Raw genomic sequence first — 144,179 nt, forward strand, 5'->3', positions numbered from 1 at the left:
AAACTGGCAGTTCAATTCAGTGGGGAAAGGGTGGATATTTTAATAAATGAGGCAGGCCTAACTGGTTCACCATCTGGAGGAAAAAATACAGTATCTGCTAAAAATTCTAGCTGGATTAAAGACACACATGTAAAAAAATAAAATAACATCTTTCAAGAAAACCCAATGGCCAACATACGGAAAAAAAGAAACAACCAGCTGAGAAATGACTGAATAAATGATGGGACAAATACACCCTGGGACATGACACAGCCTTTAAAAATGGATTAGAGCTTCAGCAGAAGGTGTGGGGAAAAGAAGGCTCCAAAAATTATGTACAATGGAATCCATCTTCTGTAAAACAGAAACTCCCAAATATGGACCTGCAGATACATACAGATGCTTTATATTGGTGTAGCGAAAACAGAGAAGAAAATACCCCAGGGCATTATACCGTGGGTTATTCTGGGGGAGCTACTGATACAAGAGGTAGGAGAATGAAGTCAGCAAAAAAGGAAAAGAAAAAAGTGGGAGCTGCACTTTAGCAAGGATGACTATGAGGCACACTTCTGCATTTATATGAAATAGGAGGGGTATGTATGAGGTGAGCATACGCATAAAGGAATTAAACATTTCAAAACCGTGATAATCTTGAAGCCCATGTAACATCGAGGAAAGTGTTTGTGTCAAAAGACAAAAGCAGGGCCTTCCCCGGTGGCGCAGTGGTTGAGAGTCCGCCTCTTGCCACAACCAGAGAATGCCACAACAGGCGGACTCTCCTGTAGAGAACGCCTCCACAACAAGAGAAGCCCCCACTTGCCACAACTAGTCCGCCTGTTGCTGTTGCACAGCAACAAAGACCCAATGCAGTCAAAAACAAATACATTAAAAAAAAAAAGAACCAAGGAGAGCTCTGTTTGGGATGGAGGGGGCCACACCTCTTATCTGCTAAGGCAACTGTGTCTGAACTTCTCCCCAAACCATCCCAAGCAGAGAACAGGCCCTGAAGCCCTGGAGAGCCACTGGAGGGTTAATAACAGGAGAGTGACACAATTTTGGTTTACAACTTTACAATTTCACTCTGGCTGCTCTGCTGCCTATAGACTGCAGAGTGCACAAGGGTGGAAGCGGGGGCACAAGGGTGGAAGCAGGGACACCACTTAGGAGGCCACTGTAGTGATCCAGGTTCTAAGGGATATGCTGACTAGGATGGAAGTAGAGGATAGAACTGGATTGGAAATAGAGTCAACAGAACTAGGTCATGGCTTAGCTAATGGAGATGATGATGATGAGTAACTTTCATCCCTTCCCCCCCTCTAAAACCCAGCACTGGGTTCCTAACTAAACCACTGGGAAGATGAGAGATACACTATGAGGATGGGGAAAACTAAGGGCTGACCAGGTTTGAGGTTTCACTTTGGACATGGTCATACTGGGACATATTCAAGTGCATATGTGAATCTGTGCTGGCCCAGAGATAAGACTCCAGATGCCTTCCTCACTTATGGGAAAGGGCAGTATCAGCTAGGGAGAGCTCACTCTGAGCTCTGAGGCCTCTTTATATTTGGAAGTTAGAAAGAGGTGGAAGTGGGCAGTACCGGAGTGGAGAGAAGAGATGATCATGATCTCTGAGACAAGAAGAGGTGAGCATCTCCAGACAAGGGAGAGAGGGAAAGTGAGGGGCTTGTAAGGGCACAGACCAGGTCCACTCTGGTAATATCAATCTCTGTTAATGGTGCAAGAATATCCCTAACCACAAGAATCCAACCTTCTAAGAAAAGTGGGTACCCACCCTCAGGAGGCCCCCAGGCAAGTGAAAAAATTGAATTAGAAATTTAAAATCATCCTTCAAATAACAGGCCCAGATGGCTTCACTGGTGAATTGTATCAAATATTTTAAAAAATAATACTAATTCTTCACAAACTCTTAGAGAAATAAGTAGGAAACACTTCATTTATTCTATAAGGCCAGTATCAAAGGCCGAAGACATCACAAGAAAAGAGAACTACAGAAAATAGCTCTCTAGTGAACACAGATGCAGAAACTACTCTTAAAAAATCAGCAAACCATCCAGCAACATAAAAAGGATTACACACCATTACTAAGTGAGATTTATCCCAGGAACTCAATGTTGGGTCAACATCTTGAAAATCAATTAATATTATATACATATTAACAGCTTCAAGGACAAAAACCACATGATGATCTCAATAGGTACAGGAAAAGCATTTGAAAAACCTAACACCCATTCATGACAAAAACTTCTTCAGGGCTTCCCTGGTGGCGCAGTCGTTGAGAGTCCACCTGCAGATGTAGGGGACACGGGTTCGCGCCCTGGTCCGGGAAGATCCCACATGCCGCGGAGCGGCTGGGCCCATGAGCCATGGCCGCTGAGCCTGCGCATCTGGAGCCTGTGCTCCGCAACGGGAGAGGCCACAACAGTGAGAGGCCCGCGTACCGCAAACAAACAAACAAACAAAAAAAACTTCTTCAACTTGAAAAAAGACATTGATAAAAAATCCACAGCTTAACATATTTAATGGTGAAGGACTAAATGTTTAATGTTTTCCTCCCTCAGACTGAGAACAAGGCAAGAATGTCCACTTGTGCAACTTCTACACAACATCGTACTGGAGGTTCTTTTTTTTTTTGGCCAGGCCACGCAGCTTTCAGGATCTCAGTTCTGCAACCAGGGACTGAACCTGGGCCACGGCAAGTCCTAACCACTAGGTCACCAAGGAACTCCCTGTACTGGAGATTCTAGCCAGTGCAAGAAAGCAGGAAAAAATTAAAGGCTTCCCGATTGGAAAGAAAAAAAGTGAAACTGTCTTTATTCACAGATGACATATCATGCATGTAGAAAATCCCAAGGAATACACATATACAATTTTTGATTTTAAAAGATAAAATCTAATAGGGAGTTTCCTGGGAGTCTAGTGGTTAGGTTTCGGCACTTTCACTGCTATGGCCCGGGTTCAATCCCTGGTTGGGGAACATCTCTCAAGCCACATGGCGCAGCCACAAAAAAAGAAAAGAAAAACTAATAGATAAGTTTAGCAAGGTCACAGGATATAAGATCAATATACAAAAAAACAACGGTATTTCTATATACTAGCACCAAGAAAAACCCCAAATTAAAATTAAGCAAGCACTTCCATCCACAACAGCATAAAAACAAAAATACTTAGGATCAATTTAACAGAAGGAAGTGCAACACTCATACAACAAAAATGGCAAAATATTGCTAAGAGAAACAGAGGAAGATCTAAACAAATGACATTCCATGTTCATGGATTGGAAGACTTTGTATTGTCAGTATGGTAATTCTCCCCAAATGAACTATAAATTCAACACAATATCTATGAAAAACCCAGAAAACTTTTTGTAGAAATTGACAAGCTGACCTATAAAAGCTATATGGGAATGCAAAGTACCTAAAATATTCAACAGAATTTTTAAAAAGAACAAAGTTGGAGAACTTACATTATCTAATTTTAAGACTTACTTTAAAGCTGGAAAACTCAGTAGTTTACTATCAGTGTGGTATTGGCTCATGGACAGGCATAGAGATCAATGAAACAGAATTGAGAGTCTAGAAGTAGAAGTAAACACTTATATTTATGGTTAACTGATTTCAACAAAGGTACCAAAGCAATTCAATGGAGGAAGAGATAGCCTTTACAACAAATGTGCTGGGACAAATGGATATCCACGCACAAAAAAAGATGAATTCTAAAATTAACTCAAATGGATTATACACCTACACAAGAGCTAAAATTATAAAACTTCTAGAAGAATTTCTTCATGACCTTGGGTTGGGCAAAAGCTCTTAAGATATGACACCAAAAAGCACAATTCCTAAAAGAAATAACTGATAAAACTAAACTTAATCAAAATTAAAAACTTCTACAACATTATTAAGACACTATTAGGAAAATAAAAAGACAAGCCACAGACTGGGAGAAAATATTTGCAAATCATTTATCTGGTAAAGAATTTGTATCCAGAATATGTGAAGAATTCTTTAACTCAATAAGACATATGACCCAATTTAAAAATAGGGAAGTTTTCAGTAGATATTTTACTACAGATAGACAAATGGCTAACAAGAACATGAAAAGATGCTCAAAAACCATTAGTTGTTAGAGAAATGCAAATTGTCAGTTTCTTAAAAGGTTAAACATAAACTTACCGTACGTATGACCCAGCAATTCCACTCCTAGGAATATATTCGAGGAATGAAAATATATGTCACACAAAAACTTGTACATAATAGCAGTACTATTCATAAAAGCCCTAAACTGGAAACAATCTAAATATTCACCAACTGATAAAAAAAAAAAAAAGAATAAATAAAATGTGGTATATCCATACAGTGGAATACTATTCAGGAACAATAAAATAAAAAGAACAAACTACTGATATATTCTATGACATGAATGAATTTCAAAAACTATTCTAAGGAAAGAAGCCAGACACAGAAGAACACATATTGTATGATTCTATTTATACGAAACATCTAGAACAGGGAAATCTATAGAGACAGAAAGCAAAATGGTGGTTGCCCAAGGACAGGGGTGAGAATGGGGACTGTGTATGGGCACGAGGAAACTTTATGGATTGATGAAAATAGTATAAAATGGGGTAGTGGTAATGGTTGCACAACTCTGCACATTTACTACAAACTACTGAACTGCACTTACAATGAGTGAATGTTAAGGTATGTAAATTATACCTCAATAAAATTGTAAAAAAAAAAAAAAAAACACAGTGATGCAAAACAAAGGGAAACTAGGAAGCATGATTAGGTGAACTTTGAATCTGGCTATACCTGACCTCAAGTTCGTCAAGAAACATAATGGTTGTGTCTCTTCCATGTGTCTGGTGATGGTACACAATAGTGGAGACTCTTAAGGAGCTCACCATGTAGTGGGTGAGACAAGCAAACAGGCCACTGCCCTGCCAGGATACAGTCAGGGACAAGCATGGAGGAGAAGTACTAGGCTGACCAGAGATGCCAGACCACAGCAGCCTTCTATGCCATGCTACGTAGTTTGGGTTTTTATCCTGAACTGCAAACCTAGAAAAAGAGAACTAAATAGGGAACTGAGCTCCGTTAGAGGAAAACATTTGTGTATCACTAGAGATGAAATAGGAAACAGTAAGCCTGGGATAATTTCTGTAAGAACTGTGAGATTCCCTTGCCATTTTTCCATTGGGTAATGTTATGTTATTGTGAGCAGCAGTAAAAACCAGTACTGTTGATCTTTGGGGTGAAGAGGAGTGGGCTCTGCTGCTAGTTGGGAAAGCAGAGTTCAAAGAAGAACAACAACAAAGAAATGGAAAGTCAAGCAGATGAGTCTAGCTGAAGTTCACTAGTCCACTCTCTACCCATGAGCTCTTTGGTTCTGAGCAAAGGGGTGTAGGTTACATGGAAAGGGCTGTTAATACTTTAGAGGCATTTGACCTTTCTGCCACAGTAGAGCCCAAAGATAATCTGGTTTCCTTTTTTTCAACACAAAGGTACCTGTTTCCATAATCCAAACAGGGTTCTTCTCTTTCTCTCGCTGCTCAGTCTGCTTCTCGAAGGCCATCATAGTACTGGGCAGCAGACCTCCACACTCGGGGCATGGAGGCTGGATGAATCAGCTGCTCCAGAGGACGAAGACACTGCTTTCCTCAGGTGAACTGGACTGTGAATGTGGAGATCTGGTCTCAATTCTTGACGATACTACCAGTTAGTTGATGAATCAGGTCAGTTACTCAGCCCTTCTGAGAAAATGTATGTTAAAATGAGCTATGTCACCTGTTGCACAGAGGTTACTAAGAGGACCAAGTGAGAGTCAAGTGTTTATATGTGAAACATGCTGAGGGGGTGTATGTGGGAGTGACATACCCTTCCAAAAACGTTTTTAAAAAGTTATCATCCAGGGCTTCCCTGGTGGCACAGGGGATAGGAATCTGCCTGCCAATGCAGCGGACATGGGTTTGATCCCTGGTCTGGGAAGATCCCACATGCCGCGGAGCAACTAAGCCCGTGAGCCACAACTACTGAGCCTGCGCTCTAGAGCCCGTGTGCCACAACTAACTGAAGCCCGTGTGCCTACAGCCCATGCTCCGCAACAAGAGAAGCCACCGCAATGCGAAGCCCGCGCACTGCAACGAAGAGTAGCCCCCGCTCGCCGCAACTAAAGAAAGGCCATGTGCAGTGACGAAGACCCAACACAGCCACACAAACAAAAAAAGTTGTCATCCAAGAGTACAATCATTACCCACTGGATGAGGCTGACCATAAACTGACTTTTGGAAAAGTGTGCATGAAGAGTTTCCTAAAATCCACCACCACAGTAACCAGGATGCAATCTCAGGAAGGCAGATCTGGAATGTGGCTGTATCTGCGAAAGAGGAAACTAAACACTGGAGTCTGGTTCTCACACTGGGATGAGCATACCAACCATGGTGGAAACTTGCCTGCACAGGGGCCTGAGCTGCACCCCAGCCCTAGGGAACTGGTCTCTGGGGAGGGTTCTACAAGTCAATCTGTGGTTTAAAAAATTTCCAGTGACTTCTATGTGCACCAAAGCTAAGCACCTCTGGCTTGGAGGTATAAAAAAGGAGCTGGGGGTTTTGGCTCCAGGTGGTCACAGGCAGTCACATTCCACTTAGGAACTCTAGGAGTTTTATGGCAGGGAGTGAAGAAAGGGGGAAATCCAAGAGAAGTGGTGATCTGGACAGGAGCAAATATGCAACACGCTCATGAAGTCTTTTGCATATATTTTTCATCAGAACCCATTCTCATAAAATATACACGTCTCTCCAAAGACTACTTTTGCCATGCTGTTGGGCTTTTTCCTTATTTTCACAGAAATATTTTCACTTTGTCCAATATTTTTTCACTGAATTACGATAAAAATATGATTTACCTCTAATTTAAAAAAAATAAAATCAGGAAAGGGCAAGAAGATATTAGGAGTGTACTCTTTATTTCTCTTTGGTTTCTTAACACAAAAGACATGCGTTCTATAAATAAAAGGAATTAAGATTTTTCTGGGAAACAATAAATTGGGGGGGAGGGGGAATCGGAATTCCTACCTACTCACATCTCTGTGGCCAAGTCAAAAGGCTGGACTTCAGCTCCCATCCTGGCTTTGCTCTTGGATGAAACCCAGAAGAGAAGGTTACTTGTGTTATCTAAGGGGAAATACCCTAGGACAGTGAATGCCACAGTCCTCTGCTCAGAGCTGGGCCGGACCCCAAGGTTCACTGTCCACAGTATCTGCCCTATACCCTTTTCACAATACCTATGGGTGGCATCTCTTCTTTTCATGGTTTTACTGGAAAGCCTCCAACACCAAAGGGTCAGACCAGCCACCTGTAAACAGTCATCACCGTCAGACTGAGAACCAACTGTGGAGAGTGTGAAAATGTTAGTGTTTGCTTACTTGAGCTCAGAGCCCAGATCAAGGCACTGGCTTCACCTTACTTGGAAACACTGACCCCAGGTGGAGCAGTGTAACTTCTACACCAGGAGGTGGGAGTAGATGTAGGAAGGCTATCACAAGAGCAGCAGATCATGGGAAAATGATCTCTCAACCCCAATGGCAAAATCTGGGTCAGCATCCTAAGGACCTGGTGAGGTCCACTGGTTGATTCTTAACACATTCACAACCCAGGTTTGTCAGTGCTGTTGCAAATTCACAAAAGAAAGGGGCTTATAATAAGAAGACAAGCACTGGTAACTCCTCTCTAACAGGAATAACAGACCCCACCCTCCTTCCAAGTCTACCTCTAACAGGCAAACCGACAGGGAGCGAGATGTGCCAGAGCTCTACCACAAGCCCAGGCTCAACTATATCAGATTGTTAAGTCTTTTAAAATAAAAACATCATTTTCAAGTGCTTTTAGCAGAGGCCCAGCTCCTAAGTGGCAGGTAACGAAGGTACTTCCCTCTGGAAACATGGCGATTGCACACACTGGTAAACCTCACAGTCCCAGGGTAGGAGAGACGTCTCAGGTGTCACATGGTGCCTTTGTGAACAGGCTTCCAGGACACCCAGGCAGGCAGCGATGGGCAGGAGACCAACCAAGTAGAGATTGGGACCCTGAGACCCAATCTTGCATTGGAAATGTATCCTCCTTTAGTCTCTACTGGAAGAATTTTGGAAAACCAAATTTTGGCAGCAGCAGTTGAAGGACAGCTCCACTGCCCAGTGCACTGGTAAGAGAAGAGTCCTCCTGTTGGGGTCCCACTGTGCAGCATCAAGGTCCCATCCAGGGAGGAGGAAGGAGGAGCATGGAGTCTCTTCAAGAGGTCATTAGCTAAGATCATAGGAAGAAATATAAAATCTGTTCTTTGCAGCAGCAACAGATTCTTTCGGCTTTTAGTTCTTTATGTCATAAAGCCAGCTTTGCTAGAATATAAAGGTCCACCTTGCTGGTCAGTCTGCCAAGGGCTGGAAGGGAGACCAGACCCCTGGAATTGGCGAGTGGATGGAGGAGCAGCGGACTGGCAGGGTAGATATGGTTACTGGACCAAGCCAGCCGTGGCTGGTGGAAGGACCAAGTCTCTGGTTAGGTTCTAGAGGTACAAATGGTCAATGTACCTCAGAAGCATCACGATGAAGAAAACTATCCAAGAATGATAGATGGGCAAATGAGAATCTGGCCAGACCTGCTGTTTCCTGCTGGTCAAACAAGGAAGGAATGAAAGTGGGGTGGGAATCTGCATGAGTGCCATGGTGGCAGTGGGAGATAACCACAGGGGCATCTGGAGCCTCCAGCGACAAGCTGGGAGCTCCCACCTACAAGAGTGGCAATAACTTAGCCAACTCGCTAAGCCTACGATTAAAAAAGTCCTCTGATAGTGGGTGTGAAGACAAACCCCACGAGCACCTTGCTACAGGACTGGTCGAGTGCGCACTGATTCTGGACACACAGGGGCTCAGAGGGAACCCCGAGTGCCACGCGAGGCCTTAGGACCCTGGGATCCGAATGTGGGAGCGGATACCACCCTTTTCACGTTGGGTGGTTTTCCATTTAAACACATATTTGCCTCTAGTGTCTTTTATGTTTTCTTCTTGCAAAAAAATGTTCACTTTAAAAAATTATTTTTCTTTTCAGTTTCTTTCAAGTGTTTCTATAACTTTCCTTCAGTTTCTTTCAAGTATCTTTTATCCTCTCCCTCTGTTTCTCCTGAACAAGATGAAAAAGACCTCGCTGAAATCCCAAAATTAGACACAGGAAAAGCTTCTGTTCTTCGTGCTTACTCAGCAATGCAGACAAAATTCTCGGTGCGCTCGGATGGAAGGAGGAGGTGCGTGTGTGCAACCAGCACTGCCATGGCTGCAGCCTGGCAGTGAGGACAACCCGGCCTGTGTCCCTCCTCTCCCACCTACACCCCACAGTTTCCAACACGCTTGGCCACTGAAGCCACCCCATCGCAAACTGGCCACAACACAGCTGGCAAGCAGTAGGCAAGGAGTGTCAGATGGAAGACACTCTGCAGATGGGCGACCCACAGAGCTGTGGCAGGTGGGAGCTGGGCTTGGATGGAGCCTGTGGACATGCGGACCAGCAAAGCAGTCCTGTGTCACCAGCTGCGGGACCCAGAGGGGCTTCTGTCCCACGCTGTGCATCTTGATGACCTAGGCCTGAAGGTCACAAGGGCTGCACAGGGAGGGAGGACTTAAGCACCTGGAAAACTGTACCTCTGGCGAGCTCACATTTCACCCTGTCTTCTGGTCCACCACCTCTTCCGAGGGGGACTAACCCTGGAAGGAAGTGCCTGTGTTTGTACCAGATCCCTACTCCGCCACATCCCACCCTTCGCCTTAGATGGTGAGGAGAGGGATGCAGCCCACACCGACCCCTCCCTCGTGACATGCCATGGGGGCCATAAACGTCCAGCGGTCCGTGTCTGGGTCGTACATCTCCACCGAGCTCAGGTTCGACTGTCCGTCGTAGCCCCCCACAGCGTAGAGCCGCCCACAGCTGGCCACCAGGGAGACCCGGCTCCGGCGTGTGTGCATGGGGACTATCAGGCACCACTGGTCCGCCACAGAGCTATACACCTCGGCGCTGCTGAGGAAGCCCGAGCCGTCGTAGCCCCCGCACACAAACATCTTGCTTCCCAGGGATGCAGCTCCGTGCCGGCAGCGCTTGTTGAGCATGCCAGCCGCCGGGTGCCAGGTGGCTGTGTGGTGGTTGTAGTGCTCCACCTGCAGCGGGGAGACAGGTGCAGGCTCAGTCAAAGCCAAAGCTTGCTCACTGGTGGCCCACCTGGCATCAGGCCCCAGGGGGAGGCCTGGGGACAAGGAGCTCTGCCAGTGTGTGCTCTGCCCCGATGCCCAGTTTCCTCAGCTGTGCACCTGCTCGTGGGCTTATAGGGACAGGTGAGAGAGAGATGGCCTAACCTGACCAATTTTGTTTACACCTGAGGAAACAAATCAAGGAGTTGCCCAGGATGCACTGCTATGTAGTGACACAGCTGGGATGAGAGTAGGGTCTCCTGAGATCCGTGCACAGTGTGTTCCCTCACAGCATTGACTGACTTTGGAGTGACCAGCAAGTGGCTCTCGAGATTTTTTTAAAAGAATAAATGCAATTTCAAACAAATTATCCAGAAGAATGCAACCATTTGAAAATTCACCCTCTGTAATATGGGCTTACTTTGGGCAGGAATTTCCCTGGGTCTCACGCAGCATCCGCTGGGGAACTGAACAGGGTGGGGGTGTGGGTGGTATGGCCACACCCTACCTCTCTCCTTTGCGCACACTGGTTCCCATTCTTGGAAGCATTTCGGAGCACGCGGCAGATGGCCTGAGGCCTCTAGATGACACCTTACCTAGCAATGGCAAGGCTGAGGCTTTTCCCAAAGAATATCCTTTCAAAATAACTCGCAAAGATAACAAGAGTGGGTGCCCTTAGCCCAGGAGGAGCCCAGACTCACACTATTGAAGATCTGCAAACCGTCATGGCCGCCCGACACGTATATCCTGCCCTCAAAGACTGTAACCCCTGCAGCACTGCGATTGGAGCTCATCGGGGTCACCACAGTCCACCTTCAGGAAAGAGGCAAAGTAGAAGGGGAGCCATGAGATTTGGTGTTCCTGTCCTCCCAAGACAGCTTAGAAGGATTCAGGGGAACTGTGCTGTGCTCCGTCTCACCCTGGACAATCTCCCCACTTCTTATCGTCTCCCACACCACCTCTGCTAAGGGCTCACTCTGGCTGCCACCTCTCACTTTAAGCTTCGGGCCCATAGCTGGTCATCTCTGCCGGCACTCAAAATTAGCATTGCCCAAGCAAGACGTCTCTGACAGATCTGCTCCTCCATCACACTCCCTGGTCTTGATAATGGGACCACTAGCTACCTAGCTGCTATACTTATAATCTCAGCATTTTTATGACCTCTTCTCCGTCATCCTCAACATTCTGTGGTCACCACGACCCCCCTGGTTTGCTTCCTAGTCACTGCTTGTCCCCATCCCACTACTGCTGCCCTAGCTCTGGCCTCTCACTGGACCACTGCAACAGTCCCCTTACAGGTGGCCTGGCTTTCAGAACATCCCCATTCCGATCCTGCACAGCACGTCCTCTAGTGAGGACTCCTGTTTCCTCTAAGCAGAGTCCAAGTTCCTTAATGTGGTTCTTTACCACTTGGTCCTCATCCACTTTCCAGCTTCGCCTCCTGCCATGCGCCACCCACACCTGCTCCTCAACCACACACAGCTCTTTCTTATCTCCAAGCCTCTCTTCCTGCTGTCCCCCCACCTGGGATGCACGTCTCCCACTATCCACGATGGGTCTCCCCTTAGAAGACACCTCTGCAACCTGACTCTCCCCCCAAGCTGTGGGGAAGATGAGAGCCCTCCCCACTCTGTGCCCAAGAGCTCTAGACATAGGCACCCAAGGGAGGACAATCACCTTGTGCTGTGGCCCCAACAGACTAGGTGCTACTTAAGGATCTGAGACACCCTGCTTGCTGCCCGATACATAGTAAGTTGGTTAAGTGAATGGAATATTGGCTTAAAAGCACTGTGATGAATCCATTCTACTAATGTGCTTATATTGTTATAGTAAAAGCAGATTCAAATACTGAAATGAAGAACTCGGGCTAACCTTGCCAGTGTTTTCCAAAGAGTGTTCCGCAAAATAAGTCCACCAGATGGTGATAGGTGTTAGATAAAATGAAGTTAAAGAGGTTTCTCTGCCGCATAATTTTTCAGTCTTTAAAATAGTAATATGTATTATGGGAAGATGAGGCCTCTGGTGGTACAGACATGGATGTTTCCCAAGCTTATTTGAGTATCTGAAATGTAACTTTTTTTCCCCAAATCCTATCTTACCCACTTTGGAAAGGCTGTTCATCTGTTTCTCATCCCTTTTCACCTGCATTTCTATTAAAATGCGCTGATTTAGTTAAGAGGTACAGAGCATTAATAACTGTTTCCAAGTATCTAAGCAGACTGTTTTCAGAATTTAGTTAATCATTCATTCATTTAACCAAAGGTTATTAAATGCTTATTATATGCAAGGTACTACAGGGGCTAAATAGGTGAGATATTCCCTATCCTTAGAAGCATGATTAAAAGACTGCAGTTCTGATTTTTCATACTCTGTTTAGCAAGCTTCAGTTGCCCCAGGGGAGCTGGAGTCCTTACTTGTCCGTCTCAGGTGAGTAGGTCTCCACAGAGTTGAGAGAAGAGTTGCCATCATAGCCACCACAGACGTAGATCTGCCCGTCCAGCACGACCGTCCCCATGGCACTGAAACAGAGGTGTCATCCCGATGGGCCTCAGATTTCTTGGGGCAACCTCTCACGCTCACTGAGAAGTAAACCTAGCCCCCAACTGCCTCTTTCTAGAACAGACCTAAATCCCAGGAATGTGACTAAGCGAAGTGTAACACTGAGGGGGAGGGGCTGCCCTGTGGTTCCTCCTGCCTCCCGCCCCCTGCCTGGGGTTACTTCTTCTCCCTCCTCCTCAGTCCCTGATATGCTCATCTTCCACCCTGCCATGCTCAGGGTCTGATTTACCTTTAAGACCCAGGCCAAATTCCTCTCTCTCCTCCTCCAAAAGCCATCCTGCATCGCCCAGCAAGAATTACTCCCTCCCAACCCCACACTCCCAGAACAGCTCCTTTATCACAGCTCCTGTCAGTCATCCATTTGTTCAGCACGTTTTCATCAGGCCCTTGAGGCACACCGTCCCACGCACCAGGTTTGGAGAACTGAGCAAGCCAGACTCCTGCCCACAGGGTACCAGGAATTGACCTGCCACCTCTTAACAAGTGGGGACCTCCTGGAAGACTGGGGTCTCTAACAGTGTGACCCTGACAGTACTTAATGTGGTGCTTCGTACGTAACAAGCCCTCAACATACGTTTGTTGTGTTACCTTGATTTTCCCACGCAATTCACTATGAAGTTTGACAGACATCTTTTCATTACATACACGGCCCTGCATGTCCCCTAATTTGTCTTAGTGGGTGAGGCAACAGCTTCTGTTTGTTTCGTACTTACTACACACATCAGGTGCTCCACACTTGCTATTTTCCACTCTCACCACATCCTGCATGAAGCATCACCATCACCACTGTATAGATGAGTAGCTGTGGCTTGGGGAGTCTGGGCTATCCTCTCAGGGCTGCCCAGAGAGGCATGCCTTAGGTTTCAATGACACAAGTCTGATTCCCACACTGTTCATCATGCCAGGCTCTCCCGAGAATCTTCTACATAAAGCCTCATGAAAAATTAAACATGAATGCCAAGCTGCCCGATTCACTGTTTTCAAACCTGATGCTGGAGAAGATTAAAAATAAATCTGGGTGCCTAACAAATAGGAAGATAAACTACACCAGGCTTTATAGCCCCCTTTCAAATGTACACAGCAAATCAAAGTGATACACACGATGTCCCTGAACCAGCCTGTCCCTGAACCAGCCTGAACCAGCCTGAAGAGGACCTGCCTTGGGAGAGGACTGTGGGAAGGTCACAAACTCACTAGACATGTCACTATCCTTCTAGAAGTGGACAAAAGTAACAATTTAGGAGTTCAACAAAAATGTGAGGAAGAATTGAGAGGTGCCACAAAACTGTGTGAGATTAACTATCAACGAAACAGTAAAGACAGTGTGAAGAGACAAGGGGAAGAAATGCTGACCAGTGTGGACTGGATAAGGCATGGGAGAAAGCTCCACGCAAGCAGCCTGGAAGACTGGAGAAGGACAGGGAATGACGGCAGAAAGGAGGCTGTCACCAACTGGCAGGACAGAGGGTGTGTGGTTCATCAGGGGAGAAGTGACTATGAACATTTTAAGGTAGCCTGTAATTTAAAGGGGACGAAATGGAGCTGGGCCCACACTACTAATACAGGGCATTAACCACAGTGAGGGAAAGGGCTACCCGGAGGGCTCCTCCCAGACAGCACTCCAAACCCTGTGACATCACAGCTAGCAAGTGGCCCAGAGCAGACACACAATGAAGAACAACTGATTGACATCAAAGTGAAAAAGGCCCTCCTGGTTGGGGATATATATGGAGCAGTGAGTCATTCGAGGCCACAGAAAGCTGCAAAGTATCCAAGGAGCAAGAAGGGGAAGCACGGAAGCAGAGGTGGGGGGTGGGGGGAGGAAGGAACCATGAGAGTGTAGCTTACGGCTTCGGGAGGAGTAGATCTTATATACATATTTTTTCTTCCAGAAACAAAGCTACTTTGGCCTTTTGTGAATCTTACTGGTACAAAGGCAGATTCCCCCCTGCTCAAGGCCACAAACAAACACTACTGAACGTGATATACCATGTGTATCACGGACCATGTGTGACAGTTTCATGTGGCAAAGGACTTCCACACTGCAACATGACTCTTCTTCCTGACCACATGCAGTGACTTGATCTTTTTTTTTGGCGGTCACGTGATCTTAAAAGTAGAAAACCCAAATCATGGCCAGACAAAGGGGTCTGTAACCAAATACACAGATGAGAGAATTACAAAGCAGAAAGGCCTTTAAAGGGCAACTGGTCCAGTGGTTTTCGAACTGCCCCTTTCAAAAAAAAATTTCATTTAACTTTTTCCTCCTAAAGTTGGGCATATGTCAAGGAAACTCAATACATAAAAGGGATAAACGCAGAGCCGTTCTGGTTAAACAGGTAGGGGGCCTTGGATGGCTGTCCTATCTTCCGTTAGTTTCGGAAGAGAAACATCAGAGCGTCATCTGAAACCATGATCTGGGGGCTTCCCTGGTGGCGTAGTGGTTAAGAATCTGCCTGCCAATGCAGGGGACACAGGTTTGAGCCCTGGTCCAGGAAGATTCCACATGCCATGGAGCAACTAAGCCCGTGCGCCACAACTACTGAAGCCCGTGCGCCACAACTACTGAAGCCCGTGCACCTAGAGCCCGTGCTCCATAACAAGAGAAGCCACCGCAATGAGAAGCCCACGCACCGCAACGAAGAGAAGCCCCGGCTCGCCGCGACTAGAGAAAGCCCATGTGCCGCGACTAGAGAAAGCCCACGTGCAGCAACGAAGACCCAACGCAGCCAAAAACAAACAAACAAACAAACAAAACACCACAATCTGGGGCGGCTACCCCAAGGGTAGGAGAACACAGAGACTGTCCAGTTACACTCTCCCCCTCCAAAGCTCCTGCCGTCCAACCATGACAATACCCCACACACGGCTGACATAAGGAAGGATGCTGCCAGTCACTTTGGCACTAAGAAGACTAAATAGAGGCACTATGTTTTCTTACTCAGGAAATGTGAGCAGGAGGAGACAAGTGGCTGGAAGGCGTTAAGAGAAATAAATTCGGGACTTCCCTGGTGGCGCAGTGGTTAAGAATCCGCCTGCCAATGCAGGGGACACGGGTTTGAGCCCTGGTCCAGGAGGATCCCACATGCCACGGAGCAACTCAGCCCGTGTGCCACAACTACTGAGCCTGCGCTCTAGAGCCCGCACGCCTAGAGCCTGCGCTCTGCAACAAGAGAAGCCACCGCAATGAGAAGCCCGCGCACCGCAAGGAAAAGTAAGGCTGGCCGCAACTAGAGAAAGCCTGCGCACAGCAACGAAGACCCAATGCAGCCCAAAATAAATAAGTAAATAAAGTAATTAATTAAAAAATTTATTTAAAAAAAAAGACATAAATTCGGTCCACCTCACAACTAGCTGTGTGCTCATGCCTGGGGGACGTGTGGCATCCAGAAGTAAAGAGCATTGTTGTAGTTCACACACTCCCTGGTAGTGAAAGCACACGTGGGACAGGGATCCTGGGGGAAAGAAAGTATAAAGAGGAACACCTCGGATTCCCTTTTATGACTAATAAAGTTAAATCCTCCTTATTCTTCAGGTTTCAACTTTAATCTCACCTCTTCCCTGAAATCTTCCAGATGTTCCAGAGTCCAGCTTCTCTCCTGCCTCGCGTCTTCCATAATACAAACCTTTAGTTCTTACCTGGCACTTAAATAATAATACAACTTCCGCACGTCCCTGTCTTCCCTGTCTTGTCTCCCCAAGTTCCTCAAAGGACAAGGCAGGGGTTTTACTTTTAAGCAGATGGGGGCTGGCTTCCAGGAGGTACGGGCAGTGGCTGGCCTGGCTGCAGGGGATCCCCAGGCTGAAGCTAGCGTCTACTTTATAATGTGCCCTGCTTGTCTAGCGTGGTGTCCCCCGGATGCCTGGTGTGTATGCTCAGGACGTACAGACCGGCTCCCAGAATACCTTCTCTTGCTATTCATGCTCCCCACACGGGTCCACGTGTCCGTCTCTGGGTTGTAGACCTCCACAGTGCTCAACCGCAGCTGGCCGTCATATCCCCCGATGGCATAGAGGAGTCCGTTCACCACGGCCACACCGACACGGCTGCGGGCTGTGGTCATGGGATGGCACTTCTCCCAGCGATTGGCGATGGGGTCGAACACTTCCACCACATTCAGGGAATCACCTGCATAAAAATTTGCTACTCAAATTAAAACAAATGAGACCGCTCGTTTAGATCACAGCTGCTGCGCAATGATTATACGGAATGTTCAACTTCGTCCTATCAGCTCTTCCCGCAGAAATTACTCAAGCCAGGAGGGCCCACTAAGAAACTGTAGCCATGACAACCTCAAACTTAATTCTTTAAGGAAAATCAGAATCAGACAGGAGGCACTTATTTACTTTCTAGAGAGGGCAGTTTTAAGTTGCAAGGAGGTTCTTCACCTGCTTAAAGGCAGAGGTGAAGGCAAATGGAACCACTATTTCCCCGACACAGAGCAGGAGATGGCTTCCAATGCGACTCTCACTTCCTAGCGGTGACCCTGGGCAAGCTGCTTTGTGTCCCCATCTTCTGTTCTCACATGTGAAATAATCTCCATAGCAGTTCCCATGAGGATTAAATGATATAATATGTAAAACACCTAGCACAGTTCTAGAATATACCAAGTGCTCAATACATGGTAGTCACAGAAGCAAGGAATAATAACTCCAACCCTACCGTTTTCATCAGTTTTTTAAAATCAAATAAAATAACCCCCTCCCTGTTTTATTCTGCTTTGGGACACTCAGCACCTGCCATGCTCTAGCATTTACTAGTTGAGGACTTACCTTTTCCAGGTCATATGGTTAACAAGTAGCGTAGGCCAGTACCCATCTCCCATTAACTTTCAATTAAAAACGAAACTGCCCAGGACTGCCCACCAGCTCCCCACCTCCCACCAGCTCCCCACCTCCCACAAGCTTGGGCTGACTCTGAAAAGGCCTGGCCTTCACATCCGAGGTGACGACTCCCTGTGCCACTGCACTGCAAGGATTCAGGTGTCTCCCCTGCCCTCTCCTAGATTGCTACTGCCCTGCAGTGGTGCCTGGGGTGGGCAGGAGTGGGGGTGCCCCATGGAGGTTTCCTGAAAACTTGACTGTATGATACAAGAACTGCCAATAATACACGGACCACAAGGCACGTGGGTTTCACTGGAGGTAAGAGGTGAAGGGTAAAAAGTATTGATAGTGCAGACCGTGCGTATTTGGAGAATCTTCCTTCTTACGGTGACACTCTCACAGTCTAAGCCCAGAGATCCACATGACCGAATGTGATTAGCCTGGTAACAGAATTGGGTCTCTGATTATATCCTATCCAAAGCTGAGTAAATCCCATAGGTGACGTGATATTAGGGGAAGAGTGCAGGCTCAGGAACCAGGACCTGAGTTCCAGTCCTTGCTCAGAAAAAAGACTTGTGTGAACATAGCTGAAGTTCTCTGGGCCTCGACGTCCCCATTGTGAAGGAAGGGGGCCAGGCCTCTGGGGTTTCTAAAGGTCCCTTTTGCGTTGATATTCTGCTTCAATGGTATTAATATCTGACATGCGCTAACTGCAGAACAATTATATAAAATCAAGAGGGATAAAGGTGGTGACATCAAGGGGAGGAAGCAGAGGGCCAGGCTAGGTTGTTTCGTGCTTCTTCAACCACGGTATCCAAGACAGGGTTCTACAGAGGGGAGCTGCAAGATACCTGCTGAGTTGAGGCCCCCCACGGCATAGATGAGCCCAGCGATAGATGTGCAGCAGCGAGGCCGAGTTCTGAAAGCTGGCAGGTGGGGCCGGCGCTCTGGCATGAGGTGATAGTCCTTTGCTTCATCCACCAGGTCCCTGGAATAAAGTGCAAGATGCTAGGACAGGAGGTATTCTCTCCACTTGGCCCACATTTGTAGGTCTGAGCCTGGCTCCCCCAACCACAACTGCAGGGGAAACACGGGAGGAGAAGCCTTCTGGAAGGTTTGGTCTCAGAGAACCCAGGTGAGTCCAGGGGAAACTATACACAGCTATTGGGACATGCTCAGCATTGGAGGGGCAAGATGAGCAGAGCCCATCTCTGTTAGTTTAACAGAAGAAAAACAGGGTGTTCCCTAAAATAGCTAGCCTTGGGGAGGTTCAACAAGCTGCTCGCCTCCTGCTGCCACTCAGACCCAGCTCTTCCTTTCCATCCCTATGGCTCACACCCAGCAATTAACCATCTCACCCGGACTGTGGCAGCAGAAGCCAACTGCTCCTGAGACCTCCCTGCCTCCAGCCCCACCCCTCCATTCCAGCCTCCACACTGGGGTCCAAGCTGGTTTTCTAAGACCCTTCGAAAACTGCCCACTGCCTACAAAACAAAGCTCAAACTCCCCCAACAGCACCCTTGAGACTGCTCCTCACAGGGTCTCAGCTACCTCCAGCCACACCTCCACCCCTCCCTGACACACACACTTTCACGCTGCGTGGACCACGCCACTGACTCCCCACTGAACCAGCTGTGAATACGAGGAGCAGCTTGAAGGAAGATGCATATTTTCCTCTGCTGCTCTACTTTTATAACAATCCTTCTACAGGGCTGCGGTCTCCTGAGCTGTTTTGGTGGCTCTCCTGCACCCTATTGTTTTTGATTTACTCTGGGTAACAGTTTGGCATGCTGCTAAACATGCCCCACCCCTGCCCATCACTGTAGCTGGGCAGACCCTCCTGAGGCCAGCACACTGACTAATGTTTACTGAAGAGGATGAGGAGCCCCAGGAAGTCACCAATAAGTCAGCTGCTGGTGTGGACAGGGTCCGGGCAGGCGGTATAGACGCCTGTAGGTCCACAAACAGCTCAATGGAAGGAGATGCCAGAAAATCCTCAAATAACTTAGGGGAGGAAGCCCCTTTTGCCCTGATGCTCCCATGCGGCACATTTCTTTGCCCAAAGGTGAGAGACTCAGGCTCTTCCAGGTTCTAGACAGAAGGCAGATCAATCTGTGTGCTGTGAATTAAGAACGACCACTCCAGGGCTTCCCTGGTGGCGCAGTGGTTGCGAGTCCACCTGCCGATGCAGGGGACACGGGTTCATGCCCTGGTCCAGGAAGATCCCACATGCCGCGGAGTGGCTGGGTCCATGAGCCATGGCCGCTGAGCCTGCACTCCGCAACGGGAGAGGCCACAACAGTGAGAGGCCCTCGTACCGCAAAAAAAAAAAAGAAAAAAAAAAAAAAAAGAACGACCATTCCAAATCCTTCCTCCCCCGAGCTAAGTGGCCAAGTTCTCTTCTCCGTCCAGACCCTTGGCATCATCCTCGTGCAGGCCCACCTCTGCTCACCTGCATTTGTGGCAGCAACGCACCAGGTCATCCTGCTGCACTCGGTCTGACAGGAACTGGGGCCGACAGAGGGGCAGGCGGATACTGGACAGCAGCTCAGGCAGGCAGGGTCCCCTCTGCTCCCGGTTGTATCTGACCCAGGCCAACACGGCCTCAAAGACCTGCCACAATAGAGAGGGGAAGCTCTGGCGGCAACTCCTCCACCCAGAGGCCACACCCCTGTACCCCCCAATCTCAAACCCTCTGCTCCCTACACTGGGCCCACCAATCTTTCCTCCTACTTGTCTCCTGAATCCACTGTTTTCTCTCCACGTCCCCAGCTACCCCATTCAGCCCACTCTCTTGAAAGACAAGCCTAGGTTACTGCAACACCTTCCTGGCTTTCATTATGACTTCCTAACGAAAACCTGTCAAAGCTTCCTTCTTCCTTCCTGTACTGTAACAAAGTGCTGTTGACCTTCCCTCCCACTGCTCCTGCACCCTCTTCTCTAGCCAGGCCGGCTGTCCCCTTTCCCTCGAATGCCCCCATCTCTTCCTTTCCATCTAAACCCATTCCCATTTCTTTTAAGGCCTGGATCCAGATCCGTGTTCTCCAAGGAGGCTTCCCTAATGGCTCTGGTCACAAGGATATCTCCCTCTAAAGCCCCACAGCCCTTGTAGAATGCATCACTGCAATAGATGTGAGCTGCCGTGGGTCATATTACCTAGTGGAAGAGCCAGGGACAGAACCCCTTGCTCTTGGGATGGGGTTCTTTCCTACAAATCTCAGGGTCCACACTGCTGAGCTCAGAGTTCACTTTTCTAACGGTCACTAATACGGAGGGGTGAGGACTCTTCAGACATTAAGGAAATAAGCTGAGTTGGGACTAACAACCCAACGGCTTGCCTCCTGGAGCCTGGGGCTCCTTCTGCCGAGGCCCAGCTTCATGATAGGCCAGGACTCATGACCAACTGACCAGATGAGCAGAGGCCTTGCCGCAGTGGTGCTCTGGGTGCCTGCAAGGCCAGGTCCAATTCCCCCCACATCCGACGCCCTTCACCACCCAGTCCTCGTCACCCTCTGCTCAAAGAAACGTTGACTCACTGTCCTCTTAAGACACCTTGCACCACACTTTTGTTGAACAGAAAGGATGTCCTTCACTCCTCTCCGGCTACTAACACCCTACACTCTCATTTAATCTTTTCTTGACCGCTCCAAGAAGATGTCTTCTTTGTCCTCAGAGGACCCTGTGATCACCCACACCTCACCTTGCCAATAGCTTCACCTCCCCTTCCATGCAACCAACTCCACTCAGCCTTGGGCATGGCTCCCTCTCAGGTCCCCTGAAGCCTATTTCCTCACCTTTCTCTCACCCGACACGGACTCCAAGGGTCATTATTCCCATGCTAGTCTCCTATCTCTCTTAATCACACTTACCTGGAAAAAAATCTGTACCCTGGTGAAGTCCAGCTCTTTATATCCAATTCACCCCCTACCCTGCACCAGTATATGCCGCTGATAGAAAACACACAACAGGGCTGACCAGCTCATACTGAACTTGTGACTGAAAATCTCATCTGGCCCTGCTTCCTATCCAGCCCTCTCCATTTCCCGAGCTTCGTCCATTTACTCTCCCCCTTCCCTAGAGGACTGGTTCATACCTTTTCATCTCTCCTCAAATGTCTAACATTCCTCCCTCATCCTCACTCTCAGCTGAGAACACAGAAACAAACAAGAAGAGAGTGTGAATAAAAACTCCTGGCATCTCCCTTCCCACCCATCCTCCCCCTGCGCTGGGCATGTGCTCTCCTTCTCCCTCTTGTGGCCGTGGATGTGAACAGCCTAAGCTCCTCTCAAACACACACCCTGTGCCCTACACTCTGTCTCTTCTCACTTACCCCAGGACACCATTCTCCCTTTTCTCCTACATTACCAATTCTTCCCTCTCTTCCAGAAAATTCCCATCAGCACTCCAACTGTACTGTAATTTCTCTCATCTTAAAAAAAACAAAAGCCTCTTGACTTCATGTCCCCTGCCCAGCAACTGCCCCCAGGCTCTACTCTCCTTTAGAGTAAGATTCTTTCAGAAAGTTATCTATGCTCATTTCTGGTTCACAGAAACATTATTTCTAGTAGTAAAATTTGGAAATAACCTGGACATTGAAGATTGAGGGTCACAGGGTTGATAAAAATCAGCTGAATATTATTTAGACACTAAAATGTATAAAAAGTTTTCAAGAAAAATGCATACAGTATGATAAAGCAAACCCATAATAAACAAGAGCTGCACACACACCATGATCTACATTTTGAAAAAAGTAAAATAGAAAACAAAGGTTAGAAAGAGCAGCAGCCCCCATGTCACCTCTGGACTGCTCTACAGACCTGCTCCTCTGATTTCACATTCAGCTCATCCCGAGACACCAGCTCAAGCACATCTTCCAGGGGCAGGGCCAGGAACTCTTCCGACATGGACACCTCCACAAAGTGCTGGTGGATGAAGCTGTTGGCCGCGTCGTATAGCACGGCACACATCATGGTCTCAGCAAACTGGCGTACACCCAGGCAGTTTTTGGGGTGAAGCCTTTTGGCGTAAGAGAAGATAAAAAGAAAAAAGTTAGAGGAAGAATGTTATCTTTGATCATTCTCAAGTTGGTCTGGGTAGAGTTACAGAATGGAAAAAAAAAAACAAGCTCTGTCCTCAGCTTTAGTGGAAACCCCCTGTGTGACATCAGGTGAGCTTCTCTGGGACTCAACTTGTAAAGGTATAAAAATAAGGCAGGGGCTTTCCTGGTGGCGCAGTGGTTAAGAATCCGCCTGCCAACGCAGGGGACACGGGTTCAAGCCCTGGTCCGGGAAGATCCCACATGCTGCAGAGCAGCTAAGTCCGTGCGCCACAACTACTGAGTCTGTACTCTATAGCCTGCAAGCCAGAACTACTGAAGCCCACGCACCACAACTATTGAAGCCCGCATACCTAGAGCCTGTGCTCCTCAACAAGAGAAGCCACCACAATGAGAAGTCCGCGCACCACCACGAAGAGTAGCCCCTGCTCGCTGCAACTAGAGAAAGCCTGCACGCAGCAACAAAGACCCAACGCTGCGAAAAAAAAGCCAAAAAACAAAAAAACCGGCAGATTATCCTCAAAGGAGCCTGCCTCTTGGGCCTAGTGCTCCGTGTGTCTATGTGAAGTGAGTTCTCTGGGAAGTCCTGGGAAGCAGCTCTCAGGAGAGAAGAATAGAGCACATACTGGAAAACTTTGCTTTCTTTCAGTGGTTGACATTCTTGATTGAATGTCCGCCTCTGGTCACCGGGAAGGCCCTGAAGATGTAGAATCAGAGTTTAAACCACATGGAGAGATGACTTCTTTAATATCAGAACCCTTACACTTTTTTCTTTCCTTTTTTTTTCTTTAAACAAAAGGAGGCTCTATGGGCCTGACTGTTCAGTCAAAAGCGGCAGCTATCACTTATATGGCACCATCAGTGAGTCAAGTACTTTGCCAGGGTTTCTAGACACATTCTCCAGGATCTTTTAAACAACACTCCACAATAGTAATTGCTCTCATTTTTAGATGTAAAACTGAGGCTCGGAGAAACCAAGAAATGTGCTCATCGTCCCTCTACAAGCAAGTGGTGGTGCTGAGATTGAACTCTGGCCTTTTGTGCACATTCCCACAGTCCCGAGACAGAGCTGCACTCATCAGGGCCAGGGAAACCCAGGGTAAATTGACCCTGCCACACTGGGCAACTTGGGTGGATTCCTTAGGCTCCTCAAGTGTCAGTAATAGCCTCGCCTAGAAAAAGGTGATGACAACAGCTACTCATCTCCTAGGGCTGTGGCCATGACTAAGTAGGAATGTAGGAAATGCATCCGACATGGTGCTTGGTATGAAGTTAGCTTCTGGTTTAATTTATATTATGTTTGTTTTTCTTACTACTATTACACCTGAGAAAATTCCAAATGAGCCCAATGTGGTTCCAAAACCTTGGTGACAGCAGTGGACCATGGGGGATATGGCTTTTCTTATTTTGATTTTGGGACTGACAATCTTGTGATGGGAGATGGTACATGTTAGATTAAAATTGCCCAGGTTTACTCTTCTTTGTGAGAACGCTTTCTCTTCCCCCTCTCCCCCATATTGATTTAAGGGTTACAGTAAGCTATACTTACTAATCAATATTCACCATTGCCCACTGCCAGTAGCAGACCTGTCAGGGACTGAAAGGGCAGAGCATCTCAGGAGCCTGGCTTTATGACTACTCTAAATTATGCATAGCTGTTGTTTCATTCCAGCCTAAACTGGCTCTGTCCGTTGCTTTGGAAACCTAGGCCATTTCCAAAGGCCAAGGACACATAAGCATTGAGCACCCCTGGGCAAGCAGCATGGCTCAGGGAGAAATATGGGACTCAGGGTCAGAATGTCAGCTCAGTCATCTGTCAAGTAATGTTAGCCTTTCTCCTGATTGAGATTCATTAAAAGCACGTATGGCAGATCAGATACGAGGACAGACCCTCCCTGGGCCTCTATAGCATGTGCTTCACTCATTCCTACTACTCTGACATCAAGTCAAGAGGAGGGTTCAAGGAACTGGATAGAGTCCAAAGATGCGGGAAAGGATGATCCACTTTGCTGACTGGCACACATTTCCACCCTTTCCCTCCCAGGATAGGATTCCTGCGCCTCACCTTCGGTTGTCTTTGACTGGCTTGGAATAACTGAGCACAAAACACACTTTCCACTGAAGTGGGCTTTCACATCTAAGAGGGTAGGATGTGGGGAGCCTGTCTGTAAGCCAACTGGTGGGGAAAAAGGAGGGAGAGCTGCCATGTAGGAGAGGGGACCATTCAGGAGAAGGAGGAAGACAAGAGGGACAATAACCCAAAGGGCAGATAGAGACCCATATCTGTCAACAGCCACTTCACAACCTCCTTCCTTGCTGACGTAGCTTGACCATGATAAGATGTAATGCTTTATCGGAGGTAGGAAGCAGTGACTTGAATTAAATAAGTTATTGGCTTGGTTCATTGACGCATCTGATGTTCTGATCCAGTTCTGAGAGAAGAATTTTGGAAAATACACACCTCCAATCCTCCCTAAAAACAAGGAGGTCCATTCATCTGAAGGCTGGAAAAGGAGCCACAGAAAAAAATCAACCCCAACCTCATGGGAAAAAAAAAAAAAAAATCAGCAGGCTGAATATCTAACTGGCAAAATGGCCTCAGGAACTACTGTTCTAAGAACTCTGACGGCTTTGCAGCTTTTCTGTGCTCAGTCATGCCCTGTCCTTTTCACAACCGCTCAGGATGGTTTCCCTCAAGTCTTTAGTAATCAAACCTTGAAACTGAAGGGCCCACATGCTTGTCTTCAAGAACACACAGGAAGGGGGCAGCTGGGAGACTCCATCACACTCTGCACCAAGGCTCAGGGAGAACCACCCCCAGGAACACAGGCAGTGATGGTAGCTATTGAAAAGAAAACAGAAAGGCCAAACCTCTGGGGCCTGTGGCAGAGAATAGAAACAGGAATAAGGTGTGAGTTTAGGCTTCAGAAGGGGGCTCCCAGTGCTGAATAGAAAAATGTCAAGGACAGACTCGAAACATCAGGCTTTGTGCTTTAAGTACCTTTTCCTAATATGTCACTGGTGCATGTAAAAACTGCACTGGTCTAAAAATCACTTTTCTAAGCATCTTTTTACATGACACTACTTTATAACAGAGCCTGGATCCAGTGTTGACAGTGAGGAACTCAAAAGCCCCTAGGTGGAGCTGTTGTCCCCTTGTGAGAATGGCCAACTTCATCCTTTCCACAGGGCCTTACTTAGTCATTCTCCAAATTCTGTGGGAATACAGAGATGAACCACGTCCAGTCTGTGTCCTTAAGCTCGCAAATGAGTAGGACAGACAGTGTGTGCCCTACAGCCCATCACACGCAGCTCTCTAGGCTGACCCAGAAGGCATCCTAGGGCAGGTCAAGCCAGGCTCTGGGGCTGCACTCACTATGTGGTCTCCAGCTACAAAACCCGAAGAGGACCACCTACCTCCCAACGAAACCAGCACAGAGTGCCCCTGCGTGTTAGCATCATTACCACGGTCGTTAAGACCATCTGCACACACAGCAGTGCTCACTGATGCCCGTGAGCACCACATAGGCAGGATGTGGACCTCAGGCAGGGTCCACAGAGCTGCTAAGTGAGTTGAGCTGGTGGAACAGAAATGGGAGATGGAGAGGTTGGCTCTAAGAGGCGATGAGGTTCAGGAGGCCAGGTCTGAGGCAGAGGAATGCTGGTCTTCAGGCCAGGGGCCTTGTGATCAGTGGAGATCAGGCAGAGCCAGGCTTTGGAGAGACCACAGACAGAGGGGCACTGTTCTGGTTTCTCCCTGCCTGTGTGTAGCCCAGCACTAACCCTCACCTCCAAGCCTCTAGTGGTTAAAGGCAGCTTTTACCTTGTGACTAAGAGCTCTGCCTCTTGACGGGGAGAAGAGCCTTCTTACCTGCTCAGTCCTCAAAAGGTCATGGCCAAGTACTGGACATAGGTAGGGGTATAATCCATGGTCCTTACTCTAAAGGAGCATATAACGATTGCTCCCAGGGGACTGAAGGGGACAGAGAATTCCAGGAGGTGAAATTTGGGTGGGCTCTTGTAGAGCAGAAGGAAAAAGGAAGGCCAAGAAATTCAAGGAGGGAGAAGGATCTAAACAAAGAGGGAGACAGCTATGGAACAGTTATGGAGCACTGAATAAATCTGCTGGTGGCTGGTTAGATTGGACAGAGAGGACCAGAAGAAGAGGTGCATGTCAGACCAAAGGAGAGTGCAGGCAAGGCTCCATAATCATGTTCCTGAAAGGTTCATCCCAAAGAGCTGGGTACTGCTTGATATTGATTTCAAGAAAGGTCATTTCCGCAGTTATCTTCCCATCTCACTCCCTTCATGAGACTCTCCATGCCCCCAAAGACTCAGCAAACTGGCAGGGGATCCCAGAAATGACACGGTCTGCTCCCCGGCACAGGCCAGGCCCATCACATCACCTCACCGTTCTCGGAGGAATGTGCAGCAGGCGTCTTTGATGCTCTGCAGCTGCAGGAAACTCGCCCCCATCAGCAACGACTGGACGTTTTGCTGGTCAATGGCAAGGTGACCGTTGTAGGCAAAGTTGATCAGAGCTTCCAGGGCGCTAGAGGAAAGAGGACAGATGCTCTTCAGAGATGGTGTTCGGCCCACAGGATACTCAGGCCCTAAGTAAGCTGACATTGTTACTTGAGGAACGGATGGGCCCCGCTCTCAAATACATTTAGACCATGCCCTTTGAGAATCTACCTGAATGGAATAATTACTTCACCATAGCTATCATTCTACTTCTTAGATTTTCTTTACTGCCCAAATGATTTTATTATAGAAGGTTCTGAAAAGACAAAGCAATGACCCAGAATCTCACTACTGAGTCAATTGTAGTCATTTTTCTAGATTAATTTCCATTTCCTATTTGCCTGCATGCTTAAGTTGTATGGATATAATCATGTAATATTTATGAAGCCCTTTCCCATGTTTGTTTCTACACTGACTTCATGTTCAACTTTCTTTTTTTTTTGGCCATGCCACGCGGTTTGTGGGATTTCAGTTCCCCCCGACAGGGGATTGAATGTGGGCCATGGCAGTGGGAACGCTGAGTCCTAACCACTAGATCGCCAGGGAACTCCCCATGTTTGACATTTTCAATGGCTGCTATACAGTAATCCAACATGTAAATGTGCTAAAATTTATTTCCTTTATTGGTAAGCATAATAGCTTTTATAAATAACATTTTTGGATTATTTCTTTGGGATAAGTTTCCAGCCTGAGGTTTCCAACATTTTTTTCTGCCTTCCAATTCACAGCAAGAATGAAATCCAAATTCTGTCTATAGGGCTGTATGTGGTCTGGCCCCTTTCCATCTCTCTGACCTCATCACCTTCCACTCTTTCCCCCTCACTCTATTCCAATATGCTGAACACACTCTCACTTCAGGGCCTTTGCACTGCGTACTCCCTGTTTGAATGGCTCCTCCCCCAGATGTCTTGCTCCCTCACTCTGACTAAGGTCTTGGCTCAAATATCACCTCATCACAGAGGGCTTTCCTGATCACCCTGAAATAGCACAGACCCTCACCATCATTCGCTAGCCTTTATTCTGCTTTACTTTTTTCACATCACTTTCACTTCCCAGCCATATCATGTATGTATTTGTTTACTGCCAGATGGCCACTACTAGCAAGTTGGAATAATAAGAGGTGCTTTCTATTTCCTCTGCTATACCTCAGTACCTACAGCAGCACAGATCACAGGTTCTCAGTCTATCTGTTAAATGAAGCACTTGGACGGTGCATCGTGATTAGCATGGCTCTGTCAGACACAGACCTCAGAGATGAGAGTGTACAACTGCCCTTGGATATAGACACACTTCTATGTCTTTCATTACAAGTAGCTGGCCTGAGATTGCACCCTTGCAGTGGGTATACAGATCCTCTCCATGTACTGGAGCAAAATCACCTTCAATCAACCGGAAGGTACCATACAGTTTCCTAGCTCCTTTCCTTCAAGTTTTTACCACGGGGAGATTAAGATGTTAGGCAACAAATGACAGCTTACTGGCTAATATTTTGGAGTCATTGGTTTATTTATTGTCTCTCTCCCAACAAGAATCATCTTGCGTGTCCTGTTTGCTCTGCATGCCCAGATCCCAGAACAATGCCAGGTACATAGTAGGTGCACAGTGGACCCTTGGATGTAGCCTAGGTTATAAACACACAGCCTCAGTTCACAGACTTGCAGTAAAATCTTTTAAGTCATATAAATATGCCTTTTTCTTTTCAAGGCCCCAAAAGGCATAATGTAGAATATGTTTATATAAAGCCTTCATAGAGAAGTCAGGAAAGTATTTCTGTAAAGAGGGTCTAGATGCAAGGATAACTTTAAGTAAGTGCGTAAATGATGCAATTTCAGGGTTTATAGTACTGCCTCCTGACCCTAAAACTCATCTAGGGCAGAATTGCTCAACCTCAGCACTACTGACATTTGGAGCCAATGATTCCATTATGGAGGGCTTTCTGGGACACTGAAAGACGTTTAGAGGGATAAACTCTGGGCTTGACCTCCTTGGACTTCAGTTTTCTTCTTTTTTAAATTTTACTTATTTACTTTTTTCGCTGCATTGGGTCTTCATAGCTGCGTGTAGGATTTTTCTAGTTGCAGCATGTGGGGGTTACTCTTCGTTGTGGTGCGCAGCCTTCTCATTGCCGCGGTTTCTCTTGTTGCGGAGCATGGGCCCTAGAGCGCACGGGTTTCAGCAGTTGTGGCACGCGAGCTCAGCAGTTGTGGCTTGTGGGCTCTAGAGTGCAGGCTCAGTAGATGTGGTGCACGGGCTTAGTTGCTCTGCGGCATGTGGGATCTTCCTAGACCAGGGCTCAAACCCGTGTCCCCTGCATTGGCAGGCGGATTCTTAACCACTGCTCCACCAGGGAAGTCCCGGGCTTCAGTTTTCTCACCCATCAAATAACCATGATTTCTGCTACCTTCTCAACCTGCGTCATCACATTAACAGCCAGTAGACACACGTGGCTAATTAAAACTAAACTTATTATTATGTATTGCTTATTTATTTATTTATTTATTGGCCACACTGCGTGGCTTACAGGATCTTAGTTCTCTGACCAGGGATTGAACCCAGGCCCTCGGCAGTGAAAGCATGGAGTCCTAACAACTGGACTGCCAGGGAATTCCCCTAAAATTAAATTGAAATGAATTAAAATTAAATAATATTTAAAATTCAGTCCCTCAGTCCCACTAGTCACATTTCAAGTGCTCAACAGCTACATGTGCTAGTGGCTACCAACTTGGAGAGGACAAACAGAACATCTCCATCGAGGCAGGAAGTTGGACAACAGTGGACAACACTGTTCTGGACTGATGGGAAGGGTAATGAATGAAGACACTTATTTGAAAGACTAGTCTGCCAGCTAGAAAGGTTAGCACAGAAAAGTGAAGAGAATAATATACCACCAACTTTGTACCCAGTCCTAGTTTTAAAAACATATCTTGGACTCTAGTTCCTATGAGACGTGTCACTCTCATTGAGTTAAAACACATCAAAACTCTCCTTATTTTAACCCTGTCTCAGGCCACTGGCTGAGGTTCTAGCTTGTTTACTGGTCACCTACTGTGTGTGTGTAGCTGTGCTCGATACTGGGTCCTGCTGGAAGGCCCTCAAAGGGCACCAAACACAAGGCTGAAACTGCACCTAGAAAGCAGGTTGTGAAACCTGATGGAGGAATTTAGTACCTTGGGTCCATTCCTTGCATTACAATCTCATCCTGCTTGCACTCCATCATGTCATTTGTAAACATAGCGTGGAAATACGGGATTGAGGCTGCTAAGACGATCCGGTGAGCACTGAATTTGTGGTCCCCAATCTGCGGGCAAAGTAAAATACAAAGACAGATATTGAGGAATGCAAGTACAAAAACCCACCCTGCCCCTTCCACAGCTCAACTCTCTGCCCACTGGAGTGGTACTGAAGGCATCCCAGAACGTGATAGCTGAGGCTTTTCATGGAGACCTTGAAGTATTTTAAACTCAACATACACGGTTATAGTAGGAGAATGTAGACAACACATTTTCATAAGGCATTAAAATGGTTAAAAGTCTTTATTTATATGGCAATCTTCACTGCACCCCTCCCCCCACCAACTCAAAGACCTGATTTCTTGAACACTTTATCCTGATTCCAATTTTATTAGATGGCAGATGGAAGAGACAAAGTGGCCAAGAACGCTGAAGCACCTAACAGTAGGCTCCTCCAGAAGAGTAAACAGTGACAGGAAGAGATGAGGAGAAACAAGACCAAGCTTGAATAGGGGGTGCATGTGGGGATCAAGGACAGAGGAGGCATTGTGGGCACAGATGTTAGGGGGTCCCTGGGCACCAACCAGGCTGTGGTAGACCACAAGGAGCCCAGAGTCCTCTAAGAAACATGACCCTGGCAGCAGCAGCTGGAAGGACTGGGGCTGTGGACTGGCCAGTGCTCTGCATGGCCTGCAGGGCTCATGTGGACAGAGGCAGACTCTCTCTAACTTGTACCAAACGCTCAGGAACACATCCTTAGCCTGGGGAGTGCCGTAAAGTGCTTTCCAACTATCTGCCAAAAGGATACTCCCTTTAACTTTGCCATTTATAGCTCCAAGACACATAAACATTTCCACTTCAGAATTTTCTACTCTTCAGAAAGAGCAAACAGTCTTTTTTTTCCTCCCCTTCACCTAAGTTCCACATTAGTGAAATGCCAGAGCCATCTCACTATCTGATGCTCATCTCTTTGTGTCGTATTTATTCAAGGATTCTAACTCAGGTTCTGTCACTATGTCCTCTTTTTCACTGAACTTTAGGTTTATTATCTGTAAACTGTCCTTCAAGATCAAGCACACAACCATCCAAATACCAAAGGATCCTTACTAGATTCAGATTCTAGGAGTTCCTCATATAATCCACGTGTTGTCCTACTACCAGTGTTGGGGACATTAAATGGCAGCATGCTTTGAGGGTTTTTCATAATTAAAAAAAAAATCACAGTAATAAATGCAAATATTTCTTAAAGTTGTTCTACAAGGCTTATAATGAAAACCAGAAGTTTCTGGTTCCCTGATTTCTGCTCCCGGGGCAGCCACTTTCTTCTGGTATTTATCTCTATCTTTCTAAGTAATATGCCTCTAATATTATTTCTTGAATTTTCACTTTTAGTTATTACTTGTGGTAGTCAGCCTCCAAACAGCTCCCAACTCATCCCTGCCTTCTGGTATTCATGTTGTGCAGGTCCCTCCCACAATGTCTCAGGGTTGGTCTCTGTAACTGATGGAACGTAGCAGAAGTGATGATGGGATGTCACGTTAAGGCTAGGTCATAAAACACACTGCAAATTCCTCTAATTGTCTCTCCTGGATCACATGCTCTCAGGGAAGCCAGATAACAACATATCCTGAGAGGCCCAGATGACTGCAGCCCAAGGTGACACCTGGACTGTAACCTCATGAGAGCTTCTCAAATCCTGCTTCTGAATTCCTGACCCACAGAAACTGTGAGATAATAAATATCTGTTATTTTAAGTCACTAAGTTTTGGGGTAATTTGTTATGTGGCAAAATATAACTATTACGTTACATATTTAATTCTTATGATGGAAGATTAGGATTTTGCTCTGACAAGCTCTCTTCACATACTATCTCCATTTTCCCATAGAATTATGCCAAATTTTGGTCAAATTAACATTAAGAATTGCATTATTAGATCTATGTGAATACTATTTGTAGACAAGCCAGGATGTATACTATGATTACATTTCTTTGTTGGTATAATTTCTGTTTTCTCTGAAGATAATAATAAAGTGTAAAACTCCCTTTAATATGTTCCATCAGGTACCCTATCAGTTTGTTCTTGTGACATCCATACTGGAACTCTGTCTTTCTGGGAATTCCTTTCCCCTTGCCTATATTGGAACTCCTGTTTCCTGGATCCCATTTAGTCCTCTTCTTTATTATTCCCTTGTCCTGGTGAAAAGTGTCTTCTAGCAGAGCTTCCTAAGAAAGGGTGTACTATAAACTGTTTTTAACTCATAGCACTTCTTTCACGATATGTGTGGGCTTTGTTCTCACACCAACCAATTCTCCAACTTTCCAGACACCAATTGGTATCCTACAATTTAATTCAAATCTGACACTAACTACATAGAGTTAGTGCAGACCCCACAGGTTAGGGACTCAGTCCCACCAGACTGCCCCTGCTTCAGATGCTAACTGGGCCACTCATACTTCTGACCCATCAGCTATAAGGTCAGGGTGGGGGAGGTGTCCCCAAAACTTCCTCTTCAGGTTTGATAATTTGCTAGAATGGGATTTTTCTGTAGGCATGACTGATTAACTCATTGGTGATCAACTCAATCTCCAGCCCCTCTCCCCTCCCCAGAGGCAGAGAGGTGGTGCTGAAAGTTCCAACCCTCTGATTACATGGTTGGTTCTTCTGGCAACCAGCTCCCAACCTGAAGCTACCTAGGGGCCCACAAAGAGTTACCTCATTAGTGTAAACTTAGCTGACTTCTCCTCTTACCCGTATCACTCAGAAAATTCCAAGGTTTTTAGAAGCTCTTGTGTCAGGAACTGAGAACAAAGGGCAAATATTACAACAAAAGATGGTCTTATTACCCCTACTACTCAGGAAGTTATAATGATTTTAGGAGCTCTGTGCCAGGAACCAGGGACAAAGACCAAAAACATATTTTTTATTATATCATAATATCAGAGGGCATATGCACAAAATGACTGAAAATGTCTTTATTATCCTTAAACTTGGATGATAGTTTAGCTGGCTATAAAATTCTAGGTTGAGAATATTTTTTTCTATCAGAATTTTTTGGTTTTTTGCCATGCCATGTGGCTTGTGGGATCTTAGTTCCCCAACCAGGAATTGAACCCACGCTCTCGGCAGTGAAAGCAAGGAGTCCTAACCACTGGACCGCCAGGGAATTCACCTCTGTCAGAATTTTGAAGGTATTGTTCCATTGTCTTCTAGTTTGTGGCTTTTTTTTTTTTGCCATACGCGGGCCTCTCACTGTTGTGGCCTCTCCCGTGGTGGAGCACAGGCTCCGGACGCACAGGCTCAGCGGCCATGGCTCACAGGCCCAGCCACTCCACGGCATGTGGGATCTTCCCGGACCGGGGCACGAACCCGTGTTCCCTGCATCGGCAGGCAGACTCTCAACCGCTGCACCACCAGGGAAGCCCTAGTTTGTGGCTTTTGAGCAAGCTAATGTCATTTTGAATACTAACATTATATGACTATTCTCTCTAGAGGCTTTTGGGACTTTCTCTTTATCCTCAGAGATCTGTAGTTTCACAGGGCTTGAAGTTGGTTTTCTTTCATTTCTTTCATCTTTCATTCACTGTGCTGTATCAATCTATAGATATGATTTTAGTTCTGAAAACATCTTTTCATACCATTTCTTTGATAATTTCCTCCTCTCTACTGTTTATTTCTTCTCAAATTTCCATTCGTCAGGTGTTAGACCTCTTGGAATGATCTTCTATAATTTATTTTATCTGTTCTCCCCAATTTTCCATCTCTTTCATTTGGTTTATCTTCTGGGAATTGCCTTTAACATTACCTTTCAATATTTCTGTGTTGTATTTTTCATACTTGCTATCATATTTTTAATTCCTTTTTTTGGGGGGGGGCATGACATGTGGGATCCTAGTTCCTCGACCAGGGGTCAAACCCGTGCCCCCAACATTGGGAGTGCAGAGTCTCACCACTGGACTGCCGGGGAAGTCATCATATTTTTAATTTCTAAGAGGTCTTGTTTTCTGGAGGTTCTTTTTTTTTTTTTTTTAAAGAATCTAGTTCATCTTTTATGCATGCAATATTTTCTCTAATCTCTCTCAAGATATTATAGTTAAAATCTTTCCTTCTTCTCCTCCCTGATTTTACTGTTTCCTGAGGTTTTTTTTCACCTCCATTTGATTTGGACTTTTTTCCCCTAAGGAACTGTTTAGAGTTTCAGAACAGTACTTTTTATTTTATTTTATTTTTTGGCCATGCGGCATGTGGGATCCCAGTTCCCCAAACAGGGATGGAACCCGCGCCCTCTGCATTGGAAGTGCAGTCTTAACCACTGGACCACCAGAGAGGTCCCCTGGACTCTATCTTTTATGTTCTTTAAATGTTTCATGACACTTGGCTATCTGCTCATACTTTTAGAAGCTGTTTGAAAGCTCTGTGTAGGGGAGCTAAGCTTGCCAACTTGTGGGCTTCACGTTAGGGTGATCAGGCAAGAAGAATCTGTCATTTTATTGAGGATCCCCAAAAGTAGACAGTATCGCTAAGACTTTTTCTCTGGGATTAAATTTATCAGAGGAGGATCTTTCAGTCTCTTGCATGACAGCACCTGCCTGCAGATATTCTGAAAACTGAGGAAGGGGAATGGTCCTATTAATCACTATATAGAACTTTGTCTTAAAGCCCCTATTTTCAGTTTTGCTCCATATTCCATCTCATCTTCTGTGCTTGGTGTGCCTCTGGTTCAATATCTAAGACTAAAATATCTGTCTCCTGAGAGAGTAGAGGAGGGGTTGTAGGCATGGACTTTCGACTAATCTTCCTGTTTTCAATATTTGGTTTCTCTGATTCTGGAGCTATTCCAGGACTCTGCATTACAAATCCTCTTTGTTAGTTCCCCCCCACCCCTCCCTGCCAAAGCAGGCACCTTCAGTTCCTCTGGCCCACTAAGTTAATCACACTTGCTTCCTGGCTTCAACATTCTGTTGACCTCTCATTTGCCGATCTCTCTTTTCCCTCTTACTATCATTTTAATGGGATTACAGGAGGAAATGAGGGCAAAATGTGCATTCAGTTTGCTGTGTTACACTGCTATGCATTTATTTTCCATCTACAAAGTAAACAGAAGACAAAAGAACAAGCTGTATGTGCACGAACTAGGTGACCTGATTTCCCAAAAAAGCTCAGCTAAAGAGAAGACAGGCCTATATTGGGATATGCTAGGCAGATTACATCTGAATTCTCTGTTCAGTTAAGGGGAACAACTAATTTGTCTTTATCTAGAAGAGGGAGACCAAGATGGGAAAGGGTCTGGAAGCTACATCTTACGAGGAATGGCTACAGGATAGGTAATTTAGGGATGATAGGTAATTTAGGGATGACAAAGACTAGAAGGGCTATCACATGGATGAGGGCAGATCTGCAAGGTACAAGGAGGCACATTTTAGTTTATCACAAAGAAAAACAGCTTATTACCTAAGAACGTTTAGGGAAGTCCTTCACTGATTCTAAAACTATTAAGGGACCTTCCAATTCTACAATCCTAGGATAATACACTTTTGTGAAAAGCTTAAAAAAAAAAACCCAAATACTCTCACTGTACTCTTAGTTAAAAAAAAAAATGAGGGCTTCCCTGGTGGCGCAGTGGTTGAGAGTCCGCCTGCCGATGCAGGGGACACGGGTTCGTGCCCAGGTCCAGGAAGATCCCACATGCCGTGGAGCGGCTGGGCCCGTGAGCCATGGCCGCTGAGCCTGTGCATCCGGAGCCTGTGCTCCTCAACGGGAGAGGCCACAACAGTGAGAGGCCCGCATACCGCAAAAAAAAAAAAAAAAAAAAATGAGATGATCATTTATGAAGTTCCTTTTGCTAAGTACCCATTACACATACGTTCTCATTTTAGTCCTCACAGCAACCCTCTGCATTAAGTAGCTATTGTGAATTCCATTTTATAGATGAGGAAACCAAGATTTAGAATTAACTTGCCCCAGTTAAGTAGCTATTATGTGAAAGAAAATTATACTTGAGTTGTTTACTGGTGGAGTTTGAGAGGGACCCAGTAAATAACACACCCCTCCCAGCTCAAGTTCTCAGCCAACTGGGAAATTTTTAGAATTAAAAAATAAACTAACACACATAATAAAAGTATTCAGAATTAAATACAGGTGAATGAAAGTAAAACTGGGCAAATCTGAATAAGAGTAGCTGATTGTGTCAATGTCAATATTCTGCTTGTGATGCTGTACTATAATTTTGCAAGATATTACAACTGAGGGAAACTGGGCAAAGGGTACACGGGAATCTCACTGTTAATATTTCTTAACTGCATGTGAATCTACAATTATCTCAAAATAAAAAGTTCCCTAAAAAAAAAAGGGACAAATGGGAAATCCAAATGATAAACCTAATATTGTAAACTACAGCTTATACAGGAGTACAGTGTGTTCCCTATTTTAACATCTTGAATTACACAGGTCCATGCAAAGGCTACTTTCTCCACTGATCTTCAATTACACACTGTTACTGCAAATCTCCTCCCTTTTCCATCCCTAAGGTGGCAAAGAAATGTCAACTGTTGCTACAGAATTTAGGAAAAAATAATCAATAAGCAACATATAATTGATTGGTCAGAAAAGTTAAGGCTATTTGGCATATATCTCTACCTTTAATCACATTTTGCTATACCTACCTTTAAATAAACAATATTACAAATATTAATAAAACAATATTATAATCATAAAGTATTAGCAATGCAATTGAATCAGACAGTAAATTAAATGAATTTAATTAAATGTTAGTGAATTAAATGGAATCAGATAGTAAAGTATTGGGAAGACCCAGGTTCAAAGTACAAGATAGGAGGGAAGGAAAGAAACAAATCTATGGTGTCATGAAACACTCTGAACTGAAAGAGCTAAACTCATGAACACACATGTGGAAGTTACCCAGGTGGGATCAAGATATCAGGTACACAACACACCTCTACTGCCCGTGCTCACAGGACCACTTACTACGTGTGTATCAGCGCCAGCCACTTAATCACTGTGGGATGATTTGCAATGACCAGCATCTGTGGAGCAAATTAGGGGCAATCACAAGACTTCCTAGGTATATACAATACTGCCAAATTTGCTTCTAAGAAAAAAAAATTCAATTCAAACTGGAAAGCCCAAACCACTTCCACTAAAACTGCAGCAAAGACTGAGCATTCTTGCCACTTAGCTTCTACAAAGAGTGGACACAGAGCCTTTTCCTGAGCAGTGGTGGTCCACCAGACAGGTGGTGTGGCATCAACATTGGAGTTAGAAGGCCCTCACCAGTTATGTTACCTCAGACGCGTCCCCTCCAAGTTTGGCTTCCCAACTAAAAAAGTGAGACCATTCCTATTCATCTGACTTCTCAAGTGTATTTGAGAAGATCTAATTTAAGAATGGTTGATATGAACATGATTTGACCAAATGACCAGGGACACTCCAAATTCCTGAAGCTCCAATGGGAAAAAAGTATTGTCCTGTGCAGACCAAGCTAATGTTGCTGTCAATCCTGGGTCTTGTTTGGAGGGATGGATCTGTGCTGATTTGTCCTAGCCTGGGCACCAATGGGAATAATTCAAGGGCACTTTTGCAAACAACAGAAGTGCTCCATAATGGTGAACAGATAAATAAATAAATGCCTGGATGGATGGGCTTTGGAGCAGAGTGCTACTTAGCTTGTTCTGAGAGGGGCCTCAGCATTGCAACTTTGGTCTCGTTAAATTAAGTTATATACAATACATGTGAAAACACCCAGCACAGCGTCAGGCACTTAACAGAGATTTAAAAGTTTTTTGTTGCACGCAGCTGAGAGCAACAGCCATGAAAGACCAAGATATAAATATCTGAAATCCTCTCAAGTTCAGTCTGATTAATAGAACCCTGGTAGAGAGATTAAATCTCTGAGTTTTAGGGCCAGCTCTACTACAGATACAAGCAAGCTGCCTAACTTTACCATACCTCAGGTTTCCAGATTGGAATATAGGATTATTACTTACATGCGCACAGAAAGGAATATACTAGTTTAAAAAAACTTCTTAAAAGCAGCACCAAAAATACTGGAAAAAATATCACAATCAACCACTCTGTTAGGCATTATTAGAAAGTTCAGCATGGCGTCAAAGGTCAAAATACTTGCCAGTCTCTACCTGTGCCCATGCCAGAGGAGACAGAGAGCACAAGCCATATGATACATATAAACTGCACCGATTTCAAGGCCAGCTGTTCCTTTTCTGTATGACCCAGGCAAATCTCGTCCCTTTACCCCTGAGCCTCAGTTTCTTCATCTGTAAATAAAGGGCTTTAACTGGATCAGGGTTCTCAAAAGGTAGTAGTTGTGTTAACAGTAGCCTATCACGAATTCAGTAAAGCTTTCTTTTTAATCATGATGGAATCTACATGCATTTGAAAAGTAACTGTACATACACCTAAACGATATAATTTATCTGGCTCCCAGACTGGTGCACATATAGATTTGAGGGCCCCCTGCAATAACTCTGCAGAATCCCTGTAGCACAGAAACCCCTGCACCAGAGGTTCTTGGAGGTCCCTTCTAGTTAGTAGTGTCTGAGACCTTGACTGAGCAAAAGGAACCAGAAATCCTGAGCACCTCATGTCTACCTAAGTTTTGACTTGGTTTAAAACACACACACACACACACACACACACACACACACACACACACACACACACACACCCCTCCTCCTCCTCCTCCTCCTCCCATTTTCTTCCTTGGAAAGACTGGGAAATCTTCCATTCCTGACCCTGCCCTGGTGGTATCTTTGGATCAACAGGGATAGTGTAGCGTGACACCACAAATTCTGTTCCCTATCACAGGCAGGTGAGGCGCAAGATTCAACCAGTTGCTTATTCAAGCAGGAAAAGCAGCAGGACAAAATCTGAGTTGGAAGTAATCTGAGACAGGTGTTCCCAAAGAAAGCAAAAGATATACCCAGAACTGATTTCTTTTTTTTTTTTTTTTTTTTTGCTGTACGTGGGCCTCTCACTGTTGTGGCCTCTCCCGTTGCGGAGCACAGGATCCGGATGAGCCATGGCTCACAGGCCCAGCTGCTCCGTGGCATGTGGGATCTTCCTGGACCGGGGCATGAACCCGTGTCCCCTGCATCAGCAGGCGGACTCTCAACCACTGCGCCACCGGGGAAGCCCTGATTTCTCTTTGATGGAAAACATTTTGATACTATTGCTCCTACCTTCAAGGAGCCCACAATGAACATAAATTAAACAATAAATGAACAGTTAAGTGCCCTGCCTGTGCAGACAGAATACCCTTGGGATCAGTGGGGTTTAAGACTAAGCATTTAGGCAGTCACGAGATGCTGAAAGTGCATAAATAGTAATCCATAATTTTACTAAGGCACACATTTGAATCATAAAGGCTATGAATCTTGTGTGTAAGAATGAGTCTGTAAAAATGAGTAGCGATGGGTTAATCTCTAAAATTCCTTTGGGCTATAAAGTCGATAATTAAGAGAGACAGTATATCATGGTAGATAAGAACATACTCTGGAACTAAATTGCCTGGGTTCAAATCTAGGTTTTGCCATTTACTAGCAGTGTAACTCTGGGCTACTTAGCTTCACTATGCCTCAATTCATGAAATCTGCAAAAATGGGGTAAACAGTACCTCCCTCATGGGGTTACTGTGAAGATTAAATTAGCATTTAAGGCATGGCATTTAAAACAGTGCGTAGCACATATTAAGTGCTAAATAAGTGCTTGTTAAATTAAAAAAATGTCCTTAAATTGAGAACTTCACAGAATTCACTTTTAAGACCTTTAGAGAAAGGGTCGGCAAACCATGGTTATGGGCCAAAATCTGGCCTTCCTGCCTCTTGGTTTTTTGTGTGACCCATGAGCTAAGCGTAGTTTTTACATTTTTAAATGGTTGAAAAAAATCAACCCTAATATTTCATGACATGCGAAAATTGTATAAAATCCAAATTTCAGTGTCCATATATAAAGTTTAATTGGAACACAGACATGCCCATACAATGGCAAAACTGAGCAGCTGTGATAGTGACCAACGGCCTGCAAAGCCAAAAATATTTACTATCTGCTTCTTTATACAAAAAGTTTGCTGACCTCTGCTCTAGAGTCACAGGGAAGAAATATTATGAAGAGGGATGTGAACACATTCTCTAGAAAGAAGAAGATGCTGATCACTTATCTAAGACCCCCCCACCCCCATTCTCCACCCACGTCACACCTGATTTTCTGCTGGTATTCACAGACTCCCCTGCCAAACCAGTATGATCTGTCTGCACTTTGTGGAATCCAACACTGAGATAAAGTGTCTTATCCAACACTTGCTCCTTTTCAAAAGGAAGTGAGCTAAGGCATTCACTCTGGAGTCATGAATAGCCTGTAACCATCAAATACCTTTTTTTTAAAACTTCGGTTTCTTTCTTTTTTTAAAAAAATTATTATTTATTTTATTTTTTTGGCTGCATTGGATCTTAGTTGCAACATGCGGGATCTATCGTTGAGGCATGCAGGATCTTTTGCTGCAGCATGTGGTCTCTTCGTTGCGGCACATGGGCTTCTCTCTAGTTGTGGCCTGTGGGTTTTCTCTCTCTCCTTGAGGCGTGCGATGGTGTGCAGGCTGAGTTGCCCCAGGGCATGTGGGATCTTAGCTCCCGGACCAGGGATCGAACCCGAGGTCCCCTGCATTGGAAGGCGGATTCTTTACCACTGGACCACCAGGGAAGTCCCTAAAACTTGAGTTTCTTTTTTTTTTTTCTTTTTTCGGTACGTGGGCCTCTCACTGTTATGGCCTCTCCCGTTGCGGAGCACAGGCTCTGGACGCGCAGGCTCAGCGGCCATGGCTCACGGGCCCAGCTGCTCCGCGGCATGTGGGATCTTCCCGGACCGGGGCACGAACCCGTGTCCCCTGCATCGGCAGAGGGACTCTCAGCCACTGTGCCACCAGGGAAACCCAAAACTTCAGTTTCTTAATCATAGTTATACAATTATTCTTTCTCCAACCCCCCACCCCCATGGAGTTTCAATGCTGATTAGCCTCAGCAAATAATGCAGCCTTGTCCATCAGATACATAGGAGGTGGACTGCATGGAGATGCCTTGAAGCATCTGTCTTCCAACCTCAGGTATCAACCAATCCTCCACGTTATTCAGCGACCACCCAGCACAAAGCCAGCTCAGCCCACCTCTCCACGGCAACCAAAATCTTAACATGTGAGACATGTAAGGCTACTCCATGTTAGAGATGGGAAGCTTCAGTCTCAAGAACTGTACTTTTCTGTTCTTACCTACTCCAGTGGACTTCAAACTCTTTGAGGTAATAAGGGTCTTGTACATCCCCTAAACAGTTCAGTAAATATATTTATTGAAATTAAAATACCAACTCTACCTTAATAGCTGCCCAGAAAAATCAACAATTCCCTGTGAAAATAAATTAACCCTGTAGACAAAAAGGCAGTTTCACTAAAAGTTATAGTCAAAATGGACTGCAGGTTCTTTCAGTTAAGTTTAGAAAAGGATATGGAAGACTGAGAAGGAGGCACTGTGATTTTTTTTCTACTCATTTCCTTCAAAATTTTCTTACATATATAAGTAGGCACAGTAAATCTTCAAATAACCACAACACTTGAGGGCTAGTACAACAATCTATTATTATTATTTACTATCAACTAGATATCATATGATCTCTATATAGCTATGTAGTATAAATATAGCTATTAATTATGTATTAATACTGCTATAATAATATATAAACCATGAATGATCTATAATAGTACGATGATGATGATCTATTAACACTTTTAGGTTACTTGAAGGTTAACAGAAAACACCTGTAGCTTCAATACATGCCACTAAAAACCTTCCAAACAAACATGACTAGCTATGGACTCTATCTCACGTCAGCTCTATTCAGTGTGCCTTACTTTCTTCTGGGAACGTCTTCTATCTTCATTCCCACCACACTATACAAAATATGACCTAAGCCCTACCAATTAGACCCTTCCTCAGGATTTTTCAAATAAGGAAGAAGGAAGAGGGACAATCCCTCCAGGTAACAAGGAGCTATCAGATGCTCCATCCCCTTCCATGTGTGATGAAGCAGTCTGCAGTGGGAGAAGGATGCTGACCACAGAGGGGACGAGTCTTAGCAGCATTTCAGCCCCCCAGGCGCATCATCAACCCTATCTGTTCTCCTGTTTGATTACATGAGCCAATAAATGATTGGTCTAGACTACTGAGGCTAGTTCTGCCATTAAGAGCCAGAGCTCTGAGCACTGTGGTCTGGAGAAAGCCCTGGGGAAATGCAGGAAAGGGGGACATTCCTTCCTGATCTTAATAGATGGGCTCTAACTAAAGGTGGTTTCGGCTCTGATTGCACCCCGGTGGTGCCTCAAGGCCCCCACTCTGCTCAACAGTTAGGTCTTAAAGGACCCCATGTGTGAAAACACCAGGGTGACAGCATCTGCTACAAGCATCATAGGCATAAAGCAAACACAGTGTTTTACTGACTGGGAACACTGCGGGGGATGCAGAAATGGGCAACAGATACCTGTTGCATGGATGACTCATTTTTCGAATTCCTAGCAGTTATCTTCTGAGAAAAATATCATAACGTTAGATAGGGATAGCCAAACCCAGCATCTGAATCCCCATCATAACTGGGGTATGTGACCTGCCTGAGGTCAGATGGACAGGAGCTAGGGCTACTTAGTGTCCTCCTCTGTAAGTGTGAACAGTAGATTCTAAAGAAATGTTACTCGTAGCTCACACTCCCCCTCCCCTTCCCCCTCCAAAACGAGACCCTGGTCATTTTAATAGCCCTATAGCTAATAAAGAAATCGATTTTGTAATTTTAAAACCCCCGAAAAGAAGGTCTCCAGGCTCAGATGGTTTCACTAGAGAATTCCACCAAACATTTAAAAAAGAACTAATACCAATTCTAAACAATCTCTTCCAGAAAATAGAAGAGGAGGGGACAACTCAAATTTATTTTATGAAGCCAGTATTAGCCTAATACCCAAACTAGACAAAGACCGTACAAAAAAAGAGAAAACTACAGACCAATATCCCTCATGAATATAGATGCTGAAACCCTTAACAAAATATTAGCAAATAGAATTCAGCAATATATGAAAAGAACTATATACTGTGACCAAGTAGGGTTTATTTCAGGGATCCAAGGCAGGTTCAATATTCAAAAATTAATCAATATAGCCCACCATAATAACAGGTTAAAAGAAAAAGAAGTCACATGATCCTCTCAATCAACGCAGAAAAAGTATATTACAAAATTCAACACCTATTCATGATAAACACTAGGAGTAGAGGGTAATTTCCTCAACTTGATAAAGAATGTCTACAAAAAAACTTTAGCTAACTTCATACTTACTGGTAAAAGACTGAATGCCCTCCCCTAAGATGAAGAAAAAGGCAAGAACGTCTACTCCTACCACTGCTATTTAACATAGTCCTGGAAGTTCCAGCCAGTGCAGTAAGGTAACAAAATGAAATAAAAGGAATACACATCAGAAAATAAGAAATAATACTATCCCTATCTGCCAATGACACGACAGTTTACGTCCAAAATCCAAAGCAATCTACCAACCCCCACCCCACACAGAAACACCAAACCCCACACAGAACTAACCTAGAACTAATGAGTGAGTTCAGCAAGGTCACAGTACATAAGGCTACAGGACACAATATTGACATAGAAAGTCAACTGCATTTCCACATACTATCTATTAACGCGTGTAAACCAGAATTTGAAATATAATTATATAATTGTTCAAAAAATTAAATACTTCAGTGTAAATCCAACAAGCTGATTTAGAGGACTTACATGCTACAAAATACTGATGAAAGACATCAAAGATCTAAATAAATGGAGAGACATACTATGTCCAAGGATTACAAGACTCAACGCAAAAAAGATGTCAATTCTCCCCAAACTGGTGTACAGATTTAATGCAATTCCTATCAAAATTCCAGCAAGATTATTGTTATAGATATAAAGATTATTCTCAAATTTATATGGAGAGGCAAAGGAACTAAAACAGCTAAAACAATTTTTAACAAAAATTAAGTTCAAATGGCCAATAAGCACATGAAAAGATGTTTAACATCATTGATCATCTGGGAAATACAAATCAAAACCACAATGAGACACCACTTCACACCACACTCAAGAGGATAGCTATTATCAAGAAAAAAAAAAAAGAAAAACCAAACAAAATAACAAGTGCTGGTGAAGATGTGGCGATACTGGAACCCTTGTGCACTGCTGGTGAGATGCAAAATGGTGTAGCCACTGTGCAAAGCAGTTTGGTGGTTTCTCGAAAAGTTAAACACAGAATAACAATATGACACAGCAATTCCACTCCTAGGTATGTATCCAAAAGAACTGAAAGCAGAGTCTCAAAGAGGTATTTGTACACACATGTTCATAGCACCATTATTCACAGTAGCGAAAAGATGGAAACAACCCAAGTGCCCATCAACAGATGAATGGATAAACAAAACATGGTATATACATACAACAGATTATCATTCAGCCTTAAAAAGAATGAAATCAAGAAAGAAGCCACAGATTGGAAGAAAATATTTGTAAAACAAATGTCTGATAAAGGACTGTTATTCAAAATACGCAAAAAATTCTTAAAATCCAACAATAAGAAAACATCTGAATTTAAAAATGGGCAAAACACTAACAGAAATCTCACCAAAGAAGATACACAGTTGACAAATAAGCATATTAAAGAAGCATATTAAGATACTCCACACCACGTCATCAGGGAAACGCAAATTAAAACAAAGAGGTAAAAATACACATCTACTAGAATGGCCAAAATCCAGAGCACTGACAACACCAAATGCTGACAAGGATGTGGAGCAACAGAAACTCTCATTCATTGCTGATGGGAATGTAAAATGGTACAGCCACTTTGGAAGACAGTTTGGCACCTTCTGACAAAACTCAACATATTCTTATCATATAATCCAGCAATCACACTCTCTGGGATTTTCCCAAAGGAGTTAAAAATGTATGTCCACATAAAAATCTGCACATAAATGTTTATAGCAACTTTATTCATAACTGCTAAAACCTGGAATCAAACAAGATGTCCTTCAGTAGGTGAGTGGATAAATAAACTGTGGCACATCAGGTCAATGGAATATTTTTCAGCATTAAAAAGAAATGAGCTGGGACTTCCCTGGTGGCGCAGTGGTTGAGAATCCGCCTGCCAATGCAGGGGACACGGGTTCGAGCCCTACTCCAGGAAGATCCCACATGCCGCAGAGCAACGAAGCCCATGTGCCACAACTACTGAGCCTGCGCTCTAGAGCCCACAAGCCACAACTACTGAGCCCACGCACCTAGACCCCGTGCTCTGAAACAAAAGAAGCCACTGCAATGAGAAGCCCACGCACCACAATGAAGAGTAGCCCCTGCTCGCTGCAACTAGAGAAAGCCTGCGCGCAGCAACAAAGACCCAATGCAGCCAAAAATAAATAAATAAATAAATTTTGAAAAAAAGGAAATGAGCTATCAAGCCATGAAAAGACAGGGAGGAACCTTAAATGCGTATGTAAGTGAAAGTGGCCAATCTTAAAAAGTTACATACTGTATGATTCCAACTACATGACATTCTGGAAAAGGAACAAGTATGGCGATAGTACAAGGATCACTGGTTGCCAGGGGTTAGGGAGGGATTAATAGGTGGAGCACAGATGACATTTAGGGCAGATTTTTAGGGCACAGAATATGGTTTTTGATAAATGTATGACACATTTATCACAAAAGTGCGCCCTAATGTAAACTATGGACTTTGGGTGATAATGATGTCTCGACATAGGTTTATCGATTGTAACAAATGTACGACTCCGGTGCAGGATACTGATAGTGGGGGAGGCTGTGTGTGCAGTGGGAATAGGGAGTATACGGGAAATCTCTGTGTTCTGTTCATTTTTACTGTGAACCTAAAGCTGCTCTAACAAAACAAAAGACTATTTTTTAAAAAAGGAATGATATTCTAATACATACTACAACATAGATGAACCCTGAAAACATTATACTAAGCCAAATAAACCAGGGACAAAAGGACAATATTTTATGATTCCAGTTATATGAAGGGTCTAGAATAGGGAAAATCATAGGGACAAAAAATAAAACAAAGGCTACCAGGGGCTGGGATAAGGGGCATTATTGCTTAATGTTTATAGAGTTCTGCTTTGGGTGATGAAAAAGTTTTTATAAATAGATAGCAGTGATGGCTATACAACATTGTAAATACATTTAATGCCACTGAATTGTACAACTGAAAACAGTTACAATGGGGGAAAAGGTAAAATAAAATAGTACAGTGGGAGGAGTAACTACCCATTTCACGATTTATTACACAGATGGCTAGAATAAGCAAAACCGTGCTGTACTGGTGCAGGAATAGGGACACTGACCAATGAAACAGAACAGAGAACCCAGAAGTAGCCCCACACAGGTACAGCCAACTGGTTTTCGACAAAGGTACACAACCATTTGTGTACCTTGAATGGAGGAAAGACAGTCTTTTCAGCAAATAAGACTGGAGCAATTGGACGTCTTTAGGCAAAAAAAGGAACTTTGACATAAACCTCAGTTTATACAAAAATTCACTGAAATCTGCCAGCAAGTGGGAAATAAAGGCAGGGTTTCTATGTTGCAACCTGGAACAACTGTTTCTTCTTTGGGAAACCTCAGTTTTTGCTCTTAAGACCTTAGACTGATTGGATGAGGCCCATCACATTATGGAAGGTCACTTGCTTTACTCTAAGTCTACTATTTAAATGTTAATCACATCTAAAAAATATGTTCACAGCAACATCTAGACTGGTGCTTGATCAAACAACTGGGCACCAAAGCCTAGTCAAGCTGACACACAAAACTAACCATTGCACTCACATATGCTGGTAGGAATGTAAAATGGTACAGCTACTCTGGAAAGCAGTTTGGTGACTTCTTCTAAAACTGAAAATGAATTTACCATGTGGCACAGTAGTTGTAGTCTTGGGCATTTATCCCAGAGAAATGAATACCTACATTCATACAAAATCCTGTAAATGAATGTTCACAGCACCTTTATTCGTAATACACCCAAACTGGAAAGAACCTAAATGCTCTTCAATGGGTGAGTGGTTAAACAAAACGTGGTGCATCCATACCATGGACCACTACTCAGAACTATAAAGGAAAAAACTATCGACACAACTTGGATGGCCCTCAAATGCATTACGCTGAGTGAAAAAAGCCAATCTCAAAGGTCAAATACTCTGTTTCCATTTATATAACACTCTTGAAATCAGAGATGGAGAACATATTAGTGGTTGCTAGCGATTAGAGATGGTGGGTGGGAGGGAGATGGGCCTGATGATAAAGGGGTAGCACAAGAGAGATCTCTGTGGTCATAGAATAGCTCTACATTGTGGAAGTGGAGGTCACTGGTAACCTTGACAAGAGCAAATGGTGGTTGCCTGACAAAACGAACTTACCTATCCTCCTAAAACACGAGTCCCACCAAGGGAGCAATCTTTCATGTTTCCTGGAATAGTCTAGCAATGAACACTCAGTATATGTTGAATGAATGAAGTTTCTGAATGAATCCACTCGATTTAAAATTGAGTCTGGTGGTGTCAGTCTCCATTTTGTTGAGCTCCCTACTGCCTGAGTCAGATCCAAATTCTAAACTGGCGCCAACTGACCCTAACCAGTTTTATTCCCCACCATGCCTCTCTTCCAAGCCTCTGCCAATTCCCTTACATCGCTCTATTCCCTCTGCTTGGATCCTTATCCCTTACTTTTCTGCCTGGTGAACTATTCCTCATCCTTGAAGATCGAGCTCAAATGCTCCCTCCTGAGGGGCTAACCTGACTTCCAGGCAGTCAGCTCTCCCCTTCCTGTAGCACCTGGTACAAGCCTCTAGCACACAAGATACCACACTATGTTGTCCCTAATGGAAGTCTCCGCATCAAGGCTGAATATTCTTCCCATGGAAAGGAAGGATTGTATCCTAGCACTTAGTGCCTCATTCTCGAGTCTTCTTAATGAATCCTAAAATGATTTCATCTAAAAGGTAGCTCTCAGTCCTTCATCTGAGATAAAAATAACAAAACTTCTATGAGTTTCACCTCTTCTTTTTAATCCTGGTCTTCTGGCTCAGGGCTGGTAGAACTAGTGGGAGGAAGGCACTGGCCCTTAACTACAGAAAGCATAAGGAGTGTTACTCTCTAACCTTATCTGAAAATTTATTAGTTGAAGTAAAAGCCTCAAGAAAAAGATGATAAGGCTTGGGGCCAACTGGCGGAGGGCTTGCCTTCCAAACTAACAGTGCATTCTCAACTCTGGAAGAAATAAGCCACTCCACAGCTGTCTAGTTCAGGTGCATGTCTAACAAGGTGGCATGTAATGAAATGGGGTGTGGGGGGGTGTCACTTCATCTTGAATGCTGGTTAGCTTACCTGCCAGCCCAGAACACGGTCAGAGGGATGCTCATCCATCCTACTCTACACAGAAATGTTTAGTCCTCACAAACCCATGGGGCCAGGAAACAAATGACAAGTACAATGAAACATACGGAATTGGTTTGGTCTGGGGTTTTGATGACATTTAAAGCACACTGTGTGAAACCCTCTGCGATGGAGCTTGTGTGTCTCTGCTTTAGGGGGCCCCACGGGGTAAGTGATTCAGGAAGGGGGTGAGGGAGGAAGTGGCTGACCAGCTAGCACTAAAAAAAGACCTGGGGCTATGGTCCCACGGAAAGAGCCAGTAAAGAGCTGGGCTAAACACTCAGTCCTGTCCCCACATCTTCCAAACCCTCCCCTGGCTCACCCACGTCCAGCAAGGTAGAATGGGAGGTAAGCAGGAGACAGGAGGGAGGAGTCATCAGAAACCACTCAACATCTAACTGTACCAACCACATGTGATTTGCAAATGTTTCTTACCAGTTCAGACTCCTGACCATGAGAATTCAAGGAGTTCAGTCTGCATTCAACCCACCTCCCCAATCACACCTTCCACCTTGCTCCTCCATGTCTTACCTGTTCAAGAAACATCCTGCATATGCACTTTCATGCCTGGGCCCTTGAACAGGCTCTCCCCAGCACGGAATGCCTCTTCCTACCATATCTGTCTGTCAAAGTCCTATTCATCTTGCAAGGTACCAATCAGACACCATCCTCTCCATGAAACCATCACAAACCCTCTAAACTGGAAACAACTGCCATCTCTCTGGTGTTCCCTCAGGCCTCTGGTGATACCGGGGCAGTTACATAATTTATCACACTCTGCCTTGTCTCATAGTTAACTGATGGGTAGCTCTCTCTCTTACCAATCTTTAAATGCCAAAGATTGGGGCTGACGCCTACTCACAGCAGGGTGCCTCACGTACGTAGCAAAGCACCATGCACAGCTAAATGCACTTCAACAATATGTTGACTGAAGGAGCATCTCGAACATAATGCCAGGGGCCCTTGAGGGTAATTCAGCAAACACTTTTCAACACCTGAAACATGCCAAGTGCTGTGTTAACTAATGGATGCTTCACATGCTTCCAAAGCTCAACATCTAGAGGTAGAGAAAGACTCTCTAACACACCTACATTCTGCTCAGTATGCTAAGGGGGGTAGGTGCAAAGTGTTAAGGCAATGTTTCTCAAACTTTCAGGTACACAGGACATAAGAATCACCAGATTCTAGCTTAGTAGGTCCAACAACCTACATTTCTCACGGGCTCTCAGGCAATGCTGATGCAATGACAATACTCTGAGTAACGAGGGGTTAAAGTGGGAGAGGGAGAGATTAACTGCACCTGGAGGAATATGAGCAAACTGTCTTCAGAGAGATGGGATTTCACACAACAACTCTCCACTGTGATAGGGCAAAAGAAAGAAGATGGCACAGGTCTCTGCCCAACAGAAACACAGGTTGGCAGGGAGTCAGGCAAGCAAACTTTCAACCACAAGACAATGCTGAACAGACACAAATGCAAAGTGCTTTAGGAGAACAGAGGAAGGAGTGTTTGGCCGCTTCTCTCCCCTTAAGAAGAGAAAACTACAAAAGGAGCTTTGAAGCATGGACTTTGAAGCTTTGAAGCATAGGACTCTGCTGGCCGAGGTGAGTGGGTACTCCAAGCCAAAGGAATACTAGAGCAGAGCCCCAGAAGTTGGAGAACTTAGGTCCTTAGAGACAGCCAGCAGGCGGAGACTGTGGGCAACTAGGGGAGAAAGGCAGAGAGGGGCCAAGTCTGAAGGAACTGGACTATCAAGAACACAGGTGGAGGGCTTCCCTGGTGGTGCAGTGGTTAAGAATCCACCTGCCAATTCAGGGGACATGGGTTCGAGCTCTGTTCTGGGAAGATCCCACATGCCGCGGAGCAACTAAGCTCGTGTGCCACAACTACTGAGCCCACATGCCACAGCTACTGAAGCCCGCGCACCTAGAGCCCATGCTCCACAACAAGAGAAGCCACCGCAATGAGAAACCCACACACTGCAACAAAGAGTAACCCCCGCTCATCACAACTAGAGAAAGCCCGCGCACAGCAACGAAGACCTAACACAGCCAAAAATAAATTAATTAATTTATAAAAAAGAACACAGGTGGAGATCCTAGAAAATTCATCCAGAGTGGCAGTCGACACCAAAAGAACATCCTTAAGCTTCTCCATCTTATATCTCACAGGAGGCAGTGACAGATTTCTGTGAGCAGCTTAGAATAATCAGAGATTCAGTTAAATCAGCAGTCCTTCCATTAATCCTAGAGAAAACCAGCCAGCGGCTGCTGCTCCTGCACTGCCACTACCCCATGGCTCTTCCCAGATGTCTTGCTGACTTAAAGTGATAGCCTACGGACATGTGGAAAAAAAGGCAAGCTTGGGCTTCCCTGGTGGTGCAGTGGTTGGGAGTCCGCCTGCCGACGCAGGGGACATGGGTTCGTGCCCCGGTCCAGGAAGATCCCACATGCCGCGGAGCAGCTGGGCCCATAAGCCATGGCCGCTGAGCCTGCGCATCCGGAGCCTGTGCTCTGCAATGGGAGAGGCCACAACAGTGAGAGGCCCGCATAACGCAAAAAAAAAAAAAAAAAAAAGGCAAGCTTTACCCAACATGGGTAGGACCACCTTTGAAAACCACCAAGAGCTGAGCAGCTCTGTTCTACTTCCTGCTCCCCTGACAAGTTTCTAACCTCTGATTTTCTCTGTGGTGTGGAAGAACAGACGTTCCTTCAACAAGCCAGAATTGGTCTCTCTTGCTCTGGCCATTACCATTATCTCTCCTGAACAGACAAGAAGGGGAAAGTGGAAATGATATTCTGTGCTTGCTTCATGAACTATGGAAAATGCATCCTACCTCTCTTAGCTACACCTCTAAGACTCACCCTGCCCTGCCCTGATTCTTCATTTACTCACTCATAAATAAATAAATACTGTCTAGCTTCATTCATTCATTCATTCACTCACTCATTCAACAAGTATCTACTGAGCTGTACTGTACTGTGCAAGGAATTATGCTGGGCCTGGGGGCTACCTCTCCGACCTTGTGTCCTTCCACTTTTCTCCTGGGTCATGCTATTCTTATTACACCAGCTGCCTGCTATTTCCCCAAAATGCCAACTATGCTCCTGCTTCAGCTGTGCTGATTATTCCCTCTGCCTAGAATACTCTTCCCTCAGATACACTCATGGATCCCTCCTTCCCTTCCTTCAGGTCTCTACTTAGAGAGACTGGCTCTGGTCCCTCTGAGAAAACAGCACTGTCCCCTTATTATCCTTTATTTTTCTCCATAGTACGCATCACCACTGGACATTTTATATCTATTCATTTGTTTATTGTGTCGTCCTGTCCCTGACACCCCCAGGCTGGAAGGTGAGCTCACACTCACAGAGGTTCTGCCTACTCTGCTTGCTGCTGCAGCCCCAGCACTTAGGACAGTACTTGGCTCATGGAAGGCGCTGACATATCTGCTGACACACTGCTGAATGAGAATGAAAGGGAAGTCACTCAGAGCAGGAGAACGACATGATCAGAGCTGAAAAACAATCCCTTAGCTATACCAGGATCATCCCCTAAAGGGTTTATAAGAATTCTCAGCAAGTTGCTAGAGTTAAAGAAACCCCAGGTTAGGTAAAAGGTGAAGAGGGTCTGAATTAGGACAGTGGGTTACTGAGCATCTGATATGCAGACACCTCAGTAAATGATTCAGTCACAGCCCCTGCTCTCACAGAGTTACAATACTGTAAATAATTATGTAACTGTCATTATGATAAATGCCACAAATACACCTAAAAGAGAGGGGACAAGCCAAAGCCAATCCTAGAGTTTCAGTCCTACACGACTAGATGGATGGTGTGCCATCCTTACACAAAGGGAACAAAAGAAGAGATTGTTGAGAAGGGAAAGAGGCTTCATTTTAGACTTAATGAGCATAAGGATCAATAGGACAAATGGAAATGCAGGTCTAATGTTTAGGACCAAAATCAGCAGTTGGAGCAAAGATCTGAAAGTCATTTTTAACTTGTAAACTATGCCAACAAACCTTCAGTGGAAGACAGGATGGCATAGTATGTTTCGCTGACCCTCAGGATAGCTCTGTTAAAGGTTATATGACATTTAGATTTTACAAATCAGTACAGGAAAAATAAGCTTATAACATGTGTGCATCACTTAAATGTGTATCTCTTAGAAGTCAATTCCTTTTAAGTGACCACTTGAAGTGCAGCCACAGGGCTGAGCTAATAAAATGTGGCTCTTAACAGCTGAAGCAGCTTACTGCAAAACCTAAAGAAGAAAGATTTAGTATGAAATGTTTTTGATCAGTGGATCTGGATAGAGACAAATTCTGTTTTTAGTGTCTCTCCAATCACAAAGCACTATGAGCAATCTCATTTGCCCACTTGCTAACAAGTCTTCTTCAGCTTCTCCTTTTTTAATTGTAGTAAAATATACATAAAATTTACCATTTAAACCATTTTTAAGTGTACAGTTCAGTGGCATTAAGTACATTCAGGCTGTTGTACAACCATTACCACCATCCATCTCCAGAACTTCTTCATCTTCCTAAACTGAGATTCTGTACCCGTTAAACACTAACTCCCGATTCCCTCCTTCTCCCAAGCACTGCGAAATCTCCATTCTACTTTTTATTTTTATGAATTTGACTTCTCTAGTTACCTCATTTAAGAAGAATCATATGATATTTGTCCTTTTGTGACTGGCTTATTTCAAAACTTAGAACAATGTCTTTAAGGTTCATCCATGTTGCAGTATGTGTCAGAATTTCCTTCCTTTTTAAGGCTGAATAATATTCCAGTGTATATATGGAACAGTATTCCATTGTATGTATGGAACAAAATGTACCACATTTTAACCATTCAACCACTGATGCAGTCTACCATTGGACTGCTTCCATCTTCTGCATATTGTGAACAACAATGCTGTGAACATGCTTGCACAAATATCTGTTCTTGAGCTTATTTTCTAAAAAGCATTTTTGTGTTCTCATCAGATATGCAGCACACTGCCCAGACATGTTGGGCCATACCTGAACTACTGATCTACTTTGCCTGCCAAAAGCCCAAACCCTGGCCCTTACCTTCACGGCCCTGCACACAGCCGCTCAGGTCCACTGGAACACAGGAGCCATCATGGTCTCCTTTGGCCTGCCATTGTGCAAGCAGCTAAGCATCCTCAGCTTCAACTAAGACAGAAAGGGAGCACGGTGTCTTTAGTTAATGCTTTGGAATAGTCTGCTTCAAGCTTCAGCAGAGCTACAAGACTTTAAAGATGAGATGCAAAATATAACAGTGACTTCTCCTATGTCAGTTATTCAGTCACCGACCAGGACAGTCCCATGATCACCTGCAGTAAGCTGGAAAAAGAAAGTTTTTCACTTCTGGTTCACCTGTACTCTTTAACAAGAGATGCTTCCGATTTCTGAAGTACACGCTGGGGCAATAAAGCAAGTGTAATCTACTCCAAAAACCTTAAACTTTACCAAGGCCATATCAGTATACACTATGGGTAAGGCTAACCGGTCTGGCCCACACCTGTTTTTGTAAATAAAATTTTACTGGAACACAGCCAGACCCATTCGTTTATGTACTGTGTACAGCTGCTCTAGTGCTATAACACCAGAGTTGAGTAGCTGCAACTGAAACTGTATGACCCACAAATCCTAAAATATTTACTATCTGGCTCTTTACAGAAAATGCTTGCCAACTCCTGGTTCACACATCTTGGTTCATTCTCTCTTCTCCCCACCTAGAAACAAGTAATGATGTGATCAGCTGTTTGGGTAGAAAAGGCCTAAACTGATGGTGGGGAAGCTGGCTGGTTTCTATGCCAAGGAGGCAATGTGAGTGCCAACAGTCAACAAACCAAAAGTAGGAAGGTAGATGCCATACTTGTAATTCAGGAGGGGCTACAGGAACACATCTTCAGAAAAACAATGTGGTCTCATTTTCCATCAACCAGCCCACAAGCTGAACCAGGCACGGCCAAGGGGCAAACAATGGAATCTCAGGCACAAAACAATAGAGGAACCACCTGGTTAAGAAGCATCCCCAAACACAGGCTTCTTAAATTCACCCAACTGGCCGGCCAAGCTCCAGAAGCCTCAGGATGAATGCCATGAATGTTGCTCAGCTAGTAACTGATTTCCCAAGATACCTCTGTTGGGCTGCACACAGCAGGCAACATGGCCTGCTCTTGTCCAGCTTTAAGACCAAAGAAAGAGCCCGGAGTCTGCAGCAACAGAGACATCAATGGTGTAATGGATGGGGGCCTTACATGTCTGAAGCAAGGTCCTGGAGCGACACCCCACTGTGTGCGGCAGACAGCGGGCAGGACAGGGTGGCAGTCTTCACTCCCACATGGAAGGGGAGATTACTAGTTATAGGGGAATTGACGTCTGGTGGGCTCATTAGTTACCACAGAAACCAGCAGAGGGGCACACCCCTCCCGGCTCCTTTGATAAGAACAATCACCAGCTGGGGTGGGGAAAAGAGTGTAGGAAGGTCAGTCATACGAGTAGGGTACAGGTGAAGCAGGCACTGGCCGGGCAGGGGATATACAGAGAGCAAGAGAACAGCCATCTTGAGTGCCCTAACCATACAATCTCCAACCCTCTTTCCCCACCTACGTGTCAGGAAGCATCAAACTCTCTCATTCATCTAATTGGTGTCCAAATTTAACAGCATCACCTACAACATAACTCACAGAAAAAAGAGCAAAACTGACGTTTTGATGAATATGAATTCATATCACAAGTGCACATTGTGATATGTGCACATGTGCTCTAAAGGAGCACATTCTTGCCCTTAGTTTTAATTACTCATTAAAAAGAGGCAAGGCGGGCTTCCCTGGTGGCGCAGTAGTTGAGAGTCCACCTGCCTATGCAGGGGACGCAAGTTCGTGCCCCGGTCCGGGAAGATCCCACATGCCGCAGAGCGGCTAGGCCCGTGAGCCATGGCCGCTGAGCCTGCGCGTCCGGAACGTGTGCTCCGCAACGGGAAAGGCCACACAGTGAGAGGCCCGTGTACCGCAAAAAAAAGAAAAAGAGGCAAGGCTGAAAATGAAACACAATTACCTGAAAAAAGACAGTAGAAAGCCCCGGGAATGAGCAATATTCAGAGGCACAATATCTCCCAATACAGTGTCATTTCCAAATCGAAACAGTCAAAAATTCATATGTCCAGAAAACTAGCAGAAAAAGCCTGCATCTGTCTTCTCTCCTGAAATAGAACAGTCGTGTCGCATCTGGCCATACACATCACTGTCCTCCATGCTCACAGATGACACTGCAGATGGTGTTTGTTCCCTGATCTGCTTTATACCATTAGCAGGGCAGGTGGGTAATCTGACAGAGGATGTAAAAGCAACGCTTCCACCAAACAGCTGTGTTGGATCTCAGATAATATAGCTTTGTGCCTTGGGCAATCCCTTAATATCACTAAGCCTCAGGGTTTTTTCACCTGTAAGATGGATGGCTTTGATAGAAGACCTCTATGGCTCCTTTTAATATGATTATTCTAGCTCTAGAATTACACCTGTGTAACTCACCACACTACACATAACATAAAAATGGCATGCATCAACAAGTCCTTGCCTCACTTCCTGATATCCTTCTCCACCTACTCTTTCATCACAAAATCAGCATGATAGCAAATCAAGCAAGATTCCACACTCAAATGTGAGGCTCTTGAAGTCAGTTTCAGTGAAAATTGTGTACCTGGATTCAGTGGGGCAAAAGGAAATATTCTAATACTGTGCCTTTCACCCATGGAAAAGATATTTCCTTCTGAAGGCTAAATTCTCAGATCTGGGTTCAAAACTTTAGCAAGGGCCTTGGGAAAATGCTGGCAAGACTGATGCCAGCAAATCTTTGAGGAACCCTTTATTAGTGGTTGCAAAAAAGAGAGAGAGAGAGAGAGAGACAGAGAGAGAGAGAGAGAGAGAGACAGAGAGACAGAGAGAGAGAGAGAGAGAGAGAGTGTGTGTGTGTGTGTGTGTGTGTGTGTGTGTGTGTGTGTGTGTGTAGAGGAGGTTCTTGTCTCTTCTAAGCTTATGGGTCAGCGAATAGTATGTATATGTGGTGATCCCATTCTGCTCTCACAAATAAAGAAAAAGAAAGGAGTATGTGAGGAAAGAATAGAAATACAGGAATCTGGTGAGTCTAAATCTCATCAATAAGAGATTGTGGAGAACACGCATTGCATCTGGGGAGTCTGCCCAATTTGCTGGACCCAGATGAACATGACAGATGCGGCCTGAGCACTGGGCTCCTGGTAGCCCAGAGGAAAGGGGATGAAACCAACTGTTGGGAAGAGGAGATAAGAGCCTCTGTGACTGCAAACCTCTCTACCCAGACTAAGTCTTATGTTACAGACTGCCAAGAAGTCTTGCACTACTATCCTTCTAACCTTTAAGATAAAATGATTTGCCAAGGAGAAAGACATGGGCTTTTCCTGATAAAAGAATAATACTCCGTTCTATTCATAACCCAAGATCCAAAGATGGGCTGCAGGGGAACTGCTCTTATGACTGAATGCAAAGGTTTGCACATATGTAAGTATGTGCATTTTTCTGGGGAGAGAGTTCAGTGCTTTCAGTTTCTCAAAGAAGTTCGAGTCATCATAGATATAAAATGTGATTTTAAAAAATCCAATATATCAATATTACTCTTTTCTGTTATGCCTCTACTTAACTATCCAACAGGCACCTAAGGAATTTAAACTTCAAATATTTCCAAAAAGAAAATTAAGCAAGGTTCAAGAGTTGGCAGTGAATTTTGAGAAAGTGGCATGCTTGCTAATGCTGTCACACTCTCCCTAAAACTTGGAAAGACAGAAAAGGTGACATGTTAAGGATGAGTACAATTGACCTGAGGTAGATTAATTCAAATGGTAGCAGCTGAAATCAGTTCAGTCACTGTCACTGATAGAAGAGGCAACAGGAGAGCAGGAAGGAACACCTGACCTGGAGTCTGGACACCAGGAGTCTAGTCTCTAGTTCTAGCTCTGCCCAATTTAATCTGTGACCTTGGATGAGTCCCCTCTTCCTCTAGACTTGGTCCTCATCTGTAAAATGCAAGCTATGGAAGTAGATCAGTGCTTTACAAATGCTTTTAAGGCAATGAACATAATGTTTAGATAAAACCATCTAGAATTAAACCGAGTCTAAAACGAATTCAAAATGGCAGGCAGAACACACGCATTTATCTCCACTTCCCCTTAATAGGAAATCCCATTAAGTTATTATTCATAAATATCTTCTACTTACTGAATATTTACTACATGATTGTTTTAAGTGCATGAACTAGTGGAATCCTCAACACTCTTACTAGGTAGGTGATGATCCCCATTTTATAGATGAAGGAACTGAATCACCAGCATTTAAGGAAATTGTCCAAGTTTTCACTGGTAATAAGTGGCAGAGCCAGTATTCAAACCCAGGCGATCTAGCTCGAGTCTGTGTTGTGCTACCTCTCAGACTGACAATCAAGGAATAGCAAAGCTCCCAAGTACAAAGAAGCTGAGAGAGCAGATTAGAAATGTCGCCATATTTTGGAAGATGAAAAGCAGACAAATGGATAGTAACGGACTTATATGGAGAATACTGAGTGCTCTAGATGGCAAGGCACTCCAGAACACCCTCCAAAACTCAACTGTTGAAGATACAGGTTTCCTCTGAAGGTGTGAACATAAGGAAGGCTGTAAACAGGCAGTACTGGTTCCCTGCCCCAGGCAAGTGCCCCGTCACTGCCCCAGCAGAAGTCTGGAGGTTTATCCTCTGGACAGGATGAACCAGAGACTCCAGACTTGAGTAACCAGAGCACCAAGGAAGACATGAAGTGGTACTATTCAGGGGGATTAAGGGAAAGTCTGCATACAGAAGCAAGAGTTCCCAGTCCCCTCCCACCATCAGCTCCTAGAATGATAACAGCCAGGCTTACTCCATGTAGACAGAAGCCTGAAGGAAGATCCATGGACTCTGAACATATCCCATAGAAAAGGACAGGTCCACCACCTTACAGGTGTGGCTCTCAGAATGTGGCCCGAGACCAGGAATAGTATCACTGCGGAAGTTATCAGAAATGTGAATTCTCAGGTCCATTCCAGACCTACTGAATAAGAAATTCTGGGGTGAACAATGTCTGAACAACTGTTTTTTAACAAGGCTGCCAGGTGATTCTAATGTCTGCTAAAGTTTGAGAACCACTGCCCCACTGGGAGGCCCACTAATCAATAAACCCATCCTACGCCAAAAAGCTTCCAACCAGCTTTTCAGTTTCTATTTATTTGGAAGAAAGTCTGGAATCACCAGAAGTTTCAGGAAAGACTCTATCTTGAAAAAGAGAAACCGAGGGACTTCCTTGATGGTCCAGTGGTTGAGACTCTGCACTGCCAGTGCAGAGGGCCCAGGTTCCATCCCTGGTCAGGGAACTAGATCCCGCATGCCGCAACTAAGACCTGGCGCAGCCAAATATTAATTAATTAACTAATTAAAGAAAAAAAGAGAGAGAGACTGAAACAGATTTCACAGAGCAGCTCTAGGGAAGGGGAGTGAAATGAGGCAGAGCTTGGTTTGCTTGGCCTCTCTCTGGGCCCTACCATCACAGGGCATTGAACTACTCCTCAGGCTCCACAGAATAGTCAGAAAACCAATGAAGCAGAGCTTTCTACAGTCCTGTCCAGCTCTAGCCTATGCCTTTATACTGGTCCTTATGTCCCAGATCCTTGAAACTAATATAGCAATTTAGACAGACATTCTCAGCTGGAATCACTTCTGATAATTTACTTGTCCCTTTGAGTGAACAAAAAGTATTTCAATGGAAAAAAACACACAAGCATTTTTATGCTACGGGGTTGCTATACTCGAGATGTGCATTAAGTGCAGAGGCAAAATGCAATGCTTTAACTTACATAGTGTGACCATCTCACTCTATCATTCCCTATTTGCTTCTCTGTGTCTTATAAGCTTTCCCTGGCTTACCCTTACAGCCTAAATCTTAATCCGAAAATTCACCCCATTACTGCTTTTCACTAGTCTCTACTCACCCCAAGTGTTACTGCCACAACCAGATAATTCTTTTGTTTACAAATCTCTAGTAGCCTCGACATCTACTACCATGTAATCACCGTGGACAAAAATCTCTCATTTTTATTTACTTTCTCTGCTTCCTTCCAGCTCATTTTTCTCAAACCCTTTGGTTCCCCACTAAAGATGCTCTCCCCCCTCAGTCCACTTCACTCCTCTACTGGAAAACTAATCTCCTTCAGGAGGGGTTTAGAGTGATGAAAACCTTAGGCCAGGCATTATGCAAAGAATACCACAAATTTTCTCATTTAATCCTCATATGAATACTAAGAATTAGGAATCATCCATTTTTACATTGGGAAAGCTGATGCTTAGACTGATTAAGTAACTTTCCCAAGGATTTTAATCCAAATCCTTCTGTCTCCAAAGCCACGCTTTTTTTTTTTAGTCTTTGGTTGAACTATATACCATTCTCAAAGCCACACTCTTAACCATTCTACTTTACTGTCTCCAGAGGTCTGACTCAAATATGTGGAAGAGGAAGTTTCCTTAACGCTGTCGAAAATAAGAAGAGCAAACAGATCTCTGCATAGTTTTATTTTTTAAACAGGGTCCTTCACAGATGCTGACAGCCTTCTAGCCAAAGCCCAACAGGGAACAGGGTTTGCAGCAGCATCTCCCCGCCTGGAGAGCCCCACCTGGCTCAACAGCTTGGCCAAGGAGCAGCACAGCATGCCTCTCTAGCAGGAATGGATGCAAAGCACGGGAGGAAGCCTGGCTCTTGCGCCCAGAATGCCAATAGGGAACAGGTGGTTAAGAGAGCCCTCTCCCCACGCAGCCCATCAGCCCATTCTCCGAGACCTTTGTGGTGCTGCTGGTGGTGGTAGTGTGCCTTCTAGTGCGAGGCAGAGTGGTTGCCCACCTCAAAAGACTTCCAGATGCGATTTTAAAAGCTCTTAAGAGACAAGATAGTAATCTATCAGTCAAGGGCAAGCAATGACTCCTCAGGAAAAGCCCACGCCTCTACCACAGCGCAGCTAACTTCGAGGGGCACAAAGAAACGTCTGTAGTGGCAAGAAAAGGCGCTTCCGTAGTGCCCATCAAAATGTAGGGAGAGCCACAGCCCCTTCGTCCTTAGAGGAGCTGCAAGTCCATTTTCTCTCGTCTGAGTGACAGAAAAGGGAGGCGGGCAACCCAATGTCTCCACTCTGAGGGCCTCAGCGGCGCACCTCTCAGCCTTTCTTTCTAAGGGCTGAGAGGCTGTCCCTGTCCGTCTCCCCACTCAGCCCCAATCCCCCTCTCCCAGTCAGCACCCCTCTCTCCCCTACTCGCTCTCCCTCCAACCTCCTTTCCCCACCCCGCTGAGCTCTAGACCTCTCTTCCCTTATCCCCCGCCTCTCTTCCCTCCCCATTCGGTCCTGTGGCCCTCAGCCCCGCGCCGCCCAGCACCCGGGACCTTGAGCGTCACGTCGCACAGCTTGCCCTGCCGCCGGATCTCCTCCATGACGCCGTAGCCGCGACTAGGCAACTCGGACACGGAGAAGTGCACCAGGTCCTCCAGCTCCTCTGTGCCGTCCTCCACCATCTTCCCCGGCCGCCGCGACTGCGCAGGCCTGGCCGGCTGGGTCGAAGCTAAGCTGGGCGGGGCGAGGGCGCCTGTGGACGGCAGCTCGGAGCGCAAGGCTGGAGCTAGACAGAGCTGCGCGGCCGCCGTAGTCTCAAACTGCTGTGCGCCGGAAGCCCGGCTGCCCCGTTTCCTGGTTCTTGCGCATCCTTCGTTCCCCCGCTACCCCTACCCTGGCTTCGCGCCTGCAGCTGCCGCAGTCTTTTTAGATTAATCGGTCCCATCTCCCGTCTTCCTAATTCGGCCCTGGCCTTACTTGTATCTCAACAGAGGACCGCGGACTTCATTTCCGCCACCACCCCCTACTTCCGGAATCTCCGGAAGCAGCCTGTTGCCACGGCGACTGTGTACACAGCCCGGCAGCCAAGCTTGCCGGGTTTCTTCTGTAGCTGCTAATGCAGTGGTCGGGCTGCGGAAGGGCTCCAGCCTCCGGAGCGGTAAACAGGGCTCACGCGCGGTCCGGGTGGGGAGAAGGAAGGCCGGAAAGGGGGTGTCCGCCCGGGCGGCGGGCAGCTGCTGGAATCTGAACACCGCTCCACCCGGGAGTCCCCCAGCTTTGGCTCGCTGATCTGTGAAACCCGGGCGGAGGAGAGTGAGGCGTCGAGGAGACCCTTTAAGCCTTGCTGCGGCTTAGGGTTTTCGGATCTAACGTTCCCTCGCCCCACGAGGGTCTTACGTCGCCCCCTGAGGTTCGGAGATCTCTGGTCTTCTGGATTCTTCTGTATTCAGTTTTCTAACTGGAGGGGGCTTCGGGATTGCCATCCCGGCCCTTCGCTTTACAAATGCGGAAATCGCTCCAGAGCCCTCTCTGCTGAAAGGCTCACAGTTTCCTCATTTGTTTTAGGGGTGGGAATGAACAGGTTGCCACCAAGCACCCCTGAAAGCTCAACAAAAGGAGAGGACCAGGTGGGTCCCTATCTTTCAGCGTTCCTGTCCAGAACAGAGGCTCTCAAGGAGAACACTCATAGCCACCAGCAAGGTAGCAGCATCTGAACCCTCCAAAAGAGGGTCCAAACGCACCTGGCCTTGGACTAAACAAAAGACTCGGACCCAGGCCAAACTGGTCTTTCTCCTTTTTCTAACCCAACATGCTGGACCCCTGTGTGGTGTCTGGGAGGCAGTGGGCCTTGGAACCATTCCTGTGCTGGGCAGAAAAGGGGCAGGCTCTGAGGGGAGGGTAATGCTTGAAGCTGGCCTGTGCTTCCCTTGGGCTGTCTGTGGGTAGGGGCTGCCAGGAGGGAGGCTTGAGCAACCCCCTACTTTTTCATGGTCCCTTTCAGAGGGCACCCTGGGCAGCATCTTAACTTTCCTGGGCAGGAGGATGGGCCATTGGGCTGGTATGGGGAATGGTTCCCAGAACTTTAGAAATTGAGTGTAAGTGTTTGCTTGAGTCAGCACACCTCTCTCCACTCTCCACTTTCCAAAAGCCTAGATCAAAGTGAACTTGGAGATGAGATCATCTCTTAAGTTTCCTCAGTTTGGGAGTCCTGTTAGAGCTATTTGTGGCTTTTTATTTCTAGAGGTCAATTTTGCAAACAAAAATCTTAGACCTGAAATTGGACAAGTCATTATCCTTACTCACCTGAATACCTTACAGATTCACTTTCTAAAAATTAAAAGATCTGAGGGATCCCACAGTGGCCAGGAAAAGACTTCCATGAAATAATTACTTGAGGAATGTGGAAAGTGGACTCACACTCTACAGTAGGCAGGTGTGAAAGTAGTTGCTTATTTAATGTGACATCTGAAGGGTTTGTAATAGGGGTTAGGGTTTTATTTTACCCACTTCATTGAAACTGTAAACTGAAAAAGCAGGGCCTGTCTCTATTTAATTTGCTTCTATAGAGATACTTAATGCCACTTGATGATAGCTAAGATAATTGTATGAGGAAATCAAGTGGTCACTACAAGTTGTGTCTAGAAATGTGGAGGGTCATTAATTTTTTAACAGTCAAGGTCTTGAAAATTAGCTTTTTAAAAATATTGACCATCTGATCAGTTTATTTGTTAGAACACTTTGCAGTAGCACAAACAAACTATTTTTTCCTGAACAACGGTGATGATATTGCTATTTACCAATTTGAAGATGAAATTGAGTCAGCTCCCTATCCCTCATGTTTTCCCACCTCTTCATAAATTCAGCAATTCCTTTGCTGGTTGTCTTTTTCAGAAGTATCCAGGAGTTTTCTTTAGCCTCAACTCCTCTGTCCTACCCCATGAAAGTACAGGTTATTTTAGGGGCAAATGCCTCATTTCTTATGGAACTGGCCCAACCCTGTCAGGGACATCAAAAGAGAAGTGCAAGATGCAGCACACATCCTGACCCTCAGGCATTGTCTCTATTCAAAGTCTGTTTTTTTACTTTGTGGAGCATTAACTCTAAATGAGTTTTGGGGTTTTTTTGTTTTGTTTTGTTTTGTTTTTGTGGTATGCAGGCCTCTCACTGTTGTGGCCTCTCCCGTTGCGGAGCACAGGCTCTGGACACGCAGGCTCAGCAGCCACGGTTAATGGGCCTAGCCGCTCCGCGGCATGTGGGATCTTCCCAGACCGGGGCACGAACCCGTGTCCCCTGCATCGGCAGGCGGACTCTCAACCACTGCGCCACCAGGGAAGCCCAGTTTTGGTTTTTTAAAAAATAAATTTATTTATTTATTATTTTTGGCTGCGTTGGGTCTTCATTGCTGCGCGCGGGCTTTCTCTCGTCGCGGCGAGAAGGGCTACTCTTTTGTTGCGGTGTGCGGGCTTCTCATTGCAGTGGCTTCTCTTGTGGAGCACGGGCTCTAGGCGCACAGGCTTAAGTAGTTGTGGCACACAGGCTCAGTAGTTGTGGCGCATGGCTTAGTTGCTCTGGGGCATGTGGGATCTTTCCGGACCAGGGATTGAACCCATGTCCCCTGCGTTGGCAGGTGGATTCTTAACCACTGCACCACCAGGGAATTCCTGTACAATTCAATTTTTAAAAATGTTTATGAAATACTTTAGTTGGACAGGATATTAGAGATCAATTAACTCTCCCTGTAATACAAACAGTCCCTTTTGTAGCATCTCTGCTAGTTGGCATCTTGCTTGACTGTTTGTAGTGTTTATGGTCCTTACTTTGAGAAAGTCTTTCCCACTATAGGAAAACTCCACATAATAAGAAGTTAATTTACCTAAATCTCCTTCTCTGTCATTTGTAACTATAAGCTTTCAACCTATTCGATGAAGCTACATTCAATGTTTATTTTAACATTTTATTATACATGGTAATTACTTGTGATAGTATAAATGAAGGAATACAAATATATGTGTGCCTGCCTGAAAGAAAATGATGAGAATATACATAATTACATTTTAGGAGAGGCAGAGGAGGTAGGGGACTGAGATTTTTCTCTCAATGGAGTGGCAGAGAAGAAAGAATATTAGACTATGGGCTAGATTAAATGTACTTCCAGGGAATCTTTTTCTGATCTAAGTTAGTCTAATGGAGGTAGAGAAGGAGGTGCTACATCTGAAGTTAGGTATATTAATGAAAAAAAGAAAATTAGTTCTAATGCATTTCATAGTCAGTATTTTAGAGGAAAATATCATGAATAAGGCAAAGTGTAGGTAAACTCTGATACGGAGCATTTGTAGAAACCACATCTAAAATTAGGCCACTAGGGACTTCCCTGGTGGTGCAATGGTTAAGAACCTACCTGCCAATGCAGAGGACACAGATTCAATCCCTTGTCCAGGAAAATCCCACATGCTGCAGAGCAACTAGGCCTGTGGGCCACAACTACTGAGCCTGCGCTCTAGAGCCTGTGAGCCATAACTACTGAGCCCATGTGCCACAACTACTGAAGCCCACGCACCTAGAGCCCATGCTCTGCAAGAGAAGCCACCGCAGTGAGAAGCCCGCACCCCACAACGAAAACTAGCCCCCGCTTGATGCAACTAGAGAAAGCCCATGCACAGCAATGAAGACCCAACGCAACCAACCAAATAAATAAATAAAAATAAAAAATAAAAATAAAATAAAATTAGGCCACTAAAGGGAGCATTCTTTTTGCTTTGTATTTCGGTCTCTTAGGGGGTTGTTGGTGGAGAGTGGTGAGGCACCCTGTAAAGTAGGAAGTACACGGACTTGTTGAACAGCATCCTGTGGACAGATCACTGAAATGCTGGGGGGCAAAAGGAAGACTGGCTCTCAGTGGGAGAGGAAAACATGGACTGCACATCATGTTTTCTGATCTTGATGAATGACACCTCCATTCTAATGGTTGTTGGAGGATGACTACTGAAAATTTTGCTATTTTCTTCTTTTTAGCTAGAATGGGTACTAGGAAAAAAGTTCATGCGTTTGTCCGTGTCAAACCTACTGATGACTTTGCTCATGAAATGATCAAATATGGAGATGACAACAAAGTAAGTACAGTGTGTTTGCCTTCACCTGCCTGGGCATCTCTCTGTCCCTCCTCACTACAACCTCTAAGGTTTCCAAGCAACCTTTTAAGGACCAAGACAGAATTGGTAAAAGTTCAGATGGAATCTAGAGTCATTCAACGCCAAAGCACTCCCCCACAATGCTGTTGATGAGGAAACTCATGAAACTCCCATTTTTAATGGGAGTAGGTCCTTGTTGGTTATCCATTTTAGATACAGCAGTGTATACATGTCAATCTCAAAATGGGAAAAGAATTTGAAAAAGAATAGATAGATGTATAACTGAATCACTTTGCTGTACACCTGAAACTAACACAACATTGTTAATCAACTATACTCCAATATAAAATAAAAAGTTAAAAAAAAAAGTTTACCTTTGTCCTTATATCTGACACAGGAAGCTGACATTTGTCCACACTCATAAAACTTTCTGGTGATCAGATCTCCCAGGAAGTACAATAGGAATGTCTTCAGATGATTATTATTAAACTTACCAAAGGGAGGGAGAAACTCTTATGGAGAGAACTGGAAAGATCTATCCATCCCCCTGTCCCCACCACTGTCCTGACAACTCTTCTGAAGGCTGTGAGAGGCTTAGGACACCTCGAGACTATGGGATGTTTTCATTCAGCAAACATTTGTGGATCTACTATGGGCAGCATGGAGATATTAAGAGAGGAATTCAAAGGCCAACTTCTCAAGGTTCGAAAGTCCTAGCAGTCAGAAAGAAACTCACATGCAGCTCTGTGAAGTGCACACTGATGGACACGGATTCAGTGACGACTGAAGCACAGAGCATTTAATGTATGAATAGACCAAGCCTTTCTCTGTTGATCTTAGTTTTTCTGCATGTGGCTATGTCTCGGCTTCTGGAATAGGGCAGCCAGTATAAGATTCCAGTGAGAGTCTGTTTACATTAGAAGTCCCCATTTCGAAGATTGGAATCTACCATTGACCTAACCCAATATGTTTCTAAACTGGCTGCTGCCACAGTGGCTTGCTATGGAGGGATCTAAAACTTGAAAAAATTTTTTTAGAAATCTTTGCATCTAAAAATCTGCTGATTACAAGTAGGTAGTGACCCTTAATTTAATACCAGTGAGTAACTGTGTCTGAGGAGTCCAGAGCCTTTCCTGTGGCTATCATTTCATCATTGCTCACATTAGCCCATAGCGTGTGTGTGGAAGTAAGTGCTCACCACAGTGCTGAGGGAGGCCTCACCGCCAGTCACCAGGGAGATGGGGCTCAAGCCCAGGCCTCCGTCACCAAGCCCGCTCTTCTCTCTGGCCTAATTCAAGGCCTCCCTGTGCTTATTGAATTTATCTAAAGCTTGTTTAATGTGATAAATATTGGTGTGTGATAAATATGCTTGACCCCATATCAGAAATGGGGGAACCAAGACAGACAGCACCCTGAACGCTAGGGTGAGATGTGCTGAAACCAGCAAGTGCTCCAGTCTCCTGATCCTTCCACCTTGAGGATGTGTGGCCTCCCTGCAGTGCCTTCCTTCCCATCTCCCAAAGGTCATCCAGAATATGTGCAAGTCCCTGTTCTTCCTAAAGTTCACCTCCTCTGTTTCCTCCAGGTCAGGCCTTGGCTATCAGTGACTTTTTTATACCAGTTTCTTAACAAGTATCTCTCTCTCTTCCTAGACCATTGATATTCACTTTAAAAAAGATACTCGGAGAGGAGTTGTCAATAACCAGCTGACAGACTGGTCATTCAAGCTGGATGGAGTTCTCCATGATGCCTCCCAGGACTTGGTTTATGAGACAGTCGCAAAGGATGTGGTTTCTCAAGCCCTCAATGGCTATAATGGTAATTTAGTTAATTAACTGTTGTTTTACATAAGAACCTGTGGAACCCCTGCTCACCCAGGAAGAGGTACAAGTATTTTGTGGTGAATAAAATACAACTTCACTTACTAACTTTTGTTTGATTCTTTGTCTGTCTCCATGTTCTTATGATGGGAAACTTACTTGCTTGGTGATACTGTGGCCATGGCTTGATCCATGGTCCTGGGATCCTGCCTTCATAGGAAGATTAAATGACCCTGACTCTCTATAGGTCATGGGGATTCAACTATTATCCTGTTTCAAATCCCCTGAATATTAGTTTTGAACATGTCTTTATGATAAATTTGATGGAGTCAAAACATTTTTCTCTTGGCTACCTGCGAGGAGATATTTCCATTCATTCTATCAGCACAATCAATCTATTCTATTGTAGTATAGTATTATTTACATATATCACTAAAGACGAGTACAGTTTGACTTTCTTAAAAGCTTAACTAAAAAGCTTTTTTAACAAATTAAAATTTATTGGGAAATTTTTACAAACTAGTTCACTCTAAGACTGTTTCAAAATCTTTTTTTAAAAATATTTATTTATTTATTTATTTGGCTGCGCCAGGTCTTAGTTGCGGCATGTGGGATCTAGTTCCCCGACCAGGCATCAAACCTGCCCCCCCTGCATTGGGAGCACAGAGTCTTAGCCACTGGACCGCCAGGGAAGTCCCTTAAAATCTTAAAAAGATTAAAAAATCCATAGAGGGACTTCCCTGGCGGTCCAGTGGTTAAGACTCCGTGCTTCCACTGTAGGGAGGGCGGGTTTGATCCTTGGTCGGGGAACTAAGATCCCATAAGCCACGCGGCGTGACCAAAAAAAGAAAAAAAATCCATAGAAAAAAATATATCACAGTCTGTAGACTTTGCCCATCTGGTGGCTCCTGACTAGAATGTTCCCTGTTTGCAAGTTTTAGGTCTTCTGCTTAAAAGTCCATTGAGTATAGATGCCTAAACATTGTAATGTATCCTGTGTGTGATATATAGCTATGGTCCCCATTGGTCCTGAGGGGATGTGGCCCTGAGGAAGTAGAGACAAAGGAGCTAAGGCCCGGGGAGGCTAAGAGTCGTGGGCTCTGAGTGCTGTGGAGCCACAAATGGGCTCTGAGTCCCAGCTGAACTGACTCCTTCCTGCACATTTCTGCAGGATTAACAGACACTGCTTCTGACTCCAGCTTAGATGCTGAATTAAGACCCCTTGTGTAAAACCTACCAATCCCAGGAACTAGAGCATTCACGTGGCAAAGGCAAACACTGATTTCCACGGCCCAGCATTGTCCGGGCAGATCTGCTTTGTAAATGCCCAGAAGCAGCCTTTGGGTTGGGTCTGGCTCAGGCTGCTCAAGCCAGGAAGAAGAGCAGATGGGAACCAGAGCCCAGGGTGACTGGTTTGTGTCCCAGAGCCTGGTGATGGTAGACCTAAAGCACGAGAGAGGTGCAAGTGAAAGTCTTCCCAGAGAGGGCAATGTGACAGATCAGGGCTTGGTCATGGTGTTCCATTTCTGAAAGTGCCCTGGGACCAACTAGCAGCCCTTAAGCAGTGGGAATTTGCAGTCTACAAAGAATTCCCACCACTAACAGAAAATGCCCTTCTGACTCCCATCTCTTCCTGGGGATTTTGAAAGCCCTTCTTTCCTCCTGCCTGGGCTGTCCTGCAGGGAGGCCAAGCCCTGAGAGCCTGCCTGTTCATGATCTTGCTAAAGAAGGGCTGAGTTCAATGCTCTTATCTCCCTCATCTTTCTAGGAAAATTCCCAGTTCCTCTGTTCCCTGGAATTCCCTGCTCTCCTCAGAAGCCCTAGGATCAGATCCCCTCTTGGGAGAGGAAGCAGTAGAGCACTACATGGACCACAGATTCAGAGCAGCTGTCTGTGTTTTGACCATTTATATCCCTGTTTCCCTGCTCACCCACCCTCCATGGCAGGAATTCCTGCTGTCCTTGGCTGCTCCTGATGGCCACCTTCACACTAGGGTTCTGGCTGGCACTGGGCATGCTGGGGGATGGGAGAGCTATCCTTGGAGCTGTTTTTCTGGGTGTCACCAAGATGTGTTTTGAAATGTTTGCAGGCACCATCATGTGTTATGGGCAGACGGGAGCTGGCAAGACATATACCATGACGGGGGCAACTGAGAATTACAAGCACCGGGGGATCCTCCCTCGTGTCCTACAACAGGTAGAGAGTGGGCCCGTGGGTGGGATGCCACATAGGTCCCCTCTTTCTACCATACATGCTGCCCATCCCAGGCGAGCTCCTGGAGACAGTGGGGTCCAGCCTCAAAGGAGTTGCAGCCTGTAGGGGAGACAGCCTGTAGGGGAGACAGGTGGGGTGTGTGTGTGTGTGTGTGTGTGTGTGTGTGTGTGTGTGTGTGTAAACCAAGAGTTTAGGTTCCAGGCTCTGACCTACGCCCATGCTGAGCCTGTTTCCTCATTTGTTAAAGAGGGAGTCAGATGTGCTGACTGGCTTCTTGCTGCTCTGATGGTCTGTGACCCTGTAATTGAGGATTCAGAGGTCCTAATCCTGTTCCTTCCTGGTTTTAATGAGGGAGATATGAACCCTTGCAGAGCTTCCTTACTGGCCTGCTCTGGTTTCTTGCACCACCACAGCCCCAGAAAGAGCGAAGGGAAGAAGCAGGGCATGACATGAGCTTTCAGGACCGAGTCAGCCTTGGGGGTCTGGGAAGTGTGACTGAAGACAGGATGGGCCTTCCTTCAGAGTCCGCTAGCCTGCGTTCTGTGAGGACCCTCTTTTTGAAGGTGGGAGGCAAAGGACTTTTCCCTAAAAAGCATCTTGAGGTTTTATAGCCCTGTGCTGTAAGAAGTGTAGATGTTCCTCTAGTGTATGACCATCCATGCGATAATTTCTTGAAGCAATATCCTTAACATCCCACTGTCAACGCTTCAGTATCTCAGCATCTTAGACTTTATAGTCTAGCCCAGCGCTGCCCAATAGAAATATAATGTAAGTCACATATGCAATTTTAGGTTTTCCAATAGCCACATTTAAAAAAGTAAAACAAGTGAAATTATTTTTAAATAATATATAATAATATATTTTATTTAACTCAATATAGCCAAAATAGCATTTCCACATGTAATCAATATGAAAATTATTGAGATAGTTTAAATTATTTTTCTTTATACTGAGTCTTTGAAATCTGGTATGTATTTTACATTTACAACCCATTTCTATTTAAGACACTAAATATTCATCACAAAGAGTTGCTCTGTATTTACAGTTCATGAAATTTACAGTTGAAAAGGTAGATTTATAAACCCAAGTTGTTCCAAACATACTTAAAAGTTTACCAATAACTGAATTTAGTATCAGTGTTAAATTTTTAGTTAAAATTAAATAAAATTTAAAATCCAATTCCTCATTTGCACGAGCCAGATTTCAAGCACTCAGCAGCCACCTGTGGCTAGTGTCTAGCATATTGGACAGCACAAATCTAGCCTGTTAGAGCAAGGCGGGGACTTCAGGGATCATCCAGCCCAACTCCCCATTTAACAGATAAGAAAGTTAAGGTCTAGAGAGGGGAAAAGACCAGCCCAAAGTCACCTGCTGATAAGCACTGGGGAGGATATTAGGAGTCGAGAAGGCTGAGTTCTGGCTTGACTTCTTCCCTTAGTAGCTGAGCCACCATAGATGGGTATTGCCCCTGCCCTGCTTCAGTCGTAGTGGCATCATGAGGGTAGAATTAAAAAATGGATGTGAAAGAAGCTTATATGTGGTGAAACCCCACAAAACAAGAGATCTTCACTCCAGAGTCCTTTCTGTTCATCATGCCTCTACTTCTTGAGACTGTACAAGTATTAGCCAATCTATAAGTCAGGCCTCAAAAAAACTACAAGATGATAATAAATACTGCCCAATAGACTGCAACTACTGATACTTGTTGTTGCTGATGACCATCACACCAACTAGACTGTAAATTCTTCTAGGGCAAGGATTCCCTCCTAAGGTAAGAACTCCCCTAGCACTGGCTGGCTGTTGGAGTTCTGCTCTCAGTGACTGCTGTCCAATCTCCCATCTAGGTTTTTAAGATGATCGAAGAACGCCCCACACAGGCCATCACTGTGCGTGTTTCCTACCTGGAAATCTATAATGAGAGCCTGTTTGATCTCCTGTCCACTCTGCCTTACGTTGGACCCTCGGTCACACCTATGACCATTGTGGAAAGTCCTCAGGGGGTCTTCATTAAGGGCTTGTCAGTCCACCTCACAAGTCAGGAGGAGGATGCGTTCAGCCTCCTTTTTGAGGTGAGATGATCAAGTCTACGGGTTCCTTCCTCCTTACTTTTCCTCCCTCCTTTCCTTTTTTTTTCTTTTCCTCCCTCCTTGGTTTTTTACTTACTTTGATAACCAGAATGAAAATTAATATATGCTTGTTTAGCAAGTTCAGATAGTAATGAAATATACAGAAGCAAAAGAAAAATTCACTCATCTGTTTTCTACATATGGCAACAGTAATGTATATTTTGGCTTATTTCCTTCTAGTCTTTTTTCTTGTGAAGTTTTTTCTTTACTTAGTTGAAATTGTCCTTTTTTTTTAGTTAACATTAGATCACAGGCATTTGTAGTATAGAAAAGATAAGAATTAATGTCCTTGGTATATAAAAGCTCTTACAAATCAATGAAAAAATATGATTTTTTCCGGGATATGTTATTCTTTTAAAAATCATGTAGATTAAAACTCTGTGCATTGCTGGTGAAATGTAAAATGGTGCAACCATTTTGGCAGTTTCCTAGAAAGTTAAACATTGATTTTATCATAGGACCTAGCACTTCTACTCCTAGAAATCTACCCAAGAGAAATGAAATGTGCACACAAAAACTTGAACACAAATATTCATATTAAGACTATTCATAATAGCCAAAGACCGGAAATAACCAAAATATTCATCAATGGAGAATGCATGAACAAATTGTGGTACATCCATACAACAGAAAACTGTTTAGCAATAAAAAGAAATGGAGCACTGATACATGCTACAGATTGGATGAATCTCAAAAAAAATGCTAAGTAAAAGAAATTAAAAAGTTACCTGTTGTATGATTCCATTCATTTTAAATGTCCAGATAACCACATCTATAGAGACAGAAAGCAGATTAGTAGTTGCCTGGGGGAGGGGACAGGAAGTGACTGCAAATGGGCCTGAGAGAACTTTTTGGAGTGATACAACATTTTAAAAATAGAATTGTGGTGATGGTTGCACAACCCTGTAATTTTACTGATTTTAAAAATCATTGAGGGCTTCCCTGGTGGCGCAGTGGTTGAGAGTCTGCCTGCCGATGGAGGGGACACGGGTTCGTGCCCCGGTCCGGGAAGATCCCACATGCCGCGGAGCAGCTAGGCCCGTGAGCCATGGCCGCTGAGCCTGCACTTCCGGAGCCTGTGCTCCGCAACGGGAGAGGCCACAACAGTGAGAAGTCCGCGTACCGCAAAAAAAAAAAAAAAAAAAAAAAAAATCATTGAATTGTATACTTAAAACAATGAGTCTTTTTTTTTTTTTTTTAAACAGTGAGTCTTATGGTATTTAAAATATATGTCGGGGACTTCCCTGGTGGTCCAGTGGCTAAGCCTCCACACTCCCAATGCAGGGGGCACGGATTCAATCCCTGGTTGGGGAACTAAGATCCCGCATGCCACGCGGTACAGCCTAAAAAAAAAAAAAAAAAAATATATATATATATATGTATGTATATATATATATATATGTATGTATGTATATTCATGTCAAATAAAACTTCTTTTTAAAACGTCATTTAGATGTCCTCAGGGGTGATATAAACCTGGATCCCTTGCATGTACACAGAAGAAAGAGCCTCCCAGGTGGCAGCAATGAAGCATTCTCGTCTTATTGTTGCTCCTGACATTTCACCATGAAGAATGATGTTTGCCGTAGGTTTTTGGTGGCTTAAGTTGAAAGAACGTCCAAGTTTGTGAAGAGGTTTTTTTTTTTTTTTGCGGTACGCAGTCCTCTCACTGCTGTGGCCTCTCCCGCCGCGGAGCACAGGCTCCGGACGCGCAGGCTCAGTGGCCATGGAACTCGGGCCCAGCCGCTCCGCGGCATGTAGGATCTTCCCAGACCGGGGTACGAACCCGTGTCCCCTGCATCGGCAGGCGGACTCTCAACCACTGCGCCACCAGGGAAGCCCAAGAGTTTTTAAAATCATGAATAATTATTTATTCATACCCTTAGAAGTAAGCACTCTCCTGACTTGTATGGTAATCATTTCCTTGGTCTTCTTTATAGCTTTACCACCTGGAGCATCCTACCTATGTATTCTCAAGCAGCATAAGTTACTTTTTTGGAAATGTATATACAAGGAATCATGTAGGATGAATTCTGTCTTATTTCTTTTACCTTTTATCTACTTTTTATGTCTGATATTACTGTATATTTTTCACTTTCATCATATGACATTGTGTGAATATACTACAATTTAGTTATCCATTCTACTTCTGATGGACAGTTGGGTTTTCCTAGATTGGGTGTATTTCAGACACGGCCACTAGGAATGAGAACTAGCAACATTCTTGTATGTATATCTGGGGCACATAAGCATGAATTTCTCTAGGTAAACTCAAGAACTGTAATTGCTGAGTCATACAGAGTGTGTCTTAAGCTTTCTTAAATGATACCAACTATTTTCCATAATGGTATACTCCCACAACACGTTATCAGAATTCCCATTATTCTGACCCTAAAATCTTGACCAGTCTGGCTGGTGTATAGTGTTTCCCACTGTGGTCCCACTCATTGGTTTACATTTCCCTGATTACCAGTGAGATTAAGGACCTTACTTTGTGTTTATTGACCATTTGGATTTCCCTGTTCATGTCTTTTGTTTATTTTCTTTACAGATGTCTTTTTTCTCTCTTATTTGTTTGTATAAATCCTTTATATATTCTGAAAACTAGTTCTTTTTTCAGTTGTGTGTATTACAATGTTTTCTATTTCCTGTGACTATTTTTTCTCTTGATGTGTTATTTGATGAACAAAAATTCTTACGTTTAGGTTAGTTGAATGTGTATAAATTTCTTGTTTTGGCTTTTCGTGTAAAGAGCATATGAGAGGATTTTTAAAAATGTACTCTGACAGTCTTTATCTTTTTTTTTTTTTTTTTTTTGCGGTACGCGGGCCTCTCACTGTTGTGGCCTCTCCCGTGGCGGAGCACAGGCTCCGGACGCACAGGCTCAGCAGCCGTGGCTCACAGGCCCAGCCGCTCCGCGGCATGTGTGATCTTCTTGGACGGGGGCATGAACCCGTGTCCCCTGCATCGGCAGGTGGACTCTCAACCACTGTGCCACCAGGGAAGCCCCAGTCTTTATCTTTTAACTGAAGCATTTCATTCCATTTGCACTTAACGTAGTTTCTGAAATATTTAGGTTTAAATCTGTCATTTGACTGTGTGTTCTTTTTCCCATTTATTTTTCTTAACTTTTTTGCCTTCTTTTTCATTGGATATTTTTTTATTATATTTGTTTCCCTCTTTACTAGTTTGGAAGTTATATATTCCTTCATATTTATATTTTCTCTCTCATTTTTCCTAGAAATAACAACTTGTATAGTTAGTTAATGCACACACATACAGACATACCAATAAGTTGTATAAGTTGTATAGCTTACACAAATAAGTTGTATAATTGGTGAAGTCTGAATAAGCTCTGTGGATTATACCAGTGTCAATTTCTTGGTTTTGACATTGTACTACCGTTTTACAAGATGTTAATCATAGGGAGAGGCTGAGTAGAAGGTAGAGAGGACCTCCCTGTATATTTCTTCCAAACGTTCTATGAATCAAAATAAAATGTTACCTTACCATAACAAGTATATTTTGTAATTTGATTATAAGCTCTACTCCCTTGGCCCTTTATCAGTGGGTCTTTTTTGAGGCTTGGGTTGAGACTATATTACTTCAGAGAATAGTTTTTTTCTTTCAGAAGCCTAGGGAACATTACCAATACAGGGTCTCTTTAAATCAGATTAAAAAAATTTTTTTAATTTATTTAATTTATTTATTTTTGGCTGCGTTGGGTCTTCGTTGCTGCACGCAGGCTTTCTCTAGTTGCAGCGAGTGGGGGCTACTTTTCGTTGTGGTGTGCAGGCTTCTCATTGCACTGGCTTCTCTTGTTGTGGAGCAGGGGCTGTAGGCATGCAGGCTTCAGTAGTTGTGGCACGCGGGCTCAGTAGTTGTGACTCGCGGGCTCTAGAGCTCAGGGTCAGTAATTGTGGCGCACAGGCTTAGTTGCTCGGCAGCATGTGGGATCTTCCTGGACTAGAGCTCGAACCCGTGTTCCCTGCATTGGCAGGTGGATTCCTAACCCCTGCACCACCAGGGAAGCCCTACAGAGGGGAGAGGGTGTCTGTACTATTGGAGAGGGATTCCAAAGTTACGAATCTCAGAGCTTATATAGGAGCTGGTACATTTACTCCTCTTCCCCTCTGTTAGGATAGAGAGAGATTGAAGCGCGGGGTGGGGCAGAGGTGTGGGGGGTGCAGCTAGAGACAGAAAGGGAGGATGAGAGAGAGCATGTGCTTTTATTTTGAAATGTAAGTAAATCCTCTCTTAGGAAAGGAGGGCAAGGTCTCTACCTGGAAGTTAAGCTTTTGGTTCTGAAGGAGAAAGATCTTATCACCCTTTGAATGTAACAGATGGCTTGGGTGGGGGGATGGGAGTGGAGGGAGGTGAAGGAAGATACAAGTGGCTCTAGGTCTACCACCCTCAGAATGTGAAGAGCAAATGGCTTTGGGAGCAAAAGGAGATATTCTCTATCTTTATAACATGTCAATTTCATTGCTCACAGAATCACCAAGAAATCCAGCAAGGGCTATCTTACAGCACATCCGTCTGCAGGTGCCTTGGGGCAATAAGAGCATTGGTTCTAGCTTGCAGTTCCTGGATTCCTGCTCCTGCTTTGTGTCTGGCCCTGGGTACTGGCCTTACTTTCTTGCAGTCTCAGCCATGCATTCAAAAGGAATTTTTAAATATCCTATCATCTTTAGGTGTTTTGCAGTAGGAAGTTTTCTGAATATTTAGTCCATTGTATTCCTGGAAGGCCCCCTTGATGTTTTGGGCTGTGATACAGTGCAAAAGGTGTAGAACTTAGAATTGGGGACTTGAGCTCAAATTCAGGTTTCTTTCAATCTATGAAGCCTTAATGTCGAGCAAATCATTAATCTCTTCAAGCTGCAGTTTGCTAATCTATAAAAGTGTAGACACTGTTTTTAAACCTACCCCAAAACATTGTTATGAGAATCAGATGGGATCAGGCATTTTTTTAAATTGAGGTATAATTGGCTTGTAACATTATATTAGTTTCAGGTGTACAACATAATAATTCAATATTTGTATATATTGCAAAATGATCACCATAATAACTCTAGTTAACATCCATCACCGTATATAGTTACACATTTATTCTGTGTGCTGAGAACTTCTAAGATCTACTCTCTTTGCAACTTTCAAACTTTCAAATATGCAATACAGTATTATTAATAGTCACCATGCTGTACATTACATCCCCGTGATTTATTTTATAAATATTCTGAAGTGGGATTGCTGGATCATATGGTAATTCTATTTTTAAATTTTTGAAGAGGGCTCCCCTGGTGGAGCAGTGTTTAAGAATCTGCCTGCAAAGGCAGGGGACACGGGTTCGATCCCTGGTCCGGGAAGATCCCACATGCCGTGGAGCAACTAAGCCCGTGCGCCACAACTACTGAGCCTGCGCTCTAGAGCCTGCGAGCCACAACTACTGAAGCCCACTTCCCCTAGGGCCCATGTTCTGCAACAAGAGAAGCCACCGCAATGAGAAGTCTGCACACCACAAAGAAGAGTAGCCCGCACTCACCACAACTAGAGAAAGCCTGTGTGCAGCAACGAAAACCCAACACAGCTGAAAATAAATAAATAAATTTATTAAAAACAACAACAAACTATTTGTCAGCATTCTCCTGGCTGCATAACATTCCATTGTACAGCTAGACCATTCCCTAATTGTTGGATATGTAGGTTGGTTATGATTCAATATTCATGAACATTTTTTTTTTTTTTTTTTTTTTCATGAACATTTTTAAGGCTTTTAATTCTTTTATGGTACGCGGGCCTTTCACTGTTGTGGCCTCTCCTGCTGCGGAGCACAGGCTCCGGACATGCAGGCTCAGCGGCCATGGCTCACGGGCCCAGCCGCTCCGCGGCATGTAGGATCTTCCTGGACCGGGGCACGAACCCGTGTCCCCTGCATCAGCAGGCGGACTCTCAACCACTGCGCCACCAGGGAAGCCCCTAAGGCTCTTAATTCTTATTGCTGCTTTGCTTTTCAGAAAGCTATTATACAGGGAATTCCCTGGTGGTCCAGTGGTGAGGACTTGGAGCTTTCACTCACAAGGGTGCGGGTTCAGTCCCTGGTCGGGGAACTAAGATCCCGCAAGCTGCATGGCGTGGCGAAAAAAAAAAGGAAAGAAAACTATTATACAAATTCACACATCTCTAGCAGTGAGTGAAAGTATAGGTCTGGACTCCAATTTGTCTTCTATTCTCCTAGTTTATAAATGAGATTTCCCTGAAAGGCCTGGCTGATTGCAGTGATATAAATATCATTTCTGCGTAATTGAAAAATGATCCAAATGCCGTGTTATTTTAATATTTCAAAACGTTGTCTGTGTTTCCCGTCTTCTTCAGGGAGAGACCAACAGGATTATAGCCTCCCACACAATGAACAAGAACTCATCTAGGTCACACTGCATTTTCACAATCTACGTGGAGGTAAGTGCAAGCTCTTTGAAGAGCCGAGAGGGGCGGTCGATTCCCATGGGGCCTGCTCAGTAAGAACCTTCTCCCTGTGACAGTTTAACCTCTTTTTGGGTGTTTCATAGGCCCATTCGCGGACCTTATCAGACGAAAAGTACATCACTTCCAAAATTAACTTGGTGGATCTAGCAGGCTCGGAGAGGCTGGGGAAGTCTAGGGTAAGTGGGGGAGCAGGAAGTTCTTCCTCAAGAAGCCACAGCTCTATTTCCGGCTTAGTTTCTGTGCACCTGGGCCGTCCCTCATTGGGCATTCGTGAGCACCATCCCAAGCTAAGCGCAGTGGAGCTGGAGGGACAGAACTAGCAGAGGTGAAACAGAGAGGCAGTTCCTACCTGGCAGGATTTTTGTAAACATTAAATGAGATGATGGCTCCTAAATTCTTAGCAAAGTACCTGGCACTCCGTCAGTGCTCAGTCAATGCTCCATGCTCGTAGTAGCGTCTCTCTATGTATCAGTGTGAGTGTTCACCCAATGAATATTTGCATGAAGTTTTCATCTCACATAAATATTCATGTGAGGGTATTAACATAAGTATTCACAAGAGCATTCAGGTGAGCATTCCTACCTGCGTTCGTATGAATGTTTGTATCTGTGTATTGAATGGATGTATATTCCCAGGATTATTTGCTCAAGTATCTGCACAGATATTCCCATGTGTATTCATAATAGTGTGACTCTTAAGAGAGTATTCATATAAATATTCACATAAGTATTCATATTCACATGAGCATTCATTCATAAGAATATTTGCACGAGTGTTCCTGTGAGTGTTCCCATTAGCCCAAGGCGGATACAATACAATCCCATGACAGGGAGAGAAGACCTGGTTCTGGGAAGGAGGCTCTGGCCTGGCCACAGACCTGCAGTGTTCTTTGTGGGGCAGCCTCTCCACTTGGTCTGATGAGGAACTGACCTTTGGTTTGTAGTCTGAGGGCCGAGTCCTGAAGGAAGCCACCTACATCAACAAGTCGCTGTCATTCCTGGAGCAGGCCATCATTGCCCTCGGGGACCAGAAGCGAGACCACATCCCCTTCCGGCAGTGCAAGCTCACCCACGCCCTGAAGGATTCCTTAGGTGAGGGTATGGTTGGTGCACAGCGGGGATGGATAGGCCTGGTATATCTGTTACTGGTGATAATGGAATTGCTCCCTCCTGGTGGCATGGACTTACCTGCAGCCTTTTCACAGTGACCTCAGGCACACCTGGAAAGGCAGAATCAAGCACAGTGACCTCTCATGTCCCCCATGTCATTCTCTTCACTCCTCAGAACCTTTGCTTAAGCTTTTGCCTCTACCGGAAGTACCTTCTCATTTCCCCTATCCCTGAACCAGCTGGCAGAATCCTTCACCACCTTGAAGACCAAGGTGGAGGGCTTCTCTGGTGACGTCTTCCCTTCCCTGACTGAGGAGCTGGGGCTGTGTCTTGTCATCCTTGTGTTCCCAGGCTTTTGCATTGGGCCCAATGGCACAGTGGTTGGTGTGTGATTATTAACTGAGTGCTCCCCCTCACCCCCGCCATAAGCAAAGCCCTGGCCTAGAGGCCTCTGCCCTACTCCAGGTCTTCTCTCCTCTGCTTTTCCCCCAGCTCCTCTTTTAGGTACATTTGACAGCCTCTCCTGCTTCTCTTCTTCTTCCCCTTGCCTCCCAGCCTCATGCATGCTTGAATGTGTCCTCTCTGACCCTGTCTCAGTCAGCTCAGGCTGCTAGAACAAAATATCACGGACTGGGTGGCTTAAACAACAGACACCTATTTCTCACAGTCCTGGAACCTGGAAGTCCCAGGTCAAGGTCTGGCAGGAATGGCTCCTGGTGAAAACTCTCTTCCTGGCCTGTAGATGGCCACTTTCTCGTTGTGTCTTCACATGGCAAAGAGAGAGAGAGATAAAGAAAAGAAAGAGATCAGAAAGGGAGACAGGGCTCTGGTCTCTTTTTCCTTTCTTACAAGGGCACTAATCCCATCATGGGGCTCCACCCTCATGACCTCATGTACTTAATTACTTCCTGCAGGCGCCACCTCCAAATACCATCACATTGAGGGTTAGGACTTCAATATATGAATTTTGAAGGGACACAAATGTTCAGAGCCCTCCCGCCCCCGCCACCCACCACCCTCAAAGGAATCTCTTGGCAGAAAACCCACATGGTTCATGGCCCTTCTGTGTCCTGGTTTCTGCAGGGGGAAATTGCAATATGGTCCTTGTGACAAACATCTATGGAGAAGCTTCCCAGTTAGAAGAGACGGTATGTAAAGACAGCCAGTGCAACCGGGATGGAATCCCTCCTCATGCATGCCAGGGCTGGGTAAACTGACACAGTAGCTATAGACATGGTCAAGGGTGGAGGGGTCCAGGGATGAGTCTGAGCCAAAATTGCTGAAGGGGGCCCAGCCAGGATCCAAATACCAAGTACCAAGGGGCAGAAGCCATGTCAAGGAAGAGGCAAGGCAGGTGGCAAGCTCAGTGTGGGGGCCTATGTGAGAAGAGAAGGCTGAGAGCCAGCTTTGTGGGGCAAGGACTGTGTTTTCTGGCCCATGCCAGGAGTATTTTGCCACTGCAGCGAGGAGCTCGGGAAGGAGAGGAAGAAGAAGAAGGTGCAGCGGCTGGATGGGCCCTGGCGGCCATGCTGAGGCCTTGGCTATTCTGCTCCAGGTGGCAGGGACTGTCACAGGGTTTTAGTAGGAGCGGGCTGTGGCCAGAGTTGTGACTCGGGGAGATTAATCCAGCAGCAGGAAACAGGTGACCCGGGGAGGTGAGAAGCTTATGAGAACCAGAGGCAGGAATACGAAGTGAGCCAGTGACACAGGTGAGTCCACATAGCTAGGCACCCAGGCTGGGGCTCCCCGCCTCTCCTCCCTACCCATCCTAAATAAGATAGGTTTGGAAATCTCTCCCTAGACATTTTGGTCAAATGTGGATGTTTGGGGCAAGCTTCAGTCATCTGGAGAATCCACTAGGTGAAACAGGTTATTTCCAGGGACATTGCAGGGCAAGATGCTTCTGCAGGGCCTCCCAGCTTGGTGCATTAGGGACCATCCCAGCTTCCACGGGGAGTTCTCCGGCCACATACCCAGTGCCCTGGGACTTGGGAGGCCAGGGAGGGGAGCTCCAGCTGATGTGCAGACAGCATCCCCAGAGGAAGGCTTCAGGCACCTACTGGTCTCACAGCATAACAAAGCATGAGTGACCCCAAGAGGAGTCATATGAATATTGGGCCTCCTGGCTGCCTGGTTAAGAAATACGTCCTCCAAGACCGTGGAAGACCCTTTCTCCCCTTATCCCCACCCCTGAGATGGTCACACAGGAAGCAGCTCTCCTGGTACCTGCTGTCCCCCGAGGCTTGTGCCCACACCACCTGGGATCTCTGATTAGGACTGAGCCCGCAGGAGCCCTAAGGAGCTGCTGGAAGAGTATCGGGGGTTGGGACAAAGGCATATTGGGGGTGCAGAAGCTCATGATTCTCTTCTCCAAATGCTTTAAAACTTTAAAACTGTTCCTGTCATGATTCGTGTTGCTTAATGCATTGACCACGCATGTGTGTATGAGGGAGTCGTGGCCACGCTTGCTGCTGTGCTTACAGCAGGAGAGTCTGATTTCACCCTCACACAGAAGCAACTCCAACTAAAATGACAGGGGTCTCTTCCTGAGGGCTCTCTGTGAACCAGTTCTGTCCAGAGCACATTACATACCTCAGCACTCAGTCTCCCAGTGACCCTGTGAGGCAGGTCTTCCCAACTTTACAGAGAAGTTACAAGACCTGTCTGAGGTTGTGCAGTCAGTTGGTCGGTGGCAGATCTCTTAACTACTAGGCAAGACTGTCCAATGGAAGAGCCCTTTCAGGCCTTCCTCAGGCTACTTCTGGGTTACCCATCCCCCCCCCAAGCCGGCTTCCCTGTTTCAGGGCTTCGAGTCAGCCCAGCACAGTATGAAGCTGGGATGTCAGGGCTCACTGGCAGCTCATGTGCCACTGGCTGCTCCTCACTGCCACGGAGCAGCCCTCCACTCCTCATGGAACATCAGCACAGTGGGGCTGTTTCCCAAGTGCCCGCTTCTGTGGCCACCCCATGGGCCCCCAGCCATAATTACCCCTGGCTGGCTGTGCCCCCAGAGGGACTCGGGCAGGACCCCCAGACATCACTCCATGGGCCCATGGAGCATTCCTCTCTGCAGGGAGACTTGTTTTCTAGTGGAATCCTTTAACCTGTTTTGCACATATCTCTACTCACAAGTAATTGACCAAGAACATAGAGGTCTGTCTGATCTGTTTTTCAGCTGTCTTCACTGCGGTTTGCCAGCAGGATGAAGCTGGTCACCACTGAGCCTGCCATCAACGAAAAGTATGACGCTGAGGTACTAAGGGGCTTGTAGGCAGGTATCTCGCTGTGGGGAAGGTGTATGGGTTTGCTGCCTGGGTCACAAGAGCCTGGCTTCCCTTCCTGCCTTGACCAAAGATACGCATGTGATCCTGGGTCAGTCCCTTTCTGCTCTGGGATAGGCCAGTGTTTAGAGTCCCTTGGGGGCTGCCACAAAGGTGAAAGGGCTAGGTCAGGCCCCCCACCCAATTCATATGTGGGGCTTCAAGGCCTCTGAGTACCCCTGGGCTTCTGCATGAGAGTCCTTAGAGCTAATTGTTTCTGAGCTAAATCAGTGTAGACCATCTCTCAGACTCATCTGGTTAGGTCACTACAGAACCTCTTTCTTCCCAGCCTGAGTGATCCCTCTCAGCAAACAGCTGACCAATCAGAAGAATGATCAGCCTCACCATTAGCCAGGGAAATGCAAGTTAAAACCTTAGCGGAATTCCACCCTCAGACTAGCAAAAATTAGAAATTTTCTGACAATGTAGAGACAATGGTGAGTATGTGCAGAAACAGCAATGCTTATTTACTTCTGGTCTAAGTGTAATGAACAACCACTTTGGAGAGCATTTTGGCAACATCTAGTAAAGTAAAAACACATTTACCAATAATTTGGTTTTCGTTTAAGATGCTTATGCAATCGTAGTTACTGGAGACAGGAGCATATACAGGCCCTAAACCCATGACAAACCAGCTAAACTTTCTAGATTCTAAATCCTGAAGGAAAGTAACAGTCCGGGGGCTCTGTGGATCTAACCCATGGTTTGGAGGTTGAGGAGGAAGTAGAGCTTAGAGCAGTGGTTCTCAAAACTTGAGTGGGTATCAGAATCACCCTGCGGGCTCATTGAACAACAGGTCACTGCACCAGTTCCCAGAGTTCCTGATTCCATCGGTCTGGGGTGGGGGCTGAGGATTCAAATTTCTCATGAGTGTCCCCGGTGCTGCTGCTGCTGCTGTTCTGGGACCACACTTGGAGAATGACGGGCACAGTAGTTAAGAGCGCTGGCCCCTGCGTTGGGCTATCCTGGTTCAGCAGCCTGCTCTTTCCTTCGTCAGCTGTATAACCTCAGCAAGATACTTATTCTTTCTAAGGCAGGAGTAACAGAGTTCACTCTCAAAGAGATGTGAAGAACAAGATAATGCGTAGGAATCTTTTAGCACAGTGCTGTCATGGAGTAAATGCTCAGGAAATGTTAGCTAGCACTACAGTCACTTCTGCAGACCAGCAGTATCACTTCTAGGTATATAGTCTAGCAGCATTCTCACATATGCACATAAAGAGACTTATAGAAGATGGTGCTGCACTGCTTGTTGTAATGGTGAAAAGTTAGGAACATGATGAATAGCCTTTAACAGAAGAGTAGCTAAGTAGGTTGCACAGGGAGGGAGTCAGTGAGCTGCGAGCATGGATAATCTCTAGTGAGAAAACAACTTGGGGATTGAATGGTGGCATCTCTCATTTATACCAAGTATAAGAACATACAAAGCAATGCTGATCATCATTAGTGGACAGATGTGTGTACAAAGAAAAAATGTATGGGAGTGAAAAGACCAAACTGAGCAGAGGTTCCTTCTGGATGTCAGGGTGGGGAATGGATTTGGAGTGGGGTAGCCAGGGGCTTCACATTTATCTGAAATGTTTTATTTCTTAAAAAAACAAAAACAAAAACACCTAAAGCCAATATGGTGGCATGCTGTTAAAGTCAGATTTTAGGGTGGTCTTCCCAAGGATTCATGGCATTATTTTCTATGCTTTTCTGTAGCTTGGAGCTTTTCTTATTTATTTTTCTTATTTTCTTACTTGGTGCTCTCTTAGCTTAGGACTACCACATTGCCACCTGTGAACCTGGCTGAGTGGGCATTGCACCTGGCAGCGAGGACTTTCATTTTAATGTAATTCCTATTCTGAAATCTGCACTGTTGTTCCTGGACAGCCAAGTTGCCATGTCACCAAATGCAAATGTGTTTATAATCTTCATGATAAACATTTTCCTTTATCTGTATGAGTTCTCGAGAGAGACCTGGAAAATTATTTTGGTTGTTGCCTTTCCTAGACTGTAGCCAGTATTCCCAGGTTGTTTCCAGCACCACTTTCAGTACTGATACCTGTTTCCAAGGGTAGCGTTTCCTGGGTTGGTGGGGCTGGCTGGAAGGTGGGAGACTGAGTTCCTGGTCCACCTCTGCTACCGGCTCTCTGTGGTGAGTTGCTCAGGCTCTGAGCCTCAGGATATTCATCTGTGAACTAGGAGGTTGGACTGATGACTTCCAGCAACCCTCCCACTATGTCATTCTATGATTCCGTGAGGTGGTGTAAGGGTTGTGAGCCACGGGCATAAACAGACAGCAGAGAGACTTGGGGTACCCTACTCTGCCAAGAGGAAGCACACCCGCACGCTGCCGTGGGGTCAAAATAGGGAAACTTCTTAGGCTGATAGCTGCTCACAACCTGGCGTGGACTTAAGCAGAACTCTCTGAATTATGCTCATTACATTTATGATGGAAACACCTAACCAGCAAGGAACTTACATGGGTCTGTGCTGTCTCTGAGGCATTTTTTTTCCATCCAGAAAATGCCCCTGTTTCTTATAAGGGAGTTGGTCAGCCAGGAGGTGCTGTCAGACCCTATTCTGTGGAGTCTTCTGCTTCAGCCCTATTTCCAAGCAGCTTCTTTCCAGTCAGTAGAAGAGGGCAAGTTAGAGGCCACTAAGCCTGACAGGCAGTAGGAGAAGTGGCTTCCATACTCTCAGGGTGTAGCATAGAGGCTGGTGACCCATGGGAGCAGATGGCTCATTTCCACCATCACCGGATTGGCCCAGAAGTCTAACCTGGCTCCTCATGCCACACTGGACAGAGTCATCCAGCTGGAGGTCCCCAGCAGCTCAGCCAGACTTTTCCTAGCTGGGCATAGTGCATTTTCTAGAGCTGAGATCCCTCAGCTGAGAGGAGGGGATGGAGATGAGTAGGGGCCAGGCACCAGTCCTCTCCCGTTCACCTCACAGGGAGTCCACCTGAAGGACCATCTTGAGGATGCCCAGAGGGGCAGAGTCAGAATCTGGACCCTGGTCATGTGTCTTGAGTTCAGGCTTTGTGCCCTGATTTGCCACTGAGCCACCAGGACACCAGGACCCCTTGCTACAGACTGATCACAGCTTTGGTCACCAGTCCTGAGAACCAGCTGTCAGGGGCTCCCTCCAGTGGCCGTTTTTTGACAACTAAAGGAAGCCCTGTTGTTCACAGTGAAGGTTCTCAGCATGAAGTCCCTTGTGCTTCTTATATGAAAAACACTAGGACAGTATCTATCAAATGTAAAATGACTAAGCAATTCTGCTTCTAGAAATGTATCATTTATTCACTCAGCTAAAATTTCTGGAGTACTTACTATGTGCCAGGCACTTTTTGAAGCACTTGGGACGTATCAGTGTACCAACAGAAACACAAATCTCTGTCTTTGAAGAGCTGACAGTCTGCCGGGGGTGGGAGAGATAGAGATACTAAACATAAGAAATCAGTCATTTCTAGATTTGCTATTTAAGACAACATGGATGCACCTAGAGGACATTATGCTAAGTGAAATAAGCCAGACACAGAAAGAAAAATACTGCATGATCTCATTTATATGTGGAACCTAACAAAGTCAAATTCGTAGAAGCAGAAAGTAGAGCAGTGATTACCAGGAGTGGGGTGGAGGCAGGCTGAAAAATGGGGAGATGTTGGTCAAAGGGTACATATTTTTAGTTCTAAGATGAATTAGTTCTGGGGACCTAATGTACAGCATGGTGACTATAATTAATAGTAGTGTGTTGTGTACTGAAAATTTGCTAGGAAAGTAGATCTCAGATGCTCATACCACACACACAAAAAATGGTAACTAGTGGATATGTTAATTAGCTTGACTGTAGTAATCATTTCACTGTGTACATGTATATCAAAACATCATGTTGGGCTTCCCTGGTGGCGCAGTGGTTGAGAGTCCGCCTGCCGATGCAGGGGACACGGGTTCGTGCCCCGGTCCGGGAAGATCCCACATGCTGTGAAGCGGCTGGGCCCGTGAGCCATGGCCGCTGAGCCTGCACATCCAGAGCCTGTGCTCTGCAACGGGAGAGGCCACAACAGCGAGAGGCCCGCGTACCGCAAAAAAAAAAAAAAAACAGAAACATCTTGTTGTACACCTTAAATATATATAATTTTTCTTAAAACCAAAATAGGTAAGTTGTAGAGCTTCACTGTCCAATACAGTAGCCACTACTCACATGTGGCTACTGAAATCAGTAAAAAAAAATTTTTTTTTGGCTGTGCTACACGGCATGCGGGATCCTAATTCCCCAACCAGGGATCGAACTCGTGCCCACTGCAGTGGAAGTGCGGAGTCTTAACCACCGGACCACCAGGGAAGTCCCCTGAAATCAGTAAAATTAAATAAAATTAAAATTTCACTTCCTTGGTCCCACCAGTCACATTTTAAGTGTTCAATAGCTTTATGTGGCTTGCAGCACAAACACAGGACATTTTCATCATTACAGCAAGTTCTATTAGACAACACTGCTCTAGGGTATGTTCTATGAAAGAAAAGTAGAGCAAGATTTTAAAAAAGAGTGGTGTGAGGGTGGGGAGGGGATTGCAGTTTTACAGGAGGTGATAGAGATGCGCCTAATTTAGAAGCTTTTGAACAAAGACTTGAGGGAGGTGAGCCATGGAAATACCTGGGAGAAGAGTGTCCCAGGCAGAGGGGACAGACAATGCAGAGGCAGGAATGTGCCCATTTGGTGGGAATGGAGTGAGCAGGAGGAAAAGAGGAGGAAAGACGTAATGGGACAGATCACATAGAGCTCATACATCACTGTGTTCTCGAACACAAAGATGTAAGTGCAAAGATGTTTTGCAGCATTTTCTGTAGCAGCAATAAATTGGAGGTGGCATACCTGATTATCAGTGGGGAATGGTAATGCTTTGTGTAGTGGTTGGGAAGGATGAGGGTCAATGCATCCTGGAGGCATGGGCTGCACTGAGAGGGCCATTACCCTGTTGGACTGGAGCTGCTGGGAGTCAGGGTTTGAGGTGGCCCTAGGGGTGCCTGTGCTCACTCTGTTCTCAGTCTCCTCTGCAGTAAGAGGCAGAGGCCAGAGGACTGCTGAGACCCCCTCAAACCCTAAAGTTACCCAGTTGGGGAAAAGTCACCAGTGGGGAGGGAATCATCCAGATGCTGAGATCACACCCCATGGATTACCTGGAAGAGCCAGGATGTCCAGGCACGGGTGGGGAATTATAGGCTTGATATGGAAGAGGCAGGGTGGCTTCTCTGACTGTCCTCCCTGCTTTCCCCCTCACCCCACCCCCACCCCACAATATGTTTCCCTGGCAGCGAATGGTCAAGAACCTGGAGAAGGAGCTGGCACTGCTCAAGCAGGAACTAGCCATCCATGACAGCCTGGTAAGGGGCTAGAGGTGGTGGTGGGGCATGGTTGCCAGAATGCTAGAGGGACTAGGGTCAGGGTACCAGGTGGGCAGAAGGGCTAGGTTGGGAGGGGGCAAAGGGTCAGGGCAGGGATGCTGGATGAGCAGAGCCAGTTCGGTGGGCAGAGGGACTGGGTGGACAGGGAGCCAGATGCGTCAGGGGCCGAGTAGAGAGACTCCAGGGTGGGGCAGAAGTGCTGGGGGACCAGGAATGTCTGGTAGGCAGGGACACTGGACAAACAAGAAGATGTGGACAGGGGTGTCAGATGGTCAGGCAGTAGGCAGGGGGGATGAGGGGCAGGGGCCAGAGGCCTGGCAGGGGTACAGGGGCAGACAGCATGATGGGTCAAGGTCAGGAGAGGTGGCCCCTGACCAAGGCTGGATGGTCTGGTGAGGACAGCAGCAGGGAGCCGTGAAGGTAGGGGGCGGGGGCAGGAGTCCTCCAGTAGCCTGTCTGAGCTAATGCTCATGGTCCAGAGGAGCCTCAAGGCAGAGGCTGCCCCCTCCATCCTGTGGCCCTCATCCTACAGAGTCTGCTGAGACTCAGTCAGCAGAACTCCCTTGTTTGGAGTAGCAGGCCCCCTGTTGGGCAGCCTTTCCTTCCCCGCCCTACCTGGTTGTCCCTTGATGACCTGAACACCTGGCCTGTGAGTCAGGCCCTCCTCGCCAGGACGTGGTGATGAAGGGAATGGAGCTGGCTTGGGCGGCCAGGGTCTGTGCCCAACCTCCCCACTATGGTTCTCAGAATGGTCCCTGCCACCCCGCTTGGGCTTGGGTGCTTGGAGCTTAACAATATGTTCCTTTTCCTCCTCCAAGGCCAACCGTACCCTTGTTAACTATGACCCCATGGATGAAATTCAAATTGCCGAGATCAACTCCCAGGTGCGGAGGTACCTGGAGGGAACGCTGGACGAGATTGACGTAAGGAGCCCCTCAGGACCACCGTGTCCAGCTGGCCTGGGCCTCCATCTCCTGGCCACAGCCCGATGCGTGCTGTGCTAGCCTCGGAACCTCACACTGAGAGGGTACAGGGGGTGTAGGGTAGGTGGTGCTGGACTCCCAGCCTCAGGGCCCTTTAGCCCACCTCAGGGCCTTGGCATCCATGTTTAGGGTTACAGGGCTGTGGGTGACCCACAGAGTGGCTGACAGCCTTAAACAGCCTTGAATACACAGAAGGTGGTCCATCGCTGGGGGCACAAGTGTGGACCCTGGAGCTAGGCTACCCTGGATCGAATCTCAGCTCAGCTATCTCCTTGCTGAGTGACCTCAGGAAAATGCTCAAGCTTGTGTACTCTGGTGGCCTCACCTGTACGGTGTGGTGGGGAGGGAAACTGAGCTGGGGTGAACTGAGATGCAGCACCTCAGGGGCTTCACTGTGCCAGGCAGAGTGAGGGCATTAAAGGATGATGGTCATGCTTGTTGTCTACAAGGCAGACCCCCCAGGGCCCATGCTGGAGTGGGCCAAGGAGGAGGAGACAGCAGCCACACAGGGAAAGATGCATTGTTTTTATAGCACAGGCTGGCAGACTTCTCATCAGGGAGCTCATGGGCAGAACCTCGCCCGACCTGTTACTGTGAGCAGCTGCCAGAGGCAAGCCTGGGACAACTGAGAGGCAGGCTGCTCTGGTCTTCCTAGTAAGGGCAGCCCCAGACTGACCAAGGCGTCGAGGGGTAATGCTGGTGGGCTGTAGGCTCAAGAGGGAGGCTGATGGCCTTTCTCCAGCCACAGGTGAGTGTGTCTGTGCCCACACAGAAAGGTTCGTAATGGAACCTTTTGGAAGCAGGAGAGAGCTGAGGACAATAAATCGTATTTAAATGTTTTCTTAGTATTCTCAAGAACTAGAGTCATTTTAATTTTATAGAGGTCTTCACTCAGAAAAGGTGATTATTATAGTCGCAGTAAATAGTTTTAAAACTACTAATCAGGTGTTTCTCTGTTCTTGAGGAGGGCTGGACTGCCACTTTCCTGAGAGGGTGCTGGCAGATGTCCAATTCTTTTTTGTTGTTGTTGTTGTTTTTATTTTTTGCTGCGTTGGGTCTCTGTTGCTGTGCACAGGCTTTCTCTAGTTGTGGTGAGCGGGGGCTACTCTTCATCATGGTGTGCGGGCTTCTTACTGCGGTGGCTTCTCTTGTTGAGGAGCACGGGCTCTAGGCGCGTGGGCTTCAGCAGTTGTGGCTCGCAGGCTCTAGAGTGCAGGCTCAGTAGTTGTGGCACACAGGCTTCAATAGTTGTGGCTCGCAGGCTCTAGAGTGCAGGCTCAGTAGTTGTGGCGCACAGGCCTAGTTGCTCTGTGGCATGTGGGATCTTCCCGGACCAGGGATCAAACCCGTGTCCCCTGCATTGGCAGGCAGATTCTTAACCGCTGTGCTACCAGGGAAGTCCCAGATGTCCCATTCTTGAGACAGATGGTCCACGGGTTAGCCAAGGGGTCCTGGTTTCTCTACTAACACAGACACAGCCTTGGTCCCGTGGTGCCCTTGGTCTAACCTCTGCCTTGTTCTCTTCCCTCCAGATAATCAACCTCAGACAGATCCAGGAGGTGTTCAACCAGTTCCGGGTGGTTCTGAGGTAAGGGGCCCACCCCATCCACCCCACTGCTACGTCAGGCTGCCATTTTCATTTCCCATGGTATGGATGCCGGTCTCCAAGTGCACTGCCTTCTCTCTGGTGTGTGAGGAGCCAGATCAGAGGCCTCTGGGTATGGCAGGCCCTGGGTGTACCCGACAGCCTCTGCCCCTGAGCTCTTATATCCTCCTGCCCTTCCCTTCCCCTGGGGGATGTGGGGAGGACAACCCTCCATTCAAGGGCTACTCAGAGACGAGGTGGTCCCTGGTTTCCTGAGTTTATTAATTGGACAGGAGGTCCTTATGGAGTGCCAGCCCTGAAGATGGCCGGAGCAGGACTTTGATACTCCCCACACCCGCCTCCCCACCTCAGGAGGGATTTGTGGTTTATTTGGGTACAGACATACCTGTAGCCTGACTGCCTGATGCTGGATGGTATCACAGAAGCTGGGTATGTGATTTTGAAGGGACTGTTAGAGACAGACAGGTGGGGAAGCATGGTGCCGAGGTAGGCTTACAGTCCTTGTTAAAGGTCATCTTAGAGCAGTTGTGCTTGGCACATAAGATGGCCCCTGCAGATTTGGGGGCTGGACAATGGGTACACGCACTGGGGAGTGGAGGGCAGGGGAATGAACGTTTTTGGTCTGGTCTGGTTCATGATGAGGATGTGGCTCTGCCGCAGGGGCCACACACAAACAACTTCTAACTCCAGTAGTTGGTGCTTGCCCCAGTGGGTTCAGCATGGCCCCAGCTGTGATGGGTTCTTTCACGCTCTCTCCCAAGCCAACAGGAACAGGAAGTGGAATCCACTTTGCGCAGGAAGTACACCCTCATAGACAAGAATGACTTCGCAACCATCTCTGCTGTCCAGAAGGTAAGCACAATTGCCTCTTGCCGATAAGACTCACATCAGATTTTTCCATCCCCAGATCTTTCCAGAGACAGTGAGTGTCTTGCATTAAAGCAGATCTAGGGTTGCGACAGATAAAGGTAACACCAGCATGAGCATGGGGTGACCCAGGCAGGAGTAAACCGCATAGGAGTTCAAAATGTCCTCCATAAAATGGAGATGTGGCTAGTAGTAAACAAGACCAATTCCCAGAGTTAGGTTGGAAACGGGCCCCAAGAGCCTCAGCGTATGGAATGAGACATCAGACCATGAGAGGAGTTGATGTAGGAAGTGGACATTGGGTAGGGTGGTCAAAGACAGCTCTGCTGGGGACAGCCTGAAGTGACATCAGCAGGAGCCACATCTCGGTGTGTGGGATGAACGTGTCCACCTTTGGTCCATATACACCTGGTTCCCCAGGGAGCCTGAACCCTTAATCTAACCATAGACCTGCAACTGGCCTCTGTCCAGGCAGGGCTCGTGGATGATGACGGCCACCTAGTGGGCGAGCCTGACGGACAAGGCTTCGGACTCGGAGTCGCCCCTTTCTCTACCAGACCCGGGAAGAAATCCAAGTCCAAGAAGATGTTCAAAGAGCAGCTCAGGTGAGTGACCTTTCTGCTGCTCCAGCTGATCAGCACCTGGCCCTCCTTGGCTGGTGAAAGGGAGGACATAAGCTGTCCCTCCCTTCCCCCGGTATCTTAGTTATGGGGTGGTCACAATGGATACCTCTCCTGCCAATACTAGCAGCATCTGTGGGGCCCAGGCTGGGGCTGGTCACCTGTCATCCTCACAGCAGTTCCACGAGGTGGGAGTTCATGTCTCCATTTTAACTAATGAGGAAACCAAGGCTCAGAGAGGGGAATTCATTCCAAGGTCACATTGCTAAGGTATGGTAGAGTGGAAGTGAGAAGCCAGGCTGGCACTCGCCCTCCGGTACTTCATGTGCAGACCCAGCTCCCACCACCAGGTTCCTTCTGTGACCCGGCTAATTGGCACCCACATCACCTAAAAACTCCAGCTCACCTTTCAGGCAAGACTCGTTTGTAGATGCTGGGTGTCAAGTTCCCTTAAAGAACCAGCCTTCCTGGGGAGCGCTGTGTCGTGGTGGACAAAGCACACGCTCTGGAGGTAACGCCTGGGCTCACCTCCCTGCTCAGTAGTTCTTTCACCCACGGGGGTCACCCCAGTGAGGTGTAAGAGCCTCTCTGCCTCTGTTTCCTCATCCCTAAAATGGGTATAATAATAATAATAGCATCAGTCACTGGGGTGGTTTTGAGGATAAGTGAGTAAATGCAATCCCTGTCCCTGGAAGACCTCAATACAAATATGTTGTTACCATTATCACTTGTAAAAGGACACGGGCCAGAGCTGATTGTAGAAAACTGTCACATGCAGTACTGGAGTTGGGTAGGAGGATGCCCTGGCCTCCTCCTGCCTCTTCAGGAAGGGAGGTCACACCCCCACCCTCTCTGTTCTGCCGTTGGGTAATTAGTGCAGTAACAAATGGATTGAGGCTTGGTTCCCCCAAGCCACACCTGTTGCAAGAAGAAGAAAAGAGAAGGAAACAGTGGAAGGAGCCATGTATATCCTCCCTTTAGTTCAGTCCTGCTCACATGTACCTCTCTGGGAGGGAGGACCCCGGGTGCCATCAGTTGGAGAGGGAGGATGGCTACTTTCCGGGGAGCTGGTGTGGGCATTGACAGAGGTGGGAGAGCAAGTCGTGGACTGATCAGAGCAGCGGGTCAGACGTGTCTCTCTTTACTGTTGGTCTGCAGACAGACGCACCCTGGGTGGGGGCTCTGCTACTCCTTCCCAGGGATGCCTGTGTGACTAATACCTCAGCAGCCATGATTCTCCTTAGAGCCTGTGGCCCACCCCAAATGTCCATATGCTTCCAAACTGGAGACTGCCCATTTTTCCCAGGTGTCTCCTGCTGAGACTGCTGGAAGGAGGACTTCTTGTTCTGATAAAAGGGAGAGAAATTCTCTCCTCTTCCTCCCCATCTGCATGGCTTAGGGTTGTACTCTTTGCCCTTTGGCCTGGTTTATGTTCAAGATAGGAGCTGAGCGGGCTGGGGCTTCTGGTGTATGAGTGCTGAGCAAGATTACTCCCCTCAGCATCAGAGACACTAAGCCTTGGGTCTTCCTGCCTTCTCCTTCCAGCTCCTTGGCAAGAAAGGAGGGCGCCAGCAGCCCTGTGAGTGGCAAGGACTTGGATGCTTCCACCTCCAAGATCCAGTTGACCCCATCCTCCAAGGATGGAGATGTCAAAGACATGCTTCTGCAGGACCGGGAGACCTCCAGTATTGAGCCCCTTGCCTCGGAATCCCCAAAGGAGGAATTACGCCCACCCAGGTGACCATCTAACAGTAACTCCTGCACCAGATCATACAAAATCAGCGTATGACAAGGAAAGAGCACCTGCAGATAGAAGAGAAATAAAATGGGGGTAATAGGCAAAGACTAGGAGCACAGTCCAAAAAAGAAGAAATATGATGGCTTATACACGTGCAAAATGGTTCAACCTCAGGAGTCATCCAAGATACACAATTATACACGGAATCCTTTTAGACCCTCCAAATAGCAATTATTTGAATAATTAAATTTGCATATTTTGAATAAGTAATATATTCAAAAGATACAAAATTCTCAGGCATGAGACCATTCCTCCAGCCACCCAGTTCCTCTCTGTGGTGAGTCAGTGATTGAGTTTTTAGGAATCTATCCTGAGGAAGTAATTAGAGATGTAGACAAAGATTTATACAAAAAGATTGTGTCATTAATTTAAAAAGCAAAAGAAAAAAAATTTGGTAACACCTTCAATAGTTGACATTAGGGAAAGGGCACTAAGTGAATTATTTTCTCTGCCCTTGAAATGTACAAAGATGTACATGAAGAATTTTTCCCCAGCCTGTGAACACTTCCAAAGATTCAGAGAAGTTGGAAGAATTGTATAGTGAACACCCTCTTGATTCTATCATTAATGTTACTATAGTATTTCATCATGTGTGTTTCTCTCCATTCTTCCATCCATCTTTTTTCAAAAAATGGATTTCAAAGTAAGTTGCAGACAATCTACTTTCCCCTGCCCAGCACTTCATCTTATATCTTATTAACTAGAGTTCTCAAAGAGTTTTTAATAGCATGAAAGAATGCTTCTGTGAAAAAAGATGTAAAATTATACATTTTGCATGACTCCAAATATTAAAACAGTTATCAAAGAAATGAAGGAGATACACCAAAGTGTGGTTGCCAATAGGTAATGAGTGGTATTTTGGGGGTTTTCTTTGGTAACTTTTCCTTACTTTCCTCATTTTCTGCAATAGTCACGTGCCCTTGTGTGCTCAGTAAAACAGAGACGAGAGAATGATTCCTACACAGTTTAGCTCCCATCTGGGGTAGGTGGTGCCCAGGAATTCTGACCTGCTTACGGAAGCCCCAGGGAAGAAAGGTGAAGTGCCCGGTGGCTCCAAGACAGCTGCCCCATTTCTCCCTACTCCTTCCCCTCCATCTTCAGGCCCAGCACCCCACCCACCAAGCCTGTGGCCTTTGAGGACTTTAAGAACGAACGGGGTAGTGAAATCAACCGCATCTTCAAAGAAAACAAATCCATTTTGAATGAGCGGAGGAAAAGGGCCAGCGAGACCACACAGCGCATCAATGCCATCAAGCGGGAGATTGACATGACCAAGGAGGCACTAAATTTCCACAAGTCACTGCGAGAGAAGCAAGGTAAAGGTGATGGGAAGATAGTTGGGGGACAGTGGGATCTGAGTCATCCTGCTCGGGATGGGGCAGCCTTGGGTACTGGAGGACTGAGTTGGAAGGGGGCCAGCAGGGGATGTTGGGGTGCAGGCTTCATCCCTGGGTCATCACTTGGCTCTAGTCAGCCCTGGGGAACCACAGAGTCCTTCCCTGTCAGCTAGCTTCTGCCTGCAAGTCCCCTTTCTTGCATTATCTCAGATCTAAGTGTTGGACCTTCCATCTGATATGTGCTTCTGCCCATGGAGGGACAGAATGTTGGTCTTGTAGACACTTCCCCAGGGAGATGGGTGGCTGGCGACCGCCACAAGGTCCATGGGTCCTGGTGTTGTCTCCTCACTGACCACAGTGGTCTGATTGGGGTAGGGGTGCTGGTCAAGACATGAGAAACTGAGGAGGGAATGAGAATGTGGATACCAGGGGCCAAGTGATTCACTGTCACTAAGACCATTCCTCATGCCAACCCTGCAACAAACTGGCCTAGCAAAGTCTTGTCTCTTAAGGCAGGTGGTGTGGGAAGCCCTCAGGCTCAACGAGCAGGGACCCCTGTGTAGGGACTGGGGAGAGTGCTCGCCTGGTTACCCTGACCTGGTGCCCTTGTCCCAGTGGCAGACACTGCCCATACCTTCAATGGGCACCAAGAACCCTCAAGCTTGAGTAAGCAGAGGACTCATTTGGAAGGGCTGGTCAAGTACAGATTCCTAGGCTGCAATCAGTGGCTCTGACTCAGGAAATCTGGAGCAGGGCCCAGAACCTGCATTTTAAAGAGTAACCATCCCAACACTGAGGCTGGTGGTTCAGAGGCCACACTCTTTTTCACAGGCAGGGCACACCACCGGTTACTGGGCTTTCCCTTGCTAAATCGCAACCCTATGCTAGGCCGGCCTTCTTGAATGATCTCACTGATCACCTGGGCATCTCCAGGTGGCACTTGGTTTTCTGCAGGTCAGGGGGATCATCTCACTCACAGAGGTTGCATTTTACTCACTTATTTCTCAGAGGGCAACTTTATTTCCAAATTCTTGGGGCTACTTTGCTCATACCCTATGGACCAAGCGTTAACACACTGTTCCAGAGGGCAAAGCCCTCCATGGGTTTGGGAAGTAGGGGAAGGTGGGTGATGATGGCTCCAGACATGCCCCCACCCAGAACCTCTAGAGTGAAGGCCTTGCAGGACAAACAGGCACTTCTTTGTGCCTTCTACTTACACCTTTTTTTTTTTTTAATATTTATTTATTTGGTCACACCAGTTTTTAGCTGTGGAAGGTGGGCTCCTTAGTTGCAGCTCCAGGGCTCCTTAGTTGTGGCACGTGGGCTCCTTAGTTGTGGCATGCGAACTCTTAGTTGCAGCACGCATTTGGGATCTAGTTCCCTGACCAGGGATGGAACCCGGGTTCCCTGCATTGGGAGCATGGAGTCTTAACCACTGTGCCACCAGGGGAGTCCCCCCACACCTCCTTTGAATATGCAACCCCTTATTATATATTTACATATTTTAAATAATATATATGCATGCTATGCTGATATATCACTTACTCCTCAATATACCTGAAAATGGACATTTTTAAAGGATGGGTTGAAGAAGAAATAAACAATATTTTAAAATATTTAAACTTTTATCAGTATCAAAAAACATTTTTGCTCTTTCCTCCCGAAAGCAGTTGTTTTCCCATTGGTTGTTAAAATAGCAAGTAAAATACCTTTATCTTAAGGGAACAGATCGAGTAAATTCATTTTTAAAAATATTTTCTAGGTACCTTGACTGACAGCCACTTATCAGCCCAGAACAGTCACTGAATTTGAGACATTAATTAGTCTTTTGTGAAAAAAAAAAAAAAAGAAAAATCATCTTAAGTTCAGCTCTCATAAGTGTTTTCTGTGGAGATAATCAGAGAACCTCTGGGTAGTACAAAAGATGTTGTCACTCCCCATGTCAACAGAGTACTGTAAAGACTCTACTCTGTGACTGACGGATTTGTCTGTATCAAAGTGACCACATCAGGCCCACAGCATGCAAACCAGGTTGCTCTGCACTGAAGGTGAGGGCTACCCTGGACACCACTCCCCCCCCAACCCCACTGCAAACACCTTGAATTGGAACTCTTGCCTCTCCATGAATGGTGTCAGTGACACTTAATGTGCCTCACTTCTCCCCTGTAAACATCAGCGGAAGTGCTAATGCTTTCCTCCGGTACCTGGGGACTGCCTCGTGCACCCTGGCCACACACCTCAGTCACAAACAGGACTCACTCTCCAAGGGTCCTCGGGCTGGGTGTTGACATGACGCCTTTGCTGAACTTTCAAGGTGCTGTGAGCAGTAGACAGCCAGGCGAGTGGCTCCACAGATATCATTATTTTGTCTTAACCTAACAACCTTTATCAAACTGACAGACCTGAAAAGGTCCATACTAAGAGACAGCGAGTAGAGGAGATGACTAATAGCACAACTGACCCCTCTCCTCCTGGAGCCCTCTGACAGCCATCCGACAAGATGTCTGATGTTCTCTGACAAGAGGGTAGCTGGCGAATGCTGAAATCGTCAAGAAGACAATTTGAAATGTGGGTTTACATCTACTGTAATTAATAAGGAACCCTGCCCAACTGCCTCGTGGTACTAGCCAGTGGCGGCAGCTTGTTTACATAATTTATAAAAAAGGTAAACACCTGTATAATAGAGGTATTTACTGGATATCTTTGGCTAGTGGGGTTTAAGATCAAAAGAATCGTGGAACGTGGGCCATCTCTACCCTTTCCTCTGCCTACCCCTCCTGTTTGTCCTAAAAATGCCAGTGTGGTCCTCTGACCTGAGCCCCCTCTCCCTGTGAGACATATCCTAGTAGTCTGGCCTTCTCATGCCTTGTCCACCTCCATGCTGCACCCCAGCCCTTCCCAGGTCCTGTCTTCATGCTTTGCCAGCACTCTCCCCTCTTTCTGACCACCTCAGGTGGGCACCTCATTCCCTAACCTCCTCCTTCCCCCTGCAGGCGAGTATGAGAACAAGGGGCTGATGATCATTGATGAGGAGGAATTCCTGCTGATCTTGAAGCTTAAAGACCTCAAGAAGCAGTACCGGACAGAGTATCAGGACCTACAGGACCTCAGGGCTGAGATCCAGTACTGCCAGCACCTGGTGGATCAGTGTCGACATCGCCTGCTCATGGGTGTGCCGTTTGGGAAGGTTGGCTGGCCACCTGGGGTTCCAGGAGGCACAGGGCAGGGCTACTGTCTGAGTTCTAGAAGTGGCTTCAGAACTTTTCTCTTGCAGAGGCAGGGGCTGGACAGGACTTTTTTTTGGCTATGCCCTGGGCCATGCGGGATCCTAGTTCCCCTAGTTCCCGCTGCGGGGATCAAAGCCTGCAGTGGAGTCTTAACCACTGGACTGCCAGGGAAGTCCCTGGACGGGGCTTTAGATGTGTGTTTCCAGGATTCTGAGGGCAGGAGATGGAGATGGGAAAGGGTGAGGCCCTGGAGCAGGAAGTGAAGAGAGGGTGAGCTGTGACAAGCACAAGACAGACAGACACACACAGCCTTGACCTGCTTCCTCAGGGACTCCCCACCCTCACAGTGCCATCTCCCTGTCTCCCTGCAGAATTTGACATCTGGTACAATGAGTCCTTCTTTGTCCCTGAGGACCTGCAGGCGGCACTGAAGCCAGGTGGCAGCATCCGGCCAGGCATGATGCCTCTCAGCAGGATTGTGTCTCTGGTGAGTGGCACAGGGCAGGGGTGGGGATGGTGACGAGCACAGGGCAGTGGGCAGTGCCCCTTGTCCTCTGTTCTCTCCAAAGCTTGGCAGTGTACCGGCTGCTCCCAGCCTCTCCTACAGCTGGCCCAGGCAGGTGGGCAGGTACAGGTCTCTCCCCTGTTATCAAGGATGAGGACACAGAAACCGCCACATGCTGCTGCACCCCTTCTTGAGTGGCTCATCTTGCCCTGGTGGCGGTTACAGGGTGTCCGCGATGACACTGGAAAACATGAGTCTGGGGGATTGTGAGCTATCCTGGGTGGAGGTCTGCAGACCCAGCGAGAGGCTGCCCTAATGCCCGCCACAGGCCCTGTCAGAGTGGATCCTGACAACGCCAGGCTAAGGGACTGTGCTGTGTTGGGACTCTTGTAGGGAGAAGATGACCAGGACAGGTTCAGCCGGCTGCAGCAGACGATGCTGCCAGAGGGCCCTGATTCTGTCTCCTTCTACAATGCCAAAGTCAAGACAGAACAGAAGGTAACTTGGGGGATTCATGTCTCCAGGAAGGCAAGGCCTCAGGGACCTCATTACTAGGACACCCAGGATTATACTCCCCACTGTAGAGAGGCAGAGGAGGAATACGCCAGCCCAGGGAAATCCAGAGTCACCCAGAGTCAGTGGGTATCTTCTGCCAACTCCAGAGTCCTGGGACTGGGCTGGAACCAATAGGGGCCCCACAGACTTTGGCCAGGCCTGGACATGGCTGGTGAGTGCTAAGACAGCCCATGTGTGAATAACATGCCAGGACAGGGCCTAGGGCTCCCCTGAGGCCACTTCCTTTTGGGGAGAACCTCTCCTGTGGAGGCCGCTGTGCACAGGTGGCAGGGGACCAGAGGACCACAGGCAGCCAAGGCAAAGCTAGACATGACCTGGTACTCTCCTCACTGAGCGGGCTGGAACAAAGGGTCTCCGCTCTGCTGAGGCTCAGCCTGGAGCCAGAACACAGGAGGCCTGTATACTGTGTGCTTTTCTGTGCCCAGAGGCAGTTCTTATACGGCAGGTGGCAGCTGCACATGGGGTGACTGCCCAAGTGAGCTCATTGTTTTAAAAATATTTTTGTGGTACTCATTTACATTTTCAATAGGATGATACAACTGAAGCATTAAAAAGCATGAAAATACTAATACCCAGTCCCCCATCAGTCCAGCTCCCACCAGTCCCCTCTGACAAGGAACCGCTGTCACTTATTTCTAGTGTTCCTCCTGCACATTGTTCTGCGTCTCGCTTTTTCCACTTAACAGTCTATCCTGAAGATCGTCCCCTTTCAACCTGTTGGTGCTGCTGTGTTCTTTTTCACAGCTGCATAGTAGTACTCCGTTGCAAGGATCTATCAGAATTCATTTAATGCATCTCATATTGAGGGATTTTAGGAAGTTCCATTTCTTTACTATGACAAACATTGCTGTGATAATTAACCTTGTACAAATGTGAATTCACACAGGAGTGAAAGGCAAGTTTGTAGGAGTGAATTTCTTGGCCAGAAGGACATGTGTACTTTTGATATATGGTGCCGAATTGCCTGCCTAGAGCTGAATCCATCACCCACCCCCCACCCCCCAGCAGCATATACAGGATGCTAGTTCCCCACAGGCTCCCCGCAAGATGCAGTATCCTGCTTTTTGGGTTTTTCCAATCTGAAAGGTGAAAAATGGTCTCTCAGTCTAGCCTTGATTTGTATTTCTCTTATTATCAGTAAAGTCAAGCTTCTTTTCATATGTTTAAGGGCCATTTTAATTTCTTTTCCTATAAACTGCCTGTTGATATTTTTGCCCATTTTTCTATTGGTTGTTGGTCTTTTTCTTATTAATTTATAGGAACTCTTGATACATTGGGGAGATTAGCTCTTTATGATATGAGTTGCAAATATTTCCCCCTATTTGTCTTTGGCTTTATTTACGGTTTTTTTGTAGTTGTTTTGCTGATTTTTATGAAATCAAGGGTATCAGTCTTCTCTTTCTTGGCTTCTGGATTTTGTGTTATAGTTAGAAAGCCCTTCTCCTGATTGAGTTCATTCTTTACACTTATAGTTAAACTGACACCTTCACTGACCTTTGATGGCTGTGAGGAGCTAAAGTCCACTCAAAGAAGCTTGAGTGAAGGGGTTTGTTAACACAGATTCTGAAGGTTCCATAGTAGCACCTCTCACCCTGTGCTGTGTACATACATCACCAGGAGTCTTGTTAGAATGCAGCTTCTGATGCAGCAGGTCCAGGGTGAATCTGAGAGTCTGCACTTTTAATAAGTACCCATATGGTGTTCATGCAGCTAGTCCAAGACCACACTTTGATTAGCAGGCCATAGAACTCACCTGTAGGAAGCAGGGCCCAGGCTCCTCTCCCTCCAGGCCTTTCTCCTTCCAGATCTGACCTTAGCTTCTCCCTGAGGTTTGATCCTTCATCTATCTGTTCTCCCCTCCCCACCTCTCAATTTCTAGCTCCAGCCTTGGCCCTGGCATGCCCTTATTTTCCAAGACTTCACAGCCCCAGTGCCCAATATCACCTGACTACTTACTTTGAGCCTCTCTGGAGGGAGAAGCCTAACTGACTCTTCTTGGGTTAAGTGTGCATTCTTGGTTCAATCAGCTGTGGCTTGGGGCAGGGTCACCTGCCCATCCCAGTTGCCTGGGCCCACTCTTTCAGCAGGAGAGAGAATGGCTTTATCCAGGTATCCATTTAGCCTTATGCTGTGAGCATCAAGCTTTATTAACTCTGGCCCCTGAAGGGAAACCCACATCAGCCCTGGATCAAGGAAGTCCAGACCTGTAGGAGGGCAGGGCTCTATGGGAGAAAATGGAGTGGGGTCAAGTAGGCATAAGCAGCCCAGCCTCGGACATTGTTTGACTGTGACCACTATGCAGGAGCTTCCTTGTCTGACCACAGAGAGGCCTACCCCTTCTGGGCTCAGAGGAGGGGGCATATGATGTGAGGCAGGGGTCCAACTTTATTCTTTTCCATGTGGATATCCAGTTTTCCCAGTACCAATTGTTGAAAAATTGATTCTTTCTCCGTTGAATTGTCTGGCACCCTTGCTGAAATTCAATTGACCATAAATATGATTGAACTTAAGCACTAAGAGTCCTGAATGTATAAGCTGAAATTACTTTCCTCCTGAAAGAGTTTGCACCTGCTTTTGCCATGCGGCATTACCAACCCAGGACCATTTTGAACTCCTTCAAGAATTCCAGCCTGATAAGGGATTAATATCCAGAATATACAGAGAATTCCTAAAACTCAACAACCAGAAAACAAAATCCAATTCAAAAATGGGCAAAGGATTTGAACAGACATTTCTCCAAAGAAGATATACAGATGGACAGTAAACACATGAAAAGATGCTCAACATTACTAATCATAGAGAAATGCAAATCAAAACGACAATGAGATACCACCTTACATGCATTAGGATGGCTAATAAAAAAAAGAAAATAACAAGTGTTGGCAAGGATGTGGAGTAACTGGAACCCTCGTGTGCTGTTGGTGGGAATGTAAAATGGTACAGCCACTATGTGAAACAAACCAGTCACAGAAAGACAAATAACTGTATGGTTCCACTTACATGAGGTACTTAGAGTAGTCAGAAATCATAAAGATAGACTATACATAGAAAATCCTGAAGGTGCTACCAGAAAACTACTAGAGTTCATCAATGAATCTGGTAAAGTTGCAGGATACAAAATTAATACACAGAAATCTGTTGCATTTCTATACAGTAACAACAAAAGATCAGAAAGAGTAATTAAGGAACCAATCCCATTTACCACTACAACAAAAAGAATAAAATACCTAGGAATAAACCTACCTAAGGAGGCAAAAGACCTGTACTCAGAAAATGATACGATACTGATGAAAGAAATCAAACATGACACAAACAGATGGAGGGATATACCATGTTCTTGGATTGGAAGAGTCAATATTGTGAAAATGACTATACTACCCAAAGCATTCTACAGATTCAGTGCAATCCCTATTGAATTACCAATGGCATTTTTCACAGATTTAGAACAAAAAATTTTACAGTTTGTATGGAAACACAAAAAACCCCGAATAGCCAAAGCAGTCTTGAGAAAGAAAAACGGAGCTGGAGGAATCAGGCTGCCTGACTTCAGACTATACTACAAAGCTACAGTATTCAAGACAGTAGGGTACTGGCACAAAAACAGAAATATAGATCAATGGAACAGGATAGAAAGCCCAGAGATATACCCACGCACATATGGTCACCTTATCTTTGATAAAGGAGGCAGGAATATACAGTGGAGAATAGACAGCCTCTTCAATAAGTGGTGCTGGGAAAACTGGACAGGTCCATGTAAAAGTATGAAATTAGAACACTCCCTAACACCATACACAAAAATAAACTCAAAATGGATTAAAGACCTAAATGTAAGGCCAGACACTATCAAACTCTTAGAGGAAAACATAGGCAGAACACTCTATGACACAAATCACAGCAAGATTCTTTTTGACCCAACTCCTAGAGAAATGGAAATAAAAACAAAAATAAACAAATGGGATCTAATGAAACTTAAAAGCTTTTGCACAGCAAAGGAAACCATAAACAAGACCAAAAGACAACCCTCAGAATGGGAGAAAATATTTGCAAATGAAGCAACTGACAAAGGATTAATCTCCAAGATTTACAAGCAGCTCATGCAGCTCAATAACAAAAAAACAAACAACCCAATACAAAAATGGGTAGAAGACCTAAATAGACATTTCTCCAAAGAAGATATACAGATTGCCAACAAACACATGAAAGAATGCTCAACATCATTAATCATTAGAGAATGCAAATCAAAACTACAATGAGATATCATCTCACACCAGTCAGAATGGCCATCATCAAAAAATTTAGACACAATAAATGCTGGAGAGGGTGTGGAGAAAAGGGAACCCTCTTGCACTGTTGGTGAGAATGTAAATTGATACAGCCACTACAGAGAACAGTATGGAGGATCCTTAAAAAACTAAAAATAGAGCTACCATACGATCCAGCAATCCCACTACTGGGCATATACCCTGAGAAAAACCATAATTCAAAAACAGTCATGTACCAAAATGTTCATTGCAGCTCTATTTACAATAGCCAGGACATGGAAGCAACCTATGTGTCCATCATCAGATGAATGGATAAAGAAGATATGGCATATATATACAATGGAATATTACTCAGCCATAAAAAGAAACGAAATTGAGATATTTGTAGTGAGGTGGATGGACCCAGAGTCTGTCATACAGAGTGAAGTAAGTCAGAAAGAGAAAACCAAATACCGTATGCTAACACATATATATGGAATCTAAGAAAAAAAAAAAAAGGTCGTGAAGAAGCTAGGGGTAAGACGGGAATAAAGACACAGACCTACTAGAGAATGGACTTGAGGATATGCGGGGGGAAGGGTAAGCTGTGACAAAGTGAGAGAGTGGCATGGACATATATACACTACCAAACGTAAAATAGATAGCTAGTGGGAAGCAGCCGCATAGCACAGGGAGATCAGCTCGGTGGTTTGTGACCACCTAGAGGAGTGGGATAGGGAGGGTGGGAGGGAGGGAGACGCAAGAGGGAAGAGATATGGGAACATATGTATATGTATAACTGATTCACTTTGTTATGAAGCAGAAACTAACACACCATTGTAAAGCAATCATACTGCAATAAAGATGTTAAAAAAAATGAAAAACAAAAAACAGTATGGTACTGGCACAAAAACAGAAATATAGATCATTGGAACAGAATAGAAAGTCCAGAGATAAACTCACGCACCTATGGTCACCTAATCTATGACAAAGGAGACAAGAATATACAATGAAGAAAATAACAGCCTCTTCAATAAGTGGTGCTGGGAAAACTGTACAGCTACATGTGAAAGAATGAAATTAGAACACTCTCTAACACCATACACAAAAATAAACTCAAAATGGATTGGAGACCTAAATGTAAGGCTGGACACTATAAAACTCTTAGAGGAAAACATAGGAAGAGCACTCTTTGACATAAATTGCAGCAAGATCTTTTTTGACCCACCTCCTAGAGTAATGAAAATAAACACAAAAATAAACAAATGGGATCTAATTAAACTTAAAAGCTTTTGCACAGAAACGGAAACCATAAACAAAGCAAAAAGACAACCCTCAGAATGGGAGAAAATATTTGCAAGTCAAGCAACCAACAAGGGATTAATCTCCAAAATACACAACCAGCTCATGCAGCTCAATATCAAAAAAACAGACAACCCAATACAAAAATGGGCAGAAGATCTAAATAGACGTTTCTCCAAAGAAGACATACAGATGGCCAAAAAGACCATGAAAAGATGCTCAGCATAACTAATTATTAGAGAAATGCAAATCAAAACCTCAATGAGGGGACTCCCGTGGCGCTGGTTAGGACTCCCTGCTTCCAACACAGGGGATGCAGGTTCGATCCTTGGCCAGGGAACTAAGATCCCACATGCTGCACTGCTTGGGCAAAATAACTAACTAAATAAAACAAACAAACAAAAAACTATCAGTACAATGAGGTATCCCCTCACACTGGTGAGAATGGCGATGATCAGAAAGTCCACAAACAAAATGCTGAACTCATAGAAACAGAGATTAGAATGGTGGTTACCAGGGGCTGGGGGTGGGGGTGGGGAATGGGGAGATGTTGGTCAAAGGACACAAACTTCCAGTTATAAGATGAATAAGTTCTGGGGGTCTAATGTATAGCATGGTAATTATAGTTAATAATGCTGTAGTATATACTTGAAAGTTGCTATGAGAGTAGATCTTAAATGTTCTCACCACAGAAAAGAAACAGTACTTATATGATATAATGGAGGTGTTAGCTAATGCTATGGTTGCAGTCACTCTACAATATACAAGTGTGTCAAATCAACACACTGTACACCTTAAACTTATGCAATATTGTATTATATGGCAATTCCATCTCAATAAATCTGGGGGGAAGAAAAGTCCACAAAAAATAAATGCTGGTGGACATATACATACTACCAAATGTAAAACAGATAGCTAGTGGGAAGCAGCTGCATAGCACAGGGAGATCAGCTCGGTGCTTTGTGACCACCTAGAGGGGTGGGATAGGAAATGGGAGGGAAACGCAAGAGGGAGGAGATATGGGGATATATGTATATGTATAGCTGATTCACTTTGTCATAAAGCAGAAACTAACACACCAAAAAAATATAAATAAATAAAAATGAATAAATAAATAAATGCTGGAGAGGGTGTGGAGAAATCGGAACCCTCCTACACTGTTGGTGGGAATGTAAATTGGTACAACCACTATACAGAACAGTATGGCGGTTCCTTAAAAAACTAAAAATAGAACTACTATATGACCCAGCAATCCCACTCCTGGGCATATACCCAGAGAAAACCAAAATCCGAAAAGATACATGCACCTCAATGTTCATTGCAGCACTATTTACAATAGCCAAGATATGGAAGCAACCTAAATGTACATCGACAGAGGAATGGATAAAGATGTGGTACATATATACAATGGAATACTACTCAGCCATAAAAAAGAATGAAATAATGCCATTTGCAGCAACATGCTGTGACCTAGAGATTATCATACTAAGTGAAGTAAGTCAGACAGAGAAAGACAAATATCATATGATGTCACTCATATGTGGAATCTAATTTTTTAAAATGATACAAATGAACTTATTTACAAAATAGAAACAGACTTACAGATATTGAAAACAAACTTATGGTTATCAAAGGGGAAATGTGGCAGGGAGGGATAAATAAGGAGCTTGGGATTAACAGACAACACACTACAATGTATAAGATAGATAACCAACAGAGACCTACTATATAGCACAGGGAACTCTACTCAATATTCTGGGACAACCTATATTCTGGGATAACCTATATGTGAAAAGAATCTAAAAAGAATGAATATATGTATATGTATAATTAAATTACTTTGCTGTACACCTGAAACTAACACAACATTGTAAATCAACTACACTCCAATAAAACTTAAAAAAAATAATTTAAAAATTAAATGACTGACTTGAAAAAATCATAAAGATTGAAAGTATAGTGGTGATTTTCAGGGTCTGCGGGGAGAGGGGAATGGGGAATTATTGTTCAAGGCATATGGAATTTCAGTTTGGGATGATGAAAAGAGTTATGGAGATAGATGGTAGTGATGGTTGCACAACATTATCAATGTATTTAATACCACTAAACTGTACACTTAAACACAGTTAAGATGGAAATTTGTATGTTGTGTGTATTTTACCACAATAAAAAATTGGGGTAAAATAATTCCAGCTTCATGTGGGAGCTTCAGTTTCAGTTCAGATTCACCATGTGGGGAATCTAGGATTCACCTCCAAATTCCATGTTGGTTTTAGCATTTGCTTGTTCACTGCCCTGCCCACTGATTCTGTTTCAGCTTACTTTTTCCACATGCTTTCCAAGAGGCTAGCAGTTCATTAAAAGAGTAGGATTCACGAACATCTAGTTGATTTGCAGAGGGAAGGCCCTTTGGAATACGTGGGCCCCCACCCCTCTGGAGAGAGAGCCCTTTTCTTTTCTTTTCTTTTTTTGAACCTACTTCTTGTCAGAAACTTTCAAGTGGGCCCTTGAAACATGCCTGTCTCCTTTTAAACATTTAAAAACAGTTTTACACACTTTCTTTAGGATGAAAGAATGAGAGGGATTGAATGGAACATTATTTCTCACAGAACTGGGGCTAGTCAAAGGGAATCCTTGTCCTCAAACAGTGATATTTGCAGGAAGAATGATGGGGTGGATATAAAGTGGTGTGGCTTCTGAGTCCTTGTTAGGTCTGCATGTCCTAATCAACTTCTGTTTTCTCCCCTTTTCTGTGTCTAGCACAATTATTTGAAAACCATGATGGGCCTCCAGCAGACACATAGAAAATAGGGACTCACTGCCAGTGCGTTGAAGGACGAAACCCCCAGCTACTCCTGCCTGTTCTAGAGGCACTGCCAAAGCACCTGCCCAGACTCCAATCCCTCTGCTCCAAGGCTGGGCGCAGCCCAGAGAACACACAATGGCCTACCTGCCAGGAGGAACAGCCTTCAAAGGACACCTTTGAATATCTTCACAGAACACCTTTGGTTTCGATTCACTGTCTTATATGCAGGGACAGGATAAAATAACTTTCTGGTTCGGCTTTCAGTGCTCATCCAAGAACTTTATTTTATTTCCTATCTGGGAGGATGTCTTCCCTATGTACAGGTGGGGTCCTAACTGAGTCTCCAGTAAGAAAGTGAAGAAGTAGCTCAGCCAGTCTCCCTCTGGCAAGCCTTTGTCCCACTGGTCAGCCTCCTTCCTTTCCTGGATGGCCATCCTGGGGATGAGCTGGGTCCAAGGAGCCCTGGTTCTCATGGGTGAGACTGTAGGTTCTCGCAGGGAATCGTCTCTGTGTTCCTGAGCCAGTGAAGGCAGGAGGTGCTTCTTCTTCAGCAACCAGGAGAGGATGGGGTGTAGGTGGAAATGACTGAAAGGCAGATTTTTACCTCAAAATAAGAAGAGGCTTAAAATGAGATCATTCCTACCGTGAAGTTAGCAGTGAGAATCCCATGGTGGGAGGCTGTCTGGCAAGGAGATTGCAGAACCTGCACTAGCTGGAAGGTTGAACTAAATGGCATCTTTCCAATCAAAGACCCTATGGTTCTGTTCTTCAGCCCATCAATGAGCAGCCAGATGGGGGTTTTGTTGAAGAGAGAAAGCTGAAGGCTTTCCTTAAGGTCTCTGCCCTCTCTCCTATCCACCCCCTTTCTCCTTCACTGACTGGCAGATACACAACGGTCCTGAAACAGCTTTCAGAGACTCCTTCTATGCCAAGGCTTCCCGGAGCAGCTTTGAAGTCCCCTGACTTCATTCCCTTGGATGACACACCGGGGGGCTGTCACTGATCAGCACTTATGGTGTACACACAGCCTTGTTGGTCAGTCCTCATGTTTCCTTTAAATGTGGCCAAACAGGCAGATATGTCCAGGCTCTGCTCATCATCCCAGCTGATGAGTTGGAGGCCCTAGAGAGTTCAGATTCTTTCCCTTCTTGGCTGCCCTTGCCCTTACCAGCACTTGTTTGGGGTTCCCGTGTCTTTGGAGTAGCTCAGGAAATAGAACATAGTAAACAGGAGTACATCATCCTGCTGGAGCCACAGGAAGCAGCCATTTGTGGTATAACCAGTCCTCCTTCCCTTCATTCCCTGTCACTGGCTAGAATGGCATGTGGCATGCTGGTCATCCCTGCACAGAATTCCTGGACAGCCAGTCCTGGGGCCTGCAGGCCAGGGCAGGCTGGGACTCTGTCATGGCAGTTGGTCCCATGTGTCTCTAGCTCATTCGTCACCACATACACCTCGGTCAGTTCTGGCACAAACTGAAACAAGTAATCGTCAGCGTGGGCAGAGCCACAGGAATAAGCCAAATGGTGCTCTGTAGATCACCCTCCATGCAAACTCCTCACAGGAACAGATGCTTCCAACATGACAGGGAGCTAGGGGGCATGATATCCACCCAAATATGCCTGTTGTTCTAGAAAATAGTTCCTGCTGAGCTAATCTGACCATCACAATCACCCCTAAAGGGACTTCCAATTCCATCAATGTGACAGATAAGGTAACCTGAAAACACTCTGGCTACAAACAGAGATACTGTCTAAAGTATAACATTCTTTTAAATGCAAAGCTAAATTTGCAGGAAAGAAAGGAAACTGCCAGGAGCTGGAGAATTGAAAACCAGAGTGGTTAGTGTGTGAACCGGCTATGGCTGGTAGAAGGTGTGTGAGTGGACGGTTGCTCTTGAGTGTTAATGCCCACATAAGTGTGAGAAATAAGACTATGGCCCATGCCTCATAGGAAGATGGAAATGGGACCCCTTGCGTAAAGGTAGCACCAGATGAAGAGGTGAGCTAAAAAAATTTCCCCACTGACATGGAGAAATAACAAGGAAACTATCCCCAGGGATGAGGGAGAACAGGTCCTGTGAGAATTTGCAACCATGCACAGGTTTGGGATTCAAATTTACACTGTGTGGTCCAGGAACCACCAGGCTGAAGAATTAGCATAAAAATTAGCCCAAGGCTTCAATAAAACTGGAGATCTAAATGTTTGTTTTTAGACAGAAAAAAATTTTTTTCCCAAGGTTGAAACACCTAGTAGAATTTTAAAATCTAGTGTTCAGGCCCTTTATCCAGCTACACAGCATTCCCGCAAAGCCCTAGTAAACATGAGCTCCAAAGATTAAACACACACACAGACACACACATGCACATGCATGCACATGTGCACATGTGGCATACATGGAAACAATGTATCATGATGGAGGCACAGTGTAAAGAGAATCAGTTTCAGAGTCATTAGAACTTCAGATAACAAATTACTGGATAAAGATTATACAATATATATGTTTTAAATAGAGACAAAGTATGTGTCAAACATACGATAAAGGCTATTAAAATAGAGTGCAGGGCTTCCCTGGTGGCGCAGTGGTTGAGAGTCCGCCTGCCGATGCAGGGGACGCGGGTTCGTGCCCCGGTCTGGGAAGATCCCACATGCCGCATAGCGGCTGGGCCCGTGAGCCATGGCCGCTGAGCCTGCGCGTCCGGAGCCTGTCCTCCGCAACGGGAGAGGCCACAACAGTGAGAGGCCTGCGTAACGCATAAAAAAAAAAAAAAAAAAAATAGAGTGCATATTTTTTTAAAAAGAATTTCTAGGAATGAAGAAAATGTAGTTCTAAAAGTTAAAATGACAGACTAGAAACAGTGAAAGAGAGAATTAATGACCTGGATGTTGGATCTGAAGAAACTGCTGGGACTTGTAGCGTAAAGGGAGGAAGAGAAAGAAAATTGAAAGCACGATGAGTCATGGTGGAGAGAATGAAAAGATTTAGGAAACATCTAATCACAGATCCAGAGGAGATAATAGGGAGATGACTCTCTTGGTGATCTCATCCAGCCTTGTGGCTTTAAACATCATCCATGTGCCAACTCTCAATTTTATATATCTAGCTTAGGCTGCTCTCCTGATCTCCAAAACTGTACAGGCATACCTTGGAGATACTGTGGGTTTGATTCCAGACCACTGCAATAAAGTGAATATCTCAATGAAGTGAGTCATATGAATTTTTTAGTTTCCCAGTGAATATAAAAGTTATGTTTACACTGTAGTCTGATAAGTGTATAATAGCATTATGTCTATCAAATGTACATACCTTAATTAAAAAATATTTTATTACTAAAAAATGCAAACCATCATCTGAGCCTTCAGTGAGTTATAATCTTTCACAACAGTAACATCAAAGATCACTGATCACAGATCACCATAATAAGTATAATAATAACGAAAAATTTTTAAATATTGTGAGAATTACCAAAATGTGACACAGAAAAGCAAGTTGAGCAAATGCTGTTAGAAAAATTACACCAATAGATTTGCTCAATGCAGCGTTGCCATAAATCTTTAATTTGTAAAAAGCTCAGTATCTGCAAAGTGCAAAAAGCAAAATGTAATAAAACAAGATATACCTGTATAGCTAACTGCTAACTTGGCATCTCCACTTGAGTGTCTATTAAGATATTTACAAATCAGCATGTTTAAAACTAAATGCTCGGACTTCCCTGGTGGCACAGTGGTTAAGAATCCGCCTGCCAATGCAGGGGACGCGGGTTCGAGCCCTGGTCCAGGAAGATTCCACATGCTGTGGAGCAACTAAGCCCACGAGCCACAACTACTGAGCCTGCGCTCTAGAGCCCACAAGCCACAACTACTGAGCCCATGTGCCACAACTACTGAAGCCCACGCACCTAGAGCCCATGCTCCGCAACAAGAGAAGCCACCGCAATGAGAAGCCCGCACACCGCAACGAAGAGTAGCCCCCGTTCGCTCCAGCTGGAGAAAAGCCCACACGCAGCTACGACCCAACACAGCCAAAATTAATAAATAAATTTATTTATTTTTTAAAAAAACAAAAAAAACCCTAAATGCTCAAATGCCACCCCAAAACATGCTCCACCCACAGCCTTCTTTATCTCAGCCCTATTGCTCAGGCTAAAATCCTTAGTTTTGTATTTCACTCCTCTTACACCCCACATTGAATCTGTCAAGAAATTCAGTGGACTTTAACCTTTGAACTATATTAAAAATCTGATCATTTATCAGCTTGCAGGATCTCCGCAGTGAAAGCACATAGTCTTTAGCCACTGCACTGCCAGGGAATTCCCGGGAGTCTCACTCTGAACTTGAATGTTGATCAGTGGTTGCACTTTTCTGAGGCAATACGATATAGGGGTAGAACATGGGCGTAAACATCTTACTGGTGTGGGACCTTGGAACAAGTTGTCCAATTTCCCTGCCTTCCTTTCCTCATGTGTAAAACAACAATTAATTATCCTGGGGCTCTGTGAAATGAAATTAACGTATGTCTAGTGCACAGTAGGACCTCAACCAACTGAGACTGCCATGACAGTAACAATAATAATAATAAAGATATGAATGTGTTCAGCATTACATCTGATAGATGGTGAACAAACACACATGCGCGTGCACACACACACAGACACACCAACCAATGTTAGGCTCCCTTTCCACTCCCCAAAATAGATTTTGTTTGTTTGTTTGTTTGTTTTTTTATTTTTGTGGTACGCGGGCCTCTCACTGTTGTGGCCTCTCCTGTTGCGGAGCACAGGCTCCGGATGCGCAGGCTCAGCGGCCATGGCTCACGGGCCCAGCCGCTCCGCGGCATGTGGGATCTTCCCGGACCGGGGCACGAACCTGCGTCCCCTGCATTGGCAGGCGGACTCTCAGCCACTGCGCCACCAGGGAAGCCCCCCAAAATAGATTTTGAATTTGAAAAGGCAGCATTCTGACTGGCATTATCTTTCTCCAATTAATCCTGACTGATGGCTTTTTAAGACCAACCCAAAAGCTTACAGTAAAAGTAGCTGCTAAAAATATAGTGCCATCCTGAGCAGTGTTACTGGAGGTCAAGTGTCTGGGCTTAGGGAAGCAGCAGCCCCACTGCACACCACATCTGCCAGGTTGCACTTGGGACTTCATGTCAGGGACTGGAGGCAGTGTTATAAGTGAACAGACTCCCCTGGGGAGGGTGACCAGCATCATGAGTGGCTCTGAAAGTTCTGTCAAGCAAGGAATAATCATGGAAACCAGGGATATTCAATCTGAGAAGAGAAATCCAAATAGGACATATTCATATTCATATTCTGTCATTTCAGGAGACAAAAACAGAATGAGAATTTTCCAACCCAGAAATGGATTTTCTTAGTACAAACTGGGCTTCCAGTCCCTGGAGGATACAAGCAGTGTCTAGGCAGACCCAATCAAAGCCCTCAAACCAGGAAGAAAGATCTTGACGGCCTCGAGTTTTCTTCTAAATCTAGATTCTGTGATTCTATAAAAGCAGTTGTGGAAAAGTTACTTAACATATCAGTTGAAAATTATATCATATACAGAGATATTCACACATATATATGAATAAAAAAAGACTAAAATGTCAAAAGTGGTTATTTCTGGATGAAACTGGAAGTGATTTTTCCCCTTAAATTTTAAAATATTTAAAATTTTTTCTGTTAAATATAATTTGCTTTTCTTAACAAAAATAACATTTAATTTAGAAAGATATTTTTATATGAGCAGATGAAAGACATTTTTACCAGCTCAGCTTTCCAACAATAAAGGGAGAGGCACCCTATTTGCAGAAATGTATCAGCAATGGCTGGAAGAAAAAAGAGGGAGTATTGCATGCAGGGAAGGGGCTTACCTCAAAGGCCAGCCATGATTGTGTGATTTGATAACTAAAGGGCTTTTAAGAAACAAGTGGGATTTTCCTATTATATACCCCTTGAAGGAGAATCTGCTCTGTCCAGAAAAGCTGTAAAAAGCATTAGGATGCTAGAGTTGAGTGTGTGTGGAGTAGACAAGTATTGTTCTTTTATTATTATTATTATTTATTTATTTTGGCTGCACCGGGTCTTAGTTGAGGCACGCGGGATCTTCGTTGCAGCATGAGGGATCTTTTAGTTGCAGCATGTGGACTTCTTAGTTGTGGCATGCATGCAGGATCTAGTTCCATGACCAGGGATTGAACCCAGGCCCTCTGCATTGGGAGCATGGAGTCTTACCCACTGGACCACCAGGGTAGTCCCAAGTGGACAAGAATTGTTCTTAAATTTGGGAATGATGGCAAGGGCGGAGATGGCAAGGGTGGAAGAAACTGTCTTTGCTATAGGGCTGTGCCTGGCCTTCTCCTGCAGAAGGTGAGAGGGTCTGAAGGAGGAACTGGAAGGCTCCCAAAGACACTGAGAGCGTAGAGAATGTGGTCACATATGTGGCCAGGTACATGAAAATGGAACACAGGGTCTGAGAACCCCATGCCAAGTCCACATGCTACCACTCAGAGTCTGTGACCTTAGGTGCCACTTCTCTGAGGCTCAATCTCTGCATTTGTAAAATGGAGGCAGCAGCTGTTACTGCCCGCCCTACTACGTGGATGCTAAAAGGACCAGGCAAGTTAATGTCTGTGAAGACTTTGCAATTCATAAATGCCCATTATTTATTCCTGTTCACGATTATAACTTTTTTGAAAAATTCTCCTTTAACAACAGATAAATGGACATTCTTCTTCAGTGTTGCAGAATCAACTGGCTCATGTTTTCTGGAGGACAATTAGGTAGTCCATCTCCAGAGCCTTAAAAATGTATATTGGTACATGCTTTTTACATTCGTACAAACTTCTTGGATAAAAATTTGGTGATACCTTTAACAATTTTAATTGTGTATAACAGAGGTATACCATAAACACATTTTGTTCAAATACAAATTTTAATTAGAATTATTTAAAAATTATTTTAAAATTATTATTATATAGTAATTATTATTTATTTTAATAAATAATTATAATTATTTTATTTTAGTACCCAAATTTTTTAAGTTTTACATTTTAATACTTATGGGCACCATAATTTCCAAGTAACATGGGCTGCTCGATTGTTACGTGTACTTCTGTGATACTAAACAGTCATTCATTTTCAGTATAGTCAGCAAAGGTGAGTGGAGGAGCCAGATTTATTTCCGTAGGTTCTGCAGTAAAGTGTTCAACTGACAGTGATGTTGTCATCAAGTTATTAAAGTTTCCTTCCTCTCTAATAGCGAGCTGACTGGGTAAAGATTTATCTCCTTCTTCTTCAATTCCTGGACTTGAGGCTAAGTTGATGATACAATTTCACCGAAGCAAACACACATACTGAAGAGTTTTGCTTTACTTGAAGAAAACACCTACTAAGTAGTAGATGTAACATTGCTACATATTTTTATTTCTAATAAATAGATTCCTTTGACTTTGGACCTAGAACTGTTGCTGTGGAGCAAGGTGACTTGCGTTTAAGGAAATAAAACTGTTTATGAATATCCATGTGATACTCAGCTTCCACTGCATACACACCAACTTCAGTATCTTCCCTGGAGTGAGAATATAGGAGAATCTTTAGAGTAGTGTTCATGGAAAGTATACTAGCACTCTCAAGGTTACTTCTATCGGGAAAAGACTCTCCAAAAGACCCCCTGAAAACCTGTTCAAGTTAAGTTAAATTTAATAAACTTACAGCATTAAAGAGAATGCCAAATTGACAAACTCATAAACATTTCTCAGAAGGGGAAAGTCAGGGAAGGATGTTTACAGGGCTTTAGGGCCCAAACTGGGTAGTTTAAAGGAGGGTCTTGCAAAGCAGGAAACTGATCGAGATTAGGCAGAATTTATAACAATAATTTTGGATTGGTAGGCACAGTGAGTCAGCAGTCTTTAAGCAAGTGTCGATGAGTAAAATGCTAGTTTTGATAAGTAAGCTCTTTTTGTTAGTTCATAGTCTTCTAGGAGCAAGTATTTGTTGGAACAAATAGCTAAGTTATTTTTGCTTGTTCTCAGTGTGTAATGACAGGAAAGTATGCCTGGACCCAGTACTTTTTTTAATCCAGAGAGAGGAAATAAAATTGGTTTCAGTTCTCTTTATCAGGTTCCTGCAAACTATTTTTATTGTAAGCAAAAACTGGTTGTTAGTAAGTCCTACTGTGTTGGTATTATTATTGAAAAATAGTGATAAGTCTTCTTGTTATAGTTGTACTTAAACACCTAATGGCTGCCATTTCAACTTGTATATGTGTGACAAGACAGTTCCCAAATCTCTGACAGGTCAGGTAATGTCTTTGCCTGAAGAAAAATGATGAAAGCAGCCCATTCTCTGTCTTTGACCAACACATCCTGCTGCACTAAAGGGACTGTCTGAAGAAACATCTGAAAGGTATAGACAAAGCACTGTATGCCTCTGATTCCAAAACCACTCACAAGCTTTACCATGTGTGTTCCATTGTCAAGGACACTCATGAAACATTTTCTTCATTGATTTTCCATCCCATAAATACTTACTTAACCAGATTAGCTCTGTTAGACCAGAAGTCTCTTGATCATGGTATTAGTTTTCTATTGCTGCTGTAACAAATTACCACGAATTTAGTAGCTTGAAACAATACAGATTTATTATTTTATAGTTTGAAGTCTGATGTTGGGCTAAAATCAAGGTGACAATAGGGAAGAATCCATTTCCTTGCCTTTTCCAGTTTCTAGAAGCTGCCTACATTCCTTGGCTCATGGCCCCTTTCCTCCATCTACAAAGCCATGTCTCTGACTGTTCTTCCATAGTCTGGTCTCCCTCTGACCCTTCTTTTCAGCTTCCTTCTTTCACTTTTAAGGACCTTCGTGATTATCTTGTACCCATCTGGATAATCCAGGATAATCTATTTTAAAATCAGTTGATTAGTAAATTTGATTCTGTCTGCACCTTTGATCCCCCCTTGGCCATGTAACCTAACATATTCACTGTTTCAGGTATTAGAAATGGACATCTTGGACTTCCCTGGTGGCACAGTGGCTAAGAATCTGCCTGCCAATGCAGGGGACAGGGGTTCAAGCCCTGGTCCGGGAAGATCCCACATGCCGCGGAGCAACTAAGTTCGTGTGCCACAACTAATGAGCCTGTGCTATAGAACCCACGAGCCACAACTACTGAAGCTCGAGCACCTAGAGCCCATGCTCTGCAACAAGAGAAGCCACCGCAATGAGAACTCCTCGCACTGCAATGAAGAGTAGCCCCCGCTTGCCACAACTAGAGAAAGCCAGTGCACAGCAATGAAGACCCAATGCAGCCAAAAATAAATAAGTAAAATAAATAAATAAATAAAATAAATTTTTTAAAAAAGAGAGAAATGGACATCTTTGGGGGAGGGGCATTATTCTACCTACCACAGTCAATAAGCGAAGCAGGAACTTGGTTGACTAGATGGACTTGTTGATGTCCAGGGCTACCATGTGATCACTGATGACGAGGTCAGGAAAGTCAGAAGTGATCACAAGATAGGCATTTTGCTATTTGGCTAAAACCAAACGCAAATATCAAATTTTGGTAGAATACCAAGGCTGAGACTGAACTTCAGTATGTTCCTAACACATTTTGACCCAGAAATCCACTTCTAGAAATTTATCCTAAAGAATCACTCACACAATGTGCAAAGTTATACAAACAAGAATATTTACTGCCACACAATTTATAAGAGAGAAAAACTGTAAGCAACTTAAATGTCTGTCCACTGGGGAATGGCTTACAAAATATACCTTTATTCTGGAATACTCTGCAACTTAAAATGAGGTAAACTTATAGACTAGGAGGATGTTCATGATCTACTCTAGTTCTTATAAAAGAGCAAGTTGTGGAACAATATGCATAGTATGATACCATTTTACCTTTTATAAATGTGTGTCTGTGTGTGCGCACACATATGTGTGTGGACTTGCAGAGAAAAAAGGCTGAAAGTGTATACACCTATTAGCAATATAAACTTCTGTATTGTTTGAATTTTTACAGTGAGCATGCATCACTTTAGTTTATCCCTTGACCCAGAAATTCTAATTCTAGGAAATTTACTAATGAAAACATCGTGGTGATAAACAGAGATTTCTCTGCAAAGATATACACCACTGTTTATATAAGAGTGAACAATTGTTAGCACCCAAAATGAATAGGGAATTGATTAAATGAGTTGTACATTTATACTATGGAAGCGTATACAGCCATTAAAAATAAAGATAATTTACAAAACAGAAATAGACTCACAAACATAGAAAACAAACTTATGGTTACCAAAGGGGAAAGGCAGGGGAGGGATAAATTTGGAGTTTGGGATTAAAATATACACACCAGGAGGCTTCCGCAGTGGTTGAGAGTCCGCATGCCGATGCAGGGGACACGGGTTCGTGCCCCAGTCTGGAAAGATCTCACATGCCGCAGAGCGGCTGGGCCCGTGAGCCATGGCCGCTGAGCCTACGCGTCCAGAACCTGTGCTCCGCAACGGGAGGGGCCACAACAGTGAGAGGCCCGCGTACTGCAAAAAAAAAAAAGAGTATAAAATATACACACCACTATATGTAAAATAGATAAAAAACAAGGACTGTATGGCACAGGGAACTATACTCAATATCTTGTAATAACCTATAATGAAAAAGAATCTAAAAAAGAATATATATATATATACATATATATATGTGAATCACTTTGCTGTAGACGTGAAACTAACACAACATTGTAAATCAATTATATTTCAAGAAAAATTAAAATAAATAAATCTCACACACACACAGTAAAGACTGTCAAATATACTACTAAATAAAAATATTATAAAACATTATGTATAACATGTACCATTTCATTCAAATGTACACACAAATAAAAATATTATTATGCAAATATCAGCAGCTATCTATGTAGGGTGGAATGATGGGTGATTTTTACTTTCTTTCGATGTTTTGGAAGACAGGAAGAAGTCAGAGATGGGGCTCTAGTTCCACACTTCTCTCAGGATTGAACTTCCAAGGACAGTATGTGTATTAAGGACCCACAGTTTTGGGGTGGGATGAGAAATCCCAGAGTAGACAGCTTGTCCTGGATTTCCTGGAGCAGTCATTTAGAGAGCCCGTGCAGCACTCAGTAATCACAGATGGCCCACCAACATGCCCCCGTCTACTTGGTGCCACTGCCAACATGGGGCTACATCCGACATGGCACTGCTGCCAATGTGGCACTCTATCCAACATGGAATTCCTCTAACATGCTGCCACCACCAACATAGTGCTGCATCCAAAGGGCCCTACCACACAGTGGTACTCTATTCAACATGGTGCTACATTCAACATGACATCAGAACCAACAAGGCAACTGAGCTGTAGAGTAACTGTGGCTGAGGAAGACTCCCAGGCAGTGGAGCTTGAGGTAAGCTTCACTGGCCAGCACATCCCAGTGAGCTGACAGAGCAGAGGCAAAATCCAAGTGGGATAAATAGGTTAATGAGCAAGGACCAACCACTCCCCCTATTCAAGCTTCCTTACCCAGGATCCCAGGAAGGAGGGAAAGAGGAAAGAGGAGAAACTTGAGAGGGGGGCAAATGCTGAAACACAGAGGCAGAGGTTTACACATACTTGATATGTGGTTCTTGAGTTTATACACACTACATTTCCCTTTGCCTTGGCTAGTTTTCTTGCTTTGAGAGGGGATGTCAAAATATTCAAGCTTATCAATAGCAACAGGTCCTTGGACCTTCATTCTGCAGATTTGTTCATTACCCCATAAGTCTATTACTTTGGCCTTTCTTGAATTTACCCCCTGGAGAGATGTTTTAGGGTCTCTTTGGCAGCCTTTTGCCAAATAGGTTTTTCTATAACCAACTCTCCCTTTTATAACTTAAGCTCGTTGCCCTTTGAAAGTTCTTTTACTTACTAATTAATTTGCAAGGAACACTTTTGTTTACTCATTAACAGTGATCACTGCTCTCAACATTCACTGCATATTTTATTGTACAACACATATTTTGACCACATTAAGAAAATGATTTAAGGGAAAAAATTCCTCATATATCTTCCACTTAATATGTTAAATTTCTCCAATTCAGCTCTGAACCAACGTAACCTGACTCACTGATATCAGTGTTCTAGTTTCTGCATTTAAGATGCTTTGTAAGCTTGGAATTAACATACACACTCTACTATATATAAAATAGATAACCTATAAGGACTTACTGTATAGCATAGGGAACTATACTCAATATTCTGTAATAACTTATATGGGAAAAAAATCTGAAAAAGAATGAATATATGTATAACTGAATCACTATGTGGTACACCTAAAACTAATACAACATTGTAAATCTATTATGCTCCAATAAAATTTTTTAAAATGCTATTGTACACAACCACATCATTTGCCTTCAACATTGCCATTTCTGTTGACTGCATGGTATTTCATTATGTTGATAAATTAGCTTCTCTTGAGCCATTTCCCAAGTGTAACAGTTTAGGTAGATTGCTCCTTTAAAAAGTGTTCTGGGGTGATCTCAATATAGGAACTTAAACAAAGTCACAGAATGATTACAGATCTTCAAACAAAAAAGTTCTGAAGAGAAAATCAAATTTTGGCTATTAAAAGAATTAAAAGATATCTCTTGTCAATTTTAATGTCAAGAAAACATGAAAACAAGTGTGTGTGAGCACTAAGCATAAATAATAAAAAGTAACAGTATATTCATGAAAATCTATGAATAAGTTAAGAAAAGGTATTTTTATTATTATTAATTACTCATTAAAAGGTCATAGTCCCTCCCTTTTCTGGCCGAGGGATTTACCTCCAAGTCCTTCTGAATCTGGTAGAGTGAAGAGGCAATATCACTTCACCAGCTCCACTATGACCAAGATGTGTGTGTGGTCTTCAAACCAGGATCTGATTCCACTGGGGCATGAGAAGGCCTTCTTAGGGCTTTGATACATGTTTCCAGTTCTTCATTGCCCATAAATTTTCTAACATTGGTTGGCCCAACTCTAGGCCTGGATCATCAATAGCCCTCTGTCCCTTTATAAGAAAAAGGCATTACCCTTCTTTACTCTTGGAGAGGGCTTGCTGTCTCTCCCTGTCTTGGGCTCATTTCTGTTAAGAGTAAAGTTAAATTAAGACCAGGGCATTCTGCCCCAAGTTTTGAATTCGGATAAATGATAGAGGCAGTGGGAGTATTGACAATTTTTATTCAATAATTTTGCCTCTTCTATCCCCTGACTATTGCCCAAGAATGCCTAGCTCTTGTTAGATAATCACTTGAGAGCAGAATAAAAAAGGCAAGAGTATCAGCCATAAAAAAGGATGAAATAAAGCCATTTGCAGAAACATGGATGGACCTAGAGATTATCATACTAAGTGAAGTAAGTCAGAAAGAGAAAGATAAATATCATATGACATCACTTACATGTGAAATCTAAAATATGATACAGGGACTTCCCTTGAGGTCCAGTGGTTAAGACTCCAAGTTTCCAATGCAGGGGACACAGGTTCAATTCCTGGTCAGGGAACTAGGATCACACATGCCGCGTGGCTTGGCCAAAAAAAAAGATACAAGTGAACTTATTTACAAAACAGAAAGAGACTCACAGACATAGAAAACCAACTTATGGTTACCAAAGGGGAAAGGAGGGTGACGGAGGGATAAAATGGGAGATTGAGATTGACATATACACACTACTATATATAAAATAACCAACAGGGACCTTCTGCACAGCACAGGGAACTATACTCAATATTTTGTAATAACCTGTAAGGGAAAAGAATTTGAAAAGGAATATATATATGTAAAATGGAATCACTGTGTTGTACACCTGAAATTAACAAGATTTTGTAGATAAACTATACTTCAATTTTAAAAAAGCACGATAAGAAATTCTGTCCTGAATGCCAAAAATGTCTTTCTATATGTATACAATGTAAGCAGGTCTTTAAATGATCATTCTTGGAAAGAAAAAAAGTACCGACTATTGACAGTGATTCTTTTAAATATACCTGGAGCGTTTTCATGGGACTACTAAATCTTTCCAGATATCTTGGATAAAACTTTTATCTGACTTATTTTAGATTTGTTGTGCATTACTTGATTAGGTAGTTAAAATCATTTTTATCAAATCATATCATGATTGGCTTCCCTGGTGGCGCAGTGGTTGAGAATCCACCTGCCAATGCAGGGCACACGGGTTTGAGCTCTGGTCTGGGAAGATCCCATATGCCACGGAGCAACTAAGCCCGTGTGCCACAGCTACCGAGCCTGCGCTCTGGAGCCCGCGAGCCACAACTACTGAGCCCGCGAGCCACAACTACTGAAGCCCGTTCGCCTAGATCCTGTGCTCTGCAACAAGAGAAGCCACCTCAATGAGAAGCCCGAACACTGCGGCAAAAGTAGCCCCCGCTCGTCGCAACTAGAGAAAGCCCCCGCGCAGCAATGAAGACCCAAAACGCAGCCAAAAAAAAAAAATCCTATCATGAAGTATTTGTTATAATGGTAAATCCTTATTGTTTTAAAAATTGGTTTTGGGGCTTCCCTGGTGGCTCAGTGGTTGAGAGTCCGCCTGCAGATGCAGGGGACGCCGGTTCGTGCCCCGGTCCGGGAAGATCCCACATGCCGCGAAGCGGCTGGGCCCGTGAGCCATGGCCACTGAGCCTGCGCGTCCGGGGCCTGTGCTCCGCAATGGGAGAGGCCACAACAGTGAGAGGCCCGCGTACCGCAAAAAAAAAAAAAAAAAAATTGGTTTTGTTCCGGCCGCGTCATGTAGCTTGCAGGATCTTATTTCCCTGACCAGGGACTGAACCCTGGCCACGGCAGTGAAAGCACCGAGTGCTACCACTGGACAGCAAGGGAACTCCCTAAAAATTGTTAAATATGGTCTACCTTCTACTGACCAAAAAAAAAAAATGAAATTACATGCTAGTTTAATTAGTGTTTAGCAGTAAATACTTTTCTCTTTCATTAAATAGGAAAAGATTTCCTATAATGGAGTTATTTACTGTTTTTATACTTGATTTTTATTAATTTTTTTTAAAAAGCTAAACACTAGAATTTGAATCACATCCACATACACATATGTACTCTTTACCCAGGGAAACCATGCATTTATCATACTCCTTGTTTCACAAGTAATGTATAATTTTAGCTACACATTACATTGCATTATTAGAAATTAGTAAGAAACAATATATTGATGTATTATCTTATGTTTAGTAAGATTATAAAATGGATAACTTAATTATATTAGATCTATATCACTTTATTTTATTTATTTATTTTTGGCTGCATTGGGTCTTCGTTGCTGCACAGGGGCTTTCTCTAGTTGCGGCGAGCAGGGGCTACTCTTCGTTGTGGTGCATGGGCTTCTCATTGCGGTGGCTTCTCTTGTTGTGGGGCACAGACTCTAGGCGCGTGGGCTTCAGTAGTTGTGGCTCACTGGCTCCAAAGCGCAGGCTCAGTAGTTGTGGCACACGGGCTTAGTTGCTCCGTGGCATGGGGGATCTTCCTGGACCAGGGCTGAAACCCGTGTCCCCTGCATTGGCAGGCACATTCTTAACCACTGTGCCACCAGGGAAGCCCACTGCGCCACCAGGGAAGCCCAAGAACGATATCACTTTAAACTAGATAGATTTTAATAATCTGATTTATAAGATTTATTTATTTCCTAGTGGTTACTGTCATATTCCTTGAAATAAGTATTAAACCATTTATTTGATGTAAAAAATAAACAGATGTTTTCTGACAATAGGTAAATCTGATCTGATTTAATGACAGAGAAGATTGGTGTTAGCAACTGGATTATATAGCTGACATTTTCTATCTTGTAAATGAACTAAAGTTGCGGTTCCAAAGTTATGAAGAAAATACATTTATAGCATGTGCTGTATTTAGGTGTATAGTTCAGTGGCATTAAGTACATTCACATTGTTGTGCAACCATAACCACTATCCATCTCCAGAACTTTTTCATCATCTCAAACTGAAACTGTGCACCCATTAAACAGTAACTTCCCACTTACCTCTGCCCCAGGCCCTGGTAACCACAATTCTACTTAAAAAAAAAAAATATTGAAGTATAGTTGATTTACAATGTTGTGTTTAATTTCTGCTGTACAGCAAAGTGACTCAGTTATATATATATATATATTTTTTTCTTTTTCATACTCTTTTCTACTATGGTTTCTCACAGGATATTGAATATAATTCCCTGTGCTATACAGTAGGACCTTGTTGTTTACCCATCCTATATACAATAGTTTGCATCTACTATCCCAAACTCCCAGTCCTTCCCTCCCACCCACCTTGGCAACCACAAGTCTGTTCTCTATATCTGTGAGTCTGTTTTTGTTTTGTAGATGTGTTCATTTGTGTTGTATTTTAGATTCCATGTACAAGTGATATCATATGGTATTTGTCTTTCTCTTTCTGACATACTTCGCTTAGTATGATAATCTCTAAGTCATCCATGTTGCTGCAAATGGCATTATTTCATTCTTTTTAATGACTAATATTCTATTGTGTATATATACCACATCTTCTTTATCTAGTTATCTGTCAATGGACATTTAGGTTGTTTCCATGTTTTGGCTATTGTAAAACCACTATTCTACTTTTTTCTCTATGAATTTGTCTATTAAAGGTACCTCACATAAGTGCAATCATATAATATTTGTCATTTTGTGTCTAATTTCACTTAGCATAATATGTTCATGGTTCATCCATTTGTAGCATTATCAGAACTTCATTCCTTTTCATAGCTGATTAATATCCCAACCATATTTTGTTTATTTATTCATCCATTCATAGATATTTGGGTTGCTTCCACTTTTTGGCTATTGTGAATAATGCTGCTATGAACATTGGTGTACAAATATCTGTTTGATTTCCTGCTTTCAATTCTTTTGGGTATGTACCCAGAAGTGAAATTGCTGAATTATTTGGTAATTCTATGTCTAATTTTTTGAGGAAGCTAATTTGTTGGGTTTTTTTTCAGTATAGCACATGCTATAACTGTATTTATCATGACTCTGGGTTACAGTTCAGACACAGAGCAGGAGAGCTTCCTGAAGGGAAACAAAGCAGATGCCAGGGCAAAGATAAAGGAACTTTTGCAAGTAGCTGACCTGCAATTCTCTGAGAAAGTAAAGGAAGAAAATGAGTTTACAGTCAGTGTTCAAGGTTAGAAGATGATCTACAACACAATTTTTTTTTTTTCACCACACAATTTTAAAGGAGCACTAGTGCTATGATGAAGCCAAGCATTGAGCATGGTACGGAATTTCAGAAGCTCTATGTCCTGTGATTAGAACCCACAGGCAGCTAGTGAGATAAGTACCTTGGGTCCAGAAGGGGAATTTGGGCGATGCACCACAGCACCTCCTTGTGCTGACCAATCCACCTGCTCCATACAGTAGGTCCGTGCAGTAAGTGCTAACCTCTGAGTTCTGATGAAAATCCCATATAATCAAGTTTCAACAAACATTATCTCTGTTCCTCCTCTGAATCTGTTCATACTGATCCTGTCTCCCAGAGACCTGTTAGCTACTGGAGGGGTTGGAACTGTGTCTCACACTTCTTCCATAAGCAGCATGGTGTGATGCTAATGCTTGGACTTGGGTGACAGGTGGCCATGCAGTTGAGTCCAGGTCTGCCTCTTTCAGTGGATCTTGGGCAAAGGTGTTGGTCCTTCCCAGCATTGATTTGCTTCTCTGTAAAATGGCTTCACTGGGCTGCTGGGAAGATGAAGTAAGATGATGACTATACCCCATTTCTATTAACCAGTTGTAGAGTTTTCTGCATTTCTTTAATTAAAATAATTGTGCTCACTTTTCTTCTTAGAGTTAAGTGCTATACCACTTGACCTCTATTATCTTTGCATCCTATGATGAAGCTGATAGTCTAAGAGCATCTCCTACTGTTAGCCCCAGCCTCCGAAGACCAGTCACCACTGTTTTTCCTTGATGCTGGTGTCTCTCTCACCAGTGCATTTTTTTTTTTTTTTTTTTTTTTGGCCACTCTGCGAGACATATCGGATTTTTAGTTCCTTGACCAGGGATCATACCCACACCCCCTGCATTGGAAGCACAGAGTCTTAACCACTGGACCACCAGGGAAGCCCCTTGCCAGTGCATTCTTTTCTTTTTTTTAAAAAATTAATTAATTGATTGATTAATTTGGTTGTGCTGGGTCTTAGTTGCAGCACGTGGGCTCCTTAGTTGCAGCTCACCGGTTCCTTAGTTGTGGCATGAGAACTCTTAGCTGCGGCATGTATGTGGGATCTAGTTCCCTGACCAGGCATTGAATCCGGGCCCCCTGCATTGGGAGTGCAGAGTCTTAACCACTGAGCCACCAGGGAAGTCCCTACTAGTGCATTCTTGACTGCTTTGATAAAAGGAGTGTCCTCTGGGCTCTCCCATGAAACAGAGTTAATGCAGAGAGGGGCTGAGAGAATAGTCAATGGATTAGACACAAGTGGATTCAGCACAAGAAGGAAGTGAATCCCATGTGATACGGGGAGAATAGGCACAAATCCCACAGAAGACAAAGACTCCTGACTAGAACAGAAAAGTACCTCCTTCTAGGACTTACCTATGGGCTGAGCTGACCTCAGGGTAGCATCAACACAATTTTATGTTGGCTTTAAGTGGCTGGTAGAAGTATCCAAGGATCATAACCAGTCTCAGACTAAGACTCCATTGTAAAAATCAGAATTTTTTGGCCACACTGCACAGCTGTGGGACCTTAGTTCCCCAACCAGGGATTGAACTTGGGTCCACGGCAGTTAAAGCCCGAGTCTTTTTTTTTTTTTTTTGGCTGTGTTGGGTTTTGGTTACTGCGTGCAGGCTTTCTCTTGTTGCAGCGAGCGGGGGCTTCTCTTGTTGTGGAGCATGGACTCTAGGAGCACAGGTTCAGTAATTGTGGCGCGCAGGCGTAGTTGCTCCGTGGCATGTGGGATCTTCCCGGACCAGGGATCAAACCTGTGTTCCCTGCATTGGCAGATGGATTCTTAACCACTGCACCACCAGGGAAGTCCCAAGCCCAAGTCTTAACCACTGGACAGCCAGGGAATTCCCCTTGAGCTTATATTTTTTTATGAGGTCAATTTATCAACTGTCTTAAGTTCAATACTCAAGGAGGAAAGCAACACATAACTAAATCACAACTGCCACTTGAAGTTGATGAACTGAAAGGAAGCAACTCAGAGAGATCCTGCAATTTCTTTTAACTTGGACCATTCAGCCCCTAAACACACAGGCCTGAAGTAAAAGGTCCAACTCAGAACCTTCTCACACCATGTGCTCTCTTCATGCCCAGTAAGCTGTTCCCAGGACCTGTTTCTAGGGCCAAAATGCCAGCTGTCCTTGCCTGTTCTAATTCTGCTCCTTGAGCTCCACCTCCTGTACGATGCTGAATACTTGTCTGACATCACTGCCTGCAGGCTAGACTTCTTTCCCTCTAGTGGATTCTGTGGGGCTCTATCCCATCCCCTCTTCAGAGCTGACGCACCCATCCCTCAGCTGCTGTATTAATTGTTGACAGTTCATAGCTGCACTTCTCACTGGAAACTGCCCTCAGCTACAGGGAACTGGCCATGCAGGCTATGCCCCGTTCCAGGGGCCAGCCCATAGCCAATGGTGGGCTGATGTGGAGATAAAAAAGCCAGCTCCTCATCTCACAACTTGAGTCAACTTCGGGGGCTACCCCAGCTCCAGATCTGCTTGTAGGGTGATCTGAGGTCTCATTTCCAACCTTGGTTAGCTTCTCCTTCTGCCCAGTTCTGTCTCCTTTGCCCCTTACAGTTGTGTCTACTGAGCATGTTCTCTAACAGACTTGCTGTACAAGTTTGTGGAACAAACTCTCTGCAGCTCAGAGTCTGTTTCAAGGGTAGCCAATCTAAGACATCCTTCTACTGGGAGTCAGGTCTATGCTTGCTGTGGAATCACAGGAAACAATCAAACCCATCAGGGGGTGGGGAGGCCTGTGTTCTGGAAGGCCTGTGTCCATCACTAATAGAATGATCTTGGGAATGTTCCTTGACCTCTTGGGGTCCCAGTTAGAACATGAGGAAAGAAGACAGTCTGTCTCTGATAGTCACAGAGATGGTGGAAAGTCCAATCCTACCATACATAAATATATATAGACTAATATAGCATATAGTGTATAGATACAGACACAGCTATAACTATCTATTTATATAAAATATATAAACATATAGGTATATTACGGAATATGTAAGCCAGGTTTCTCATTGCAAAGAAGGGAGTAACAAATATGGAAATGAAGAAAACTGGAAGAACTCTGCGGTATTGGATTAGAACTAGCGGATTCAGTGTGAACTACTCATGAATGTTAATATAGGTATATATATATATATAATATACAAATATACACATACAGGGATTCCCTGGTGGCGCAGTGGTTGAGAGTCCGCCTGCCGATGCAGGGGACACGGGTTTGTGCCTGAGTCCAGGAAGATCCCACATGCTGCGGATTGGATGGGTCCATGAGCCACGGCCGCTGAGCCTGCACGTCCGGAGCCTGTGCTCCACAACGGGAGAGGCCACAACAGTGAGAGGCCCGCGTACCAGAAAAAAAAAAGAAAAGAAAACAAATATACACATACAATGACATAAATAATTAATAGATATAAATGTGTATGTGTGTGTATACAGGGGATTTACTTATGTATGTATCTATCTATTTATTTATTTATTTATATTCAAATATACCCTAGCTCTGTGCACTGAGAGGGCTTTGGAGCAGTAACATCCCCAATAGCAATGTACCAAGAACCAAAATATTGACTCCACTGAAAGAACCAGAACTCCTTAGCTGTGACAAGAACAATTATGAAATGAGCTTGAAATAATTTATGCCAGAAAGCAAGGGAGTGGTCAAAAATTATATAGTTCTTATGAAAAGGACACATAAGACAGTTGAAGAGGTTTTCACCAGTAAAATATCAGACAATTTGAGATTAATTAAAAAATGATCTCAATTTGACTTATAAATTTAACACAATCACTATCAAAATCCAGCAGACCTTTCTGGAAAAACTGACAAGCTGATCTTAAAATTTATATGGATGGGCTTCCCTGGTGGTGCAGTGGTTGGGAGTCCGCCTGGGGAGTCCGCCTGCCGATGCAGGGGACAAGGGTTCGTGCTCCGGTCCGGGAAGATCCCACATGCTGCGGAGTGGCTGGGCCCGTGAGCCATGGCCGATGAGCCTGCACGTCCGGAGCCTGTGTTCCACAATGGGAGAGGCCACAACAGTGAGAGGCCCGCGTACAGAAAAAAAAAAAAAAAAAATTATATGGAAATGCAAAGGACCCAGGATAGCCAAAACAATTTTTACAAAGAAGAAAAGAGTTGGAGGACTCACACATTTCAATTTAAAACTTACTATAAGGGAGAAATTGGCAAACTTTCCTGTAAAGAGCTCAATAGTAAATATATTAGGCTTTGTGGACCACATGGTCTCTATCACAACTATTCAACTCTTTTTAGTATATTCATACTGTGGTGCAATCATCACCACAATCTAATATTAGGCCATTTTGTTACCCTCTTAAAAACTCTGAACTTATTAGCAGTTGCTTCCCATTTCCTCATTCTATCTCCCCCAGCCACAGGCAACCACCACTCTACTTTCTGTCTCTAGAGATTTGCCTATTCTGGCCACTTTACATAAATGAAATCACACAATATGTGGTGTTTGGTGACTGACTTCTTTCATTTAGCATGTTTTTAAGGTTAATCTATTATTGTAGCACGTATCAGTATTGCATTCCTTTTTATAGAGGAATAATATTTAAATGATGGGTATACCACAATTGTTCATCCATTCTTCAGCTGATGGAAATTTGGATTGTTTCCACTTTTTGGCTATTATGAATAGTGTTGTTATGACCCAAATAAAAGCTTTTGTGTAGACATACATATACATTCCTCTTGGTATATACCTAGGAGTGGAATTGCTGGGTCAAATAGTAGCTCTACGTTTAACCTTTTGAGTAGTTGCCAGACTGTTTTCCGAAGTGGCTCTACCATTTTATCTTCCCTCAGCAGTGTATAAGGGTTTCAATTTCTCCACATTCTAAACAACAGTTATTATCTGTCTTTTTTATTACAGCCGCCCCAGGGGGTATGAAGTAGTATCTCATTTGGTTTTGATTTCCATTTCCATAATGACTAATGATGCTGAGTGTCTTTTCATGTGCTTATTAGCCATTTTAATATCTTCTTTGTAGAAATGTCTATTCAAGTCCTTTGTCCATTTTTAACGGGTTATCTTTCATTATTAAGTTGTAAGAGTTTATATAGTCTAGATACATGTCCATTATCAGATATATGATTTGCAAATATTTTCTTCTATATGTGGGTTCAGTTTCTTGGTGGTGTCCTTTGAAGCACAAAAGTTATAAATTTTGATGAAGTCCAGTTTTTTTTTCTTTTACTTGTACTTTTGGTACCATATCTAAGAAAACATTGACAAATTCATGGTCATGAAGATTTACACCTATGTTTTCATCTAAGAGTTTTACAGTTTTATGTAGGTCTTTGGTCCATTCTGAGTTAATTTTGTGAGAAAGTAGTCCAAATTCATTCTTTCTCTTTTGTTTTTTGCATTAAAAATTTTCCTTACTGAAATAGAGTTGATTTATAACGTTGTGTTAGTTTCAGATGTACAGCAAAGTGATTCACTTATACATATACATAAATATATATATTCTTTTTTTACGTTTTTTGTCCATTATAGGTTATTACAAGACATTGAGTATAGTTCCCTGTGCTATACAGTAGGTCTTTGTTGGTTATCTATTTTATATATAGTAGTTTGTACATTTTAATCTGAAACGCCTCATTTATCCCTCACCCCTCTTTTCCCTTTGGTAACTGTGTTTGTTTTCTATGTCTGTGAGTCTATTTCTATTTTGTAAATAAGTTCATTTGTATCATTTTTTTAGATTCCATGTATAAGCGATATCATATGATATTTGTCTTTGTCTGGCTTACTTCACTTAGTATAACAAATTCATTCTTTTGCATGTGGATATGCAGTTTTCCCATTATCAACTGCCAGAATTAATGGTCTATCATCCTTTTTGTGGCCCAATTTCCAAAGTTCCTTGATTTTTTTTTTGCATCAAAAATTCAGTCAAGGGCTTCCCTGGTGGCGCAGTGGTTAAGAATCTGCCTGCCAATGCAGGGGACATGGGTTCAAGCCCTTGTCCGGGAAGATCCCACATGCTGCAGAGCAACTAAGCCTGTGTGCCACAACTACTGAGCCTGCGCTCTAGAGCCTGCGAGCTACAACCATTGAAGCCAGTGTGCCTAGAGCCTGTGCTCCGCAACAAGAGAAGCCACCGCAATGAGAAGCCTGCGCACCACAATGAAGAGTAGCCGCTGCTCTCCGCAACTAGAGAGAAGCCCACGTGTAGCAACGAAGACCCAATGCAGCCAAAAAGAAAAGAAAAAAAATCTGTCAAAGCTGAATTTAGTCATTTTAAGTCTCAACATGATATCACAAAATTTCCACCAATTGTACAAAATGTCCCCTTGGGCCAGTTTTAAATTAGGCTCATGCAACAGAACGCGCATTTCATTTGAAAGCTTTAGTGCAGGTGTGCCCAAGCCATCAAATCCAATTAAACAGGACCAAGTGCCTTAATAGCTGAAGACTTAGTTTTTCAGCAGGCTGTCTCTAGAGAGGTTCCAAGCATATAAAATAGTGAAATCCCAAGAAACCATTTTTTTTAGACCAGCCAAGAAAGATTGGTACTAAGTAATTTGGAAGGGTGTCAAGGGTGATTCAATTTATTACGGCACTGATTCTGAGGAGAGTGCCAAGTGCACTTGCCCTTGAAGGATAAGTTGTACTCTGACCTCTGGCAATGAACGGCAGGGTCTTTGGTTGATGGGAGAAGGTGGGCAATAGTTCTAAAGTAGAAGAGAGTGGTATACATGGATGGTAAGGTGTAGAGGGCAGCTGGAGTTAAAAAGGCATGCTGGGACAGATGTGGGCTGGGTGGGGGAAGATAACTCAAATGCCTGGCTGAAGAAATATGAAATGTTGTTAAGAAAAAATTACTTGGAAAAAAGGCAAAGAAGAAGGTAGGTTGGCATGTTCAATGATACTGGTTCATATCCAGGAGGGCATTCAAACTGTTCCCTTTGGGGTTATCTTTTTCTACTAGATAATATCTAGCATATAACTTCAAGTCCTTAGACTCTGAAGTTATATGCTAGATATTATCTAGTAGAAAAGATAACCCCAAAGGGAACAGTTTGAATGCCCTCCTGGATATGAACCAGTTTTATATCTAATCTAACATTTTAATTCTAACATTCCTTTTTTACTCCTAGTTTTCTTTTATAAATGTCTATGAATACCCAGTTCCTCAACATGCTCTTATAACCAGCTTTAACTTACTGGCTCCCTTATTAATAAGTTAATAAATCTTGACATATGTTCATTCTGTGTTTGTATGAATCATGTTTTCAACATTTTAAAAAAATTTACTTTGCCAGCATTCAACTGTGATGCCCCAAACTATCAAGGGTTGTTAAGCATCCTTTGAGAAAAAAAGCAGCCCTCACTCCACCAAGGAGCCCGACTCTAAATCGTCATTGGGTTCCTCATTCTTCATGAATTTGTAAAGGAGTAAAAAAATTTTAAAGCTGTGAAAATGTATTCCAAGGGAATGGGAGGCTCATTCCTGATGCCTGTGTTATTACACCACCCTAGATAGTACAAACCCTAGGAAGCCAGACATTCTCACATGAGCATGTATTTAAGAATGATTTCAGGGCTTCCCTGGTGGTGCAGTGGTTGGGAGTCTGCCTGCCGATGCAGGGGACACAGGTTCGTGCCCCGGTCCGGGAAGATCCCACGTGCCGCAGAGCGGCTGGGCCCGTGAGCCATGGCTGCTGAGCCTGGCTGCAGAGCCTGTGCTCCGCAACGGGAGAGGCCACAACAGTGAGAGGCCCGCGTACCGAAAAAAAAAAAAAAAAAAAAAAGGAATGCTTTCAGGCAGTCTTTCACCTTAGCCCCTGCCTTGGCTAGCAGCTGCTCCATTGTTGAAAGTCTATAACCTAGATTCAGATTTTCATAACCTAGCACATAAAGCTGTCTAACCACTTGCTTTGATTCTCTGTAGGAAAGGAGAGAACAACCCTCTTGGCTTCAAGTATGCTCCAAAGTTACTAACAAACTCACTAATAGGGCTAATGTTCACTGCCTGGAAATGCTCTCACCTGCCCCCTTTTTGGTCAGATAAATAGTTACTATTTAGTGCTCAACTTATGTACCATGTCCTTCCTAAACTCCTCCAGGCATGAGGAGTTACTTCCTTTTCCCTTGGCATTCTGGTCCCATCTTTACAGTATGTTCAATACAGTACTACCCCTTAACTGTTTGAAGTGTTTCTCCAGTTACTTTGAGAGCCTCCCAAAGGCAGACATTATCTCATTAATTTCTGTACATTCTATTTCTACCCACAGGTTTTGGCATATAGAGAGGATTCAATAAATTGCTGTTGAGAGAGCACTTTGATCTGAACACCAGTTCTCTAGATACAAACCATTTTCTCAATTTAAAAAAAGCATGGAAAATTATTGTACTTCGATGGAGTATACATACAAGTTTTCTTTCTGAGATGTACATAGCTGTGAGTGCTGTCTGGTGAGGCAGAAATTAGATTGTATTAGGGATTAAATGACCAAAAATTGTCTCTACCACATGGGGTACTTGGATATGCTGACTTATGTTCAGTCATATGCTATGGGTTAAATAGTGTGAACTAAATGAACAGACGCTTTGCATATTACAACAGGGTTAAAAGAGTTTGTAAACATTAGACAATCCCTAATCTCAAAAACAGTTCACATTCATTTGAAATGGACAACAGTACACATTTACAGCTTTGCCCAAAGCTATCTTTACTCTCATGACTTCGGTCAAACTATAAAATAAAGAGATCCAAATAATCTGGACATTCTTCAGAATACCACATTGGTCCACTATATTGATGACATCATATTAATTGGACCAAACAGGCAATAAATGGCTAGCATGATGGAGTCTTTGTCATGTGCTACAATGGCTGGGAGAAAAATCCTATGAAGATTTGGGGGCCACCACATCAGGAAAACTTTTAGGGGTCCAGTAGTCTGGGACATCACCTCCAAAACAGAAGACAAATTATTGCATCTTGCACCTCCTACCACCAAGAAGAAAGCAAAATGCATCCTTGCCAATATTTGATATGGTCAGTCTTTCTAACTTTAGCTATTCTGATAGGTGTGTGTGTAGTGGAATCTTGCTCCATTTTATATTTGCATTTCCGCAATGACCAATGATGTTGAGCACCTTTTCATGTTCTTATTTGCCATGCGGATATCTTCTTTGATGACATGCCTGTTCAAATCCTTTACTCATTTAAAAAATTGTGCTGTTTTCTTATTGATTTTTGAGAGTTCTTTACATATTCTCAATTCAAGTTCTTTATCAGATATATGCGTTTCAATGGTTTTCTCCTACATTATGCTTTGCTTTTTCATTTTCCTAACAGTGTCATTTGAGGAGCAGGAGTTTTTAATTTTGATGAAGTCCAATTTATCAGTTTGTTCTGTGCTTTTATTGCCTAAGTCAAGGTCACAAAGGTTTTCTGCTGTTTTCTTTTAGAAATTTTATAATTTGAGGTTTGACATTTAGGTCTATGATTCGTCTAGAGTTAGTTTTTGTATGGTGTGAGATATGGATCCAAGTTTGTTTATTTTTGCATATGGATGTCCAACTGTCTAAGCACCAATGTTGGAATGGTATCCTTTCTCCAATAAATTGCCTTTATGCCTCTGTTAAAAATCAATTGTCTATACATGTGTGAGGTTTTTTGGGACTCTATACTGTTCCTTTGATATATGTGCCTATCTTTATGTCAAAACCAAACTGTTGGGACTTCCCTGGTGGCGCAGTGGTTAAGAATCTGCCTGCCAATGCAGGGGCCACGGGTTCGATTCCTGGTCTGGGAAGATCCCATGCACCATAGAACAACTAAGCCCCCGCGCTACAACTACTGAGCCTGAGTTATAGAGCCCGCGCGCCTAGAGCTGGTGCTCCGCAACAAGAGAAGTCACGAGAAGCCCGCGCACCACAACAAAGAGCAGCCCCCGCTCGGCGCAACTACAGAAAGCCCGCGCGCAGCAACGAATAACCAACGTAGCCCCCCCGCAACAAATTAAACAAATTTATATTAAAAAAACAAACTGTTTTGGGAATTCCCTGGCGGTCCAGCGGTTAGGACTCAGTGGTTTCACTGCCATGGCCTGGCTTCGATCCTTGGTTGGGGAACTAAGATCCCACAGGTCATGAGGTGTGACCGAAAACAAAACAACAAAAAAAACACTGTTTTGATTTACTGTAGCTTTATAATAACTCTTATGATTAGGTAGTATTAGCCTTCCAAATTTGTTCTTCTTTTTCAGAGTTATTTTGACTGTTCTAGTTCTTTGAATTTCTGTGTGAATTTTAGAATCAGTAAGACAATTTTTTCAAAAAAGCTTGCTGGGATTTTGATTAGTACTGCACCTAATCTGTAGTTAAATTTGGGGAGAATTGACACCTTAATAATATTGAGTCTTTCAATCATAAAGAAGGTATATCTCTCCATTTACCTATCTTCCTTTTCTCAGCAGTATTTTATAGTTTTCAGTGTACAAGTCTTTCATATCCTTTAAAATTTTATCCATATTTTTATATTATTGCTAATGACACTTTTTTTTTACATTTTTATTGGAGTATAATTGCTTTACAATGGTGTGTTAGTTTCTGCTATGTAACAAAGTGAATCACTTATACATATACATATATCCCCATAACTGCTCCCACTTTCATCTCCGTCCCACCCTCCCTATCCCACCTTTCTAGCTTGTCACAAAGCACCGAGCTGATCTACCTGTGCTGTGCTACTGCTTCCCACTAGCTATCTATTTTACATTTGGTAGTGTATATATGTTCATATATACACTACCACTCTGTCACTTTGTCCCAGCTTACCCTTCCCCCTCCGCGTGTGCTCAGGTACATTCTCTAATAGGTCTGTGTCTTTATTCCCATCTTGCCCCTAGATTCTTCATGACCTTTTTTTTTTTTTAATTCCATATATATGTGTTAACATACAGTATTTTTCTCTTTCTGACTTACTTCACTCTGTATGACAGACTCTAGGTCCATCCACCTCACTACAAATAACAAAAATTTGTTTCTTTTTATGGCTGAATAATATTCCATTGTATATATGTGCCACATCTTCTTTATCCATTCATCTGTCGACGGACACTTAGGGTGCTTCCATGTCCTGGCTATTGTAAATAGAGATGCAATGAACATTGTGGTACATGACTCTTTTTGAATTGTGGTTTTCTCAGGGTATATGCCCAGTAGTGGGATTGCTGGGTCGTATGGTAGTTCTGTTTTTAGTTTTTTAAGGAACATTCATACTGTTCTCCATAGTGGCTGTATCAACTTACATTCCCACCAACAGTGCAACCAACAGTGCAAGAGGGTTCCCTTTTCTCCACACCCTCTCCAGCATTTATTATTTGTAGATTTTTTGATGATGGCCATTCTGACCAGTGTGAGATGATATTGCATTGTAGGTTTTTTTTTTTTTGCGGTATGTGGGCCTCTCACTGTTGTGGCCTCTCCCGTTGCGGAGCACAGGCTCCGGATGCACAGGTTCAGCGGCCATGGCCCACCCGCCCAGCTGCTCCACGGCACGTGGGATCCTCCCGGACTGGGGCACAAAGCTGTGTCCTCTGCATCGGCAGGCGGACTCTCAACCACTGTGCCCCCAGGGAAGCCCTCGCATTGTAGTTTTGATTTGCATTTCTCTAATGATTAATGATGTTGAGCATTCTTTCATATGTTTGTTGGCAATCTGTATATCTTCTCTGGAGAAATGTCTATTTAGGTCTTCTGCACATTTTTGGATTGGGTTGTTTGTTTTTTTGATATTGAGCTGCATGAGCTGCTTGTAAATTTTGGAGATTAATCCTTTGTCAGTTGCTTCATTTGCAAATATTTTCCCCCATTCTGAGGGTTGTCTTTTTGTCTTGTTTATGGATTCCTTTGTTGTACAAAAGCTTTTAAGTTTCATTAGGCCCCATTTGTTTATTTTTGATTTTGTTTCCATTTCTCTAGGAGCGGGGTCAAAAAGGATCTTGCTGTGATTTATGTCATAGAGTGTTCTGCCTATGTTTTCCTCTAAGAGTTTGATAGTGTCTGGCCTTACATTTAGTTCTTTAATCCATTTTGAGTTTATTTTTTGTATGGTGTTAGGGAGTGTTCTAATTTCATTCTTTTACATGTAGCTGTCCAGTTTTCCCAGCACCACTTATTGAAGAGGCTGTTGTTTCTCCATTGTATATTTTTGTCTCCTTTATCAAAGATAAGGTGACCATACGTGCGTGGGTTTATCTCTGGGCTTTCTATCCTGTTCCATTGATCTATATTTCTGTTTTTGTGCCAGTACCACACTGTCCTGATTACTGTAGTTTTGTAGTATTGTCTGAAGTCTGGGAGCCTGATTTCTCCAGCTCCGTTTTTCATTCTCAAGATTGCTTTGGCTATTCTGGGTCTTTTGTGTTTCCATAGAAATTGTGAAATATTTTGTTCTAGTTCTGTGAAAAATGCCCATGATACTTTGACAGGGATTGCATTGAATCTGTAGATTGCTTTGGGTAGTACAGTCTTTTGGGTAGTATATTCATTTTCACAATGTTGATTCTTCCAATCCAAGAACATTGTATATCTCTCCATCTGTTGGTATCTTCTTTCCTTCATCAGTGTCTTATAGTTTTCTGCATACAGGTCTTTTGTCTCCTTAGGTAGGTTTATTCCTAGGTATCTTATTCTTTTTGTTGCAATGGTAAATGGGAGTGTTTTCTTAAATTCACTTTCAGATTTTTCATCATTAGTGTATAGGAATGCAAGAGATTTCTGTGCATTAGTTTTGTATCCTGCTACTTTACCAAATTCATTGATTAGCTTTAGTAGTTTCTGGTAGCATCTTTAGGATTCTCTATGTATAGTATCATGTCATCTGCAAACAGTGACAGCTTTACTTCTTTTCTGATTTGGATTCCTTTTATTTCTTTTTCCTCTCTGATTGCTGTGACTAAAACTTCCAAAACTATGTTGAATAATAGTGGTGAGAGTGGGCAACCTTGTCTTGTTCCTGATCTTAGTGGAAATGGTTCCAGTTTTTCACCATTGCGGATGATGTTGGCTGATGATGGTTTGTCATATATGGCCTTTATTATGTTGAGGTAAGTTCCCTCTATGCCTACTTTCTGGACGGTTTTTATCATAAATGGGGGTTGAATTTTGTCAAAAGCTTTCTCTGCATCTATTGAGATGATCATATGGTTCTTCTGCTTCAATTTGTTTATATGGTGTATCACATTGATTGATTTGTGTATATTTAAGAATCCTTGCATTCCTGGGATAAACCCCACTTGATCATGGTGTATGATCCTTTCAATGTGCTGTTAGATTCTGTTTGCTAGTATTTTGTTGAGGATTTTTGCATCTATGTTCATCGGTGATATTGGTCTGTAGTTTTCTTTTTTTGTGACATTTTTGTCTGGTTTTGGTATCAGGGTGATGGTGGCCTCATAGAATGAGTTTGGGAGTGTTCCTCTTGTTGCTGTATTTTGGAAGAGTTTGAGAAGGATAGGTGTTAGCTCTTCTCTAAACACCTAAAGGATAGGTGTTTGATAGAATTCACATGTGAAGCCATCTGATCCTGGGCTTCTGTTTGTTGGAAGTTTTTAATCAGTTTCAATTTCATTACTTGTAATTGGTCTGTTCATATTTTCTATTTCTTCCTGGTTCAGTCTCAGAAGATTGTGCTTTTCTAAGAATTTGTCCATTTCTTCCAGGTTATCCATTTTATTGGCATAGAGTTGCTTGTAGTAATCTCTCATGATCCTTTGTATTTCTGCAGTGTCAGTTGTTACTTCTCCTTTTTCATTTCTAATTCTATTGATTTGAGTCTTCTCCCTTTTTTTCTTGATGAGTCGGCTAATGGTTTATCAATTTTGTTTATCTTCTCAAAGGACCTGCTTTTAGTTCTATTGATCTTTGCGACTGTTTCCTTCATTTCTTTTTCATTTATTTCTGATCTGATCTTTATGATTTCTTTCCTTCTGCTAACTTTGGGGTTGTTTTACTCTTCTTTCTCTAATTGCTTTAGGTGTAAGGTTACATTGTTTATTTGAGATGTTTCTTGTTTCTTAAGGTAGGATTGTATTGCTATAAACTTCCCTCTTAGAACTGCTTTTGCTGTATCCCATAGGTTTTGGGTCGTCGTGTTTTCATTGTCATTTGTTTCTAGCTATTTTTTGATTTCCTCTTTGATTTCTTCAGTGATCTCTTGGTTATTAAGTAGTGTATTGTTTAGCCTCCATGTGTTTGTATTTTTTACAGATTTTTTTCCTGTAATTGATATCTAGTCTCATAGCATTGTGGTCAGAAAAGATACTTGATACGATTTCAATTTTCTTAAATTTACCAAGGCTTGATTTGTGACCCAAGATGTGATCCTGGAGAATGTTCCATAAGCACTTGAGAAAAATGTGTATTCTGTTGTTTTTGGATGGAATGTCTTATAAATATCAATTAAGTCCATCTTGTTTAATGTATCATTTAAAGCTTGTGTTTCCTTATTTATTTTCATTTTGGATGATCTGTCCGTTGGTGAAAGTGGGGTGTTAAAGTCCCGCACTATTATTGTGTTTCTGTTGATTTCCCCTTTTATGAATGTTAGAATTTACCTTATGTATTGAGGTGCTCTTATGTTGGGTGCATAAATGCTTACAGTTGTTATATCTTCTTCTTGGATTGATCCCTTGATCATTATGTAGTGTCCTTCTTTGTCTCTTGTAATTCTTTGTTTTAAAGTCTATTTTCTCTGATATGAGAATTGTTACTCCAGCTTTCTTTTGATTTCCATTTGCATGGAATATCTTTTTCCATCCCCTCACTTTCAGTCTGTATGTGTCCCTAGGTCTGAAGTGGGTCTCTTGTAGACAGGATATAGATGGGTCTTGTTTTTGTATACATTCAGCCAGTCTATGCCTTTTAGTTGGAGCATTTAATCCATTTACATTTAAGGTAATTATCCATAGGTATGTTCATATTACCATAGGAACTGTTTGGGTTTGTTATTGTAGGTCTTTTCCTTCTCTTCTGTTTCCTGCCTAGAGAAGTTCCTTTAGCATTTGTTGTAAAGCTGGTTTGGTTGTGGTGAATTCTCTTACCTTTTGCTTGTCTGTAAAAGTTTTAATTTCTCCATCAAATCTGAATGAAATCCTTGCTGGGTCGAGTAATCTTGGTTGTAGGTTTCTCCCTTTCATCACGTTAAATATATCCAGCCACTACCTTCTGGCTTGCAGAGTTTCTGCTGAAAGATCAGCTGTTAACCTCATGGGGATTCCCTTGTATGTTATTTGTTGTTGTTCCCTTGCTGCTTTTAATATTTTTTCTTTGTATTTAATATATATATATATATTTTTTTTTTTGTCTGTGTGTGTGTGTGTGTGTGTGGTACGCGGGCCTCTCACTGTTGAGCCTCTCCCATTGTGGAGAACAGGCTCTGGATGTGCAGGCTCAGTGGCCATGGCTCATGGGCCTAGCTGCTCCGTGGCATGTGGGATTCTCCCGGACCGGGGCATGAACCCACACCCCCTGCATCGGCAGGCAGACTCTCAACCACTGTGCCACCAGGGAAACCCCTGTATTTAATTTTTGATAGTTTGATTAGTATGTGTCTTGGTGTGTTTCTCCTCGGATTTATCCTGTATGGGACTCTCTGTGCTTCCTGGAATTGATTAACTATTTCCTTTCCCATATTTGGGAAGTTTTCAAGTATAAGCTCTTCAAATATTTTCTCAGTCCATTTCTTTTTCTCTTCTTCTTCTGCGACCCCTATAATTCAAATGTTGGTGCGTTTAATATTGTCCCAGAGGTCTCTGAGACTGTCCTGAAATCTTTTCATTCTTTTTTCTTTATTCTTCTCTGCGGTATTTATTTCAACTATTTTATCTTCCAGGTCACTTATCTGTTCTTCTGCCTCAGTTATTCTGCTGTTGATTCCTTCTAGAGATTTCTTAATTTCATTTATTGTTGTTCATGGTTGTTTGCTCTTTAGCTCTTCTAGTTCCTTGTTAAACGTTTCTTGTATTTTCTCCATTCTATTTCCAAGATTTTGGATCATCTTTACTATCATTATTCTGAATTCTTTTTCAGGTAGACTGCCTATTTCCTCTTCATTGGTTAGGTCTCGTGGGTTTTTACCTTGCTCCTTCATCTCCTGTGTGTTTGTCTTCTCATTTTGCTTAATTTACTGTATTTGGGGTCTCCTTTTCACAGGCGGCAGGTTCATAGTTCCCGCTGTTTTTCATGTCTGCCCCCAGTGGCTAAGGTGGGTTCAGTGGGTTATGTAGGCTTCCTGGTGGAGGGGACTAGTGTCTGTGTTCTGGTGGATGAGGCTGGATTTTGTCTTTCTGGTGGGCAGGTCCACGTCTGGTGGTGTGTTCTGGGGTGTCTGTGACCTTATTATGATTTTAGGCAGCCTCTCTGCTAATGGGTGGGGTTGTGTTCCTGTATTGCTAGTTGTTTGGCATAGGGTGTCCAGCACTGTAGCTTGCTGGTCAATGAGTGGAGCTGGGTCTTTGCGCTGAGATGGAGATCTCTGGGAGATTTTCCCCATTTGTTATTACATGGAGCTGGTAGGTCTGCGGTGGACCAGTGTCCTGAACTTGACTTTCCCGCCTCAGAGGCACAGCCCTGACGCCTGGCTGGAGCACCAAGAGCCTGTCATCCGCATGGCTCAGAATAAAAGGGAGAAAGAAAGAAAGAAAGAAAAAGAAGAAAAGAAAAGAAAAAAGTTATTAAAATAAAAAACAAAACATAATTATTAAAAAAATTTTAAGTAATTAAAAAAAAAGAAGGAGGGCTTCCCTGGTGACACACTGGTTGAGAGTCTGCCTGCCGATGCAGGGGACACGGGTTCGTGCCCCGGTCTGGGAAGATCCCCCATGCCATGGAGCAGCTAGGCCCGTGAGCCATCGCCGCTGAGCCTGTGCGTGCGGAGCCTGTGCTCCGCAACAGGAGAGGCCACAACAGTGAGAGGCCCACATACAGCAAAAAAAAAAAAAAAAAAAAAAGGAAAGAAAGAACAACCAAACCAAAAAACAAATCCAACAATAAGAAGCATTGAAAATTATACTAAAAAAACAAAAAAACAAAAACGAACAGATAGAACCCTAGGACAAATGGTAAAAGCAAAGCTATACAGACAAAATCACACACAGAAGCATACGCATACACACTCACAAAAAGAAAAAGGGAAAAAAAAATATATCATTGCTCCCAAAGTCCACCTCCTCAATTTGGGATGATTTGTCTCTTCAGGTATTCCACAGATGCAGGGTACATCCAGTTGACTGTGGAGACTTAATCTGCTGCTCCTGAGGCTTCTGGGAGAGATTTCCCTTTCTCTCGTTTGTTCGCACAGCTCCTGGGGTTCAGCTTTGGACTTGGCCCCACCTGTGTGTGTAGGTCACCTGAGGGCGTCTGTTCTTCGCTCAGACAGGACGGGGTTAAAGGAGCTGCTGATTAGGGGGCTCTGGCTCCCTCAGGCAGGGGGACAGAGGGGTACGGAATGTGGGGTGAGCCTGCGGCGGCAGAGGCCAGCATGACATTGCACCAGCCTGAGGCACGCCATGTGTTTTCCGGGGGAAGTTGTCCCTGGATCATGGGACCCTGGCAGTGGCAAGCTGCACAGGCTCCCAGGAGGGGAGGTGTGGATAGTGACCTGTGTTTGCACACAGGCTTCTTGGTGGCTGCAGGAGCAGCCTTAGCAACTCATGCCCGTCTCTGGGGTCCAAGCTGGTAGCCGCGGCTTGCGCCCTTCTCTGGAGCTCCTTTAAGCAGCATTCGTAATCTCCTCCCCTCGTGCACCAGGAAATAAAGCAGCAAGAAAAAGTCTCTTGCCTCTTCGGCAGTTCCAGACCTTTTCCTGGACTCCCTCCTGGCTAGCTGTGGCACACTAGCCCCCTTCAAGCTGTGTTCACGCAGCCAACCCCAGGCCTCTCCCTGGGATCTGACCGAAGCTGGAGCCTCAGCTCCCAGCCCCCATCCATCCCGGGTGAGCAGACAAGCCTCTCAGGTTGGTGGGTGCTGGTCGGCACCGATCCTCTGTGCAGGAATCTCTCCACTTTGCCCTCTGTACCCCTGTTGCTGTGCTCTCCTCTGCGGCTCCGAAGCTCCCCCCTCCGCCACCCGCAGTCTCTGCCTGCAAAGGGGCTTCCTAGTGGGTGGAAACTTTTCCTCCTTCACAGCTTCCTCCCACTGGTGCAGGTCCCGTCCCTATTCTTTTGTCTGTTTTTTCTTTTTTCTTTTGCCCTACCCAGGTACGTGGGGAGTTTCTTGCTTTTTGGGAGGTCTGAGGTCTTCTGCCAGTGTTCAGTAGGTGTTCCGTAGGAATTGTTCCACATGTAGATGTATATCTGATGTATTTGTGGGGAGGAAGGTGATCTCCATGTCTTACTCTTTCACCATCTTGAAGCTCCTCTCTGACAATGCTTTTTTTTTTTTGCAGTACACGGGCCTCTCACTGTTGTGGCCTCTCCCACTGTGGAGCATGGGCTCCGGACACACAGGCCCAGCGGCCATGGCTCACGGGCCCAGCCACTCCGCAGCACGTGGGATCCTCCCGGACCAGGGCGCGAACCCGTGTC

At 44.4% G+C, this 144,179-nt stretch overlaps 2 protein-coding genes and 1 non-coding gene across 7 annotated transcripts; 2 read left to right on the forward strand and 1 right to left on the reverse strand.

Moving 5' to 3' along the window:
* Positions 1–6,946: 6,946 nt before the first annotated feature.
* KLHL18 (kelch like family member 18) lies at positions 6,947–61,586 on the reverse strand. 2 transcript variants are annotated; one of them, XM_065885364.1, is made up of 10 exons: positions 61,444–61,586; positions 30,358–30,488; positions 27,078–27,218; positions 22,428–22,626; positions 20,063–20,223; positions 18,462–18,598; positions 16,693–16,930; positions 12,642–12,746; positions 10,929–11,040; positions 6,947–10,197 (listed from the first exon to the last, which is right to left on the reverse strand). In XM_065885364.1, exons 1-10 carry the CDS (start codon positions 61,570–61,572, stop codon positions 9,811–9,813), a joined length of 1,740 nt encoding a protein of 579 aa, XP_065741436.1. In that variant the 5' UTR covers positions 61,573–61,586; the 3' UTR covers positions 6,947–9,810. The 2 variants fall into 2 exon arrangements, with proteins under 2 accessions (XP_065741436.1, XP_065741437.1); XM_065885365.1 differs by having other exon boundaries at positions 9,811–10,197; positions 16,693–16,915; positions 61,444–61,581.
* TRNAG-GCC (transfer RNA glycine (anticodon GCC)) lies at positions 59,320–59,392 on the forward strand. The gene has a single exon. It is a non-coding gene; the product is annotated as a tRNA-Gly (tRNA).
* A 4,321-nt stretch (positions 61,587–65,907) lies between the features above and the next one.
* On the forward strand, positions 65,908–108,611 carry KIF9 (kinesin family member 9). Of its 4 annotated transcripts, XM_065884802.1 has the most exons (20): positions 65,908–66,000; positions 67,671–67,836; positions 69,928–70,034; positions 71,897–72,121; positions 78,551–78,634; positions 78,745–78,837; positions 79,605–79,752; positions 80,854–80,918; positions 82,946–83,023; positions 88,391–88,459; positions 89,299–89,403; positions 90,996–91,051; positions 91,831–91,921; positions 92,408–92,541; positions 94,102–94,293; positions 95,456–95,670; positions 98,685–98,861; positions 99,290–99,405; positions 99,817–99,921; positions 108,303–108,611. In XM_065884802.1, the coding sequence occupies exons 1-20, from the start codon at positions 65,908–65,910 to the stop codon at positions 108,351–108,353; spliced, it is 2,370 nt and encodes a 789-aa protein (XP_065740874.1). In that variant the 3' UTR covers positions 108,354–108,611. The 4 variants fall into 4 exon arrangements, with proteins under 4 accessions (XP_065740874.1, XP_065740875.1, XP_065740876.1 ...); XM_065884803.1 differs by lacking the exon at positions 94,102–94,293 and having other exon boundaries at positions 108,303–108,353; XM_065884804.1 differs by lacking the exon at positions 71,897–72,121 and having other exon boundaries at positions 108,303–108,353.
* The last annotated feature ends 35,568 nt before the right edge of the window (positions 108,612–144,179 follow it).

Source organism: Phocoena phocoena, chromosome 10 (assembly GCF_963924675.1).
Source record: "Phocoena phocoena chromosome 10, mPhoPho1.1, whole genome shotgun sequence".
NCBI classification, from domain to species: domain Eukaryota; kingdom Metazoa; phylum Chordata; class Mammalia; order Artiodactyla; family Phocoenidae; genus Phocoena; species Phocoena phocoena.

Excerpts from the sequence above, each read along its gene's own strand:
- KLHL18 (XM_065885364.1), bottom strand. The coding sequence starts at position 61,572 with ATGGTGGAGGACGGCACAGAGGAGCTGGAGGACCTGGTGCACTTCTCC. Across the intron at positions 16,931-18,461 it reads GGGGGGCCTCAACTCAGCAG|CAAATTTTTATGCAGGTGAT; the intron begins GTATCTTGCAGC and ends TAATTTGAGTAG. Across the intron at positions 12,747-16,692 it reads AGCATGAATAGCAAGAGAAG|TGCCATGGGGACGGTCGTGC; the intron begins GTATTCTGGGAG and ends CCTCTGTTTCAG.
- KIF9 (XM_065884802.1), top strand. The coding sequence starts at position 65,908 with ATGGGTACTAGGAAAAAAGTTCATGCGTTTGTCCGTGTCAAACCTACT. Across the intron at positions 88,460-89,298 it reads TAGCCATCCATGACAGCCTG|GCCAACCGTACCCTTGTTAA; the intron begins GTAAGGGGCTAG and ends TCCTCCTCCAAG. Across the intron at positions 99,406-99,816 it reads TCAGCAGGATTGTGTCTCTG|GGAGAAGATGACCAGGACAG; the intron begins GTGAGTGGCACA and ends GGACTCTTGTAG.